Here is a 144,179-nt window from a genome sequence, read left to right as displayed (position 1 = left end):
GGCACAACTCAAGACAAATTTTTAAGAGAAATACTAGTAAGGGAAATGTGTAATTTTTCATGACAGGAATCACAGAAGTGCTCATATGCATGACTCAACACACCCCCTTGATTCAATGCTAGGTGAATCTCTCAGAATTTTGGTACTTTATAACTTTTTTTTTTGTACAATATAATGAGGTTGAATATGTTGGGATAATGTACAAATATGTGTTTGGATTGACTGAGTGATGTGGTGTCATTGATGTCAACATATTCCTCTGTGTATTTTAGTGTTGCAGTCAGATTAAGTGACTTGGTTTGGCCATTATGTTGCAGATGAGTTGTTGTGGATTAAAAGGTTTTGAGATAATTATCTCTAGTTGATTCAGCTATAGTCTCAATGGTCTACATGGATATTTGATCAAGTTATGATATTTGGTATTGCAGTTGGTTTTTCAGTTGTTCGATGTTGATCAGTATTCTGGATTTTGCTTTGCATTGCTCTGCGTTGCAATATCTTGGTTTGCGGATTCAGTAGAATGTTTGGGATTTTCTGGTGTGTCCTCAATTTAGATGGTTCATGATTTGGAGGGGTGCAAGTGAATCTTTTAGTTTGAAAGTTAGTTCAGTGAGTGTTCTTGAAGTTCAAAATAATGATGATGGAGATTCTAGTAAGTGGTGTTGGTGCGGTTGTTTCTGAGGATGTTTCTAGATCGTGTCATATGTGTATTGATGGTCTGCATTGATCGTTGTTCTCGCTATGGATGATTTTCCTTAATCTAGTGGTGTTCTTCATGTTCTTGTCTGACATGATGATTGTAGTGTGTTGCGGATGTTCGAGGCATAATTCTTGGAGCTGTTTCATTTTTGAAGTGTTGATTTAGGTCCATACTATGTCTTAGCCGACATTGTTTTGGTCTGCATTTAATATTGTAGCATGTATGGTTATATCTTTGTAATTTGTGATGTGTGTTGAGTCGACCTTGAAAGATAGGTTGATTTGTATAAATAAATGTAATTATCATATGAGAGAATGATCCGTGTGTGTGGATAATGCTTTGATCTTTCGGAAGCAGTGAAATAGTGTGAAGAAGTGCGAAGGAGCATAATATCCATTATGTGCTTAACCAGAACTGTAACCAAGCATAAGGAGATGTTATTTTCTCAGCTCATGATCTTCCGGATGTAATCTAAATATTTTTGTAAGACAGTGAGTCTTCCTTGGGTTGTATCCCTTTGTTGTTTTTTAACAGTGAGATCTAGGCAATGTGCATGAATGCATGTGCATTACCCATTGTAATATTTCATATACTTCTAACAGGGTATCATCATATTATGGGTAGGTTCCCACCGTGGTTTTTCCCTTGACCGGGTTTTCCACGTCAAAAATCTTGGTGTTATGTGTGTTATTGATGTGATGTTGATTTATTCTTTCACTATTAATTATTAAATCTAAGATTGTGTTTGAGTTAAGTAAATATTTTGAGAAAACCGATTCACCCCCCCCCCCTCTCAGTTTTATGCCTTGTTTCCAATAATTGGTATCAAAGCAGGTTCATCCGAAGAAGCTTGATCACTTGAGGTGATCTGGGATGGCAACTTATAAGAAGGATAGTCTAAAATTTGATGGAACAAACTACACTCTTTGGAAAATATGGATGGAGTGTCACTTGAGATGCATTGGTGAAGGTTACTGGAAGGTTACTAAAAATGTGTATAATGTTCCTCAGAATGGTCCTACAACTTCGGATGAGATAAAGGAGGTTGAATACAATATTAGAGCTAAGGAAAAAGTGTTGAGTGCCTCGACTGATTCTGAAATGACTTATGTGATGGATCTACAAACTACTCATGAGACCTGTAAGAAGTTGGAAACTTTTTATGAAGGTGATAGTCATGTGAAGATTGCTAAGTTGTAGAGCCTGAAGGGAAACTATGAGTTGTTGAAGATGGGAAAAGATAAGAACATCACTTCCTTAATGCAAAAAGTGAATGAGTTTGTGTGCAATATCAAATGTGTCGGCAGAGTATTTGAAGAATCAGAGATTGTTGCTAAAGTGTTGAGATCCTTTCCTCCTTACAAGCATAAGGTTGCTGCTATTGAGAAGATCCAGACTGTGACTAATGTGACTAGATACATGTTGATTGGCAAGCTTGATGCCTTTGAATTAAGTGATTTTGGTGACTCTCTTCTTAAGACTGAATCTAAATTCAAAGCTATTGTTTCTGAGAAGCAGAGATATGATCTGGGAGAAAGTTCTTCAAGAAGGGTATATAGATATGAGAAAGAGATGAAAGAGCTGGAAGAAGAAGAAAAAGAACTTGGGGAGATTGAAGCACTTATTTCTAGGAGATTGCCTAAAGGAGTTGATAAGTACAAAGGAAAATTGCGTCTTAAATTATTTTCATGTAATAAAATAGGACATTTTGCTTCAAGGTGTCCGGAAAGAGTTCCTAGGAAGAAATACAAGCCAAAATATCAGAATAAATGTTATTATGATGTTGATGAATGTGTGACAGATGATGAATCTAAGAAAGGAAATTCAGGTGATGATGAATGGGTATTTATTGCTGTAAAGGAAGATGATCCAATGCCTACTAATTCTACTAGATGCATTAATGAGGAGAAAGCTTTGGCTACTAAAGTTAAAGAGAACAATGAATGGGTCATTGACAATGGTTTCTCTCATCATATGACAGGTGATAAGAGTAAGTTTGTGAGTATGGAAAAGTATGATGGTGGTGTAGTAAGATTTGGTGATGACAAAGTTAGTATAATCTATGGTAGAGGTTCCATTTCTCTTGATGGTAAGCACAATACTAATGATGTCTTGTATGTAGAAGGTCTATAGCATAATCTTTTGAGTGTTGGATGGATGGTTGACAAGGAATGTTATTTACAATTCAACAATGGCAAGTGTAGAATCCTAAGTGGTTTCGGAATTGAGATTGCATCAGGGACAAAGACTAAAGGTAATATCTTTCACTTGAATGTTGGTGGTAAAAGTTGTTTAATTGCTCAGATTAATAAAAGTTGGTTATGGCATAGGAGGATGTGTCATGTGAATTTTGATTGCATGGTTAGGATAAGTTCTACTCAAGTAGTGAGAGATCTTCCTAAGTTGGTAAAGCCTACTAATCTGGTATGAAAGGAATGTCAGTTAGGAAAGTAGACAAGAGTTACTTTTAAAAGAAAATAGTATAGTTCTAATGGATTATTGGATCTTGTGCATACTAATTTGTGTGGTCCTTCTAGAGTGAGAAGCTTGCAGGGAGAAAGGTACTTCATGTTGTTGATTGATGACTATTTAAAAATGATGTGGGTTACTTTCTTAAGGGAGAAGTCTGAAGCCTTGGAGAAGTTCAAGATTTTCAAAGCCATGGTTGAGATAGAGATAGGATTAAAGCTAAAGTGTCTGAGATATGAGAGAGGTGGTGAATTCACTTCCAGTGAGTTCAATACTTTTTGTGAACAGCATGGAGTGAAGAGACAGTTTTCTACACCTAGAACTCCTCAACAGAATGGTATTGTGGAGAGGAAGAATAGAACAATCTAGGAAGCTTCTAGAACCATAATGTTGGAAGGAAATGTTTTGCATATCTATTGGAGAGAAGTTGTGAGTATTGTTGTATACACTCTTAATCGGGTGCAAATCAAAGGTGATACTAGTAAGACTCCTTATGAGTTATGGTTTGGTCATGTTCCTACAGTTAGATATTTCAAAAATTTTGGAAGTGAATGCTATATCAAAAGACATGAACATTTAGGTAAGTTTGATGCTAGATGTGATGAAGGAATGTTTCTTGGTTATTCTACTAAGAGCAAGGCCTATTGGTGTTATACTAAGATATTGAGGAAGATAGTTGAAAGTGCTAATGTGAAAATTGATGAAGGTAATGAGTATTAGCCCATATGCTCTAGATATGATTCAGATGATCAGAATGCTAGATCTGATATAGGAAAGCAAGTCAAGACCCAGAATCTAATTAAGATTGTTCCCAAAAAGCCAAAAAATCAAGGAGAGACTAGTGCTAATGTAGTAGAAAGAACTCAAGAGTCTAAAAATCAAGAAAATCCTAAGACTCCTAGGTATGTGAGGTTGAATAATTCAAAAAATCAGATCATAGGAGATAAGAATAAAGGTGTGATGACTAGAAGAAGAAATGTTGAAGAATATTGCTTGATTTCTAAGATTGAACCAAAAGATGTTAATGAAGCAAGCAAGGATGAAAATTGGGTTAAAGAAATCGATGAAGAATTGAGCTAGATTGAAAAGAATAATACATGGATTCTTGTTCCAAAACTTAAGGATAAAAATGTAATTGGGACTAGATGGGTCTTCCAAAACAAATTGGATGAACAAGGTGAAGTTGTTAGGAATAAAGCAAGACTTGTTTGTAAGGGATATTCTCAGATGGAAGGAATTGACTTTGAGGAGAATTTTGCTCCATGGCAAGAATTGAAGCTGTTAGATTATTTCTTGTTTATGTTGCTTACAAAGATTTCAAATTCTATCAGATGGATGTCAAGTTGGCCTTTCTTAATGGTGAGTTGGAAGAGGAAGTTTATATTGAGCAACCGGATGGGTTTCAATTGATAGATCAGGGAGATATGGTTTGCAGATTGAAGAAAGCACTGTATGGATTGAAGCAAGCCCCAAGAGATTGGTATGCTAGATTGTATAAGTATTTATTGAAGCTTGGATTCAATAAAGGTACTGTTGATAGTAATCTATATTTCAAGATTGGTCATGATAGAATTTTGATTGTTGAATTTTTTTTATGACATTAATTTTTGAGGGAATGATAGTTTGTGCAAGAAGTTTTTGATGAAATGAAAAATGAGTTTGAGATATCTATGATTGGTGAGATGAAATTATTTTGTGGATTGCAAATTACTCAATTGGATAGGCATTTTTATATCTCAATCCAAATATGTGAAGGAAATGTTGAAGAAGTTTTCTTTAGATGATTCAAAGCCAGTTGGTACTCCTATGGTGATCGGATATAAGTTGACAAAGGATGATGATTCTTCAAAAGAAAATCAGACCAGATACAAATCTATGTTTGGTGGATTGTTATATTTAACTCAAACTAGAGCAAATATTACGAATGTTGTATGTCTTGTTGCTAGATTTCAAGATGATTGTAAGGAATCTCATGTTGTAGCTATGAAAAGGATTTTCAGATATTTGAAAGGGACGGTCAATTTTGGTTTGTGGTATCCTAAAGATGATGGTTTTGCATTGAGTGCATTTACTGATGTTGATTGGGTCAGAGATGTGGATGACAGAAAAAGTACTAGTGGTAGTGCATTTTTTCTTGGGAAAGAGATTGGTTTCTTGGATGAGTAATAAGCATAATGCTATTTCTTTATCTACTATAGAGGTTGAGTATATTGTTGTTGCTAGCAATTGTACTCAAGTGGTATGGATGAAGCAGATGTTAAAGAATATCAGAGTTGTTTATGATGAGCCTACAACTATATACTATGATAATTCAAGTGCTATCAACATTTCTAAGAATCGGGTACTGCATTCAAAGACTAAGCATATATCAATCAAGTTTCATTTCTTGAGAGAAAAAGGTGAATGAGAAGGAAGTCAGATTGGAGTATGCATCTAGAAAGGAACAAATTGCAGATATCACAAAGCCTTTACCTAAGGATACTTTTGTGTATCTCTGAGAGAAGATAGGGTTGATTACCCCTCCTGATAAGAACTAAGATGTATGGATTTGCATCAGCCTGGTGGATTTCACAGTCATATCTTGTGATCCAAATTGATGAATGGTGGTTGCTACTAAGGGGGAGTAGTCAGTGTTGTGGTTCAGATGTTCAAATTTGTGAATTTTGTGGTGCAAATATGTTCCTTTAGCATTGATGTCAAAGGGGGAGAGAATCATGTGAAAAACCGTATAGTGATCTTAGGGGGAGAGATTATCTGGGAAGGGGGAGAGGATATTTCTATTGTGGGAGATTGTTGAGAGTTGTTGATTTCTTTGACATTGATTGTTTTTCAGATCATATGTTGCCATCAATTCCAAAGGGGGAGATTGTTGGGATAATATGCAAATACATGTTTGGATTGACTGAGTGATGTGTTCTCATTGATGTCAACATATTCCTATGTGTGTTTAAGTGTTGTAGTCAAATTAAGTGAGTTGGTTTGGCTAGTATGTTGCAGATCTCTAGTTGATTCAGATATAGTTTCAGTGGTCCACATGGAGATTTGATCGAGTTATGACATTTGGTATTGCGATTGGTTTTTCAGTTGTTCGGTGTTGATCAGTATTCTAGATTTTGCTCTTTATTGCTCCACGTTGCAATATCTTGGTTTGCAGATTTGAAAGAGCGTTTGGGATGTTCTGGTGTGTCCTCAATTTAGATGGTTCATGATTTGGAGGTTCACAAGTGAATCTTTCAGTTTGATAGTTAGTTCAATGAGTGTTCTTGAAGTTTGGTATAATGATGATGGAGATCCTAGTAAGTGGTGTTGGTGTGGTTGTTTCTATGGTAATTCATGGTGCTTGTGAATGTTTATAGATCATGTCCTATCCTTGTTGATGGTCTGCATTGATCATTGTGCTCACTATGGATGAATTTCCTTTATTTGGTGATGTTCTTCATGTTCTTGGTCGACATGATGATTGTAGCATGTTGCAGATGTTCGAGGCATAATTTTTGGAGGTGTTTTGTGTTTGAGGTGTTGATTTAGGTCCATACTATGTCTTAGCCAACATTGTTTTGGTCTGCATGTAATTTTTTAGCATGTGTGGTTATATATTTGTAATTTACGATGTGTGTTGAGCCAACCTTGAAAGATAGGTTGATGATTTATATAAATAAATGTAATGCTCATGTGAGAGAGTGGTCTGTGTGTATGAATAATGCTTTGATCTTTCGAAAGTAGTGAAGTAGTGTGAAGAAGTGTGAAGGAGCAGAATATGTGTTATGTGCTTAACCAAAACTGTAACCCGACATGAGGAGATGCTATTTTCTCAGTTCATGATCTTCCGAACGTAATCTGAATGTTTTTGTAAGACAGTGAGTCTTCCCTAGTTTGTAGCCCTTTGTTGTTTTTTAGCAGTGAGCTTTAGGCAATGTGCTTGAATGCATGTGCATTCCCCATTTTAATATTTCATATACTTCTAACAGGGTATCGTCATATTGTGGGTAGGTTCCCACCGTAGTTTTTCCCTTGACTGGGTTTTCCACATCAAAAATCTTGGTGTTGTGTGTGTTATTGATGTGGTGTTGATTTATGCTTTCACTGTTAATTATCAAATCTGAGATTATGTTTGAGTTAAGTAAAGATTTTGAGAAAACTGATTCACCCACCCCCCCTCTCATTTTTCTGCCTTGTTGCCAACAAAATACATAGGAAATTTTGAAACATTAATTTTTATAAAAAATAATGCTCAAATTTGAGCTACCAATAAAAAATTGTGACAAAAAATTCCCATAAAAATGGCTTATTTTTAATGCATTTTCACTAAAATTAGAAAAAGACACCTACAACAAGATCAAACCTAGCCTTTCAACTACTTTCTAGAATCAATGTGAAATGAGGTTTTCAATTATTATAAATCTATCGAATTTCACCTTCGTGGATGAAAATGATGAAGAAAAGAAAAATCCTTCCTTTACAAACATCCTTGGTGAACTATGAAACACGACATGACTTCAACATAAAAGAGATGTAAAATATTTACACACAGAAGATAGTATATGATTGTGAGACCTAATAGAGGGGTGGAGAACCCTATATTTGGTGTAGCAACAATGATAATGCTAGTGCAAAGACTCAAAAGCTTGCAAAAATATTATCAGAAATAAGACATAATCCATCAAACCTATAAAAAAAAATTGAAACTGCAATCCATGTAGTACCCCTCCTCGATTAGGCTCTTTTGTATGTTTTGAGTTACTTCAGTGACTATTCTATGGAACATTATTGTATTTTGATTTGGATATTATGCGATGTTATTTCATGCTTTATCTGGATTTATGGTGTATGATTTTATGCAGTATCCCAATGCTTATGAATAATGTTATTTTATGGATCTTTATCATGGACTAACACTTTTCCCTTATATTGCGATGCATTATTTATATGTTGCATGTTTGCAAGTGTATTGGGATGCGAGGGGATGTTTTTCCTTCACTCACTCTGGTGAGACAGGGAACGTCACAATTCTCCTTCATTGGTGTGTGTGTCATCTCTCTCTCTCTCTATATATATATATATAGGTCTATATGCACGTGTGGTTCTTTGGTGCAGGACAATTGCAGGTACTAGTACTGGGTAGGTACGGGGTATTGACTCCACCTGGTTTCACAACCTGTCTGAGCATGCCTGATATATCTGATGGGAGTGGAGGAGATAGTTTTGGTACCCCATCTTGACCCATAGTTACACTCGTGTGAGTGTTTTCAGTCAGTTGTCTTTCCCGTCTAGCTGGTATGTGAGTCATAGTGTCTGGTTTGGTCATTTGTGAGTCATCATTTGATCATCCCTTGTTTTGCATGCTTCCATTTATTTAAATGGTTAATGCTATCTCATGTTGGTGTAATTAGTTGATTATTATGCTATGTGATCATTGATTTATTAAATTGATGAATTGCTAGATTAAACAGTTAAATGGCTTAATGTATTGTGTAAAGTTGCATTGATATTTTGGTGAGTTAAATAAATTGCCTAGCCATTTAAAAAGGGTGAATGCTTATGTTGAAGGAAGTATGTATGGGAAAAGAAATAGATAAAAGCTTCCCTTTTTACTTTTCCATTTGGCCTTTTTAATTTAATCATTGGGAAGAATTATTATTTTTGGCGAAGAAATAAATCCGATTGCCTTTTAGTTTTAAAATATTTAAATTTGATTGGATGTAAACTTTAACCTAGAAGCTTAGGTTAAAAGATATTTTTGGGCATCCATTATGGGGATTCACAGCAAGAGAAGAAAAGGAATTTTGAGAGAAGAAAACAATTCTAGAAATCTTCCTGGAAGAGTTGGAGATTCGAACTGGGTTGTAAAATTGGTGATCCTTCATTCCCTTACTTGCCTTTGCTTCAGGTTGGATAATCTATTCTGAGGTTTTGATTTAATTTTGTATATTTCAGTTTTCTTCCTACGTGATTGGAAAATGCAATTTGCATTTAGATTCTTTTTGGAATGTTGAAATGGAAGAAAGATTGTCTGATATAGTTGATTTTGTGATGCTATTAGCATATGGTTGCATTCAGGAAAGGAATTGTTCATTTCTTCTTTGTTGTGTGTTATTTGTTCATAGCAAACAACTTCTTGATTTACCTCTTCTTTTGAAAGAAAGAATTTTAGATTGGGTTTGTTGTGTGCATCCTTGTTTCTTACTATCAAAAATTGGTTATTATTTTTTCCAGTGTGTTTATTTCACCATCTACCTTGCTGGTAAACATTTCCTTGAAATTTTGGAAATTTGTACTGTATGTGTGTGCCCGTGAAATAATTATGAAAATGGAATGTTCTTTGTGGTTATTGATTTTGTGACCTTTTGGTTTTAGATTGCCTTGGAGGCATGTGTTTTTGTTTGTTTCATAGACTTTACCACTCCCATGATGGGCTTGCCTCATCATGTGTGTTGGTAGTGTTTGCTACCCTCAGGTAGCAGAACTACCGGTTGGTAGCAATGCTACGTAGTAGTAGTGCTACCGATCGGTAGGACTACCACCAGTTGGTAGTAGCACTACCGATCAGTAGGACTACTACCGGTTGGTAGCGGCTGCTACCAGCAGTAGCGGCACTATCAGTCGATAGTACCACTACTGGTTGGTAGCAGTGCTACCGATCGGTAGTGGTTGTTACCAGCGATAGCAGCACTATTGGTCGATAGGGTTGTTACCAATGGTAGCAGCACTACTGGCAGGTAGTGTCTGTTGCCTCGGCAGCAGCACTACTGCGGATTGGCTTTTGCCACCACTTGACCATGTGCCTTACCGATGCAAACCGGTATGTGTTATAAAATTAATTTAATTTTATTAAGTGAACATGTTGATGTGGTTGTTTTATGTTAAGCATAAATGGTGATTTTTCATGTGATTTTTATTATGTAGTTAATAAATTTATCAATGGAAATCAAGGCATGAATTAGAGATTCAAATTGGTAGATTTGGATATATTATGGAAATGAATTAAATGTCTATTAGGAATTCATGTTATAACCGGTTGAATGTTTAATGTGGATTTCAACCTTGATGAAATATTGATTTAGAAATTAATTAGATGTGACTGCTACAAGAGTGTTTTATTTCATTTTTCAATCAATGAGGTTGCAAGTGTATTATGTGTTGCTTTGGTATGTGGTTCAGTCGTCCTATGGAGGTGTATTTGGTACCTTTGACTACAGATATATGTTGGCTTTGTTGACTTAACCATGTAATGTCTTTGCCTTATGGTTAGCCAAGAGTCAGTATGTCCTTGTTTGACCACTTGTTTCTAATTGTGGTGTTATGATTGTCTACTTCACCGTAGGGTCCTCAGGGAGTGACCATGTTTGTTTAGTGTCCTTTGAGAGAGTGGCTTTCGCATGGGGGTTGGACCCAAAGTGGTAGGCATTACAACCCAGCGAAAGTCAGATAATAACTGGTAATCTAATGAATTGATTAGGTGGGTAGTATCATTACATTAATAAAGATAATTGTACCTCGTGCATAGGTGAGTGCTAGTACAGGGCTCATAATGTTGCGAGAAGGCTTGGAATGGCAAACCAACCACCTTATCTTCACGGAAGGCTAGTAGGGTCCGCATGAGACTTAGTTGGAACTGGAGGTTCGGGGGAGGTTACCAGGACAGTGAGACAAGACCTATGGAGGTTGTACCATGGTATCCATCTTAAGCTATGTGATGACACTCTCTCATTTGGTTCACTTGTGTGTTTGTGGTGTTGAGTCACCCGGATTTTGTGGTGTCATGGAGTCGTATTGTTTTGTTGACCATTTCATGCTTATGCGTGCTTCAAGGTCCTCAGCTATCTCCTATCACGGTGGGGTGATTCCATTTGGGAATTACATGGTCGGGTGGTAGTGCCACTTCCCATCGAATGTTCTGATTTGTGCCTTCATGCGAGGATTGGCTTCGCAGGTGTTCCTGTGGTTCATGACTCATGCTTCATCTCTTGTTTGAATATTATTGTTATTTATAGAACTATGTGGTCATTGTATCATTGTATCATTGATCTTATGTAACCTTGTAACTGGATGAGATCTATCCTTATATGTTTATTGAGAAGCTATGTATTGGAAGAGCAATGTAATCCTATATTGGGATGTTTTTATCAGTTTCCTTGATGATGTTAGTAAATTCCTATTGAAGTTGAAATTATATTGTATCCTTTCAATCTTTCTATGATGAATCTTTATTTGCTTATGGCTTCTTGTGATTATTGAGTGAATGATGCATATGTGGATTTATGATTTTGTGGAATTTGTTCTTGAAGATAATTCTTCGTTGGTAACCCTTAAGGAATTCTGGTGTTAGTCTTCCGCTTGTGTTATCGTGCATGTTGTGTAAATGCACTTATGACATTTATACTTTTTTTAAAAAAATTGTTTCACCCTTGTTATGGGTTTTCCTTCGGGGTTCCTAGTGGGGCATTACATTTGGTATCAGAGTGAAGTTTCAACACTGGGTACTTTGGGTTTGTAGTGAGCCTCTTTGCCTTGACCTTTTTGTGTAGGTCTTGTGGTGTGACTTCCTTGTGTCTTTCTTTGCCTTTGATCTGAACTTTTTTCTCTTGTGCAGTGTTAAGTCATGGCTAGGAAAGCCAAGGGAGGTGGCCGAGTTGGTGGCCGCACCAGAGGTAGAGGAGGAGGAGGAAGGGATCGAGGTTTCAATCGCCATAGTCCTTCGCCACCACCCACTCATGCAAGTGTGGATAAAGATCATTTGGTTCATCATGAGGAACCACATTCAGTAGAGCAGGCTCCCGAAAGGGAGGAGTGTGTCAGATGTTTCAGGAGGTGCTAGCTAGACTAGGCCCCAGACCCAAGGTGGATCAGCCCATCCATGGCCGGGTAGAGGAATCGCTTCAGCATATTCTAGAGAGAGAGAGAGAGATCTCCTAGAAGGAGAGAGGCCCCAAGGGACCTGGATCCATCTATCTTAGGGCACATGAGGGACTTGATGAGGTCCAATCCTCCCTTCTTTGATGGAAAGGGTATCGGTCTCGAGGCAGAGACCTCGCTTATCAGTTTAGATCAGTGTTTTGTTATGTATCCTTATAGTAGCAACACCAAGGCGAGATGCATGATCATGCATCTTGAGAGCTTCGCATCTATCTGGTGGAGATTAGAGGAGGAGAGGATCGGTGTGAGCATTAACACCGCATCTTGGGAGATCTTTTTGGAGAGGTTCAGGGCACGATTCCTCTCACCCCAGTGGAGGAAGTCGCGAGCAAATGAGTTCTATGCTCTACACTAGTTTGGGTTGTCAGTGGATCAGTTTGAGCACAAGTTCTATGAGCTAAAACAATATGTTGGGATCGGCAATGATGAGGCTATGCTTGTGCAGCACTTCTTGAGGGGTCTTAATGACCGCATCAGTGGAGGAGTGAGATTTTTTTAGCCTACTTTAGTAGAGGTAGTCGTGGTGAAAGCCAGGTTGGTAGAGTAGAACCTTAGTCATGCTCATGGCGGCTAGTCTGGAGTTGAGATTGGAAGTGATCCTTTTAGTGGGTCTAGACGTAGAGGGAATCAGTCCCAAACTGTTGCACCTTTTAGGGGTCCTTAGGCACCCGCCAAGGGTGAACAGCAGGAGCAGCCGCCGAGACCGAAGCAGTCTCAGGGCCAGCAGGGTGGCATCTCTCAGTCCCAGAAGATCAGGAGATGGCAGAAGGGTAGGCAGACCTTTTCCAGGGTAGTCTTCTCAAGGAGCATCTCAGGCCCCTAGTTGGGAGAGCTTTCAGCAGTCCAGTGGACCGTCTAGGAGTAGAGGACCAGTTAGGGGAGTTTTCTTCACTTGTGGTCAGTATGGCCACAAGGCCACTGAATGCCCTTAGCATCCTCACCAAAGGAACAGTTAGAGGCCAACCACATTAGAGCCGACATTGGGGGATGTAGGTAGATCACATAGAGTATTTACAGTGGTGGATGACCGCCAGGCTAAGCATCAGAGTACTGTGATTGAGACCATAGGTGTGTTGTGTGGTACCCCTATCTCTATACTTTTTGATTCTGGTGCTTTTGATTCTTTTATGTCTTCATCCATTGTGGAGCGGTGCGGACTCGTGTCTGCTAAGAAGGAAAATAGGTGGCAAGTAGAGTTGGCTACCGGTGTGCGAGTGTTTGTAGATGCCTTCATTCCCAGTTGTTAGTTGGACCTAGGACCCTTTGTCACTTCAGTTTACCTTCGAGTCATTCCTTTGGGGTCCTATGGAGTTGTGTTGGGGATGGATTGGTTATCATCTCACAGCGCTCATGTAGAATGTCATTAGAAGATAGTAGAGTGTGTAGATGACCATGGCAGGAGAGTGGGGATCATTGGAGTTCAACAATCGATATCCTTATGTATGATTCCCGCCATGCAACTTAGGCGGTGCATGCGTCAAGGGTGTCAGCTTTTTTCAATTGCTCTTGAGGATGTGGATGAGGAAGAGAGTCGATAAATTGCTCTTGATGGTCACCCTATTCTTTGAGAGTATGCAGATGTGTTTCCTTTGGATATTCCCAATATGCCTCTGAAACGAGACATAAATTTTCGCATTGACTTGGTTCCTGGCACGGAACCTATTTCGAGAGCACCATATTGGATGACTACTTGAGATTTGAGTGAGTTGAAGTTGCAAGTTGAGGAGTTGTTGGCCAAGGGATTCATTCATCCTAGTGTTTCTCCTTGGGGTGCACCGATTATCTTCGTCAAGAAGAAGGATGGTTCTCTTCGATTATGCATTGATTATCGACAGTTGAATAAGGTAACCATCCGGAACCGATATCCATTGCCTCGGATTGATGACCTCTTTGATCAGGTGAAGGGATCCAAGATGTTCTCCAAATTAGACTTGAAGTCTGGGTATCATCGGTTGCGCATTCATGATGCAGACATTCATAAGACAGTGTTTTGTACTCGTTATGGTCACTATGAGTTCACAGTGGTGCCATTTGGGTTGATGAACGCACCTTCAGTGTTCATGAGTCTTATGAATGGGGTTTTTTGCACCTACCTTGACCACTTTGTTCTTGTGTTCTTGGATGACATGTTGATTTCTTCTAGATCCATGGAAGAGCATGAGGGTCACTTGTGTCAGGTATTGCAGTGCTTGAGGGAGAATCAGCTTTTTGTGAATTTGGCGAAGTGTGATTTATTCCAGTCAGAGGTGAGCTATCTTGGTCATATAGTTTCAAGAGAAGGTGTATCCATAGATCCTTCTAAGATCCAAGCCATTGTTGATTAGCCAGTGCTGACCAATGTTTGTGAAGTTTAAAGTTTCATGGGTTTGGTCGGATATTACCATCGCTTTGTTCAGAGATTTTCTTGAATAGGCCATCTGATTACTTCTCTTCAGAGGAAAGGGAAGAAGTTTGTTTGGTCAAAGCAGTGTGAATTGGATTTTTCGTACCTTGAAGGAACTCCTTGTTGGTGCTCCGATTTTGGCAGTTCTTGACCCGTCCAGAGATTTCATGGTATGCACAGATGCCTCTTTAGAAGGTATAGGTGTGGTGCTTAAGATGGATGTGTGGTTGTCTATGAGTCTCCCAAACTCAAGGATCATGAGTTGAACTATCTAGTTCAAGACTTGGAGTTGGCAGTTGTAGTGCATGCGTTGGTTCATTGGAGATATTTCCTGTTGAGGCGTCGGTTTGAGCTGCATAGTGATCACCGTAGTTTGCAGTATATTTTCACATAGTCGAACTTGAATGCTCGACAGCAAAGATGGATGGAATTCCTTTGTGAGTATGATTTTGAGCTTCATTATATTTAGGGGAAAGAGAATGTAGTGGCAGTTGCTTTGAGCCATAGGTGGCATGAGGTTGCAGCATTGTCCCCTGGTGTGGACTTGAGTGAGAGAATTCTTAGAGTTCTTCCTCAGGACACCTGGTATCAGGATGTTAGAGTCGTGGCGGAGTCTAGAAGACCATTGGAGGGTAGATATTTTGGTTATACTCTTGAGTCAAATGGTCTTCTCAGACATCTTGGACGGATCTATGTACCTCCTTTGGAGGGTCTTCATGTTTTGATCATAACTGAGGCCCATTGTGCACCTTATTCGGTACACCCTGGTGTCAAGAAGATGCACACAAATCTTCAACAAATATATCATTGGGTTGGTATGAAATGTGACATTGCGGATTTTGTGTCCAAGTGCCCGGAATGTCAGCGGATGAAGGTGAAGCATCAGCACCCTGGAGGACTGTTACAGTGGAATTTGATACCGAGTTGGAAATGGGCTATCATTTCCATGGATTTCATAGTAGGGTTGCCTATTTCTTCGCGGCGTCATGATGTCATCATGGTCATTGTTGATAGATTGACCAAAGTTGCCCATTTTGTTTCTATTCAATTTTCTTATACTGCAGTAGTGGTGGCACGAGTCTTCTTGGAAGATGTGGTGAGGTTGCATGGGATCCCAAGGTGGATCATTTCGAATCGAGACCCTATCTTTACATCGGCCTTGTGGACCTCACTTCAGCATGCTTTGGGGACCCAGTTGAACTTCATTTCATCTTATCACCAAATGATCGATGGTCAAACTAAGTATGTGAATTAGGTCTTGGAGGACATGCTTCGCATGTATGTTATGGATCAGTAGTCACATTGGGAGAAATATCTTTGCCCTGTGGATTTTTCTTATAATAATGGATATCACAGCTCTATAGGCATGTCACCCTTCTAGGCATTATATGGTCATCCTTTCCGTACTCCTTTGAGTTGGGATCGGTTGGAGGATAGGGTGTGTTTAGGCCCGGATTTTCTTTGTGAGATGGAGCAGCAGGTTGAGCAGATTCATGGGCATTTGGTTGCTGCCCAAGATAGGCAGAAGAAGTATGTTGATGCTCATAGAGTCGATTGCCAGTTTTTTGTTGGTGACCATGTGTTCTTGAGAGTGCGTCCACGGAAGAGTCTGATCCATTATGGAAAGGGTTCTAAGTTGGTGCCTTGTTTTGTAGGCCCTTTTCAGATTCTTGAGAGGATAGGACTTGTTGTCTACCATCTTGCCTTTCCGCCGAGTCTATCCCACATCCATGATGTATTTCATGTTTCTGTTCTTCTTCCTTATCATTGTGATGTGACCAATGTTCTTGATTAGAACGCTTTGCAGGTCAAGGACAGGCAGCGTTCCATGGAGCCCGTGCGCATCCTTTAGCATCGGGTTTTGACCCTCACGGGTCGTACCATTGAGTAGGTAAGGGTCCTATGGGATCCCAGTGATGAGTCCTCTGTGACTTGGGAATATGCAGCAAAGATTAGAGAGCTTTATTCTTATCTATTTTAGGCTTCCAGGAGTAAGCCTAAGCTTGGGGGGGAGGATGTAGTACCCCTCCTCGATCAACCTCTTTTGTATGTTTTGAGTTACTTCAGTGACTGTTCTATGGAATGTATTTTGATTTGGATATTATACGATGTTATTTCATGCTTTATCTGGATTTATGGTGTCTGATTTTATGCAGTATCTCAGTGCTGAAGAATAATGTTATTTTATGGATCTTTATCATGGACTGACACTTTTCCCTTATATTGTGATACGTTATTTATATGTTGCGTGTTTGCAAGTGTATTGGGATGTGAGGGGATGATTTTTCTTCACTCACTCCAGTGAGACAGGGAATGTCACGATTCTCCTTCATCAATGTGTGTGTTGTCTCTGTATATATATATTGGTCTATATGCACGTGTGGTTCTTTGGTGCAGGACAATTGCAGGTACTATTACCGGGTAGGTATGGGGTATTGACTCCACCTGGTTTCACAGGTTTGAGCTTGCATGATATATTCGATGGGAGTGGAGGAGATAGTTGTGGGACTCCATCTTGACCCGTAGTTACACTCGTGTGAGTGTTGTCAGTCAGTTGTCTTTCCCATCTGGCCGGTATGCGAGTCATAGTGTCTGGTTTGGTCATTTGTGAGTCGTCATTTGATTGTCCCTTATTTTTTGTGCTTTCATTTATTTAAATGGTTAATGACATCTCATGTTGGCGTAATTAGTTGATTATTATGCTCTGTGATTGTTGATTTATTAAATTGATGAATTGCTAGATTAAATAGTTAAATGGCTTAATGTATTGTGTAAAGTTGCATTGATATTTTTGTGAGTTAAATAAATTATCTAGCCATTTAAAAAGGGTGAATGCTTATGTTGAAGGAAGTATGTATGGAAAAAGAAATAGATAAAAGCTTCCCTTTTTACTTTTCCATTTGGCCTTATTAATTTAATCATAGGGAAAAATTATTATTTTTGGGGAACAAATAAATCTGATTGCCTTTTAGTTTTAAAATATTTAAATATGATTTGATGTAAACTGTTACTAATTATTAAGTTGCCATTAGTTTTATGTCCAAAGTCATTCTATACACTCTAGTCGGTTACTACTACCGAAATATTCAGTCGGTATGCACAGAGAAGATGGTTATGGAAGAAAGTAGTCACAGAGCCCAGTATACACTGAGCTGTCTACCGAATAACACTGTATGTCTACCGAGCAGCAATAATGAAACACCGAGTTGATATACACCAAGTGAAACGTGTTACCAGATTCATTGAACCTAGACACACATGTGGAAACGTGTTACAAGATCGAGGAACAAATAACTATTATCACATTGGAAATTGCACTTAAAGATTGTGTATGATTTTGAGGTCATCTATCCAATGAAATATTTTGTATGGTTATTCATTTGATAAATCATGTTTGTAAGATCGAAGCAATGAACCAGATCACTGACATAAGAGATCTATTTATACAGCATGGATTGGGATCAGATAAAGATATATAGAGGTGTATGAAGCAAGACATGTGTGATACATAAGAAAGCACTAAGTGTTATGATTGTTACAGAGAAATAGAGGTCACCGAGAAGGATTTCAGAGAACAGTCAAGGAACAGAGTAAATAGAAGGGTTTACCGAGTTACTCTATGGGTTACCGAGGTATGCTATAAGCAAGGTAATCTCATTTTGAGCACATAGAATTTGCTATAACATTTCAGATGTAAAGTTGCAGATATTTGTAAAGATTTTATTGTAATATTTTGAAGTTGTAAGAGAAACCTTTAATAGGGTAAAAGACTCTAACAAAGTCTATAAATTGTAAAGCCTTTAACCAGGTACAGCATTTAGAATAAGTGTTGTAAAATCCTTTAGCAAGGTAGATCTAACAATCTTGATACTCCTAATAGGGTAAGCTATCAGAAATAGCTAAACATGTAGCTCTAACTGAGCACTCTTTATTATTGTAGTACTGAAGTTGTGGGTGCCATCCCCACCATAGTTTTTCTCTCTAACCAAGAGTTTCTGTGTAACCAAAATATATGTGTTATGGAGTGAATCATGTATGATTGTTATTCATTTGTTTTAGCTTTATGTTATGTTACAATAGTTTTTGGTTTATGCATAATAGTAAAGATATTGTTGATAAAAATATTTGAAGTACTGATTCACCCCTCCCCTCTCAATACATTAGCTTTCCATATTGGGCCTAACAATTGGTATCAAAGCTTGAATCTTGGAAAAGGGTTTAACAGCCTAAAGAGAAAGATCTTATCAATGGAAGGCTATAAACAATCTCGGAGAATTGTGTATTTGCAAGAAGAGTTGGATCATGCTAATCAAGTGATTGCAGACATGCAAAGACAAATGCAAAACTCATTGAAAGTTAGAAGAAGATTGTTTGATGATTTGCAAGACTCTCAAGAGTTAGTGGAATAGATTGAGACATCATCTAAGAACACTATATCGGAAGATACTGAAGAGATGATTGGAGAACTGAAAGAAAAGAACAAAGCACTGACTGATCAAATAAAAGCAATGAAAAGAGGACATGAACATTTTAGCACACAGATGACTAAAAATCTTGATGCATTGAGGGCAGCTGAGGATAAAGTAAGAGATCTAGAAATAGAAAAACAACAGGTTGAAGCATTAGTATCTAAAACGAATGATGAAATCACTAGGATGACTGGAATACAAAGTAATCTATCAGATCAATTGGGTTATGCACATCATGAAGCAAATCTAAAGGATACTAAGAATCAAGCATTGAAACTTGAAGTATCAAGGTTGACCGATGAACTTGAAACAGAGAAGAAATCCATAGAAACACTGAAGAAGAGTTATGAAGTATCGAAGATGTTGGATGAGCAACTGAATACAAGAAGACCCAACAAAGATGCAGGACTCGGTTACAAAGGAAAAGACTCTACCAAGAAGGGAATCCACACTACCGAGAGAGGAGAATCATCAAAGCAAGTTGGAAACAAGAACATCAAAGGAAAGAAACCTATTTGCAACTACTGTGAAAATCAAGGTCATACTGCTAACTTGTGCCAAATCAGAAAAGGTAAGCAACCGAATGTCATTAGGTCTAATGGTTATTGTTACAATTGCAATAAATATGGTCACACATCTAATCAATGTGGGACAAAGTCTGTTAACAATTATCAGAAGGCAAAATTCAAAGGGTTTTGTAAAAACTGCAATAGATATGGACATAGTAACGAGAAGTGTTGGTTTAAGGAAAAGAACTATATGTGGTTTGCACACCGAGAAAATGCTAGAGGTTACCGAACTCACACGGATCCTTACCGACAGTATTCTGTAGTACCATGGGATTACAATACAAGGATATGGTGTGAATATTGTGGAAGATATGGACATATAAGTGCCAACTGCTTTATAAGGTTTGGAATGAACAACCGAAGATCATGGAGAAATCTTGGTATGACATGTTTTCATTGTCACAAAGTTGGACACTTGGCTAGAGATTGCAGAGATCAACCTAGAGGAGACACTGAAGAAATAAAAGGCAAATTATAGATGATTTGGAAAAAGAAGGAAATTGTGTCAAATGAAGAAAGCACCTTACCTACCGAGTTAGGTGCACCTATTCCAAATTAATCGGTAAAGGTATGAAGGGACTGCATTCTCTCAAAGGTTAAATCTTAACAATTCCTATTTTATCATGCACTTAATTCAAAATCTGCATAGCTAAAGATGCATTAGGAAATTTGAAATTTTATCAAGTCTTTTGGAAGCTTGTCTAGTCGGTAAATACAGGAAGACTGGCTACTCGGTAAAAGCATAAAAAAGGAAGTGGCACTGAGTGCATTTAATGTCTTTTGACCTAACTGCATGAAGCCCAATAAGGTATATTGTGTACTTAAAGCTTTTGCGCGGTCATTTCACACTTACCAAGTTTTCAAGAAAGCAAAGCAAAGCGATTCAAAGGCGATCAAACCACCTCCCAAGCGAATTTCAAGGTATTTACATCAATCACAACGCATTGTCAAACTAGTTTACTGATCATATCAGTGTGATTATCTGTTTTACATTTACTAAGTGGGAAGCATCTGTCATTTGAAATTTTTCAAACTCTAGGGATCTTTTGCTAAGTCATTATCTGAAATCTGCTATGGCACCTAAGATCCAGAAACCCGTTGTTGTTGAGAACATTGAAAAGCCCTCATTGAAATACTCTTTAACTCCCAAAGTAGCATCTAAACCGGATGATAAAATTGCATTTTCACTCATTCTGGCTAAGGTTTTACTAGTTGAGGATGTCAGATTCTTCACTAAGTGTCATGTTGAGGAACTAGGTCATGTTGAAATCAAGGATACATATGATGAATTGTGTATCGATTGGAAATTGGATAGCAAGTATGAACACATCAAAATCAAGGGATTGACAGAAGCCCTAACCTATACCTATGTATTCAAACCCCAGTGGGTCAAGTTTGTTCTGAATAGAGTTCATGATGATTTCATGTGGTTAGAGGAGCAACCATTCAAAATCACCAAGGAAATCATTCAATTGATCACCGGTTACCCTATCTTTGATCATGCCTGAGCTCAGAAAATGATATCACAAAAGGAATTGATCACATTAATCGGAGTTGAATCAGATTGCAGAGGATTGAAACTAAACAATGTGATAGATGCAGAGCTGAAGTTTGCCATTAGAGTAATAGGTTATTGTTTCTTCCAATCAGCAAGGGAAAATAGTGTACCCTGTGCAGCAATCGACTTAGCATATAAATTGTGAAGAAAGGAATGAAAATTGATCTTTGTGAAGTATTGTTGAAAAACCTGTTTGAGAATCTAAACACCATAAGGAAGTTGAAGAAGAAAAACTCGGCTATAACACTAAAGTTTGGATCACTGTTAGTATGCAAGTTTTTCTATTTTGAGAAATTCTTTCCATCAGTCAGTAATGTAGTTTGGGAGCTACTCCGACCAATCACCCATCAAATCAATGACTTCATCAAACAACTAGGTGATAATTTTAATGATATTATGGATGATTACTTTTGCAAGTTTCATGAAAGGATGCATAACAGATATCGGATCCCACCCCAGTTAGTAGAGAAATACAAGGATGACATATGTTTTGAAGTAGACACCGACTACTGCTATGTTAATGTTGTGGAACCAAGAACTCAATCTTTGCTACCTATGGGTTATGAGATTGATTTTCACATCACACAATAGCAGATAGATGCTTTTCTTACACTACCAAGGCATGCTACCGAGCTGAGATATGGTACATATGAAGAAGTGAAAGAGAAAGTTAAGATGAGCATTGTAGTACCAAAGGCTACAAGGAAAGCAACAAAAATGATCAAGGCATTAACGGAGAAATTTGGAGAAGGTTCTTCCTCCACACCTGTCAAGGGCACTATAGTCATCACCGAGGAGGAATCTAAAGCTCAAGAGGTAGCTATTACATTGAGCACCGAATTGCCTAAAGGGAAAGTTCTGAAAAGGAAGAAACCGGATACATCAAAGGTATCACTGACTCCTTCAGTCAAGTGCCCAAACACAAGATCATCTGCAGCATCACTGAGTAAGAAACCAAAGAATGTTGCCTCACCAAAGGTAACAAAAACTTATAAGAAATCTACTCGGAGACTCATTTTGACTAAAGAGTCTAGTGACATCGAATCTGAAGATGCAAGCAAATTTCAAATTGTTAAGAGCAAAAAGGAAGAAGTACATAGTGTTGATAACTTTTGTGCTAATCTGAAACAATATGGTGGATTTGGATCATTTAGATATGTTAAATATGAATCCAGATCTGATGCAGAAAAGAGACAAATAGAAGAAGCTGTAATCTGCACACTTCTAAAATTCTGATTGGTCCCATTGGAAGTAACAAATTCTCTTCCAAAAGAATTGTATTTGCATATTGATAACAAATATGCCATGGACTCAGAAAAGAAGATGAGAGAAAGAAGTCTGGTACATCTCTTTCTAGACATGTCAGTAGATGAGATCACTGAACATCTGACAAACTACCACTCAAACTTCCTAGTCAAGCAAAGAGCCTTGAAATTGATGAATGGATTTTATCTGGATGTAGACAATGAGACCAAGGAAAAATGGCAGGAAATCTTTTGAATCAAGAATGATGGTGAGCAAGTTGAAGTTGAAATAGTTGATGTTACTGAGGAAGATCCTGATATCACCGAGCAAGACCCTGCTGACACTATACAAATTGATGAGGATATCATGGACATCGAGGCACCTGAATAGGAAATGATAGAAGGGAATGCATATGCCAAACTGGTATCCAGTGAGTCAGTTTTGGAGCAAGTTCAACCCTATCCTCCGATCACTCAGCCTATTTCAACCAAGGCCCCTCGGGATACTGAACAAGGAACAGAAGGTCACAAGTCTACAGAAGGAGAAACTACTTCTTAGGCCACCAAAGGACAAACCTCTCAAGCTCCTTCTAGCACTGAAAATGTTACAACCGAGACCCCAAGCACAGAAGCACCGACAGACACAACAAAGGCTACATCAAAGGTTCAAGAAATTGATAAAAGTGTTGCCTCTACCGAGCAACCTACCGAGGGTCAACAAGCCTCACAAGCCATTGTATTAGTTCAATCAGTGAAAGGTAAAGAAAAGAAAATGAAAAAGCATAGTTACAAGTTGGATTTGTCAAAACCAATAGTGTTGTCGAATGTAGACATATCCAAACTCAAAGGGCAAGCACTCATTGAATTCGGTGAACTATGCAAAGCCAAAGCCGAACAGGAGAAACAAATGGCTATTCAAAAGAAAAACAAAGTACTTCAGAAGGTGAAAGAACTATTAACAAATATGCTACCTGAAGCTACAGTGACAACAGATTCAGCCATCCATGTTCAACTGGATGAACTCCTAACTAAAATAGAGACATCTGGAGTAGACGCATCCGAATATTTGAGCAAGTTAAAGGACAAAGAGCTCACTGCTAAAATGATTGAAGAGATACAGAAAGTTATTGCTATTGGCAAAGTAAAACTTGTCAAATTTATTGTTGAGTTGTCCCCTCAACTCAAGCATATTCTTTATTTATTTCAAAAACTCTATACATTTTCTTTATTCATTAAGGATATCAAAAATAAAACAGAAGTGATTGAGAAAGAGATCACCGATCTCTCAAATAAGTTGACCACTGAGCCAAACTCTATTAAGAATTTGTATACCAAGCTACAAAAGCTCATGGCTCAACAATTGGAACTCGGGAATGAAGAGCACAAGATAAGGATGGACATAATGACTCTTCAGACATTATTCATTCCTCATCTTTCATCCATCCAAGAACAGATCAACAAGGCTACCTCCCTATCCACTCAACAAGAGTTAAGCACCTTAGATGGACTAATTTCATTGTTAGCTGACATTACAGCTCAGAATTCACTCATGGACAGTGTCAAGGATGCCCTCTCTGCCACTCTCACCGATGCAAGGACAAAGTACAAATCCATTTTGGACCAGTTGCCTCCACCGAATGGTAACTAAGTTTTGGTGTTTGTCAAAAAGGGGGAGTATAGTATCAAAGGGGGAGTGTAGTATACAGGAGGAGTATACCGTGCAGAACAGAGTATTCAAATGCATAGCGAATAGAGCAGTGTACCGAGCAGTGACAATCGAGCAGTTAATACAAAACATTGATCACCGATCATGCAAAATCAAAGTTTTGTATAGTATATTGATAAGGGGAGTATATCTGAATATACTATTTTATGGACAAATGTATATACTGTCTATCTAGTCAAATTTTGTAAGTATATAGATTTTTGAGTTATGACTTTGAAAGTAGTTTTGTCAAACATCTCAACTAATTTCAAAAGGGGAGATTGTTACTACTTATTAAGTTGCCATTAGTTTTATGTCCAAAGTCATTCTATACACTCTAGTCGGTTACTACTACCAAAATATTCAGTCGGTATGCATAGAACAATCGATTATAGAAGAAAGTAGTCACAGAGCCCAGTATACACTGTATGTCTACCGAGCAGCAATAATGAAATACCGAGTTGATATACACCGAGTGAAACATGTTACCAGATTCATTGAATCTAGACACACATGTGGAAACGTGTTACAAGATCGAGGAACAAAGAACCGTTATCACATTGGAAATTGCACTTAAAGATTGTGTATGATTTTGAGGTCATCTATCCAATGAAATATTTTGTATGGTTCTTCATTCGATAAATCATGTTTGTAAGATCAAAGCAATGAACCAAATCACCAACATAAGAGATCTATTTATACAGCATGGATTGGGATCAGATAAAGATATATAGAGGTGTATGAAGCAAGACATGTGTGATACATAAGAAAGCACTAAGTGTTATGACTATTACAGAGACATAGAGGTCACCGAGAAGGAATTCAGAGAACAGTCGAGGAACAGAGTAAACAGAAGGGTTTACTGAGTTACTCTATGGGTTACCGAGGTATGCTATAAGCAAGGTAATCTCATTTTGAGCACATAGAATCTGCTATAACATTTCAGATGTAAAGTTGCAGATATTTGTAAGGATTTTATTGTAATATTTTGAAGTTGTAAGAGAAATGTTTAATAGGGTAAAAGACTCTAACAAAGTCTATAAATTGTAAAGCCTTTAACCAGGTGTAGCATTTAGAATAAGTGTTGTAAAATCCTTTAGCAAGGTAGATCTAACGATCTTGATACTCCCAACAGGGTAAGCTATCAGAAATAGCTAAACATGTAGCTCTAACTAAGCACTCTTTATTATTGCAGTAGTGAAGTTGTGGGTGCCATCCCCACCGTAGTTTTTCTCTCTAACCAAGACTTTCTGTGTAACCAAAATATATGTGTTATGGAGTGAATCATGTATGATTTTTATTCATTTGTTTTAGCTTTATGTTATGTTACAGCAGTTTTTGGTTTATGCATAACAGTAAAGATATTGTTGATAAAAATATTTGAAGTACTGATTCACCCCTCCCCTCTCAGTACATTAGCTTTCCATATTGGGCCTAACAGTAAACTTTAACCTTGAATCTTAGGTTGTAGCGTCCTAAAATTGTGACACTTGCAATTTTGACTGCATTTCGGTCTTCACGATGGCGACGCAACACGCAACCTAAATGGAGACCCGGAAACCTGATTATGACACTGAAAACTGCATTTTTCAAGCACCCTGGCCTGAACCTCCTTGCACCCTGCTGTCCCGGGAGGTGGGACCAGAGCGCCCAGCGCCCTGGTCCCCAGGACCATGGCGCCTAGCGCCCTGGTCCCTGGGTCCTATTTTGGGCCCGGTCTCCTTTGGACTTCGGGTCTTTTTGTTTGCAATTTGGAAAATAAACTTTCCTGGTCGGCCTAAGGTCGGGAAAATCAGTCTATCAGCCCTAATTGACAAGTATATAAACTACATTTTCCTCTTTCATTCGATATGATGGAAAAGGCATGGAAACTATACTCAAGCATTCAAGCATTCAAGCATTCCTTCAAGCAATTGATCATTTCAAGTCTCCATTCAAGGCTAAGTGTTGCATTCAAGACAAGGATTCAACCATTGAAGAGGAGATCACATACTACTACAACATACAACATACAACATCTAAACCTTCGCACATAAGGATACAAACATCCTTAGAACAAGGTATTAGTACTTGTTTTACAGTCATTTACATTTACAGCTCTTGCTCATTTCTTGGTTAATTCCAAAACCGGGGTTTGACCTAAAGGCAAACCCCTAATCCCTAACCCCCCAATCATCTTCGCTTTTCTATGTGTAGGTTGCAGGTACGTGGCTGAAATTGAAGATCTGGAATCCTTGTGCAGAGACGAACAGATCCCCCTTCGTTTTGCGGATTTTTCGGAGGACCATGGCACCGGGCGCCATCGTCCTGACAACTTTTGCTCAAATTTGTAGGACAGTGCCGTATCGACATTTTACTGCTAATTCCAGGTCCGCAGCTTCATCCTATATCCCTATCTCAGTTTATAAAGCGAATCTTTTTCACTTTCTATGCATTCCTAGCTCAATTCTTCTATGCACATTCTTTACAAAAGAGGGTAGCCTTGCTGTCATAACCCTTGAAACTCATTTAGCATCCAATCTTGCATTGCGTGGGATTGGATCTTGTGGGTTTCAACCCCTCTTTTGAATGTAAAGTCTCTCCCCTAAGTGAAAACCATCAACCCTAGTGAATCTCCCTTCTCTCTCCTTGGAGTTGGAAGAGGGGAGAGCAACTAGGGTTCGATCACGATTTTCCGCTTTACATTTTGGTGAACCCGACATGAACATCCTTTCTGGTTTTTCATGCTTAGATCTAAAAAAAAAATTGATTACATTTCCATGTTTGATCTTTTGCAAAATTTTAGAGGTGATTGCATAAAAACCCTAAAATTTCTTTTTAGTAATTAAGCTTGTGAAATGTCTAAATGTTAATGCTTGTTTCAGATCTATCCTTCTATTACAAATTATCAATTCATATCTATGCTTTAATTTTGAAAATTAAGTGGTTAAGTGTCAAAACCCTAATTTTTGAAACCCTCTTGATTCAACCTTTGACTGATAATTTCACTGATCAAAACATCTCCAAATCAGTTGTAACTTTGGATTCCGCAATAAAATCACAATATCTTTCATCCCTGAAAATTTGAAAAAAAGTTGCGAGGACCATGTGCACTCCGAGCGCCATCGTCCCCGACATTTTTTCTGAAATTTCGGGAGCTAGATCTTACTGTATTTTCTTGCTAAAATCCAGAATTTTGGCTGATTTTATCAATTTTAACACCTTCAAAATTACAGTCAAATTTGGTCTTGTAATTGCTTGGATTAAGGCTTTTAAACATTCAAAAATCATTGAAACTGAAATTTTGTGTCAAAATTGTGTTCTTACTGTCCTAAATCTGAAAAGTGCGTTAACATTCATTAAAAATTTCAGTGCTTTATTCAAATTCTTGCATTTTGTGACTTTTGAAATTAAGTGCTTAATTACAACAACTTTGATTTCCGCTTTCAAAATTGAATTTTGCGTGAAATTGAGTCAATTTTTGAATTTCAAAACTTGCATTGCTTTTGACATTCCCTCTAAAATCATAAAATTCAAAATTTCAGTTTCCCTCTTTTTTTCAAAATTCAAATTTTGCATTTTTCGACAATCTGGGTAGGGTTCAATTTTGAGATTGCAACTTTAATTTGGCCTATCTACAGATCGTAAAATCACTCAATTTTTTCAGATTGGCTTTAAAATCATCATACCTTTCATCCCTGCAAATTTCGAAAAAAGTTGCAAGGACCGTGTTGCACTCCGAGCGCCACGGTCCCGGACATTTTTTCCGAAATTTCAGGAGACTGTCGTGATTGCATTTAACAGCTTAAATCCAGAAGATTGGCTGATTTTACTGAAAATTGCTACCTCTAAAATCAAAATTTTCTCTCCTTCTCTAGTGCATGAGTTTTACAACAATAAGCCCTACTTACACTATTCTCGTTAGACGAAGCCGTAGAATTAAGTCTTTCCGAGGTTTAATTACTGAGGAGATGGAACCTAATTTGAATAGCCTTTTTAACGAGGACATGGGTAATTCCTCTAATCCTCCTAATGATGAAGAAGCTCTCCATGAGGTTTCTGAAGAACAAATTTCGAAATTGGATAACCAATTTGATGATTTTCGACAATGGATGTCTCAAGAATACCCTGATAATCAAGCTCTTCCTTTAATTGAGGGTCTAAAACGTATGCTTCAAAGTGATAAGAATGGAATTAATATTTTGCATGGTATTTCACACATTGTGAATTCGAACGTGATGCCTATGAAGAGTTGTGTCGAAACTTTAGGTTATACACAACCTCCTACTCAAGTCAATCATTCTATTCCTTTGATGACTTCTATTGCTAGCATACCTACCTTTACATCAAACATAATGGCTACTTCTACACAAGACATTCCTCCTGTGATCACTAGTCATGGGGGCAATCCTTCCTTTTCAATTAACCCTCTTCCTTCATTCAATCCGACTTCTTCATTCACTCCTTCAATGAGTGTTCCTATTACATCTTCACAAATGAACATGACGCAAGGGGGCAATTCGTTTAACCATTCCATTCCTCCTTGTAGTGTTCCTCCTGTCCAATCATCTCCTATGACTAATTATCATAGAGTCCCACCACCTTACTCTTTGCCTTCTTTCAATAACATAACACCTCCATCTCAATCTAACACATCTAATATGAACTCTTCGACTGAAGCGACCATTAACAATCTTGCACAAACTGTCTCTTCTTTACAGCAACAAATTGCCTCTATGAATCAATCTAAGTTTAGTGTGCCCACATTTGATGTTGCGAGCCCACTTTCTCTTGACATTGTTCGAGCTATTCCTCCTAAACATGTTGAAATTCCGCATTTGGAGCTTTATAATGGTAAGGGTGATCCTCTAACACATGTTAAGACCCTTCAAACAATCTGTACTGATTTTGCTTATGACCAAAGGTTGCTTGCAAAACTGTTCACTAGAACATTAAGAGACAAAGCCCTACAATGGTATTGCTCGTTGCCTTCTTATTCTATTACTTCTTTCGAACAACTTGCAAATGCTTTCATTCAACAATTTCAAAACAATATAAGTCCTAAAGTTACTTTGATTGATTTAATGCATTGTAAACAAGGTGTTAAAGAAAAAGTGACTGATTTCATTGGTAGATATAAGCATTTGTATGCTCAAATTTCTTTTCCAGTGCCTGACAACGACATTCAAAGAATCTTTATTTCTAATTTACAAAAAGATATTCAAGACAAACTTCTATTTTCTGAGTTTACTTCTTTCCAAAAGTTGTGTGCAACTCTTCACAATTATCAACTGACTGTGAGTCAAATGGAACAATCACATCCTATGGCTCTGAGTGATAACGGTGATAGCAGTCAACAACCATTTGGGAAGTTTAAACCGAACAGAGACTCCATCAAATTCAATGAAAACATCATCAACAACAATGTGAATGCAGCATCAGGTGTGCCTCCTATTTCTAAATTTTTCAAGAAAGAAAGAAAGTATACTCCTTTGGATGAATCATTGCATAGTATTATGAATAAGTTATTGGAACAAAATGTGCTTACTCTTCCTCCTATAAGGCAAATTGATCCTGCAAAGATTACTTCACCTTATTTTGATAATAAAGCTTTTTGTCAATTTCATCGTCAGCCTGGGCATGATACTGAAAAATGTTTTTCTTTAAAGGGTAAAATTCAAGATTTGATTGATAATAATACTATTTCTGTTTCTGGAGTGAATGATAAAGGCAATACATCTGTAGCTCCTCCTAATCAAAATCTTTAGATTTTCACTGATCCATTACCTTCTCATACCTCTAATGCTATTGAGACTAATGGTCTTGTGTCTATGACTCCGAATGTGATTAACTTCGTAGAGCAGCAAGAAAACCCTAAAGAACCTTCCATCACATTTGATTCCAGTGAAACCATTAGGGCACCTGATGGTCCTTTATATATAGTTGCAAAAGTCAAGAATACACCTTGCCGTGGAGTGCTTATTGATCCTTCATGCATGGTTAATGTTATTACTAAAGAATTTCTTTTTACTTTGCAATTGAATCAAGTGATATATGACAAAACAGATGTGATTGTGAAACTATTTGATGCATTTTCTTCTCCTGCAATTGGTTCTATTACATTGCCTATTGAGGTCCATAACAAATCCCTTGATGTGAACTTTGCTATTATTCCATCTTCCGAACAATTTCGTGTGAAGCTTGGCTATCCTTGGCTATCTTCCATGAAAGCTATTGCTTCTCCTATACATAAGTGTTTGAAATTTCCCCATAATGATGAAGTTGTTACTGTCAATCATAGTCTCTTTAAACCGGCTGAAAGAACTTCTAGTGTTCCTCTTGATTACTTTTGGCCTAAACAATTCCAATCTCTTCCTCCGCGAAGTGATCATCTTTTCAAATCTTATCAAAAGTGGAAAACAGATATGATCCTATCTCTAAGTGAACCTAGAACACCTAAACTTGACATTCCTATCATTCTTGAGAAGGAAGTTCTTCCTTTGAAAGATAAAACTAATGTCTTTCCTCAAGAAGATTCCCAACTCCTCTAGCGTGATGGACTTGGTCTCCTTCCTAAACCAAAAATTCCTCCTTTATATGGAGCAGTTCCTCCCCCTTCCTTTTATAGAGAGAAGAGACCTTCTTCTTCTCCTATTATCCAGCCTAAGAGACCACAACCTAAACACCCAAGTGATAGGGATGAGAACATTCCTCCTCCTCAATCTTCTTCACTTCCTACTAAGACTAGACGAAATCGTTCTGCACGTGAATGCCGACGAAAGCGTCATCTTAGGGCTCAAGCAGCTACTTCTCAAACTTTGAAATCTCCAAAAACACCTTCAACAAGCATTATTCCATTTTCTCCTCAGCCAGACATTGAGCCTAAATCTCCTAAACATAAGATGCATGATGGTCTTGATCCTGTGCGAGTTAAAAATCCTATTTTTATAAATCTTGATGATGATATAGATGAAAATGTTATTCATGATGAAAATGTTACTCCTCTTGCTTCTGATAGTGAATATGAACTTGTTGATATTGATAACCATTTATCTAATGAATTTTCTAAAGCACTTATCCTAGCTCCTAGACAAGAACAATGTGGCTCGGAACATGAACATAGCCCTTGTTTGGATCTTGTGATAGCTCCATCTGTTGTGTTGAATGTTCCTCCTCTAGCGTGTTCCCTGCCTTCCTGAAACATTGATCAGCAAGATCGGGGGGTAGATGACGTGCTAGACTAGTTACATTAGCATAGCAGATTCTCTCCTCCTCTCTTGTGTTACTTCTTCTATATGTTATTCTCATTCTTCTATTTGTTGTCCTTAGTGTTGTCTACTTGAGGACGATGCAAAGCATTGAGATCTCTCGATCTCTCTCATGTTGACTCAAAAGACACGTGTTCCCTTCTTCTAGGTGACCTTCCTTGATTGGGGAATGAAGAACAATTATGCATACATACATATGATATATACATGACTTATCATACAGCATACTGACCCCAAGGAAAGTGAAGTCACCTCGTGCTTTGTGTTTTGTGTCTATTATCCTTGGGCTTATCTCACACTTGGGGGCTAAATCCTTGCGATAACATGCTCTGATCCTTTCTCATTTCTTATGTGTATCACTACGTTAAAACAATCACCCCCGGTGAGGCGTGTGCGATCGCTTTAACGTAGGGGGGCATACATCCCGTTCATATCTTTTCAAGATACTTGAGAATTTCTTGGCAAATTTAGCTTTGCCTTGAAAATTTTTGATATCTTTCTTGCATGACTCATAGTGAGGGAACCTTACTACTGACAGTCATGGTTCTCCCTCGTGATCTTCCCTTTTACTTTGTCAATCGAAGTCGTAAGATCCTTAGTCCACTGGGGGCTTGGTATGTCTTGCCTCCTTGACGTGGTGAAAGTCTTTCAATGTTGTTTCCTTGTACTTTACCAGAAGTATGAGCATACATACTCCCGCTAAAGTGGGGGCTAAATGTAGCATCCTAAAATTGCGGCACTTGCAATTTCGACTGCATTTCGGTCTTCACGATGGCGACGCAACACGCAACCTGAATGGAGACCCCGAAACCTGATTATGACACTGAAAACTGCATTTTTCAAGCACCCTGGCCTGAACCTCCTTGCACCCTGCTGTCCCGGGAGGTGGGACCAGAGCGCCCAGCGCCCTGGTCCTTCAGGACCAGGGCGCCCAGTGCCCTGGTCCCCAGGACCATGGCGCCTAGCGCCCTGGTCCCTGGGTCCTATTTTGGGCCCAGTCTCCTTTGGACTTCGGGTCTTTTTGTTTGCAATTTGGAAAATAAACTTTCCTGGTCGGCCTAAGGTCGGGAAAATCAGTCTATCAGCCCTAATTGACAAGTATATAAACTACATTTTCCTCTTTCATTCGATATGATGGAAAAGGCGTGGAAACTATACTCAAGCATTCAAGCATTCAAGCATTCCTTCAAGCAATTGATCATTTCAAGTCTCCATTCAAGGCTAAGTGTTGCATTCAAGACAAGGATTCAACCATTGAAGAGGAGATCACATACTACTACAACATACAACATACAACATCTAAACCTTTGCACATAAGGATACAAACATCCTTAGAACAAGGTATTAGTACTTGTTTTACAGTCATTTACATTTACAGCTCTTGCTCATTTCTTGGTTAATTCCAAAACCGGGGTTTGACCTAAAGGCAAACCCCTAATCCCTAACCCCCCAATCATCTTCGCTTTTCTGTGTGTAGGTTGCAGGTACGCGGCTGAAATTGAAGATCTGGAATCCTTGTGCAGAGATGAACAAATCCCCCTTCGTTTCGCGGATTTTTCGGAGGACCGTGGCGCTGGGCGCCATCGTCCCGACAACTTTTGCTCAAATTTGTAGGACAGCGCCGTATCGACATTTTACTGCTAATTCCAGGTCCGCAGCTTCATCCTATATCCCTATCTCAGTTTATAAAGCGAATCTTTGTCACTTTCTATGCATTCCTAGCTCAATTCTTCTATGCACATTCTTTACAAAAGAGGGTAGCCTTGCTATCATAACCCTTGAAACTCATTTAGCATCCAATCTTGCATTGCGTGGGATTGGATCTTGTGGGTTTCAACCCCTCTTTTGAATGTAAAGTCTCTCCCCTAAGTGAAAACCATCAACCCTAGTGAATCTCCCTTCTCTCTCCTTGGAGTTGGAAGAGGGGAGAGCAACTAGGGTTCGATCGCGATTTTCCGCTTTACATAGGTTAAAAGATGTTTTTGGGTATCCATTATGGGGATTCGCGGTAAGAGAAGAAGAGGAATTTTGAGAGAAGAAAACAATTCTGGAAATCTTCCTGGAAGAGCTGGAGCTTCGACCGGGGTTGTAAAACTGGTGTTCCTTCATTCACTTACTTGCCTTTGCTTCAGGTTGGATAATCTATTCTACGGTTTTGATTTGATTTTGTATATTTCAGTTTTCTTCCTACGTGATTGGAAAATGCAATTTTCCTGTAGATTCTTTTTGGAATGTTGAAATGAAAGAAAGATTGCCTGATATAGTTGATTTTGTGATGCTATTAGCATATGGTTGCATTCAGGAAAGGAATTTTTCATTTCTTCTTTGTTGTGTGTTATTTGTTCATAGCAAACAACTTATTGATTTACCTCTTCTTTTGAAAGAAAGAATTTTAGATTGGGTTTGTTGTGTGCATCCTTGTTTCTTATTGTCAAGAATTGGCTATTATTCTTTCCAGTGTGTTTATTTCACCATCTACCTTGTTGGTAAACGTTTCCTTGAAATTTTGGAAACTGGCACTGTATGTGTGTGCCCGTGAAATAATTATGGAAATGGAATGTTCTTTGTGGTTATAGATTATGACTTTTTAGTTTTAGATTGCCTTGGAGGCATGTGTTTTTGTTTGTTTCGTAGACTTTACCACTCCCTTGATGGGCTTGCCTCATCACGTGGGTTGGTAGTGTTTGCTACCCGCAGGTAGTAAAACTACCAGTTGGCAGTAGTGTTATGCAGTAGCAGTGCTACCAGTTGGTGGGACTGCCACCGGTTGGTAGCAGCACTACCGATCGGTAGGACTGCTACCAGTTGATAGCAGTACTACCTGTCGGCAGTACCGTTACTGGTTCGTAGCAGTGCTACCGGTTGGCAGTGGTTGTTACCGGCGGTAGCAGCACTAGCGGTCGGTAGGGCTGTTACCAGTGGTAGCAGCACTATCGGCAGGTAGTGTCTATTGCCTCGGCAGCAGCACTACTGTGGGTTGACTTTTGCCACCACTTGACCATGTGCCTTATCGGTGCAAATCGGTATGTGTTATAAAATTAATTTAATTTTATTAAGTGAACATGTTGATGTGGTTGTTTTATGTTAAGCATAAATGGTGATTTTTCATGTGATTTTTATTATGTGGTTAATAAATTTATCAATGGAAATCAAAGCATGATTAGAGATTCAAATTGGTAGATTTGGATATATTGTGGGAATGAATTAAATGCCTGTTAGGAATTCATGTTATAACCAGTTGAATGTTTAATGTGGATTTCATTCCTGATGAAATATTGATTTGGAAATTGATTAGATCTGACTACTACAAGAGTGTTTTATTTCATTTTTCAATGAATGAGGTTGCAAGTGTATTATGTATTGCTTTGGTCTGTGGTTCAGTCATCTTGTGGAGGCGTATTTGGTACCTTTGACCAGAGATATATGTTGTCTTCATTGTCTTAACCATGTAGTGTATTTGCCTTATGGTTAGCCAAGAGTCATTATATCCTTGTTTGACAACTTGTTTCTGATAGTGGTGTTATGGTTGTCTGCTTCACCATAGGGTCCTTGGGGAGTGACTATGTTTTTTTAGTGTCCTTTGAGAGAGTGGCTTTCGCTTGGGGGTTGCACCCAAAGTGGTAGGCATTATGACCCAGTGAAAGTCAGATAATAACTAGTAATCTAATGAATTGATTAGGTGGGTAGTATCATTACATTAATAAAGATAATTGTACCTCGTGCAAAGGTGAGTGCTAGTACAGGGCTCATAATGTTGCGAGAAGGCCTGGAATGGCAAACCAACCACCTTGTCTTCACAAAAGGTTGGTAGGGTCCGCATGAGACTTAATTGGAACCGGAGGTTCGGGAGAGGTTCCCAGGACAGTGAACCGAGACCTATGGAGGTTGTACCATGGTATCCATCTTAAGCTATGTGATGACACTCTCTCATTTGGTTCACTTGTGTGTTTGTGATGTTGAGTCACACAGATTTTGTGGGGTCATTTTGTGGTATCATGGAGTCGTATTGTTTTGTCGACCATGACATGCTTATGCTTGCTTGAGGGTCCTCAGCTATCTCCTTGCACAGTGGGGTGATTCCATTTGGGAATTACATGATTGGGTGGTAGTGCCACTTCCCATCGGATGTTCAGATTTGTGCCTTCATGCGAGGATTGGCTTCGCACGTGTTCCTATGGTTCGTGACTCATGCTTCATCTCTTGTTTGAATATTATTGTTATTTATAAACCTATGTGGTCATTGTATCATTGTATCATTGATCTTATGTAACCTTGTAACTGGATGAGATCTATCCTTATATGTTTATTGAGAAGTTATGTATTGGAAGAGCAATGTAATCCTATATTGGGATGTTTTTATCAGTTTCCTTGATGATGTTAGTAAATGCCTATTGAAGTGGAAATTATATTGTATCCTTTCAATCTTTCTATGATAAATCTTTATTTGCTTATGGCTTCTTGTGATCATTGAGTTAATGATGCATATGTGGATTTATGATTTTGTGGAATTTGTTCTTGAATATAGTTCTTCCTTGGTAACCCTTAAGGAATTATGGTGTTATTCTTTCGCTTGTGTTATCGTGCATGTTGTGTAAATGCACTTATGATGTTTATAATTTTTTAAAAAAATTGTTTCACCCTTGTTGTGGGTTTTCCTTCGGGGTTCCTGGTAGGGCATTACAATCCACACTATAAAATAGGTAGAGTTATTTTAGCCCTTGTCTTTAAAAAACACCAAAAAATGTCACCCAAAGCTTGCAAAACTTTGATTTTTTACAAAAATTACCTCCGAATCAAACAAGGGCAAAAAAAATTCTAAAAAAAACACTTATCATTTATTTCCAGTGAAGGGTATTTCTTCATTTCTCAGCCCTTTTGTATTCAAAGGCAATGACAATTTGACTCCATGACACTCTATGATAGATATATCTGTGGAGTCACTTGGATGTAAGGAGACATGCAAACTTGGCAAGAGAACCGCTATGCGAGAAGCAAGAGAGTTGAGAAGTATTTATGCAAGCATTCAACCAACACCTTCAACCAATACTAGCTCAGATAACACGTTGGGATTAGCCAAAATCAGAATGTACAATATAACGTTCTACAAGTGAAATCAAATTATCACAAATAGAAATATTTATCACATACTATGAGTGTGTGTAATGTACATAGAGACCTTGCTTATATAGGCAAGGTTTATGAGGAGAGAATGTCCGACTACCCCTCCAAAAATGAGACACTTGTGAGCTCACTTGACAAGTGTGTAAGTGGAAAGTGTGTATAGAATAGGTGTCTCACAAAGTGGGACACATGTCCCAATCACATGAGGTAAAATTGAAATTTCCTAAATGGAGACTTAAGTAAAGTGAAAAAGAATCTCTCTAGGAATGCGATAAACTAACTACTTTCATAAAATCACTATTTATACCAACATTGAGATGGTCAACAATTATTTTAGTATTAATTATTGTCACAAAGGATTTCACTTTGGCTAAGTGTGAAACTTAGCTATCCTGTGAAACATGGGATCATACTTAAGGTGTGGGTAACTTATAGTGAGGATGAACCTCCAAAGAGGGTTGGTTCCCTTGATGTACCTCCTGAAACTTCTAAACTAATAGGAAAAGCAATAGAGGGATAACTTGAATTGAAACTATGGATCCTAGAAGGCAATGCACCAAATTTTGAAAATGTAGCTGTCATCTAACTCACAATCTACTTCAAAAAAGAGTTTTGTTTGTTCACAAATCAATCTAGAACATGTAATATATAAATATTTCATAAGAAGGATTCAGATTCAATGATTTCTTGAAGGAAAATTTCTAGTTTTCACAACTTCAATCTATTGAAATCAAACTATCATAGCCTATAACCTGCATTAAACATGTGCTTTCTTGTATCAATCTTGTTTGAATGGGACAAATTTAGAGGATTTTTTACAAATCACAAAAATTTCATTAAATAGTCCATTTATTATACAACACAAGAAGAATTGAGAAGGAAATTGTTGCATCTTTATTGAAACAAAAGGAGTTTATTGTTACAATACTGATTATTGTTTCTAAATATGAAATTGTCTTACAATGCCTCTACCTTTTTGTGTTCAAAAAGAAAGAAGAAATGAGCTAAGAAAAAAAAGAGTACAAGATTTTGTTTATATGAAATAGGTCTTCTTTGTCTGGCTATAAATGAAATCGAAGCTAAATCCACCTCTAATTTGTATGATTCTTGGAAATTTGCTTCAATTGATTATGATTTGGCTTTGATTTCTCCTCAATTTGCATGAGAAATATCTCCTTTGGTCATGCAAGTTTGAAAAACAAGCAAAATAAGTGTCAAAATTGATCCAAAATTGAGTGAAAGTGGGCCCAAAAATCCCCTTGACTGATGTTTTATTCGTGTAGGGTCATAAAATAGGCTCAAATTGATGTTTGTATCGCATAAACTCAAATTTTTAAGACTCAAAATGGCTCCTATTGTATGATGTCTTTAATTATTTGCATGGTATTCTCAAGTGATTACATGATGTAAGGGATATGTTGATTGCACTCTAAGTTTGATTTAGCCTTCATTAGGCATAGGATATCTTTTAAGAGTTACAAATTTATCATGCACTATTTCATTTCTACTCTATCTTTTCTAGACCTCTACCCTTTGTCTTCTCTTATAAACCTATTTCATGTATTGCAACAAACCTTGTCTAACTGTTGGTGTACCATTTTACCTTGGTTGTTTCTCACCTAGGTCCTAATTACACATCACTTAAGCTTAGGGAATTACATAGGAGAAATTGGAGCATTTCCACTTTATGTGGTGTCTCCACCTTTAGTACTTTTATCACATTATCATATCCATCTTTTGCGGTTGCACTTTTCCACCTTTGGTGGGTGATCCACCTTTAGTGGTGTTATCAAGTGATCACTTTTGCACTTTAGGTGGGATGAGAGGTTGTCACTTTTTGTCTCATGTCATAATATTACGGCACTTTCCATAATCCTATGCACTCCTATGTTCTCACCTCGGCTATATGACCAAGGGGTCTCCTATGTAATAATTGTCTAGTTCATTGCTTATTGTATGGAATCTGGCTGATTTTATTCAATTGCATCATTAATAGGAATACAGTTTATTCTTGTCACATTCTTTCTCTCTTGTTTATGTCTTTTCCATTTGGTCTCTAGATATTGGATGGTTGCCTTCATAGCCAATTATTATATGGTATCAGAGATTTTAGAGTGTCATTCGTTTGCCTTCTGAGATAGTTTTGGTGCATTTTGGAGTTTTAGATTTGTGTCTTTTTTATTGCAAATCAAAATTGGAGCTTGATGAGTCAAATCTAAGGTCACCATTGGATTCATGAGATTTGCAAAGTCATAATTGTCTTTTGTGTCATCCAAATTGGACACCAAGAGACAAATCTACAAGCATTTTAAGTTTGGAGGTGTGATGGTGATTCAGGCATCATAATTATGCAAGTGGTTTCCAAACAGTAATATCTCAGTCATTCGGACTCCTTTTTTGAGCAATTTTTTATTATCTGGGGAAGAATGTCATTCTCCTGATAGTGGTGTAAGAGTTTTCTTATTTTTGTACATAAATATTTCAGAAAATTGTGAAATCCCTATTTTTTACAACTTTTGGGGCATCGTTTCGGCTCATATGGACTCCTTTTTAAATGCTATTTTTTTAAGGGCATGATTTTTTTCTATTTTATAGTGGTGCTATCCATTTGTAGTAATTGTGATTAAAAAAATTCACTTTCAACACATGGTCTTTTGTTGCCTATTTTGGCATTCGTAATGCTTAGATCTTAGTTTGGTCTTTTGCATAAGTGATTTGAGTCTAATATAGCCTGATTATGGGAATTGTAATCACTGAAATCAGGAGTCCACTTTTCTTTTATTTTGCAACTAGTCATTGTCATCGCAAGCACCTGTGACCCATAGGGTACATGTGAGAACCGCAGGTGTCCTGCAAGGACAATTTTTTAATATTGTTTTTATTTACACTTTAATAAAGTTCTAGTAGAAATAAATTTGCATAATAAATAAGAAAATATGGGAAAAATATTTTTTAGTTCACCTATCGTACCTATCATGCAATGATCTATCTTCCAATTCGCAACCAAGGGGGAGCCAGTTTCTCCTACTTTTTTCTTGGCAATATACCAATCGAAGGGCATCATCTGTGATCATTTGTAGGACATTTCTTGGTGTCATCATCTTCATGTTTCCAAATTTGAATCTTTATCATGTTCTATTCTCTTGAATGAGCTATGTTGTAATGCACTAAAATAGTGTCACGTCTCTTTGTACTTTTTCAATGATGACATATTTGATGTAATCCTCCAGTACTTCATAGGTTAGGAACTATCTTGTGAGACTTGATACATGTCTCTAGTTGAGAATGTATGTAGTTTGAGTATCCAGTTGATTTTCATACAATTTGTCTCCATACCTAATCTCCATCTTATTGTAGTGATAGATTCATCAGTAGTTCTGCATCGATAGCGGTACCTAGTTTTGTCACACTTTGACATTCTTCGTGCAACATTGGCTCTATTTCTTCCTAATGGGGAGAAATGTTATTCAACATCATTGGACAATATTTTCTAGAGATTCTACATTAAGGGGGGCTTCATGGTCTCTCTTCTTCTCTCTTATGGGGGGACTTTTCCCTTGCATGAGGTTTTGTTCTTCTCATTCTTCATTGAGAGCATTGTGTGTTTGTATCTCTATTTTGGAAAGGAGTTTTGTCCCACTATTTTTCTTCGTTTCTTTGTCTCTTAAGAGATCGCAATGCATTTGTGCATGGGTACCTAACATGGCCTATTTATTGGGACCCATCTTGAATTGTTAGCTTTTGTGCACATCTCCCCAAGTTGCACTTAAGGGGGCGTGTTGGTATAATTAAGGCATTTTACCTTGGTTATTTCTCACCTAGGTCCTAATTACACATCACTTAAGCTTACTTATAAAATTGCATAGGAGTAGTTGGACTATTTCCACGTTATGTGGCATTATCATGTTATCATTTTCACTTTATGTGGTGTTTCCACCTTCAGTGTTTTTATCACATTATCATATCCACCTTCTGTGGTTGCACTTTTCCACCTTTAGTGGTGTTATCATGTGATCACTTTTCCACTTTTTAGGTGGGATAATAGGTTGTCACTTTTTGTCTCATGTCATAAGATTACGACACTTGTCATAATCCTATGCACTCATATGTTCTCACCTTGGCTATATAACCAAGGGGTATCCTATGTAATATTCATCTAATTCATTGCATATTGTATGGAATCCAGTTGATTCTATTCTATTGCATCATTAATAGGAATACAGTTTATTTCTGTCACATTTTTTCTCTTGTTTATGTGCTTTCCATTTGGTCTCTAGATCTTAACTGGCTACCTTCATAGCCAATTCTTACACTAACCTCCTTGAGTATACTCTTTTCTTACACAATTTTCATGGTTAAAAATTCAAGATTTGCATTAAAAAGGTCTTCATATATTCCCTTGAAGTATATTTTGAAGCCTTCTTTTATTAAGGATGATTGCAATTCTTAATTTCATGGACCTTTAAGACTGAAGTCATGTTTGTCTCCTCTGGCAAATGTATTGACTTTCTTTGGATTGTGATTTTGTAGGGCCCTTTATAGGATTATCTTTCTTTGGAGCATTTTCATCTTGACATGGCTTTACATGATTTCTTGTCTTCATTTGCCTCTTGGATAAAGACAATATTTGATCTATGTTTATGAATCAATTGCAAGTAGCCATTTGTTGAGGGATACTACCCAAACCCTTAACATTCCATGATATCACACTCATTTTTTAGAAGCACAAAAGTGAGAATCTAGTGTTTTAATAACACCATATTCAACTAGCAATTCTCCTATCAATTTCACCTTTTCATTGTCTTTCTTTCTTCCAACCCTTAATATTTTCTCCTTTCCTCCTTTCTTAATGTTCTTATATTAAAGTTCTAGTAAGGTCAATCCCTTCCTTCTACAATCTTCCTTGCCCCCACTTCATGCACAATACATATAGAAGCTTCAATTCATTTGGATCCGTTTGAGCTCCTTTAGTTAGAGTGGAATCAAATTCTACTAATGATAATCCTTCACCCCCTATGATTTGTCCTCTTGTGCCTTGATCTTGGATGAAGAACCTCTCTAATTTGGTTTTTTTTTTCAAGTCTGAATGTATTTCAACGAAAATTGAGGGAGTAATTGAGTTCACCAAATACCTCCTGGCCCATTAGAGCCTTGTCATGATCCAATACCTCCACCTCAAAAAATTCCAAAACATCAAACTTATTGGTAAATATCCCTTTAAAAATATCCTTCTATTGTTGATTTTCAATCTTCCCTTTAGCTCTAGATTTTGCTAGGATGAAACCATTTATATTTGAAATTCTAGACGAGATTGGAAGCTTGTCTTTCACCTTTGAATTTATTGTATATGATTATGGATATGGTTGAGAGGTTCTAGACTCCAACCTTAAGCAATTTCTTTTCAAGTGCCTATATTCATGGCACACACAACATTGGAATGGTAGTGCTTCATAATTTATTTGTTGAACCCAATTCATATTACCCAATCTAACTTCCAAATAATCCAAAGATTATTCAAATTTATTTCAACACAGAGATATGCAAAAGTGGCTGCCTTCTTATCCATAATATGTTGAGATGACCCTGAGGGCTTACCAATAACTGTTGCTATGATTGAAGAATATCCTACCTCAAAAACTCTATTAGAAGCCTAAGAAGAGGAATCCAAATAAGTTTCTTAGTTGGAAGCTCCTCCATTGGGTCAACCTAACACGCTAGGGTTTGATAAATAAACCTGCTTGGTTATGGAAATAAGACCCTCCCTCGAACACCATGTTCTAATATGTCATTCTAGTAAAAACCACAAAAAAGTAGCAATTGCCAACTAGAACTATTTCCATACCCCTTTCCAAATTCCTGTTCTTCCTAGCCTAAGATTGAACAAACGACAGAGAAATTCAAATTCCCATAAATTTGCAAACTAGTGCACTGTGACAGATACAAGACATCGTTTGTAATAAATTCTGGATTCATTACAAAAAACTAGTCAATCTTTGCTCTTCTTGAGTTGGTCATTAAAACTCGAACAATTAGTTATTCTTTGCTCGGATCTAGAATCCTTCATGGCATGTAGGAGAAAATGAACTACTTTCCATGCCTTGAGGAGGAATCGTCAAGATTGAGGATTTATTTAAAAGAAAGGTTTGGGGGATCCCCCAACCTTCATCCAACACCATGCAAGATGCCACTTGAACCAATACAAGAAAGGAAAAATACACAACCAAAAAAAAAAGAAAAAAGGAGAAAAGGGATAATTGAAGAAGAAGAAGAAGAAGAAGAAGAAGATGATGAAGAAGAATAAGAAGAAGACACCATGCAAGATGCCACTTGAACCAATACAAGAAAGGAAAAATACACAACCAAAAAAATAGAAAAAAAGGAGAAAAGGGATAATTGTACACACAACACCTAGCAACAACAAGAAGAAGAAGAAGAAGAAGAAGAGGAAGAGGAAGAGGAAGAGGAAGAGGAAGAAGAAGAAGAATATCTAATTATTACTCCTTATAAAGCATGGACTATTTGAGAATTGATTTTAAATCGATAGAATTCCGAGGTTTCAATTGAAGCTACAGAAGTTTTCTTAAAAAAAATATGAAATCAACCATTCCCTTAAGAATTTCGATAGAACCCTTGGCATTTTCATCTACATCGGAATTAAAAAATTATCACTCAAACCGAAGCCACCAAGTATACATACTAATCCTTTACCAAAATACCTAGTTTGACCGAAATGGTACGTCCATTGTATTGAAGAAACGCATCAGTATTTCATCGACAAGTGACTTATCGAACAAACTTGACCCTCGATGAGTTCCAAAAGTGGCTCATCGAGAATATTATTTTCATTGACAGATGGTATGTCGAGGACACTACAGGAAGATTTCATCGATAGGACTTTTCGAGGAAAAGAGCGTATCGAAGAATCACAAAAGATGTTGACCGAAGATGTCTCTCTCACCGAAGAATAAGACATCGATGAAACACGAGAGATTACCATCGAAGACTTGTTATCAGCCAAACATGAAGAGTCAAAGGAGACTATTTTTCTTTCACTGAAAGGGGAGATTTCATCGACGCCAGTGCAAATATAACACGTGAGATAAAACCTTTCAATGAAAGTGAAGAGGTCGATGAAGTCACAAATCTCCTTGACGATGATGGTAGTTTCATCGAAACTAAGGCAACATCGATGAAACATGACATTTTGAGGGAAGATAAAGTAAAGATATTGAAGTACATAATTCCATCGAAAAGGGGTATGGCCATAAAACTGATGAGCATCGATGGCCAATATGAAGTGTTGCTAGACGAATGATTACTTTCTGCCGCGAGGATCAATACAAGTCTTAATAAAGTCACTTCATCATGAATTCAAATAAATGCCTCTATGACCGTTGTGCAAACTGGTAATGGTAACCAATAAAATCGCCATGAATGCTCGATAAATTGGAAAAAGAGGAAACACGTCTGAGCAACGCTTGAAGAATTCGCAGCGAGTTTTAGAGAGTCGAAACGATTCAAGAGAAAATTCACGAGTGGTCTACCTTGAATTCAAGTAAGTCTTTCACTCTCAAAGCTCTGTAGTGATAATGGAGGGGTCATCTTCTAAAAATAATAGGGCTAGGAAAGTTAAAGAGACCCAGCCCCCGAAAGACAAACCTAACAGGTAGAAAAAGGAAGGGCACTCTTTGGCCCAGGACCTAATTGACTAATGTCGTGCATCAAGCCTTAGGTCTAAGAAAATTAAAACGGATGAGGAAGGTCTGGAAGATAGATTTGAAGGCCTAGGAGATACATGGACAGAGATAAGCGGTCATGAATTGTTTATTTTTTGGTATATACGAAGGAGTGCACCCGAGCCTATGAATAACTTGTGGAGGTTGAATTTGGGGAAATTGGCAGTAGCTAAAGTCTTTGTGAATGTTGAGCTCATGAAGTCCCTAGCCAACAATTATGAACCCAAGACCAAGACCATATGTGATTATATGGGGAGACCAATATTGTCAATCACCAAGGAAACTATTGACATTGTGTTTGATTTAGATTGGGGGTTTGAAGAGAAAATTGATATTAAGAAATTGACACAAGAGTACTTCAACCTAGAGGAAGTCTATAAGAGGTAGAGACTCCCTATCCATAGACCCAAGGTTGCAGGACCGATAGTGCCATTTGATAAAGATAACAAAGCTCCATATGATGTTAATTTGTTTCATCCCTACTTCAAGTATACATACTATTGCGTTGCTCAGGTTTTGGGAATAGAGGCTCATCTGTTGATGGATATCGCGGCTATGGTCATCTGTGCAGATTTGCAATCTAAAGATCCCCGGTTATTCAATTTTTCTACCTATCTTGTTGATGCCATCAATCATGGACTAGAGAAATTGAAAGGAGATGTGATTAATGTGCATTTCAAGTATTACTCTCTTCTTATGCATATGCTATTGTATGTCGGGCAAGACAAAGGGCTATGGCCAGACGAGTTATGCATTAGAGCATATGATAAAACTAGGGTAAGGAAGCCTGTGCAACTATGGGTATCTTCATGAGACCAAAGATACAGCAACAACCAGTACTGGCACTTCGAGGAATATTTTGTTAAGACATTACACAAATTATTGGGGTACCCGTGTGATCATGCTTTATCCCCTGAAATTCAAAGATTCTTGAGGTCAAAGGATTATGGCGAAGATACTACAATTGAGCACAACTGGGGAGATTTTTATTGCTTTTTGGATTTTACTCAGATAAGAGTGTATGGGTTTGAGGGAAAACCGTATGTATTGCCTATCACTATGCCTAGCAGAGTGGCATGCTTAGAGATTGTCAAGTAGTTGTCAATAGTAAGCGCCCAACACTTAACTGATCATGGAAAACAATCCATCGTGCTTGGATTACTTGTCTTTTCAGACTTTATTGTCAAAAGTTCAAAGAGTTACAGTTTGCTACAGATTAAATTGGATTACTACAAGATGGCAGAAGGAGACCCTAGGCCAAACTTTGATCTGGAAGGATACATAGGGATCGCGAGGTCATCCTAGAAACTCAAGGCTGGAGAACATGTGTCACTCATGCCCGATGATTTCATCAGAAATATAAAAAGGGAAGAAGCTAATGAAAAAAGAGCTAAGTATGAGCGAGTGTTCCAAGCCTACAAGTGGAAGCTCTTCCGAGGGAGAATAAACGAGGACATGCTTCAAAACATCAAAGATCCCTTAGATCAAGCAAATAAACTTATGGAGCATGAGCTAGAATTGCTTGAGGGAGTGCCCGCTTATGTCTATGGGAAGCACATCAAAACTGTCAGGGATACAGAGTCGTTGGCCCAATTGTCCCCTCAATCTGTTTCTAATGTTTTTCCAATTGACTCCCCCAGGGAAGAGTATCCTCTTGGATTTGAGGATGGTGTACAGATGGATATGATGACAGGACAATACAATGTCCAAGATGTTGGAGATATAAGGTGTTTGAACATGAAGGTTTCATTGCTGATGATGATTTCATTTCCTCCAAAGAATTTGATACATTTCTATACCAGCATAAAGGAATACAGGTTAGGATTGCTATGAAAGATAAGATAGGGGATGAACAAGCCCAAAGGTTACGAGAGGAAGTGGACCTTGCTAAGAAGGAGATGACACCTGAGAAAGGAAGGCAATTACTCAAGGATGCTGGTGTGTTGATCTACTCAGGATGGGATATGAGGTCTGCATTGTTGTTTGACGATTTCCTCAAGAAGCAAGACCCCAACAAGCAGATCATACCAAAGGAGATAGACAAGATCTTTATGGGCTCGGGATATGATCCAGATCAAAAGGCTCTCATAATATAGGCCTTGTATCTGAAGGAAAAGAGACCTATTCTGGTTGATACGAATCAGGGTTTTGGCCACTTGATGATACAGCAAGTTGGGAAAACTGATCCCAGAATCACAGCCAAGTTGAATGTGGATGTAGCGAAATTTAACCAAGAACAAACAGAGTTTTTGGTCAAAGAGAACAACATTTACAGAGGCTTGTATGAGAAGGCTACTGAGGAAATCTTGAGGTTACAAGGACAGTTGTCACAAAAAACTCCTATTATGGGGGAACATGAACCAGATATAGGTTATCAACCTGACCTAAGGGTCTTGGATGCTATATCTGATGCTACCTACTAGAGGATAAAGGCTGAAAAGTTAGCCAAGCACTTAACCAGTGCCCAACAGAAGATGAACAAGTTGGCAAATGATGTCATTGAGCACAGGTTCAAAGCTATGTTGCCACATGCTAACCGATATTGGAAAGAATACACAGGGACTGTAAAAGCTCTGAAAGAGCATGAGAGATTAAGGGACAGATTGCAAGATGTACTGAAGGACAATGAGGCCATGATTGTAGAAGAAAGAGCTCAAGGGGACCAATATCAGATGGAACATGACAAATACAAAAACATATTGAATAAAGATCTCCAAATGTTGGGCGAAGACTGTGTTGCAGCGATACCGACTACCTACAAGGATGGTGAATTGACTCCATTAGAGCAATGGCAAGAGGAATTTGCACAGATTAAGGAGAAAGCAGTGGCTAGATTCAACCAGAATGAAGATATAGCCCCACATGTCAACCAGGCAGTGTTTGATCTCTTTTCACTGGAAACAGATATGAAAAAAAGGAGTGCGGCTATTAGATGCCATAAGAGTGATGGTTATATTAATTATCTTGGCATGCTTAATCTCTTTATCTTTCACTTTGTTAAGCAATTGTAATTAGGTTGTTAATGATGAAGGGATGTAACTCTTCATAGAATAGGTGTTGCTCACTTATTTATATGAGCAAGTATTGTAAAAAGAAGGGATCAATATTAGAAGATAGAATACTGGACAAATACTATAGCTTCTGGCATACTATTGTACCATTTTGAAACTCTAATAGAATTGGTTCTTTTTCTCTGCATATGTGTTGTGAGTTATTTTGTTTCTTGTAGGCAGTTGTTTGTGATATTATCTAAAGGAGATAAGGTTATTCGTATTCTTAGAGTGAAGTTTATGTTTCTATGTTATAAATTCGGATTAATAGGATCTACTTGTGAATTGTAATTGTTCCTCGTAGTTCTTCCTTGAATGGTCCTTGAAGGTTAAGGTTAAATTCATTCAAGCAGTTTTATGATATAAACATTTAGCAGATCTCATAAGAAATAGTAACTAACAGACTTACCAAAGGGGGTAGGTTTAAAAACTGTCTCACAAATCATACATTCAATCCTAGGGAAATATAAGACTTTGTAGCCCTATTAACAAGAAAGACACTGGTCATCCACAAATCACAACTTTTACCATACCAATCACCTTTACTTTAAAGCAATAGGAGTAGTTGAGTAGGACACATAAAACCAGTTAGCAATAGTATACATACTTATAAACTTCAAGTACAAAGATTGAATAGCTTCCATAACAACAATCTTAAACTCATCTAAAAGCCACCCATCCTAGGAACCTATGCCATTCTGAGATAGGGAAGAATTTAGATCAAGATACTTAATCTGCTATATAAAGCATTAGTCATCGAAAGCCACTAGTGAATAGGTATACCTGCCTGGGTCTTGCAGAGCCTAAAGTGAGAGAGTTAATAACCAAATAGGTGTTGGCATATGGACACTCCAATGAGACATTGTGTGTAATTGAAGGTTTTGTCATTGATGGCAACCTTGCAATCCTATGGCACCGGCAAGACATTATACCGGCAAAGCATTACTCAGGCAACCTTGCAATCCTATGGCACCGGCAAGACATTATATCGGCAAGGCATTACTCAGGCAACCTTGCAATCCTATGGCACCGGCACAGAAGATGTACACCGGCACAGAAAGAAATATGTATACCGGCACAGAGGCCGACAAGATTTCTGATATGTAATGTTTTGTTTATCATTGTAAGCCGACTTGGCAAATTGTAAAATGACTCTTGTATATAAAATAGATCATTGTAGGCATTTGTAGGATATGGATAGAATGAAATAAATAAATGATAAGGCTGACCTAATGTGCGAATTGTAGGTCAAAGGTATATGTAAAGAACAGAGCAAGAACCGGTACTGAATCTGGCATTGAAGATGCTATTGTAAAGCAGTACAGAATATTGGATTTGTGTAAATCCTCATTGTAAGTCAGTGTGACTTCTTATTGAGCAGTGAGCTCTAGGCAGTTGGCCTTCCTGCATGTGCAGGCCCCTATTGTAAGTAATATTCTCTTATTGGCCAGTAAGTGAATATTGTGGGTCACAAATCCCACCGAGGTTTTTCCCACACCGGGTTTCCTCGTTAAACATCTTGTGTTATGGTGTTCTTTTCATGTGGATGCTTTTGATTCTGTTATTTGCATTAATTCTTGCATACCGGTATACTGTTACTTTATATTCTGCATATTCAGTTTTAAGAAAATTTCATTACCGGTCAGATACTGATTCACACCCCCCTCTCAGTATATGTGGGAACCCTAACAATTGGTATCAGAGCCTGGTCCTCTATTTTCAGAAGCCTAACAACTTGAGGAAGATCTTGACACCGGTAAAGATGGAAAATCTGATGAAGCAACTTGAAGGAGCTCTTACTGACTATGATGCAGAGAAGTTGAAAAATATCAAATTAGAAGATGATTTAAAAGCAGCTCAGGACATTATTCAAGCACTTCAAGAAAATCTTACTGTTACAAGAAACAAGAGAAGAGAACTTTGTGAAAAATTGCAAAATGAAAATGATGAAAAGGAATCACTAAATGATATGATAAGTAAATTGAAACAAGAGATCATGACAACAAAAAATGAAATGCAGGATATGACTATGAGATTCTGCAAAGAGATTGAGGACAGAAAGAAGAATGAAGAAGAATTGACCAGAAGACTAAGTGATGCAGCAAATGAGAACACAAGACTTAGCTATGAAAATGACATGTTGAAGACAGATCTGATGCACACTCAAAATGACTCGAATGAACTAATGAGACAAAAAAAGATCTTGGAAAGGGAATTGGAAACTGCAAATCAACACAAAGAAAAATTCAAGAAAAGCTCAGAAGAACTTGGTACCTTATGGAAGAATCAAAAACCCAAAGGTGACACTTCTGGAGTTGGATTTGAAGTTGGAGAAAGCTCCTGGACTGCAAATACCCAGGATCAAAGCAAACCGGTAAGACCCTCTAATACTTACAAATTCAATGGAAAATGCTTTAACTGTAATAAATATGGTCATAGGGCAAATGAATGTAGATCTAGGAATTATCATAACATCAATCCTCCCACCGGTCAATGCACCAAATGCAACAAAATTGGTCATAACTCTGAAAATTGCAGAATGAATGTAAGATGTTATGTTTGTGGAAGATTTGGTCATTTATCAAATAAATGCAGAACACAAACAGGCATAGGTTATGGAAAAGCTATTCAGAAAAATAATGTAACTTGTTATGCATGTAACAAGATTGGTCATATTGCTAAATTCTGTAGAAGTAAAGGTACACCGGTAGATAACAAAAGTACTAGCTTGAAAGGTAAAGAAAAGGTTGAAGAGGTTAAGCAAGAATTTTCAAAGCAATGGATTAGAAAAGGTGATCTAAATATTGGGGTTACTCCTCCACCGGTAGAACCAACAAATGCTTCACCGGCAGGACAATATGATGCTCCATCGGCAGGACAGAGCAATGCTCCACCGATAGGATGTTCTTCATCAAATTGAAGAAAATTATCTTGAGGGTTTGGCAATTTAATGTCACATGTGCTATTATTCCCTCGGTTAGAGAAAAGAAGTTGAAAATCCTTCATTACCGGCAAATAAAGTTGAGTTAATACATTGCCGGCAAACAATTAATGTGGTAGGTAGCAGAAAAGACTTTATAAAAAGGTTTTTGGCTCCATTTCATTTCACCGTGAATTCAAACTTTCAGAGAGCACGAAGATTTCCGAGCTAAGTCATTCCGAGCAAAGAGGCAAAGCACTTCAGCAATCAATCCATCCAAAGGCAGAAAAAGGTATTTATCATCATGGCATCCTCCTCTGCACCTGAACTCATAGCAAACCCTACAGTAGTCAAGGTTATAAAATGACCTAGGCCCGTGTTTGAGCTAGTTCCCGAGGTAGCTAAGAAAGATGACAATACAGGTGCTTTTTCCCAAATTCCAAAGGGTGTTGTTTATGCAGAAGACCCTAGAATGTATATTCATTGCAACATAGAGGAATCAAGTGATGAAGAAATCAAAAACATGTATAAATCTATTATATGTGACAATGCCGGAAATGTGAAACCTGAACATAAAATTGTTGAAACCCTAGGATTCACTGAAATCCTCTGCATTCCTAAATTTCCCAAGGAAGTGGTTAGGATAGTTCTTAGCAGGGTACATGGCTCATTCTTTTGGCTTGACTCAGTGCATAAAATTACAAAGGTAGCTGTGAAAGCAGTAACAGGGTTACCTTCCACCGGTACCAGACCCGACAAAACCAAGAAGGTCTCCAATGACCTAGTAATGAAATTAACTGGTGCAACATCCGACAAAAAATCATTGAGGGTTAATGATGTGACCGATACAAATGTGAGATTCATTAGCATGATTCTAGGTTACAAAGCAACTCATGCAAATAGGCTTAACTCTGTTTCCAGTTTATGCATAAAAAGTGCTTATGACATGGTTAAGGATAATGTAAAAATTGATATCTGTGAATGGATAAAAGATGAGTTAATTGACAACTTAGCAAAAATCAAGAAGGATAAGAAAGGAACCTTTAGATTTGGAAATTTGTTTGTATGCTTAATGTTACATATAACCAAACAGGCTCCCGGTATAGGCAACAAAGATTTTGGATTTGACATACCGGTAGGAAAACAATTGTCTGACTTGTTCAACAACATGGGTGAAAACAGAGAAAAGAATATCAATGAGTATTTTCAAGCACTAAAGGTCAAAATGAATAAAAGAATCAGACTATCACAGGAAATTGTCAACAAATACAAGGATGACATATGTTTTGTAATCAAAAAGGATGAGATCTAGATGGAAGCAGTCATCCCAAGAACAATCTGGGTTACAGAGATGGGGTATGAAACAGATGACCACAGTGGAAACTTATGCCAAAGCACTTCTGGAAGGCCCCAATGAACCAAAGGAAGAAGTATTTGGTAGTGTTGAGACCATCGAAAGCCAAATTCAATCTAAAAAGAGAATAAAGAAAGTTGAGGCATGTGTGAGGAAAGGAACCAGGCAAGCAAAAGCCATAAAAGATGATGTACTAAAGAAAACCGGCATAACAGAAGAAGAGTTGGCAGCCCAACAGCTTGAAACTCATCTATCACTGGTAGATACCTCCTCAGAAGGAGATATGTCAGCAACCTTCAAAAGAGTTGTTAGGAAAAGAGACCCCTCACAGGTATCCACTCCTTCACCTAGAAGGACAAGACAGAAGCAACAAGCTGTGAGGTCTCCAGTCAAGAAAGCCACACCTAAGAAAAAGCTGACCCCCAAAAAGAAGAAGAAGACAAGCACTGACTTGACCCCTTTTGACATATTATTAAATGAGATCACAGAGGAAGGTAAATTGAAAAACATAGGGAAAATCTATGACACCCTATCAGATGATGAGAAAGGACAAGTCGAGGAAAGTGTTATATTACACATGGACATGTATAAAAAGTTTTTGATGCAAGTCCTAAATGAAATTCCTGATGAATTATATAAAAGACTTGAGGCCAGAAGGCAAGGAATAGTTGAGTTGGATAAGAAAATTAAAATAGAAAAATTACTTGCAGTATACCCGGTCAACTCACGTAAGGAAATTGATGATTTGATAGCTCAGGCCAACCGGACAGTTTTTTCCACTGCACACCGGCAAATATCACTGATGGCAGGTAGAGTTACAGAGGTTTCAAAGGAAACGGAAAATGGTTGGGATATATTCTTGGTTGAAAAAGAAAAACAAGAAGAATATAGGAATCCCAAGCCCATTCTGGTATATCAAAAGGACAAAGGGAAAGGTAAAGTTGGTGGACCACCAAGTATCAAGATTAGAGACAACTTACCCCCACCTCCTTTAAATACTCCACCAATAAAAACAACAACTACAAAAGATCAACCGGCCGCTGAGAGCATGGACACAGAGGATAATAATCCTAATTCTGAAGTCCTATATACTGTGAATGTTGATACTCAAAAAATCAACATAGTGGTAGATAAGGATACCACAGATAAATCTGATAACAAAGAGCAACCGGCAACAGGAAACAAAGAGCAACTGGCAGCAAATTCAGAGAAAAAGATAGAATCTGGAACACAAACAGAGCAACCAACAGAGCTAAAGGCTCCAAAACAGATGCCACCGATAAGAAATGATGTAGGAAAAATTGTGCTTAAAGAGATGGAGACACAAACAGACCTACCAGAGGTCAATACCAGCATGGTCACTTCCACCGGCACTCAGTTTACTGGGTCACCATCAAATGTAACAGAGGTATTGCTCGAATCTATCAAGAAAATAACTGATTATAGCTCACAAGCCTATAAAGCAATAGGTGATTCAATTCCAGTTTTGAAATCAATAGCTCCCAATTGTAATATAGCCAACAAAGATTCTTTAGGCCAGTTGGATACACTTTGTAAATATATTTTTGAAAATTTTGAGCAAACAAAGGTAGAAATTGTAAAGGAAAGTGTAGAAAAAGAGAAACAGAAATTCTTTGAAGAAGGAATAAAGAAGTTTAACAGGGAATTTGACACAATTCTACTGGAACTGTGCAATTTATTGAAAGAGTACAAAACTCTGTACAAAGACACCTGTAAGATAAACTTTTTGACCACGGATGTAGACAAAAAGATGAGCAAGGTACAGGAAGAGATCAATAAACTTGCTGATAATTTTGTTAACTCACCCAATACATTATCAGTTTTTGAAGAAAAGATAACAAATTTTGAGGAAGAATTGCTTAAATTAGAAAGAGAAAAAGAGAAAATAATAAACAAGGCAAAATTTTTGAGATCTAAACTAAGTCCAAAATTGGACTATTTAGCATCTCTGCGTAAGGAAATCTCAGAGGCACTAACACAAGGTAGCAAAACACCGGCAGAGCACTTGCAGCATCTCACTGGTACAGTATACAGAACTGAGATAGCAATAAAGGAGAGCAAAAAGTTTATGGATGGCATAAACTTAATTTTGAGAGATATTCTTCAGATAATAACTACCCAACTACAAGGTTGAGGTTATAAATTGGTACAACTGCAAAATCTACTAACCTTTGGCATTGATGCCAAAGGGGGAGTAGTAGATGAGAAAATACAAAACATAGGGATCACATGCTCAAGGGGAGCTCTCACATTTTTGGTAACATTTTTGGACTACACATTTTTGGATACTTTTTGAAATTTCTCATGAGTGTTGCCATCAATGCCAAAGGGGGGGATTGTTGGCATATGGACACTCCAATGAGACATTGTGTGTGATTGAAGGTTTTGTCATTGATGGCAACCTTGCAATCTTATGGCACCGGCAAGACATTATACCGGCAAAACATTACTCAGGCAACCTTGCAATCCTATGGCACCGGCAAGACATTATACCAGCAAAGCATTACTCAGGCAACCTTGCAATCCTATGGCACCGGCAAGACATTATACCGGCAAAGTTTTACTCAAACACAACAGTGCACCGACATCAACAAAATCAATCTACACCAGCACCGACACAAAAGATGTACACCAGCACAGAAGGAAATATGTATACCGGCACAAAGGCCGACAGCATTTCTGATATGTAATATTTTGTTTATCATTGTAAGCCGACTTGGCAAATTGTAAAATGACTCTTGTATATAAAAGATATCATTGTAGGTATTTGTAGGATATGGATAGAATGAAATAAATAAATGATAAGGCAGACCTAATGTGCGAATTGTAGGTCAAGGGTATATGTAAAGAATAGAGCAAGAACCGGTACTGAATCTGGCATTGAAGATGCTATTGTAAAGCAGTACAGAATATTGGATTTGTGTAAATCCTCATTGTAAGTCAGTGTGACTTCTTATTGAGCAGTAAGCTCTAGGCAGTTGGCCTTCCTGCATGTGTAGGCCCTTATTGTAAGTAATATTCTCTTATTGGCCAGTAAGTGAAAATTGTGGGTCACAAATCCCACCGAAGTTTTTCCCACACCGGGTTTCCTCGTTAAACATCTTGTGTTATGGTGTTCTTTTCATGTGGATGCTTTTGATTTTGTTATTTGCATTAATTCTTGCATACCGATATACTGTTACTTTATATTCTGCATATTCAGTTTTAAGAAAATTTCATTACCGATCAGATACTGATTCACCCCCCCCTCTCAGTATATGTGGGAACCCTAACAATAGGTTAACTCTATAAGTTGGCCAAGTCAAATTGGAAGGTTTGATCATAGGAGTTTGCATTTCCTTAAAACCCATCCAATCTATTGATTTGAGATCCAACACTATGGTTCAACAAACTGAAACAAACTGAGGATGAATCCCTTCAAGATCTAAAAATAAAGGACAAAAACCCCTAATCTCTATTGTTAGTGGACGAAGCCCCTTATTTAGGTAGATTTGGCAACAATTCAAGAACAAACTACTGAAGATAGATCACTGTAAAACTAGGATAATAGATACAAAGAATAAATTCTTTCTATTTTAAAACATATTCTAAAGATTGTATCCAAATTAAAATAGAATGTTAAAACTCTAGTTTCTATAGTTGATATCATATTTATAATCAATTGTGTTATTATAATTGTGAGTGTGATTTTATTATTTAAAGAAAAATAAGGAAAATATAAAGGACACATTACACCATGCTCTGCAAACCATAGAGAATCCATCTAACTATGCAATCGCACCGAACCAGCCACTCAGAAGATACCCATGAGTGAACCAATTTGATATAGAACCTTAAGGATTCATAAACCGATCGAGGACTGCTATTATAGTTCCTTCATGGGCATCTATCTATGCAATCCCACCCAACCAGCCACTCAGAAGATACCCATGAGTGAACCAATTTGATATAGAACCTTAAGGATTCATCAACCAATCGAGGACTGGTATTATAGTTCCTTCGTACACATCATTCAATCCCATTCTCCTCACTTTATGTCTTTGTTTTCTACCCTGCAACGCTGGCATCCTCCATCAAAAGTGTACCCAATGTTTGCCTTCGTCATTAATCCAAGAGAACCAAACACATTTCTTTTATCCATTTACAAATCACCTCTAATAAAAAATTATTCACGCATATCTCCAACCCACAAAGGAATCATATGTTCAAATTCCACGAGGGGGTAAGGTATGTACGTCTTGTTTGTAGTGCCATTAGGTACCTGCTGCAAGAAATAAGAGGTAGTCCCATATTGCTCTAACCCATCTGTAGACCCATTTACAGCTTGCTGTCATCATGAACTATAAAAGATCTTTTCCTTTCCTTTTTCATGTTGTCAAGAATCAGACTTGATGAAAATTAGCAAAAACTCAACAAGCTGGTTATTTACCCGGTTCATAACTCAGTGAAGACTTGGCAAAATTTGGCAAATTTTAAAATTGTTGAAAAAATAATAAATTGAAGGAAAAAACTTATCCTATTCTGGCATCATTCAAATTGAGGAAACCAAGTATAAATGGAATTCAATTAACAAAATGTTTTTCCATTGAATGCAGCACAAAATTTATGTTTGTTTTTTTTGGCTTTTCAAACCAGCATGGGAATCTAGAGGTGGCAGCCCCTAACAAGGTGAACTCCTAAACCCTCGATGTATAAATAATTAAATAAATGTAGAAGTGTATTGTTGAAGAATTTAGTCATATTTGTATTAGGGTTTCTAGAAAAATTATCATATGGAATATCCAATGACACATTTATTTCCATGCAACTTAAAGGAAAATAGTTTGAACTTTGAAAGATGATGAGTAAGCAACAATACGCTGAAAATTGGCGACTGTTGTAAAGTATTAGTGCCTTTTTAGGGTTGAGAATGATGTGTGCAAACTCTCATGAGTCCAAGCTCGAGATTTGCAGATCCATCCAGACTTGCGTGGCCTGTGTGTCTAATCCATAGAGTCACCTTAGGCTTGGGCTTGTGAATTCGGACGAGTCATTGGCGCGTATCAGTACTATGATATGCATTAATTTAGTAGCATACAAGAGCCTAGCCCAAGTACTTACTGCAACGTGGCCATTACTTTGACTACATATTAAACCTCTATGAAGACATTGCTATAAACATTATCAACCATATACAAACATATGAAAGCACCATTTGCCCTCATTATTTGCAGTTGTGCCTCAAAAGAAAAAAAAATAATCCACATAATTTTCATGTCTATAAAAGGCTGAGCACTCCACCAATGCTTGCCGTTCAGAATAGTTTACACTACATTCAAAAGGTAAGTATCAGAATGTGGTAAAAATGTCACAATAAAGACAATCAGAAAAGTTCTAGGGAGTAAAGAAAATTTCTATATAAAGACAAATCAATCTTCATATTATATATTACCGAACAACAAAGAACGTCAATTTTACATTAGTATACAGTTAAAAAATTTCCCCATCAAAACTCCATCTTCATTAAATCATACAAAAAGGTTACAATTCAACCTTTCAAGTTAAACTGTTAAAGCGAAACACAATTCAAAGGAAAATATGTCCAAGACCAATTAAACTCTAAATCCACAGTTGGAGGTGTCATACTCAAAATAAGCAGAAACAAGAAAATGACCACCTATCAATTGTGAATATTCCATTGCTGCCAGCTTACAAGGAAAAAATATTCTTGCATGATATTTTCAATCTGCTTGACTTCAAACTGAACAAATGCCCTTCCAAAGATTTACAAGCATAACAAAACAATAAAATATTCTGATGGTTTGCAACATCGATCCTGCCAAGAGGGCGACATAATATGTCCCAATGCCAATTAAACTCTGTATCCGCAGTCGGAGGTGTCATACTCAGAAGAACCAGAAACAAGAAAACGACCACCTATCAATTGTGAATATACCATTGCCAGCTCGCAAGGAAAAATATTCTTGCATGAAATTCAGTCTGCTTAACTTCAAACTGAATAGCTGCCCTTCTAAAGATTTAAAAGCATAACAAAACAATAAAATACTCTAATGGTTAATAACATTGATCCTGCCAAGAGGGCGAAGTAAAATGGCCTCAAAACATTAATTTATACACTCCATACCAACTTTGTCGTAATGAAAATATGGTTTGAAGCATGTCAAGAAGCTTGAGTTTGAGATTTATGATCATTTTCATCTCCCTTTCCATTGATCGGTAAGGGATGTGCTTCTGTATTGAAGACAAACCTATCTAGAGGGAGAACATTATCGTCTCCAAATAGCAAGTAAAGATACTTCAGAGTCTCGCCCAAGAAGAAAGTCTCCATTTTATCTCTTCTTGAAGGAGGCAAAACAGTCACGTCATTCAGAGAACTATATCCTCCAGAATCAACTTTAGTGTGAGACTCAAAAGCTTGGAAAATTTGCCAACCCCATTCCTGATACCTGTGCCAATGCAAAAGAGAAGAAAATCACAAAATCAGTCTTGATTCACATCAAGTAAAATATATCAAGGATGCTACAAATCACCAAGAGAGTGAGATTCAAGAAACGTAAGAACAAGAATCTGCAATCTGTGACAAAAAAGAAAAGTAAAAATGAGAATGGTATGTACCACTACATTAAAAGTTAGGTAATATAGAAAAATGAAGATGTATTATCTGCCAAATTTAATCCTGAACAATAAAATGGTGAAACTGTTAAAAATCTATACCTTGCAATGCATGGGCTGCAGTCTGTACATGATTTACTGGTCACATCAATCTACTTGCTACAGTAATTTTCCATTTCCTTAGTCATTTTATTGTTTGTCTCTCTGGCCTAATTGCATCTATTCTCTTTCTGTGGATATGAACTCAGGTTTCTACTGAGGTAATTTCCATCATTCCATTTTAAGGTTTAGCAGTTTGTATCATTTTACAATAGACTTCCCCTGTATCTTCTAACATTATACAGTGGAAGACAATTCTGTGTAACTCACAGGGTATTACACTGACTCGGAATCTGCATATTTCTCTGGAATGGAAACTTCACATTGCACATATAAATTTAGTCCAAGATTGAATATGGAGGACCCACATTGCAATTTAATGGTTTTGCAAGTAAAACAGGAGGGCATTTTACTATTATTAAGGTTCTGCATTATACCAAGGTTAGTAGTTGTCTCCAAGGCTTGTTATCATTCTTTTTGCTAAAGGGACCTAAGGTTAAGGGACCATGCCCAAAGGTAGTAGCTATAGGCTGAAGACAGAACGAGTGGCTGGAGACATGAAAGCTATGCAATATCTAAGCATGCACTTACGTATGCTACTGGTATGTCAATATGCGAGGCTAGATCTTAAATTATTTCTAATATTATTTGTGAAGTATGACAAGTTAAAACTAAACTAAAGATGAGTATAGTCTATATATGTATGTAAAATTACAACGAGATTGTGTTATTTTAGTCTAAGATAAGATAACTTGCCTAACTGAACGCATTACATGACAAAGGAAAAATGTAGCTAAGGAGTACAAGTCTCTCACAAGATTTATTCCCTGCTCCAGTTCTTATACATTTTTAATAGCTATAGAAATCTTGGTTGCTACTTGTTGAATGTCAAAAGAGTTGTTGAAGTTTCAACATTGCAAGATGAAACCAAGCCTCTATTGAGATGGAAATGTGAATCTTCTTATGTTGGAAGTTAAGATCATAGTTGGACTACTCGCCAAAAACTCGGCGAGTACGAGTAGTTAAAAACTCGGGAGTTTTTCTTCAGGGCGAGTTTTTTACAACTTTTACTTGCCATAAAAACTCAACAAGTTCTTGGGAAAAACTCGCCGAGTTTTTGGCGAGTTTTCCACAAAAACTCGGCGAGTTTCTATAAAAAACTCAGCTGCATTAAAAAAAGAGGCCCAAACATGTCAAAAAATTATCTATTTTTTATTTTCAAGTCAGTCTCATTCTTTTCATTTGAATATATACATGAAATATAACATTTAAGTATAAGAATTTCTTATACTTTAAGTTATATTTCATGTATATATTGGCAGGAAGTTTGAGAGTGGTTCCAGATCTCTATTAGTTATAATGCAAATTCTAGGTTTTGGAAGATCTTTTAAATTTTCACTCAATCAAATTTCAGTAATCAGTATGCTCCTATCAACATTCTCTCACTCTCTTGATCTCACTCACTTTATCTGCCCCGAATTTTAGACCTATCTATCTCCCTATCACTCTTCCTCTATCCCCCTCTCTACCACTCTCCATCTCACTCTTTCCTCTCTCCCCCAAGATCTAGACCTATCTCTCTACCCCTCTCTTCCTCACCCTCAAACCCCCAAGAGGGGTGCTACCCTCAACCTACTTTTATTTTGCAGATGCTTGGTGGCAAAGTTGGGGTGGAAATACCCCAAATCTCAAAAAATTTGCCCTCGGAATCTTTTGTTAACCTTGTAGTTCATTTAGTTGTGAGCGCAATTGGAGCTTCTTTGAGGCCATCCACACGAAGAAGAGGCACAAGTCAGCTCAAAAACGCCTCAATGACCTTGTCTTTGTGCAATATAATCTTTGGTTGCGCATAAGGAAGGTAGAGGAAGCACCAGTTGGTCCAATTGATTTGGATGATATAGATCCTTACAGTAATTGGACATCGCAGGAGCAGCCTCCATTGTTTACAGAGGATGACATCAATGATTTGGAGAGGCAGGCTACGAAGGAGGGGGGTGGATTGGTTTCACACTAGATGACATTGAAGAGGATGAGGAGTCATTCTCAATGCCAGGTGCAGCTAGAGGCAGAGCTACATCTAGGATGGAGGATGAGCCACAGCCTGAGCCAGTCATACCGAGCGAGGACGCACAATCACGCCCACAGCAGACTTCTAGGACTAGACGCTCTAGTTTTTACTAGAGTTGGGAAGATGAAGATGTAATTGTATTGATTTATTTACTTTTAGTTCTACAAAAACTATTTATTATTTTGCTTCCAGCCATCAACATTCTACATGAGGATGCAATTTTGTACCCACTTTGCATTTAAATATATCTAGACTCAGTTTGTTTCTTTTGTGTTCTCATTTATTGACTCATGGAATGCATCTTCTCATTGAATTTTGCAAAAAAAATGCATTTCTAATTAAATTTAAGCAATTTTTTAAGTTCTCGAGTTTTTTGCCGAGTATTGGCCGAGTTTTTCCTGAGTTTTTTTGGGGGGGCTTGGCGAGTAGTTCAACTATGGTTAAGATATCCCTTCTAGATTCAACATTCATACATAGATAGGAGAGTTGGTTCTTCTAGTAGAAAGTAGGTGCGTAACCTGAGTGCCTCCTTGGGAAATCTAAGGCATGTCCCAATGTGAGGTTCCTCTTTGAGTGGCACTGATACACTTGGGAGTCATTAGAGGAATGCCCATGCATGTCCCCACTATTGACCTCCCCCTATGTGGGGTTGGGTGGGGGGCACAGGCCCACCCAACTATTATAAAGGAGGGGGAATTCTAGTCGGAATGAGAACTATATTGCGGAAGAGGGTAAAGAAGAAATGGAATACTTAGTCAACCTCCGCAACAATGAATTCAACGCCTGGAATCAAGGTTGGGGAGAGAGGCATCCCACCAAACGTATAAATGGGGTAATAAGATAATCTCTCCCATCATTGGGGAAAAGAATGATGTGTACCCTGACTGGGATGCTTTTAATTCTCAGAGATCGTGATGGCTTAGGGATCGTCTAATTATAGGGTTGTAGAATCTAGATTATGTGGGTCTTTAACATCACCAGCCATGCCCAATGAATTCTAAATGGCACCAACCATGGGTGTGAAATCTATACATCTTATCACCACCCATGGACAATGAAGTTTCTTTGATACCAGCTCGGGGCAGTTATGTCTTAACATAACGAGCCAAGACAGTGAAGCGTGTTTGTTACTCATCATAGACTCTGAAGTTTGATAATCATCAGCCTTCAACAGTGAAGCACGTTCTTCACCAGCCATGGACAATGAGGTTGTTGAAGTGTTAGGTGGTGATGCTGATGTTGTTTGTGAGGTATTTACATCTGTTTGATTGTCAGCGGCCTTGGACAGACAACAAGGTTTGATTGTCCTGTAACCTTAAGACAGCGAAACATGTTCTTCACAGCCATTAACAGTGAGGTTGTTCAAGTGGTTTGATTTGAGATCAAAGGATATGTCTAATAATGCTTGCATAATTTCAATATGGCAGTTGGATTACAGGTTGGGCCCCTAACCTTAGACAGTGAAGAGTATTCTTCACCAGCTATAAAAGGTGATATTGTTGACATGTTTGGTGAGAGATCTAGGGGTTTGTCTAGTGCTTCCAGAATTTCAGAGAATTGTTGTAGGATTGTGGATTGGTCATAAGCTGATATTTGAGGTGGATTTGTGGGTGGGTTGTGAATGGTAGTCCTTCATAATCACATCACTATCATCAACTTTAGGTTCATTATTGATATAGGATATCTGAACTGTGTTTGCTTCCTCATTAAATTATGCATTTGGGTTAACTGACTCTGATAATAGACATCCAAATGTCAGGTTGGTCCATGGGAAAAAATAAATACATTGCCATAAAAGAATTGAATAGCACAACCATTGTTGCATAAATTCTTTTTTACCTTCTTTGCATGTAGATTTTCCTACAGTGCCAAGGTTCCTAAAAGATTGTGGGAAAAGTAGGGTCTACAAAATATTTGGCCATACCAATGCTCATATTCAAGCATTGCTTCATTAGCTTTACATGGTGCTTCTTTTTATACTAAAGACTTTTATTATGGATGCATGCCTATCTCTTAATAATGTGGGTGGGGGGGAGGAGAGACAATTCCTGATGGCTATAGGAACTTTTTATGTCCATTGGGCTTACCATCATCTGAGGCAACAATTTTAACTTGTACATTAGGACAAAAGTAATTGTATTCCAAAAGTGCAACAGTATTTGCAATGTTGAATGTGGGAATTCTAAATTCACCTATTGGGTTGTTGGTAGAGATACCCCAAGCGTTGGTAGTTAGTACTTGTTTATATTTAACGTCACTGAATGAATCTAATGCATTCACTATCATAAAAGGACATGGCTTGCATATAATTTGTCCAAGGTTGTCCAGAAAGTAGGTTGTATGGAACTGGCAACTTGAGGATGATTACTTTGGTTTGTACGTTTTGGGTCCTGTAGTGATTGGCAGACAAAGGCATCAAATCATTTTTTATCATTTTTATCATATCTGAAGCCAAATCATGTCTGTTTGAGGCACTTCTTAGAGAATCCTAGAGTTTCAGTGAACCATACTGAGGTGAAAAAAATGTCAGATCCTTAATCTACTACAAAGACCTTCCGAATTTGGATATCATCCACAAGGACACCTATGAATAGAGGTAGGTCATCATCTGTAATGAGGATTTGATCATTTACTATATCATCTAGTGAGAATTCTATTTTATTTTTGTTGATAGTTGTAGAGGCATCTTGAATATTCAAGACTTTGGTGTTTTCTTGAGCATGTGTAGGTTAATTCAGTTGTACAAGGTTTGGATTCTTGTTTGAGTCTTCCATGGCTAATAGTTATTGAACAACAATGGACCTGTGATGTGGGGTATTGGTGTTTGGTCCAAAGTTTTACATTAGTAAGCTAATGTTAGTCATGTTAATGTTGTGGGTATTACTGGTTGTTGGTTAGGTGGTTGAACCGAGAGTTTTCCCATATGGTAGTTAGAAATTTGATTTATATACCTTTATAAAAGGCCTTTTATGAAATTGTTTGAACTTTGATCAATCTAAGCATAATAAACTTTATTGTTTCTAGTTTGGTGCATTCATGATGCAATTGCTTCATCAGTTGCTTTCTTGGTTCTTACAAGTTACAAGTGTTGTCAAAGCCATAGAAGATGGAAGAAGAATTTAATTTTCTCAGCAGCAATAGAAGGGCTCGGAACATTGTTTTATAAAGAGGACACGACTCTGTATTGTGGATCAAATTGCTGTTTTGTAGGTTCTCATGAGATAAATGTAGTGAAGAAAGGTCTTGAATTGAAGGATGTGTAGTCTAGTTTAGTGTATTTATGATGTAATCGTTCCATCCTTACGGTTTCATGGTTCTTACATGGGGATATACATGAATTCCATGAATGAAATTATTCAAGGCATGATATTATGCTCATTAAGTAAATTCCACTGTCTCAATTTTTTATTAGTGTCATATTTCTATCTTAGTTGGTACATTGGTTCAGTTAAGTTTTTGTAGTTGGGATGACTACTAGTTGATCCTTTGGTTTGGATTCCATTCATGGAGGTGGTTTCATGGATTTGGATGGCTTTGCCATAGTATCCTTAATTAGGGCTTCCCCTTGGGCAGTTTTGCTAATTTTTGGTATCATAGGTTGTATAGGGTCTTTATGGTTGTGTTATAACTTATAATTCCAATTGGATGCATTTAAATATCAAGAATAGGATGTGTTGCTAACATAAGAACCTTAAATTGTACTGGTTCTACGGATTGCTATGGTTCATTGGGAGTATATGGATTGGCAAAGAACCACTTCTACATTAGTGGCATCTTTGGTGTGTGCTGGTTTGTGGATTGATTACGATAAAGTTTTTTGTAAAAGATTATGTTTGGTATAGTTATTTGGGAACTTGTTTTTATAAATTTCAATATGAGCATTTACTTGATCAATGAAATCATGGTCTTGTATTTAGAAAGTTTGTAGTGTTATTTGAGGTGCTCATCATATATAATTATGGGCATCATGATCAAAGTCCTTTCTAAGAACTAAATTCAAAGCAAAAAACTTGTGGTCACCACAATTTTTTTGAGTACCCCAATTGGCATACATCAATAGAATTTGTTAGGATCACATATTATTTAATTGTGTTTATCAATCTATTTCAAGTTGGGACCAAAGGTCATAAGAGGTTGTCTTTAGGTATTGGAACTTCTGTGCATTCAAAGGAAAGGATTAGATTGTGGCATGGTAACTTGGAGCTCTATTATATTAATAGTAAATCTTTTGATATAGCTAAGATCATGTATTGGACATCGTCTCTAATAGCATGTAGGTTTTTGTTATGGAGAGCCTAATGTTAAGGATGAACTTGAGGTTCGAAAGTATACATTAGATGGTCCTAACCTCTAGGTGTGAATGGTTGTAAGTTGTAATGATGTTTTGATTCTAATGCCATGAGGCAAAGCTTAAATAGACCATGTTCATATATGTTATGTTTTGTGTATTTTTAAATAATCTCATTTGCTAAAGTTGTGGGTAAAATATGTAATGATATACACAGACTCACGGAACCATTTTAAGTTATAACCACGCATGCAAAATAAAAAATAGACATCACAAAACATGAGATGCTTATGGGCAAAGTGCCCTAATATCTAATATTCTCAAAAACAGGATAAAACCTTGACGTAGGGCAACGCTATACAACACTTCATATGAAAGAATTCACTTCATGCTCTATCTCCATCTTGAGGTCTAAACCAATTACAATACTCTTGACAACTTTATAATGATATTCACTTCTTATATGTAATCCTCCACTAATAATATAATGGAGATATAAACCACTAATTCCAACATAAGATGACTCCCTACCCAATGTTGTCAATTTGCCCCAATATAACTAATTAAAGGGATTTGTGCCACATGTTGACATTTCCATTACCCCTAATATCATATGCCTAAGTACATAACATGTCATACCTCCTCGACATGTCTCGTCCCCAAAACACAATGTTGCAGGGAGACACATCTTTGACCCCCTAGGATGCATGTCAAGGATTAGTATGCATCTCAGAGATGTCCCTACATGCTAGAAACATCCCACTTGAATTTTCTTCAAGCTCCACTAAAATAAAGTGAAAAAACCCTACATCATATGCCCAAAAAATATATATACTAGAAAAAGAGAACCCTAAAAAGCATCGCCGTAGGCCACTTTTCAGCATTTGGAGCAAATGCAATTTTCATTTACAGTTTGAATGCCACACGGGACCAAACACAATTTTACATATTTATTCACTAGTTCCAACTCCAAGCTAGAGCATAGGATTTCAATTGATATTTTTATTTTATTATCAAATTATTTTGGATTTCCTTTATGCAACTAGCAACCCACAAGCTGAACATTAAGCTAGGTAGGTGCAAAATTTTCACTATTTACATACAAAAATGAAGCTAAATTGTAAAGGCTTATTAAACCTATCTTATGTAGCAGTGCTCATGTGACAGTTTTAGCATATAAGTTTGAAAGTGAGACGGGATTCTTTCTCTAGTCTACATGGTCATTTAATGATTTTTATTTTTGTAAATTTAAGTTTTTATCTGTTTCTTAAAGACTCTCAAGACTCGGAGATAGACATTTTCTAGACATGGGGATCAAGTTTTTTCCTAGTCTTTGCAAGTGCAAATTAAGGTCAAGTACTGGGTATTTCTCTACAAGTCTCCATAGTCGTACTATTATGGTTCTAGTACCAATACTGGTACAGGTACCTCCTTTGTTCTATTACCCTTAATATTGCATAGTCGTCATAAAACCATATCAAAAAACAGTGCTGGTCTGGGTAGAATATTAATAATAAACACAAAAAAGATAAAATATAAATTAAAGATGCCTTCTACTTTATAAAATTTTCTCAGGAAAAATTTCTAACAAGAGAAAGGAGGAAATCTGATTGTTAGAGGAGACAACAATATCTTCTGTATGGGACACTCTACTAGTCAAGTCAAAAAGGAGAATGGAGCAAAAAGGAGTGGGAATTCCAGATTTCAAAACTGGGAATGGCGGACTTTCTGGGGAAGGCGGATTTCCTAGGGAAGGCAGTTTTTCAGGGGTCGGATTTGGCAACCAAGCAAGAGGACAGGCATCTCAAGGGTCAGAAGAGGACAAGGAAACAGTCAAACCGGGGGAGGACAAAGATTCTACAGCTGGGGTCCCACATGACAGAGGTAAAGGAAAAAAATGGTCTTCGCTCTTTGGAGTGAAGCCGCTGGCTAAATCTGGGCTCCCGGAAGTTACAAATATCTCAGATCCAGTTTCAGGGCTGGTTGCTATTTCTGTTTCGGATAAACTGGTAGATCTGACTGTTGCAGGTTTAACCATGACCTTAGTGGGACGATTTTCTGGCTTTAGGCCTAACATTGATGTTGTTAGGAATTTCATGAGGAAATGGATTTTAAAAGGCCAAGTGGATGTGGCAGCGCTACCTAGGGGGTTTTTTTTCTTTGCTTTTAACTCTGAAGAAGATATGAATAAGGCTCTATGTGAAGGACCATGGATGTTCGGCAAGTCAACTTAGGCTCTTCAGAAATGGGTCCCGAACCTCGCCCTTGATGATTCCTTCTTTGTTTCGGCACCAGTCTGGACTCGCCTCCCGGGTCTCCCGCTGGAATTCTGGAATGAGGAAGTCTTCAAAGGTATTGCAAACTCTTTTGGATAACTTCTTTCGATTGATCCGATGACAACGGCTAAATCAAGGTTGGTCTTTGCTCGCATCTGTATAAATGTTAATCAAATGACTGATATGCCCCAATCTATAGATATCATTTCCAAACTAGGAAAATGGACCCAAGCCATTGAATATGAATCACTTCCATTTGCATGTTTCCATTGTAAGAAATCAGGGCATTGGGCAAAATCATGTCCGCTTAAGAAGAGTAAGGAAAGCAAGACTGACAGCAATGTCAAGTATAAAAAGACCTGGCAAACGATTGATAAAAAAGGAGACTCATCTGCTGAGTCTAATCAAAATAAGGATGTAACGGAACTAGTAAATGAAATCAAGAAGGATGAGAACAATAATAATGAAAATCAAGATTGTGTCTGCTCTAATAACCAAACAGAGAGTTCTAAAGAAGGCGAGCAAGGTACAGAGTTGAACAACAAATACAACCCAGAGGTCCAAGAGGTTGGATCCGTCAATCAGAATAAGGAAGAGGCAAGCCCCATTGAAGCTGTCCCTGTTTCTTCTCTCTCAAAATCAGTAAAGGAAAACTATAATGAAGCTCAAGAGTGTAACTCTTCTGATATTGAGCCTTTATTGCTTTTAACTAATGGAAGCCCAAAGCCTCCTCTATGTAAAACCCCATCTCATAATATGGCTGTGGATATCCTGGAAGGGAATCTTCGGATTCTCGGTTCGAAAGAAGGAAAAATGAATAAGGAGGATCTCAATGGAGGGATTTCAACTAGAAGCAGGAATAAGAAAAAGGCAGATGTTGGAAGCCAAAACAAAAAGCAGGGAAGGCCATCTCTAAAACAACAAAGGGAACAGGAAAGCTGGAAGAACCGTGTTGATGGAACACAGTGTTCCATCGAGTCAACCCTATCCCCGGTTAAAGTATGAAGATATATCCTGGAATATCAGAGGGTTGAATGCCCCTCACAAGCAGGATGTGTTACAAAACATCATAAGGGATCATAAACCAGATGTGGTCCTCATTCAAGAAACCAACATGTCCAAAGAAAAAGTGGAAAAGATTAGAATTTTTAAGAATAATGGTGTCATAGGATCTAGCTTGAAGGGAGCTTCTGGAGGAACTGCGATTTTTTGGAACCAAAAAACCATCAAAGGTAAGGAAATTATCTCTGCTCTTAATAGGAACTCAATGCAGCTTGAGCATATTAAGGATAACTTTGTGTGGATGTTAACTAATGTCTACGCGCCTAATACCAAAACCGGGAGAGTGAAATACTGGAGAAGCCTTGTCAATGACAAACTTAAGTTTGCTGATCAAAGCTGGATTATAATGGGAGATTTCAACACTCCGCTAAAAGAGGAAGAGAAGATGGGAGGTCTCCCCCTACAGCTTGATGGGAAACAAGACCTTATGGAGTTCATCAATGATCAAGCTCTAATGGATGTGGATCTTCAAGGCATTAACTACACTTAGACTAACAGAAGAACCGGAGCTGACCTGATCCAAGTTAAGTTAGACAGAACCTTAATTTCTCCTGAGTGGTTAACCAAGTATAGCTGCTCCCTTGCTTCTGTTATCAAAATTGGGTCAGACCATTATCCTATCTCTTTTACTGCTAACTCTTTTTCGGCTAAGATAAACTTCCCTTTCAGATTTGAAAAAGTGTGGCTATCCCACCCCTCTTTGGAAGCTTGTATTGCTGAGTGGTGGAATTCTGAAATCGAGGGTACGGCTCTCTTTAGAATAGCTAAAAAGCTCAATATTTTAAAAGCCAAAATCAAAATCTGGAACAAAGAGATTTTTGGGAACATTTTCAAGAGTAAAATTCACATCAAAACTGAAATTACAGATGTTCAGGATAGAATCCAAGAGATTGGGCTGTCTAAAGAACTCAGGGTGGCGGAAAATGTTCTTTTGTCTAAATACCACACCATTATTTCTAATGAAGAGACGTTCTGGAGACAAAGATCTAGAGCCTTGTTCTTTAAGGAAGGTGATAAAAATACCCGGTTCTTTCACTTAACTGCTCTTAAGCATAAGGTAGCTAACAGGATTTCCAGATTATCCTGTAATAAAGGGATCTTAACGGAGGATAATGATATCAGAAAGGAAGCTATGGAGTATTTCAGCACCCTGCTGGGAGAAGCTAATAATCTGGATATCAGTAATCAAACATCCTCTTGCAAGCTATTCCTTCTACCCTGTCTGTTGATGATAATAACTTTTTATCCCGTATTCCCTCTAATCAAGAAATCAAAAAGGCAGTGTTTTCTTTTCAAGGAGATAAATCTCCTGAACCGGATGGTTTTCCTATGTTTTTCTTCCAAAATTTTTGGCACATCGTGGAGACAGACATCTACAATGGCGTCAAAGAATTCTTTGGCTCCAGAAGGCTCCTACAGGAACTGAATGCTACCTTCATTGTCCTTATTCCGAAGATCCCAGGTGCTGACTCTCTCAATAAGTTTAGACCCATCAGTCTGTGCAACTCTGTGTACAAGATTTTATCCAAGGTTCTGACCTCCAGGTTGCTGGAAATTCTTCCAAGAATTATCTCTGTCCAACAGAATGGCTTTGTCCCCGGTAGACAGATTTTGGATTCCATCATATCTGTTCATGAAAATATTCACTCCTTGAAAGTGGCGAATAGACAGGGCTTCTTCCTGAAATTAGACATGGCTAAAGCGTTTGGTTTTGGTGAAAAAGTTATTCAACTTTGCTCTCAACTTATGGAAACCTCCTCTTCTGCTGTCATTGTCAATGGTTCTCTGTCTAGTTTCTTCAAAAGTTCTAGAGGACTTAGACAGGGGGACCCCATTTCCCCTATCCTGTTTACTATTTTAGCTGAATGCCTGGATAGATTTATTCTTAAAAATGTGGAAGATGGCAATCTTAAGGGTCTAAAACCAACTTCATCAAATGTCACTTGCTCCCATGAACAGTTTGTTGATGATTCTATCACTATGGGGGAAGCTTCCATCTTAGAAGCTAAAAACATGAAGGTGTTGAATACTTATGAATCTGCCTTTGGGCAAAAAATTAATTGGGATAAAAGTTCTTTGTTCTTCATTAACACCCTTGTTCAAAGGCAACTAAGGATTGAAAGAATTCTTGGTTGCAATATTTCTGAGCTTCCCTCTTCTTATTTAGGGCTTCCATTGTGTATTAAGCCTGAGGATTCTTTCTCGAATAAGCTGGTGGATAGATTTAACTCAAAACTTGCTGGTTGGAAAGGGGCTGTCCTTAGTCAAGCGAGCAAAGTTACTCTTCTAAAAGCCACTCTCCAAAGCCTACCTGTCTATGCTCTCAGTTTGTTCAAAATCCCCAAAAAATGTGTGAAAGCTATTGAAAGAATCCAAAAAAAGTTTCTTTGGTCGGGGGTGCAAGTCAAAAACAGAATTCCCCTAATTGCTTGGAATAAAATCTGCTCTCCTAAGGTCTTAGGTGGGTTGGGTTTAAGGAATATCAGTTCCTTGAATAAGGCTTTATTAGCCAAACAAATTTGGAGAATGAAAGGGGAAGAAAGAGAATGGAACTCAATCTGGAATAACAAATATCTCTACATGCATCCTTCTGAGAAAGAATTCTTAGATGATTCTTTTATTGTTGAAGGTTCGGCTATTTGGAATGTTGTTCAATCTGCTAAAAGTTGGGCTGCTGCTGGACAAACTTGGAACCTTGGGGATGGTAGGAGAATAAGATTTTGGGAAGATAGGTGGATTTTGGACAAACCTCTGGAGAATGTTCCAATCATCAATGAATGGAAAGATTGGTTCAAAAGCAAGTTTGGGGAACTGGTCAGAGACTACTGGAGAAATGGGAATTGGATTGATTTCAGCCAGCAATGTTCGGGGCTTAAGTTCTTTCAGATTGCTTTCTCTACTATAGTTCCTAGAGACAATAAAGATGACAGAATGATATGGAGGGAAACCCCAGATGGGAAATACTCTGTCTCCTCTGTTGTGGCTATCCATAATAAATCTATGGAAGAAATTCCTATTTGGGCTAAAGTCTGGAATAAGAAGTTAGTCCCTAAAGTTAATATCTTTTTTTGGATTTTCATCCAAAACAAGGTTTTAACCCTGGACAACCTTCACAAGAGAGGTTTTGTTTTTCCTAACAGGTGTTCTCTTTGTTGCAGGGAAGAAGAGACTGCCTGCCATATTCTTAATCAATGTACTTTTAGTCAGGAGATATCGAAAATCATCTTGAGTAGGTGGAACTTGAGCTGGGTTTTCCCGAACTCCATAGAGGAAACTTGGCAGCAATGGCACTGCCCCAATTCTAATTCTAAGATTGTGGAGACTTGGAGACTTACTCTTCTGAATGTTATCTAGAATATTTGGAAAGAGCGCAACAATAGGATTTTCAGGGATAAAAGTGCTACTCCTGAAGTGGTGGCGGATAAAATTTACAAGAGTATTTTTGAATGTATCTATGGCACTGATTATGGACCAGTTGCTAAAGATGATTTCAAAGACAGGTGGAACCTCTCCACTACTAACTCTAGCAAGGATAAGGGAAGAGAAGGTCTCTTTTGGAGTTTTCCTCCTCAAGGGTGGATTAAGGCTAACTTTGATGGGGCCTCTAAGGGGAATCCAAGTAAAGCTGGATATGGGGGCATTGTCAGAAATTTTGCTGAAGCCTCAGCAGCCCTGAACACCTTAATTATAGCCAAGAATCTTAATCATGATAAATTATGGCTCAAAGGAGACTCACTTAATATTATTAAGTGTCTGAAGGGGGAGTCGGAGCCATCATAGTCAATTGAAAATACTATCTTGCAAGCTAGGGAAATTATTGCAAGTTTTAAAGATATTATAATTCAACATGCCTTAAGAGAAAAAAATACAGTGGCGGATTGTCTGGCGAACCTAGGGGTTAATTCTGATTCCCAGCTGATTTGGCACGGGGAAGATGTCAACATAAAAATTAAAGAGCTCCTTAGAAGGGACAGATCTATGGGAAGGGAAGGACCGCATAATCATGACAAAGCATATGAATGATTCTTGCCTTGATGAAAAGGTAATTATTACCTGGCAGTGTGGCAAATCCCCAACCATTTCTTATAATACGTCGCACGCTTTATGGGTCACCCAGTTCAAAATTTCGAGCATCTACAGGAAAGGCATGCTGAGTTTGTAGAGGAACAGAGCTGATAATCCGAACTGGAAGATGGGAGGAGATTTAAGAAGGGAAGAACCTGATAATCCGTCAACATGGAAAGCGATGCCGAAGGTGTGGGTAAAACTGGAAAAAGGATCTCTCACAAGCTTTATGGAGAAGCTTGCGGATTATGATAAAGGTAGGGTAAATCTCGCCGTTACCAAAATTTCTGAAAATTGGTGTAATGGTTCCTTTAAAATCTATGGAGTTAAGTTCAAACTGGATGTGTGCCTCATAGCTACTGTGACTGGCATGCCCCATACTGGGCTTAATTTTTTCAGAGACCTCAAAGTCTCCAACAACGCGATTAATCTGTTCCCGCGGAAGGAAAAAGAGAGGGAAAGAATTGGCAAAGCCACAGGAGGTTGCTATGACGCTGCTAATATCAAGAAAATCTGGGGATGGGTTTTGAACGCTATAATGGAATATATCACGGTTGAGGGTCGTTTCTCCAAGGCCCACACCTACCACTTCGTTCTTTTAAACCATTTCAGACACGACAAAAAGGTCTCCCTGCCCTACTACCTTTTTAGGTCCCTCTCCAGGTCCCTCAATAAACACAGTAAGAATCCCTCTAGTCCGATTCTCCATTGTGGGCTCTTGTTGCTCATCTATGAGCACTGCAAAACCCTCGCCCTGCTGGAAAACAAGAGGTTATCCGCCTCCCCGGGGAAGAGAGATAACCTCCCCGGGGAAGAGAAAGATGGAGGGAGGCGATTCCGGCAAGGAGAAGGCATCTTCTAGCAAAAAAAGAAAGAATGCCCCTAGGATGGAAACTGAGGAAATTGAAAAAGAAGGCAGCGAAATGGAGACGGATGATTCCGATGGTGATGACAGTTGGAAAGATGAGGAGGTGGGTATCGAGGAGGAAAGCGGTGATTATGAGTCTGGCAATGAAAGCCCTATCCACAGCAAATGCCCTCGCAAGGACAACAACCATCCTATGGAGGATGTGGATTTCCAGGATAATGAAGATATTGATGCGAATTCCGAGAGGGAAAGGAACAAGGAACCTGAGAAGAAAATGACTAAGGAAAGTTTAAACAAGGACAAGGAAAATAACGGGCTATTCCTGGATAACCTCAAAAAACTTACTGGGGCGAGACTGGAATATGACAGATGGACCTATGATCTCTTGAAGACCCTGGAAAAAAAGGGGAAAAACACGGATGAAATGAAGGAGGACGACAGGGAGCAGATAAAATGGAAGCAGGATACGGAGGAGAAGGTTAAATCGCTGGAAGATGGGAGAGAGGCCATGAAAAATTTGATGGGTATTATCCCGAATATCCTGTCAGCTGTCACTAAAAATTTAGAGGACATTGCCAAGGTCTTCGATCATACCAGCTCTCCTAAGCCAGTAGTGGAACTTGACATGGATGATGAGACTATCCAGATTGGCAGTGGTGGTGCAACTCTGGTTGGTGGCGCTACCAAGAGGACTAGGGCGAGTGTCAAGAAAGTTGTGGCTGCTTCTGCTATGGATCTCCCAAATCTCAGGGACAACATCAAAGAACTGCATGGGATTAGCAACACCCTGGATAATGCCCTAAAAAAAATCAATTAGTTTATCTTCTTGGGTCTGGCCGGTTTTGCTGGCTTTGAGGGGCTTTTGCTGGTTTTCTTTGGTTTTCTGTTGGCTTTTCGGTGGCCTGTTCCTTTTTGTTTCTTGTTGCTTTTTCTGTTAAGCTCGCAATGTAAAGGGTTTCAAGGCCCCTTCAAAACCTGTTTTTACCTTAATCAAAAACAATATCTTCTGTATGAGAGCTCCTCGATTATTCTGATTTACTGAGTATCAAATGATTATGTTAATTGTTTCTATTCTTTTTTATAGTGTTTCTTTGAGTTTCTAGGGTGTAGGTATGAGTTTTAGGGATGACAATTATTTTCCAAAATTTGGGGATGGTGGGGTGGAGGCGATCAAAATAATTTATAAAAAATAATATTTGAAAAATTAATTACAAAACGTAGTAAAAGAAGTTACAATATATCATTTATGTAAACAACTTGACAATCAGTTGATCCAAATTTCAACATATATGCATTTTAATATTCAATTTTGTTAAGGTTGCAATACAAAGTAAAATGTACCAATGGTTAATCTGATTGTTTGATGCAAATGCTGGGGCATACTCCTCATTGTTAGACTCACTAGACTCATCCAAATCCTGCATTAAACACCAAGCAATCCTATATATGCAACCTGAACCTCATCAATTTGTGTTGGCTTCTTTGGGTCTACATTCCATTATGTTGCTAGACTTTCCTTATGCTTAATCATTTTGTTATCCATGTGACACAAGACACTGTGTACAACCACAAGCTTTTCTACTTTGCAGATTGCAACAATAGGCAATGTTTGGTATCATCGTCAGCTTGGAAAATTTCACATGCAAGCACCAGAACTTTTACATTCCTTCTCATGCGGTTAGTCTGCTCTATAAAAAGTAGACACAAAATTAAACCATCTGTGATAGGATATTGATGGAAATCCTAGCATCTAAATATAAATAAACTTAAACCGTAATAAAGTAGACACAAAATATGAAGTATGAACAATGAGCTAACTATCTCTTTGGACGGAAGCCCCACCAAAATAAAATAGAATTAATGTTTTTTATCTCGTTAAATTTTTTTGAAAGATCCTTGTGATATGCACATTGAAAATTTTATTTAACAGATTATTCATCTATGTGTATGGGCTAGTTCAGTTTTATATAAACACTATTTATATGGCATTAAGTTATAGAATGTACTTGCAGCAATATTACAATAAAAAATCACCTACCTCCAAATCAAATGCATTGCCTCTCAATACCCTAGAAGTATGCAATTAGTTGTGCCTTCTATGCATGTACTGGCAAGCTCCCATTTGTAGTTGTGCCCTAAAAATGCCACGTGACTGCATTATTCATAAAATATTTTGCCATTTTGAAAGTTTCAAGGGTTTCACAAATTGGCAGGAAATTGATTAAGCTTTTAGATGTGATTCATATGTGGTTTCTACATGATTTAAGCATGATTTTTACACGATTTAAATGCAAAAAATATTTTAAAATCACAATCAACGATTTTTTTTAAAAGTTGTGATTTTTTTTTGGGTGGGAGGGGAATCGCCTAGGAGATAGGTTTGTCAAAAATTGGGTATAATTGGGATTTTTTTAAGTTCTTTGCTTCTATAGTTCAAACAACAAAGCATCACTAAGTTTAAATCAAAAAAGAGCTATCAAAAAGCATTCATGATTATGATACACAATTCAAGATGTTTGTCTCAAAGAAAAACTATGAATTGCGCCCAATGTAGCATGTGCAAGGTTCATTGGAAGTCTATTTGCACCCTACTACAAATCACTCTCACAAAAGATGTACACAGACCAATGTGAAGCCTTGGAAGCATTACTACACATGATAGTAATGAGAATCCTTCACAAAAGTGTTAGTCCATTTTTTTAAGGGACAAATTGCAGATATGGCACCCCAGCTACAAAAATTGTCTACCAGTACAACACAAAGTCAATTGGAGTCTAGTGTTGATTGTCAAGAAGAAGGGATATATACTAGAGTAACCGCATGAGGAGGACTGTAAAAGTTCTGGTGCTTGCATGTGAAATTTCCCAAGCTGACAATGACATTAACATTGCCTATTGTTGCAAACAGCAATGCAGAGAAGCTTGTGGTTGTACATGGTGCCTTGTGTCACATGGATCACAAAATGATTAAGTATAAGGAGAGTCCAGCAACATAATGGAAACTAGATCCAAAGAAGCCAACAAAATTGATGAGGTTCAGGCTGCATATACAGGATTGCTCGGCGTCTGGATGAGTCTAGTGATTCCAACAATAAGGAATATGCCCCAGCATTTGCATCAAACAATCAGATTAGCCACTAGTACATTTTACTTTGTATTGCAACCTTAACAAAATTGAATATTAAATTGCATATATGTGAAAATTTGGATCAACTGATTGCCAAATTGTTTACATAAATGATATATTGTAACTTCTTTTTACTAATTTTTGTAATTAATTTTCAAATATTATTTTTCATAAATTATTTTAATCGCCTCCACCCCACTTCTTTTTGATAGTGTTTCTTTGAGTTTGTAGGATGGAAGGATGAGTCTTAGGGATGACAATTATCATTATCAATTGATAGTTACTAAACCAAAATAATTGAGGAGAAGCTCTCATTTAGAAGATATTGTTGTCACCTCTAACAATCAGATTTCCTCCCTTCTCTTGTTAGAATATTTTCCTGCGAGAATTTTATTAAGTAGAAAGCGTCTGTAATTTATATTTTATCTTTTTTGTGTTTATTACAAATATTCTACCTAGACCAAAACTGCTTTTTGATATGCTTTTATGATGAACATGCAGTATCAAGGATAATAGCACAAAGGATGTACCTATACCAATATCGGTTCTAGAACCATACTAGTACGACTTGTTCACGTGCATTTTGTGACCACGCGCAACACAGAATAAAGTTTTCCAACGGTCACTTTACTCTCTCTTGATCAAAGTTCAATTGTATGCTAAGATTGCAATAGTTCAAACAATTGACTCCAAGGTTTTGATTTTGCAATGGACGTGACTCAATTGGCTTGATGTGAAATGTTGGTAATCCAAGGGGACTTACGTTTGATCATTCTTTCACTTCTTTGTTGTGGCTGGAACTTCATCATCAGATATAGCAATTTTGTGATGCTTCTACTTCGAATGAACTGAACTGGAATGAACTGGAATTAAAGGGGAAAGGGTTAGAAGGATCTAAATTTACTCCTAAGGACAGTGATATCAATAGATAGTGCTTTAGTGGACAAATTCCAAATAAACCAAGTTATGTTTCTCCAAGATTAACTACAACTCCACAAGAATTGGTGCAATCTTCCAAGGATGTTGAAGGATTTTGTAATGTCCCCAACTCCGCAATCTAAAGAAAACATATAAACAATGAATCTCAACGATTGATTCTTGGGTATGAATAATTTATCTAGAGTGTGATTAGCCAAATTCACTTAAGGTCATTTGTTATCAATAAGTCAATTCCCATATTTGGTTCTGTTGTGACCATTTCACACATCGCCCCATCGCAAATGGGGACCCCCTCTTTTTGCTCGTTTTTCGCTCGCTTTTGCTTTCGTTTTTAGGGTTTTGTTAGTCGGTTAGTCGTCTGGATTTAGGGTCAAGCCTTAAGGTTTTAATTTTGTCTTTTCAGGCCAAAACCCAGTCGTTTTTGAGAGCTTTTAAGCTTCCTTTTCTAGGATGCAAATTTTGAATGCAATGAATTCGCCAAATTGGTCTAATTTTCAATTGGAATGTTAATGCAGAGCTTAAATTTGTCTAAGTATTGAAAGTGAAATGTGAATTTTTGTCCGATTGAATATTTTGACCAAATTTTGACTTTTTTTGACTTTGATCCTGGGCATTGGAATTGATTTGTTTTCGCCTCGTGAAGTGTTAGAATGTGAAAAATCATGTTATTTTGGCCTGTAGGAGCAAAATCGCTCCTGTCCCTCAGTGAAGGACGAGAGCTCATTTTCAAATATCTCATCATCCCTGCAGAGTCCAGACAAATTTCAAGTTGGAAGTGATGGAGAACGGCGATATCTTTCCATTGAATATAAATTGAAGATTTTCATGAGCACAGAAATGCCTCCAAGAGGAAAATCGCTCCTGTCCCTCAGTGAAGGACCGGAGCTACAAATCAAATTTTGCCTTGTCCTTGCAAGATTTCGTTGACTTGATGATTTGAAGAGGTCCAAAGGAAGATGCTTTACCAAATGAATATAATTTGAAGTGCTATCACAAGAGATGGATCGCTCCTGTCCCTCTCCAAGGGACCAGGGCGAAGTACCTTATAGCTCCCGTCCCTCTCCCAGGGACCAGAGCGATGTCCTTCATTGGGCGAAATCCAGGCAAAAATCAAGACAAGTTTACGTCCAAAGGCAAGGAAGAGCGTGAGATGAACTCATTGAATACAAATTGAAGATTTTTAAACGTCCACAAGGGTCCCAAAATGCCCAGTTCGCTCCTGTCCCTCAGGAAGGGACCAGAGCGATTTTTGATATAATTGATTTTCTTGCAAAGTTACAAACAATGTCAAGGCATGGACGAATGGAGTGACGAAAGACAAGTCCGTTGAATATAAACTTGGAACCTGGCAAAGTGAGGTAAAGGCTACAAAAGGAAAATCGCTCCTGTCCCTCTCCAAGGGACCAGGGCGATACAATGGTAATATTACTTCCTATGCAAGTTCAAGGTCGATCCAAGTCAAGACAAGGTGGCGAGGGACACTTCAAGACCTTTTTAGCAAGCACAAACATTCAAGGGTCGTCGCAATGATGAAATTCGCACCCTATGGCCTAGATCGCTCCTGTCCCTCAGGAAGGGACTAGGGCGATGTTGAATGCATTAGTCATTTCATGCAAAATTTACGTAAGGACAAGATGTTGCAATGTTTTAGAGGGTCCATGGTATGATAAAAAGATGATATACAAGGGTTTTGAACGTAAAATGATCATCATTTTGAGCATGGAGACTATATCGCTCCTGTCCCTCTCCAAGGGACCAGGGCGATTTGCTTTGGATTCCTCGTTTTGCTTCAAGTTCAAGCTAAGTCTAGACGTCATAAGATAGCATATGGTCCAAGGCATCGTTTGAAGATAATTCGCAAGAGTGTTGAACGTCCAAACATTGCCAATCAAGGTAAAAGCTCACATCGCTCCTGTCCTTTGGACAAGGACCAAGGCGATACTATCAAAAACACTCACGTTCCTTCAAGATCAAAGCGAAGCGAGGTTAGGAAGAGTGAAGGACGGCATCTAGAGGACATTGCAAAGGAGATCAAAGTGTAAAGTTGCCAAGGTCAAGGAAAAGAACGTGGATCGCTCCTGTCCCTCTCCAAGGGACAAGGGCGATGGTCCCTTTAATACGTCCAAACACATAATGAAGACAAATGGAGTAAGCGCAAAAGGAATGAGCATAGATGTTATTCGCTAACAATGAAAGATCGAGGAGCAAAGATGCATATTGAACGTGGAAATTTGGAGATCGCTCCTGTCCCTCTCCAAGGGACAAAGGCGATGAACACTCAAAAGACATTTAAGTACGCATGCAAGATGATCAAATTCGAAGGACTCATCATGATGATCGATTTTCAACGCGAAGATGAAGGAGTTGGACGTAAGAAATGCAAAATCAAGATCAAAATCATGGATCGCTCCTGTCCCTCTCCAAGGGACCAGAGCGATGAGGTACGTCCCTTCCTTTTTTCAATTTTGGCACCAAGTAAGCAATTCGAATTTTCCTCAAATGCTAAATCAATTTAAAATTTGAATATCCATTTTATTTAGCATTTAATAGGGCGTTATCTTTTATTAATTATTTTTTGCCTTTATTTAAAAATCGAAATTCACATTTAAAAAACGCAAGGCATTAATAATTAATTAATTAATTAATAAAAATCGATTTGGAGCACTCAATTAAGCAAGTCGGCCTTGTTATTTTATTGCAAATCATTTAAAAAATGGTTTTATTAAGCAAGTCGGCCTAAGGGGTGAAAGGATGAGCGCGCTATATATGAAGGGTGAGAGATTTCATTTTCACATAATCATTTTTACCTTTCTTCATGCGAATTAAGAAGAGGCGAATATAGTGCGAAGTGTGTTCAAAGGTGGTGCGAATTCAAACCAAGGGTGGCGCTTAGTTATCAAGGGTGGTGCGAATTTGAAGACCACATCAAATGCGAACTTGAGGATACATTAAGGCGAATTTGCTAAAGACTTGGAGGATTTGTTTGAGCGATTTGTCAAGGGCAAATTTGAAGATCATTTAAGACCACGTCTAAGGCGATACTTGAAGATCACGTTCACTCCAGAGGTGGCAAAGTCAATTTTGAGGAGACCACATTGAAGACTATTTTATACCTCAAATTTTGCCTAGGCGAATTTTGTTTTTGCATTCTAGAGTTAGCTCTCTATCGAGGTATGGCGATTTAATTATTATTGCTTTATTCATTCATCGTCGTATTTCAAATTTTGAAATTTTGAATTTTGAATCTCTTAGCTCAATCGTTGTTTTTTTTTTAGGAAATGATAACTCTAGAGACTTATCATGAGGTTTCCTAAAAACTTTGTCTCTCTTATTCACCGTTATTTATTGCAAAATCTATTTCTTATAATGAAATGTTGTGTAGGTATGGCGACCCCAAAGGCGGGAGCATCCACCAGCCGCTCGGCTCTCATGAAAGAAGATCAGAAGACCGAAGAGGTGGAGACCAAGATCGTGTCGAAGTGGAGCAACATTGGAGATACCAACTTGGGGAACTTTAGCACGAAGAAGTTCCGAGAGGTCCCTTACATCGGCAAGCCATCACCTGTCGCCCGGAGAATAATAGAGAGTGGCATCATCAAGGCGGCCGGTTTTCCTCCAGCTATTCAGTGCCACAAGTTGATGATCGAGTGTGCCCGTCACTACAATCCACAGTCCAGGACAATTGTGTCCAATGAGGGAAACACTTTGGCGTACCTTTCAGAGGAAGCTATAAGTGAAGCCTTCCATCTTCCAGAGCACAGGGACATGATATACAAGAGCATTGAAGGAGCCAGATCAGTGTACGATGATGATCCAGATGCTTGCCTAAGCATAATCAACAAGAACTGGCTACTCAAGAGTCGTCCCCGTCTGAGCAAAGTGCCGAACACACCGCACCGGATTGATTTCCAAGAGGAATACAGAGATTTGATTACCATGCTCAACAGAGTTACAGGAGCACCTCATGCCTTCTATTTTGAGAAGTGGATGTTTTACTTCATCCAGGTGATTGTTCAAGGAAAAGGTACGATACATTGGGCTAGAATAATTAGCCATTGCTTAGACGTACAGTTGAGAAGACTCAGGGCTACGAAGTCCTTCCACATGAGTTCATACGTCATCTATGCCTTAATCAGGAGTGTTGAGTACGCAGGACTACCTCACAGAGGAGTGATTGGAAGAGGACCCGGCGAGGTCAGAGCTTGTGAATCCTATACCTACTTGCATCATCCGCCAGGGAAGAACTACAAGTTAGTCAATGATACTTTCACGATGAACATCACAAGGACGTTGCAAGGAGGGATTCACAACAGATTATCTCAGGATGCCCAGGAGTTCATCAAGAGGTACGGTGCTTGGTTCATTCAGTTTCCCAAGTTCACTTACATTAGAGTGCATGGATGTCCTTTACCTCCATACATGTTGCCGAGGTACCCGACAGACAGAATTGTGTTACTTGAAGTAACAAGGCAGTTGGCAGCATATGTGAAGGCATTCAGACACAGACATCAGAATGGAGTCCAGGTACCTATTATTTTGGGTAATTCAGTTGAGGTATGTCCTAATGTCTTAGCCATGGATGACGCAGAGAAGGAGTTAGCCTTGTATTCTTTTTCATCTTTTGCTTGGAGGAATAGTTTTGATCCACATGGACATTTAGAGGAGACGGTCGGTAGAAGATTTAAGCATGAGCACCAAATTGAAGATTTTATGATGAACCTCTTAGATGATCTCGAAGTGAAACGAAAGATACATTCTAGATTGCCTTTGGATTTCATCAGGAAATGCAGGATTTACAGAGTGGCCGACCAAGCTCAGGACAATGGCAGGCACATCCAGTCTTCATATGATAGAGAAAGTAAAACAATAAGTTTGAATTGGAATGAGCCCGAGGCCGTGGATTTAGATGATTTGATGGCACCAGTCTTGTCTTGTACTCGCAGATGGGTAGACGTTCAACATCAGAAGTTGAGAGAACAAGGCATAGCTATGTCTTTTACTTTGGAAGAAAAACCAGCCGAAGGTGGAGCAAGTGTTAGTGAAGGCAATCCTAATCCTAGGAATTCAGGTGAAGGTAACCTTCGATGTGCCAGTGAGGGCAATCTCCATTCGAGAGGTTCGAAGAGAAAGGAAAGATCGGAAAAGAAAGAGTCTTCCAAGAAAAAGCAAGGTGCCAACAAAGATCAAGCACCAGGTACTTCTTCCAGACCAGAGAATAGAACAGTTCGAGTGGAAGAGTCCATGGAGTCGATGGTACAGAATGACAGACAGGAGGAAGGACAGGCACAGCATGTTTCGTCAGATGGATCTCTCCAAGACTATGATTTAGAAGAAGATAATGAAGTAACATCTCCTCCCAGACAAGAAGAAATAGTACATAAAGAAATTCAAGTTCAAGAGACAAGATCGAATATCCCAGATTGGTTGAAGGAAAGATTAACCAAGGTGATCGTAATTGAGGACGAGGACAATGCAATTGACTTAGAGAGCCTTGTTGGACGTTCACATGTGATAACAGAGAAGAAGAAGGCTACAAAGATGTCCAAGATGATTCGAGATGAGACTGGATCTAGAAAACTGCAGATAGCTACACCGGCAGCAGATAAATATGAGGGTGAGATCCTAGCAGAGGATTATGATATACAGACTTTTGAGTTAGGACCATCTACAGCAGAGCAGACTTTAGATGATGCCACCGACACATTTGAGGCATTGAAGGACAAGTTTAGAGAAGAAGTAGAAAAGAATAGAAAGCTTGAGAAAGAGGTCGGTGCATGGAGGACATATTTCAGCCACATCAATGAACCTTTGGGACGTCAGGATCCAGTTAGATCACCAGTGCAGGCATTGCCCCTTCAATCGATCAATGAAGCAGAAAGATTCAGGAACCTGGTCCAGCGTACATGTAGTTGGATGGATAGATCTCATACAATGGCTATAGAATTTGTTACAAGGATGTCGAAGATCATTCATCAGGCTATCCAAGTTCTTGAGATAATCCACAGATTGATGGCAACAGTAGCTGCATTTGCCCATACCAAGGACGTTGTCATCCCTGTCTTGAAAGTAATAAGACACACATCCAGAAAAATTTTAACGCAGGAGAGGATCTTAGAAGGTGATTCTCACAGTTTGTTTCAGTGGTCAACCTTACTCCATATAAAGAGTGTTCTCTTCGAGGACATCAGTGTTAGATGTGGTCAAGTTGAGGAGGTGATCAATCCGATCCAGGACAGAGTATTTGAGGTACTTCGTACCATTCTTGGCAGAAGGATCGAGGTCGAGACAGATGTGGATATCCAGGAATTTGAGGATAGAATCAAGATCATCTTTCGCAAGGACGCAGATGTTACAGATGAGCAGTATGATCAGATGTATGCCACCATGCTCCTGATTGATAGAACAAAGGAACTTGAACCTACTTGGGACGCAGCTCTTCTAGATGCATTCGATCAGGTCATCCACTTAGAAGAGAGTATCAAGAATCTTCCCGAGATTCCAATCACAGAAATCGAAGGAATCGTGACAAAATTCATTGCATATGCTAAGAAAGAGAATTGGAAAGGGAATAAGATTCTAGATGAAAGGTTGTTACAGATGACATGACATCTTATTTCTCATTGGTTGATACCTCCTAGATTTTTGTGCCGAATTTAATATTTGGCTATGTATTTAATATTGTTCAGTAAAAGGAGGTCATTTGTAACAAACCCTAATTAGGGTTTAGGTGTCATGATCTTGTCCGTTGATTTATTTTCAATCTGGACCTTTCATTGTAACTGGGGATGCTATTTATACCCCCATTTTTCATTTCATTGAATAATAGTTAATAGTCGAATAGTTAGATAAGAGTGAAATAGAGAGATTAAAGTTAGAAGTAATTCTTATTTTGTAGCAAGATTGAGTCTTGAAGAGAGAAACTCAAGCAATTGTTGTATATGATGACTTGGAAATCAATAAAATATTGAAGTTATGGTGTTTTGTTGCAAATTTCTTAAGTTATCTTCATGGTTGTTGGATGTACTTGAATCACGCTCAATCAAAGTAGTTTGTTAATTTGAAAGACTAAGTGTGAGATTTGATATTTGGTAAGATTCGCAATCCAAACCACTAGCTTCTTGCTGATTGTAGGAAAGCCTTGCGTGGTCGACTGGAGAACATTTTGAGTCTTTAACCTTCAAGCATTGTCGTATCTAGGATATGTACCTTCGTAGTAGTGTCCTTGGTCTTTGATGCATTGAACATCATTATTACCTTAGAAGATCGCACTAATTTCAATTGAGTTGTTATCTTATGGCAAAATTGAAGTTGGTTGAGTCTTGCCAAATCTCATTCATGCTAAGTCGTTCATAGGGTTAGGCTAGATTAGACTTCCTTAAACTCTGTCCTTTTGCTTTTTTTTTTTGAGAGCTCTTTTTAGTTTAGTAGAATCTTCGAGCCTTTGGAATCCGTAAGACGCCTTGGAGGAAACAGCAAATCACATCATACCATTAAAAAGCTTGTCCACACGTGGAGACCCCACTAGAAGAACCTTGGAGTCCATCTAACTGATCCTTTTTGCAGATCTTCAGCAGTTAGAGACTATTTTCTCAAGAGAGGATAAGATACCTATTGGTATTTTATTCTGTGTATGATTGTGTATAAAATACACGTCAACAGGTTCCTAATGAGATCGTGAGGACTAGCTACCATAGGATGCCCGTAGCGCTTATCAGGCCCAAGGGCGGTACACTCCCCCTTGGCCCAACTGCCAATAGACCTTTAGTCAACTGCAGTGGGTGGCCTACCTGACAAAGGCCTAGTTCCTGCTATCCCCGTTGCTTAATTCCTCATCTATCTCACTAGGTTTGGATATGCAATTGCCTTATTCATCATCTTGGTAATATCTTAGTTCATTCCTACTAGTCCTTAATTCAATAATGCTATTTATTCCTCAAATTATAGTTCTAATCTGCTTATTAATTTAGCACATGTAGATGTATTCATATTGTATACCCATATATATATATATATATATATATATATATATATATATGTTAATATATTATATTGGTTTTCATTATATAATTTCCATCTATGTAAAAAATGTATTTTAGCCACATCTAAGTATATGTAATATATTGAATTAACAACTACATAAATTTATGCACCTATGAATTAAATACTTACCTATCTATAAGTATGCACCCCCAATGATATATGAAAACATTACTGCAGATTTAAACAAGTGCGGTAAGTGTCTTACCTGCGTTTCCTACCGCTTATTTCCTTTATTGCATCTCCTTTTTCCTTCGTGCTCTCCGTATGTCTTTCCTTCCTCACGGTGCCTTTTAATATCTGCGGGGGGGGGGACATGTTGGAGCGGGTCCTCCAAGAGTCGTGGCCGCTGAAGAAAGGGTAAGCGGTGGTGATTGTTGGAGCCACCACTCCCTGTTTGAACCGCAATCACCCTTGGTGCCTTTGATTATCTTCCCCACGTTTAACTTAATGCTTTTGTTTAACAAGTCATTCGCTCTTCCTTAGTGTGGTTAAGGAGAGTGTTTAATTTGTAGTCATAAATAGTTTATTTTGTATATAGGTTTCTATCAATGGTATCGTATTAATACGATATTAGTCCAAATAATAAATATAATGTATTTTGACAATTTTATGTTATATTTTATATTTATTTTATATGGTAAGTGTAATATTATATTATATTTTCAATATATCTATTTTATGTTTATTTAATTAATAGTATTTTATGGTAAAACTTCTTAATAGTTAATATAATATTAATAATTGAAATATGAACGTTATATTAAAATAAAACAATAAGTCATCTCAAATTAGGTTACAATAATGGTAGGAATTAATTACAATCAATGTGGGGTTATGACAGATTTTCACATCAAGAAAGTGCATTTAAATACCCAAAACAACGCAATCCAAACGACTATCCACAATCAAACTTAGCGCAAATTTAGTGGCTTAGCTCAGGCTAACTTTACACTGCAACATATAATCAACAAGATGCAAAAAGTATCAACCATGGAAATTCATCAAACATCATCACATTCTCCATTGAAACCAAAGCACTACTCTACTTCTACTCTAACTAAGGAAGGTGAAACATTGCAAGTTTTGAAAAAATAACTTAAGTGAACACCATCAAAGAACAATGCATCACTATTATTGTCTCAAAAAACTTATCACAACAATTTCATACAAATCTCCCTACTTTACAAATGAAGGGGTCACCCTCTGATATAGGCCTCTAGCCTTGATTACATGCAAAACCCTAATTAGGGTTTGCCCTAAAAGATTCCACACACATGATGCAACAGAGTGGGAATATTCATTAAATGCCCATTATACCCATTAACAATTAATTAATGCATGCCCAAAATGGCGTCCACTTGTGCATTAAATGCACCATTTTCATCAAATCTACCCAATACATCATAAATGCAATAAATATTCCTCCATGCGAAATCACCCATGATGCCATAAATGCACCATCGTCTCTTGAACGCAACAGCTACATGCAAAAGATGCTCCACCACCTTGCCATGCATTGACTCAGCCGCCATTTGGTCAAGCGCTCGCCAGCAATAAATGTGCCATCATGCTGCCATGCATTCAATAGATTCTTGACATGCAAGTGGACCCTGCCGCCATAGGAACTTCAATAATTTTCCGGGTTGTGCTTCATTAATACAAAATATTCTTTTTGCATTTTGCCAACTCATCCTTTACAAGAATCTTTCCATTTCGAGCCCACATAAGACATTTTGGATGATTTTCCTGCCTTGGAAGAATTTTAACAATCTTTTCCATTTCTAAAGGATTCTTGTACGTTCGGAATTCGAGGAGAGAGAAAATATTTGTAGAGAGATTTGTCCTTAAGGAAGATTTATGTGCACACATCATCCTAAAGGAAGGTTTTCCTAACCACTAACCATTTTTCTTTGCACTCAAGGAATTTTGTCTCGTCCAGAGTCTTGGAGAGAGAAAATTCTCACACTTAGCTAATTTTCTTTGTGCCTTGAAATTCTTCATCTTGGGCACATTTCTTCCCCAAGGAAGGAATTTTTTGAATTCTTGAAGTTTTCTTCCTGAACCTTGATTTTCACGTCTTGCTTCCAACCTTGGGCACATTTTGGAACTAGTGAAGAAATTTTGGAAATTTGTTCGTTGACGAAGGAATTTTTTGTGCTTTTTGAATTCAATGTCCAGAGGAAGATTTTTGATCAATTTTTCACTTTTCCTATTTTTAGGAATTTTTCCAAATTTGAGTTTCGGGGTCCAGGATAGAGAAAATTCTCTCCCTTGGCCAATTTTGTCATCGCCTTGAAATTTCTTCAACTTTTGGTAAATTTCCATGTCTGAGAAAGGATTTTTGAATCGCTTCCCTGAGGGGATTTTCCTTTCTTCCTTGTCCTTGACTTCAAAATTCCATGCCTTGGAATTCAATTTTCAATCCATCCTTGAGCGGAATTTCACCTTGGAAGGATAATTCCTTCCTTATCCTTATCCAACGCTCTATATCTTCCTTTGGTGCCATTTCTTGCCTATGGAGGAATTCGTGATAACTCATGCTTTCCTTCCTAACCCCTCTTCAGCGCTCACTTGCATGCTTGGGTAAATTTCTTCATGTGTGCAGGAAAACATGGTGTGGAGGAAAATTCCTCCACACCCTCATTCTAGCGCTCCTCCTACTCCTTGGGCGCCAAAAGGACATGGTCATGAAATTTTGGTCATGGGGGAATTTTCCTCCATGACCCCAATCCAGTGCTCCCACCCTGACTTGGGTGGAGTTTTAGGGTGGTTAAGGAATTTGTGTTGTGGAGGAAAATTCCTCCACAACCTCATTTTGGCGCCCTACCTCATGCATGGGCGAAATTTAGGCCAAGTGAAGGATTTTGGGCTTGGAAGGAGAAATCCACCATGACCTCATTTTGGCGCCCCAACTTGATTTGGAATAAATTTTGCCAGGATGGATTTTTTTATTTTCTCGCCTCACTTAGTCATTTCTGCTCATATCTGGATTAGGAGGCTATTTTAGGATTGAAGTGTTTTTCCGTGCCTTAGGAGATTTTTCAATGCCTTTCCACTTCTAGAATGAATTCAGACAACCCATTTTTCAATCAACTACTTGCTTTTTCAACTTTCCAAATTTAGACAAATATTCAGGAATGCTCGGTCTTCAATCTCAGGAACCCTGCCTGTGAAGAACCTACCAAAAATGGACTTACCAAAAATAGTAAGTACTTCAAAATGTCAAAATTAGGGCAAACCGAGGCAGGATGACACTTACTAAAAATAGAAACTTACTAAAAATAGAAACTACTAAAATAGTAAGTTTGATTTTTGGCAATATAAGGACAATCCGGGAGGTAGTGAAATCCCTAAAAAATAGGAACTTTCTAAAAATAGAAAGTTGCTCAAAATTTGCCCAATTTTCAGTGGTAGGTTCCTTAAAGGGTCCTGATTCTAATGCAATGTTCAGTTTTTCTAAAACCCTAAGCACAAGACCCTAAATCTAAGTGTGAAGGGCAAAACCCTAAAATGGACCAAACAAATTCCAGACAGCCAAATTCACTCAAATGACTTGCAGACTTGATCAAATTTACCCCAAAACACTAGCAAACCGAGGAGACCGAAGAGACTACTGCAAAAAGACCCAAAAAAACAAAACCAAAAGACCAAGAGGACCTAAAAAGTAGGGGGTCCCCATTTGCAATGGGGCGATGTGTGAAAACGTCACAACACAACTATGGATACCTATAAGGAAATGCCCAGTAATTGACATTGATTTGCACCTACAAAGACTAGAAAAAAATTTATGAAACTCGAGGATGCATCCCCGGACCTAAAAACCCTGTCCCCGTATCAAGGACATCCTAGGAATGCGAGGATGGCCAGGGGAAGTCCCCTTTTTTACAAAAAGAATTAGAAACATCCCTTTTTTTGAAAACGCTATCCCCTAACGCCAGGGGTGTTTGGCCGTCGTAGTGACGGTTGAATGTACCCAACGTCAAGGGGGTTTCTTAAAAAAAAAACTCTCAAGTTGCAAAAAAACGCATTTTTAAAATTTTTTGTGGGCCCCTACCTCCTAGTTCACCCTAAAAGACATTAGGCAAAATATTTTGACTCATTTAATCATTTGTATGAGAGGTAAAAAAGTGGAGCAGCAAGAGGGTTTGACACAAGCAACCATTGAAAGAGGAGGAGCAACAGGATCGAAGGGAAAGAGGTTGAATCCAATTCCTTGCACAAGTTGTCAGTTCCTTTGTTGCAAAGAGGAATCGGTCCACATATGGCTTTATCCACTCCATCAAAAGGAATAGACTTACCACTAGACAAGCGGAGAAGCTAGTGGTCGTGCATAGTGCTCTTCGACTTCAGGATAGCCAAACTCCAAAGTATCAGCGGACTCCAACTTTACAATTAGATGTTGATCTTGAAAACATGGCCCAAGTTGATGAGGAGTAGACACCAAGGGGATTGGTTGGGATTATATTGAATGAGGTGGACATGGACCATGACAGTGGCAGATACTCAGAGGAGGACTCTGATTTTGATGCAATGTTAGGAGATGCAGATTAGGGGCAGCAGTGTACTTTATTTTTGTGTTTTCATATCGTAATTGAAAATGAAACTATGTGGCAGTAATCTAGCCTTTGGGCATTTTGTATGTTATTTTTTTAATATCATATGCATACTGACAATGAATTCTGAATTATGAATGCATATTGAGTATTGTCAATGAATTTTGAACACAAATGTTGTATGTTAAAACTTAAGGTTCTATAATATTTTCATATGCATGTTATATCCATGTTTTCGTATGAATATAATGTATATAAGCATGCTTTATCCATGTTTTCATATGAACATCTAAAATTTCCCAATATTTTATATAGCCGTCCCCTTTGCCATCCCCAAAATTGGCAAAAAGAATCGCCGTATCGGAAACATGTCCCCCCATCCTTTGCCATCCCCGTCCCGAAAACACGAGGTAACGTACAAAAATACTTGATCCTCATTTCTCGAAAATGTCTATTTCCTAGTCTTGAGAGTCTTCAAGAAACTAGATAAAAACTTAAAATATAAAAATAAAAAACCATTATAATGACCATGTAGACTAGAAAAAGAATCCTGCCTCACTTTCAAACTTTTTATGCTAAAACTGTCACATGAGTGCTTTCACATAAGATAGGTTTAATAAGCCTTTACAATTTAGCTTCATTTCACCACAACATTTCTCATATGCAGCTCAGATTATTGAGGACTATAACATTCTGATAATTTTTTACATATTAAAAATATCTGTGTTCTAAAAACTCAAGAGAAAACTAAATTTTTTTTAAGGCAACATCAATTTTCTCAGAAAATTTGTTTTCCTTTTATAGATCACAACATCTAGCAAAAATCTATTAAAGGGGAAACTCGAGGAAGAGAACACTCTAAAGAGAAAGAGTTTGTTTCCTCATGATATATCTCTGGTTTTTTGGCTTTCTATATATCTGAATGATGACACTCTACCAACTGTGTGATTCAGCTATGATCTCAAAATAATTTAACTGCTGTGGAATCAATTTCCTTGGATACAGTCTCAGCTCTTCGTTGTTTTAAATTGCCCCAAACAATATAAATATTGATCCCAACAAACTATAATTGAAAATGAATGTATCTAAATATGCACGCTACCATTAATGATTCAATTGACAAATCAAACTCTGTTTGTTAATTGAATCAATGCTCCTTGCACACCAAACTGGGCATCACTTCCGACCATTTCCAGCAACCAACAGCTCACTAATGACATTGTCTGCATCACACTACTTCTACTCACAGACCATATACAACTACACATCATAGTTAACACCATATACAACTACACATCATAGTTAACATTTTTATTTCTTGAAAAATAAATGGCTCAAGAAGTAATGATCTCTTGCACCAAGGAGTAAACAACTAGATCTTGGCTAGCCAGAAGGACCAACATGTTTTCAATACCACATCACACTTCTCAAACAGAAAAGAATAACATGCGAAGGCAATGCTTTGTTCACTCTATTACAAGGGGGTAAATATTAAACATGTTTATGCATATTACAAGTGTAACAGAAAAATCAAATTCTCAACATATAAAAAGAACAAAACACCTCAGTTTAGTTGAGATAAGGATCTTCCATCTTCAAATTTATTCAATAGAATATAATATGTCTCATCAATATAACTAAAAAGCTATGCTACTCTGAATATTTTACATGACAAAATTTCCATATTAAATACAGCGCACATGTATGGATTGGGAAGGTGGGGCACTTCCACAAGCCACATGCAAAATCAAGATTATAGGAAATAATTATGAACAATTAATCACTTTATGTGGAAAAAGACATTATAAGCAACCTTCTAGGGAGTACTCACTTTTCTTTGCCTTCATGAGAATTTGTGACTTTACATAAAACTTAGCTTAACATCTTAAATCTAGATTTGCAACAAGAAAAGATGATTCTTTGTCTATGCATGCAAAAGCAGAGATGCTCACTAACCTTATCGCTATGTTTTTAATTTATAATTTTATTCTCTAGTTTACAAGTATTAACATAAGATGAATAATTTTTTAAGAAAAAAGCACATCAGTTCAAGGACTATTTCTAACATGACTAATATGATGTATATCATGTGTCAAAATCAAAAAATGCCATGGCATTTTTTCTGGAACAAAAGATATTGTGGTTGTTTGAGGGATGAAATCACTAAAATGAGTGTTCCTCTTTGTTAAACCACTAAGTCGGAAGTTATCAATTTAGGAGATGCATGGATGACAAACCAATATGGTAATGGGTTCTGAAAGACTAGCTGGCTAAGGTGACTCCTCTTCTTTGGCAATAAAGATGTAAATTCACTTGTATTGGCACCTCCAACCTTCACCTCGGAGAGTTGACTGCTTTTAAAGCTAACCCCAACAACGGATGTATTTTAGATTGATGGTGACATGGTAGAGTTTGGTGCTAAGACATGTTCGCTCCAATTTCCTATATTGTGAAATGAAATGAGCATGCCCATTACTTAGCATAGTAATATAGGATATCATTTCTCAGAAAAAAGCTATCATAATAAATAATGAAGAAACAGACAGAAAAGTCAAATCAACTAATGAGCTGAAAAAGAATGATTCAAAAAACTGATAAAATTAGATTTTGTGAACATACAGTAGAATACATAAAAATCTTACTTGGGATCCTGAGTTATGCGGTGCAACACAAACAATGACTCCACAGTCTCAGGTCGCAGAAGGTTATGACGGTCTGCATATCTAATTATTATATCATCCAGGAACTCAGAACTTTTATTTCCTCCCTGTAATCCATCTTCATAAAATTCCTGTTTCAAATGTTTCACATTCATACTTATGCCCTCAAAACAAGCAACAGAAAACATAACAATGCTAATAATATTAATATAATGAGCAGAAAGAAAAATAACAAAATGTATCTGGTGCATTTTATGATTCCCCCAAAGTAGCTCACCTGTGTATGAAAATGTGCAATTTCAGGTGCCAAGCCAGTAGTTGTTACAGCATACATCTCATAACAAGTCTTCATGATATCCTCTGCAAGCTTCAAATTTTCTAGGTCCTCAATAGTCATTAAACCTTCTTCCATCGCCCTCTGTTTTGTCAGGCCTCTAGTTGCCCCCAATGCAAGGGTGCCAGGTAGGAAACATACCTTCAAGTACAATTACAGGAAAACTTGTTAGGTTCCAATGGAAACAACTGACAAGAGATAGTTGCATGTAACATGAAACATAACCAAACAACTCATTTACGTGACTTTTAACAATGACGATGAAAGCATGACCTTACTGCTTTAGTAGTATTTTAACCCTAAGTCTTTATCATGTGCAGATGGGAAGCTGTTTGAAATAAATAATCTAAGATTCTAGTACATAAGCATTCCATTAATTAAGTGTATTTGTATTTCTTGTATTTCCATAAAATATAAAGACAATAAGGAAGTAGCTCTTACTAGATGATCCATTTTGGGATAGAAACTTCCATGTTCCCCAGATGGCAACTCCCCTACAAAAACCAATCCTTTGGGAATAGACTTCTGAACCAATTGATGTTTAACACCCTTAATTGCTTCATCATACATCTCTCTCAAGTATGAGACATCTGATCCTCCATGACCTGCTCGTTGCTGAAGCCAGACCTTAATAAGATATTCATAGTAGCTATCTCCGCGAGATCCCAATCTGATATTTTGTCCACTAAAATGTCCAGATTGTGGACTGAAATACCAAAAATTGCAGAATTAAGAAGAGTAGAGTTGTATTAATACAAAGACAAAGAACAAAAATAAACAAATCAGTAAATAAACACATAGCCAGTAAGTTAGCAAAGCTTTTAGATGTATGCCAATCAATGAAAATGCTATTAGAAGTTCTTTAATTCTCAAGGAAGTTTTGCACCTTATTAAATTATTAACCATCAATAAAGAATTGACCTGCAGAAGAGATGAGACCACCAAAGAAACCCACCCACCCAAATAAATTATTGTTATGTCGCATGATAAGAACCATATGATGGGGACATCCATTATAGTTAGAATTTTGAATAATAGTTAGTTAGTTGTACTTACATTTAGGTAAGTTGAATCCATATGCAATTGGTTCAAGGGAAATATTATATGCTTTTTAGTAAGTTTTTTAGCCAGTAAATACAAGTCTCAAATATTTGATTACCATCTAAAAATAGAATCGAATCATTCTCTCAATCATATATTTTGTATTGGCCTTTTGTCTTGTATTTGTTTAGATAGAAAACCATATTGGCATTAAAGATTGATGATCAGGTCTTTATTCCACATCTGGAATTTTTTGTCTGATCCCAAATTTCAGATCACCCAGCTTTTGATAAAATCAGTGTATATCAGGCACAATCCTGTTTGATTCAAATTCTTTACTCTGCAGGGACACCCAATCTTGTGGGAGCTCCTCACAGCAGGCTCTTGTTTTCGTACAGAAAATCAAATATCTTCTGCTAATGCTTTTAGTTTTAGCCTTTAATGCGTCACTCTTCATGTGATGCTCCAATTGGAGCAAAATTGAATTGTGAACTTTTAGCTCAATTTCCAAGTTTTTTTGCAAGATTCTTAGTGAGTTGGGGAGAACTCCAAAAATTTTGGAGTGCTTTGGGTTGATCAACAATGACTTTGTGTCATGGAAATAAGCTCAATTGGCAATATGTAGCATCATGACATTTTCTGAAGTCTTTTCAGACTCCTGAAATGTTTTCCAAAATTTTTGGAGAGCACGTCTATTTTTAGTCAGTCACCTGGTTAACATTGATCATCATCCCAAGTCTTCAGAACTGCATTGGTATGATCAGAGTTTGTTTCAGATGCAATTTCAATGCTTTCTGCAACTTGGGTGCGTTATTGAGTTATTAATTAATATTTCACTAACGTTGTCTTATGTTGAAAAATAATTAAAAGGACAACGTAGTGTAACAGCTCATTGGAAAAGTAATTAAGAATGTTGAATGCATAGACAAGAGGCCTTTCTTTGGAAGGATAAATGAATAATTTTAAATTGGTAATTGGTTATTTTCCCTCCAAAAGCTATAAAAGGAGATGTTCAGGTTCACTGTTACATATATTGTTAATTGATACTGTTATACTGTTGGATCGAACATGTGAATTCTTCCACACTCTTTTGAGGGCAAAAACCCTCTTAAGCTCCCTACTTTCAAGCTTGAAAGACAATCCCTAGCTAGATTGGTGTGGTTTCATCCAGAGGCCACCATTGTGCAGATTGAAGTTTCAGTTTGGTTTTTCATTTGAAGATCATTGCAAAATTTGAGTGAAGATTTTGAATTTAGTTTGCATAGATATTTCCTAAATTTTTGTGTTGCTTTGGAGGCAATGTTGGAGAATTTAGCTGGCCGTGCCACTTCTAAATCCCCGTGCCTAGTTGTCCCAACTTATTGCAGGTATAATGGTAATTAAGTGTAATTTAATTCACAGATTGGTTGCCCCTTTATGTTATTGCAGGCCATATGATTTAGAAGTTGAAACAAGAAAAGAGAAATACATACCTCCAAAGGACAGGTTGTACCCTTCGAGTGTTGGGCGTGAGAAATAAGGGTTGGATCGCTGTTATTTGAGGTTACTGTTCATACTTTTTAGCATTGCCTTGGGTTATTCTAAGTTCAAACATACCTAAGCTTTTATCTGGTGAACAAGTAGGGGTCGTTGAATTATGTGCATTTTATGGTTGCTTTCTTTGGCATCCCAGCAGAAATATTCATTACTTTCAAACCTGTTAACATTTGATGTGATTATAACAAATTGTTGCTTCTTTTTGACGTGTTAGAAGTGTATGTAGAAATGCTTTTAAGTGCCTACTTTTCATGTTTGGTATTGCTGGGTGTGATATTTTGCATTATGAGGATGTTGTGATGACATGTTGTTGCTTTACATGCTGTTATAGTGTCATTACAGAACCGTATCTTGCTGATTAGAGTTATCAGACTGATATTCATCCTTTCTAGTGTCTTTCAGAGGTGTTTGGGGAATGATTGAAGAGATATTTATGACTATATCCAATTGGAGTGTGCTGGACATGAGTTGATGAGCTTGCCAGGTTTATTCTCTCACTGCACATACTGTTACAGCATACTTTCAGTCCATTTGCAGACCTGTACCAGCTTTACAAGTCATCAGTTTAAGTATTATTTTTGCTATTTTCAGTTAGGTGAACTAGTTTCATGATTTCAAACATCTTTGGAGGTGCTCCAGCAGTTTAAGTCCATATCAACACTTGTTCTCTGCAATTAATCCTCTTATTATGTTGATTATGAAGCAAATGTACTAATGTTGTAAGCTTCAGATGGTCATACCACTGAAAGTCGTTACTTTCAAGCATTCTGGGTTGTAACACCATGGTAGTGTCGCTGGTGAATTGATTCGGTTATTTTGTTGATATTTACCCCATTGAATAAGTGATTATTGTATCTGCCCACCACTAGACAAGTGGAAGGAGCATGTTATTTTCTTTCAAGCATATCATATAGGAAAATTGGATGGTTTACCACCAGTTCTAATTGCATATCATGATCCACCATTTTGGTATTGAACAAGCTAGCATATCAACCATTTTGGTCTAAGTCAAGCTTAGACATTCTGCTAGTGGCTTTGATTGTAATCACGTAGTCCACCAAAGAGGTGTAGATAAGGCCAGCTATATTGCCTGCGTCCTTTGGTCAGCTTGCTGCCAATATTTGTAATTGCATCATTTAGATAGTTGTGTGGTTGGAAGCACCCTTGCCCACTCTGGGATCTGGGTGACCAAAAAGCTTAACGCTAAATAAAGCTTAAAAAAGCTAAATGACCATTAAACAAAGAACTAAATATAGGTGACTAAAATATAGTTAAATATTCTAATAGACATTGCATTGTAACCTCACTTTCAATTGATGCGATTTTCAAAACAAATCTAGGGTGGTTATTGGACTTTGTCTCTGATACTGATATCCAGCATGTTCGATCTTTTCTCATTATTTGCAGAACAGAACTGACCTCCCTTTTTGGCAGAGATTTTCTACCTCTACATCATTTTGTCAGCCAGATATTAGTTTTCCTTGACTGACTCTCTTTCTGTTTTCTGATCAAGACATGACTTTTCTACAGAAATCATATACTTGCCACAGATGCGGTTAACAAAAAACTTCATGCTGACCAGAACATCTCATTCACTTCATAATCCAAGAGTTCCTCTGGGCATCAGCATCCGTAGACCTGAACAACTCATGGTTTCTGTCCATTCACCATTGCTATCCATAAAGATTAAAGAAATACTTCATGCTGACTGGAATATCTCATTCACTTCATAGATCAAGAGTTCCTCTGGTCATCACCATCTGCAGACCTACACAATTCATGGCTCTGTCCATTCACCATTGCTATCCATAAAGATTAAAGAAAAACTTCATGCTGACCAGAATATTTCATTAACTTCAGAAATCAAGTATTCCTCCAGTCATCACCATCCGTACTTGCACAATTCATGGTTTCTGTCCATTCATCATTGCCATCCATAAGATGAGAAACACAGAAACTTCATCAACTTTAGAAACTTTACGAAAATTGGCATCTTTTGACATGTTCCTTTACAAATTAGGGGTACATCTCTAACATCAAGAAGTTGTATAGACTCTAAAAGAAAATCAAAATTATGGAGGAGCTTCAATTAAAAACTATATATGGGTTTCCACTCTTGTTCCTAGAAAGCGTTTTTTTCCAAGTTGCCGGTTCCAGTATGATGTCGATCTGGAATTTGAGTTCACTGGTATAATGGATTTCTTTTCCCAGGTTCAGTATGCCTGTGTTTGGTCAGACAATATATACATAATGATGAAATATTTAAACTATATAAATATATAATATTATGTTTATATGTTTTGTCAAATGCAGGTCTGCAGAAACTTCTTGAGGAGCAGCTCGGGGTCTTATAAAAATCGGTCAGGCTTCTAAAGATTTCCAAATCCATTTTGTCCAAATGTGTACAATGACTGACCTCTCCAATCCTCTCGAGCACTCCATTCAGATTTGCCCCTTTCATGCTCCTTGGATTCAATACATAAATTATGAGGGGCTTGAGTTTCATTGCTTCCAATGTAACCACATGGATCATCTCTAGCAAAATTGCAGCTCTCTCAAGGCTCTCTCCTCAAAGTTTGTTCAGCCTCAAAAGTGGATCACTATTTTTGAAAAACCTGCTCCTGATTTCATCTAAACAAACCATGGGCAGTTCATGATGATTCACAAAAAGGACACCCAGCCTCCATCTGAGGTGGTTGACTCTGAAGCGGGAACAAAAGCATTTTCTCAAATTAACAAGGAAGCCATGGGGACCTTCTCAAAAGTAAAGATGAATCTAAGGGTTCAGATACAAATTTCATAGATTTTGATGATTTTGAAGATGATCTCATGTCAAGAAAAATCTTTACAATCTCCCAAACTGAGTGCAGCAAAACAAAAGCAAATTGTTGTGGTGTAATGGGGCAGTATGGCTGCAAATCTAAATTTGATAAATCCAGGTAAGAGGTTGACTACACAAAACAGGCCACCATAGGCAGATTTTTCAAGGATCAGGTCGCTAAGCTTATACTTGAGGATAATGGTTTGGAGTATGGTGAGTCTGCACCAAATTCTCCAAAAAAAGAACTCTCAAAAGGCTGTGAAAGGAACATGCTCACCCCTCCTACCTCTGAAAACTCTCTCTACCTCAACCAAAAAAGAGGGATAGAAAAATGGATGCAGAACGCCTCTATAGAAGCAAAAGAATCCATTGCACTGGACCCTCGATGGGTCAGGAAAATCTCCCTTCCACTAGGGGAAAGAGGAAAGCCTTGGCTCAAGCCTAGTGCACTCTAGATTGTAAACAAGATATGGTTTTCGGTTTGTTCAGCTGCTTACTTTTCCAAGGAGGAGATTTGAGTTGGTTGCTGCTTTTAAGTAGAAGTGTTTGTTTGATTTTTGGGTTCAAAGTTGTATTTGCCCTCAAAGGCTTCTTTTTGTCCTTCCATTCTCCCTAGCTTTCAAGCAGGGTGATCAAATTTGTAATGAGAAATTGATCCAATCTTTATTTCTATTATGGATGAGAACACAAATAGATTATATAATCTATAAATAACATTGAGCCATTGAGATAGTTGCAAATCATGACCATCAGATTAGAACAAAGGAGTAAATCAAAGTTGTCAAATGGAGAAACAAGGGATTCTATAAGGGTTTGATGGATCGCAGAAGAAAAACATAGGAAAGGTTTTCAGCCATGTTTCTATTTCTGTCATTTGTTTTGAATATTGGGGTCTTTGTTCTTTGTCAATTGTTTCAATTATAATGGAGAAACAGTCTAGAATGATGATGAGGTTTAATAAATAAAACGGCCACAGTTTCATTACACCTGACACCGATGGCAAGGATCTGTTTGTTGACCAGACATACCAAGCCCTGCCCAGTTTGGTATGGCAACAGTGCCCAAAACAGCAAAATCTGGTAACTTGTGTTGTCCTTATTTTTGTTTTCAAAAATAAAGGACCATTACATAAAAATTTTGTCAAAAAATAAAAAATTTACTCTATGGCACGCTTCTCGATGCATAATTTTGCCTAATCCTTGGACTGGCTTAATCCTCAGTCCATCATCGAACCACGTTTCAAATTTCGTCGCATTCTAGTTTCGTTTGCTATGTCTTTCCTTCAATTTCGGGTTTTTTCTCCCTGACTGCAGGTGGGAAATTTTCCTTGAATTGCAAGTTTGAATGATTTCTTTTGTTTTGGTCTTTGTAAGGAAATTTTGGCTAATTACAAGTGCACTTTATTGAAAAAAGAACTTGTAACTTACCTTTTATTTCCCCTTTGATGCCTTTTGGCTTTTTAAGTTATGATAGGGATTTTTTGGATAAGTTACAAGTTAATTTTAAATTGCATATTTATAAATAACTTGTAATTCTTTTCTAAAACCCCTATTTTAATGTTTTTTGCTTGTAATAGGGATTTTAAACCCCTATTACATATATGTTAAGTTATTAAAACTTGTTGAAGGGATTTTATTTTCCCTTTACAAGTAATTTGTAACTTGCACATCTCTCTCCAAAACCCGATTTTGCCTAGAAATGAAATAAACTAACATTTTAAACTTGCTATTTTGCCTTAAAAACCCGATTTTCTCCATAAAGTGCGAATTGAGGAATTTTGAACTTGTAATTTCATTTCTAAAACCCGATTTTGCCTTGTTGAGGATAAAGTGACAATTAAAACTTGCTATATGGGAAATAAAACCCGATTTTCTCTATTGCATGTAAAATTAAACTTGCATTCCTTTTCCAAAAACCCGACCAGCCAAAGGAAGGCGATTTTATTGGAAATTTGAAGCATTTTTTGTGGAAATTTTTTGGGAGATAGAAGGTGTTTGGGATTCTTCCCTATTCTCATGCATTTGCAAACACATATCGCACCATTTGAGATGTATTATTGCTGGTTTTTTGGTGTTGAATAAGCAAACACGTTTTTGCCAAAACCGCAATTTTCTCTCCCAAGTTGCCACGGATCTCCAACCTCCTAAGTCGTTTTTGCTTGCTGTGCTAAGGCGTTGAAGTTGGAAGGAGATTTGACCACTTCTTGGGCCATTTTATTTGCATTTGGTGTCACGTTTTTCTGCTTATGGCATTTTAGTAAAAACATGGCTAGGGTTTTGGAATGCGGTTAATCTCTATTTAAGAGCTATTCTTCCTTCTTTCAAAGATTGATCATCTTTTGAAGAGGCATTTTCAAATTGAAACAAGGTATGATTTCCTTTTCTTGTTTCATTTTCTTGTTTTCTTGTTTTCTTATTTTTTCTTTCTAGTTGTAGATTTGTATATATGTTGATTTTGCCCCAAAAATCGATTTTGTGAGAGAGATTTTCCCCTTTGTAAAGCAATTTTTGAATTGCATTGTTCTTCCCCATTTTCCCTCTTTACTTGTATTCGGAATTTTTTTAAATCCCGATTACAAGTTAGATGAAAATCATTGTTCTTCCCTTACGGTTAAAAAAATTTAGCCATCTTTTGTTGAAATTCCAAGTTGCAAAGATGAAAAATACCCATCCTTTCAAAATCAGGTTTTTAGAACCAGATTACATGTCTAAAGTTCTTCCCCTTTTCTTGGAAGTGACATTCCCAAAATCTTCTCATTTTTATCCATCCATATCGTCTATATCTGTACTTTCCGTTCACGTCATTTCCCGCAAGTCTAATTCTCATTTTTCACTCATTTCTCCATTTTCCATTTTACTAGTATACTTGCATTCAGGTTTTAAAAATCCAATTGCATGTGCATTCTTCCCAAACTTGTATACTCGTAAAATTTTCCCCAAGATCCGAAATTGGTCAAAGTCAAGATTCCTAGCATTTCCTATTTATTTCCCATCTTTCTCTCACAAAAACGTGAAGTGCAAGGGTTGGAGTTCTTCCCATTTGGAGGAAAAATGTTAGTTGCAGCTGATTATGATGTTGCTTTAACACTTTTAAGTCTTCATCGCAGCACAACAGGTTGTCCTTCAATGTCAGATTTGTCGTCATCTCCAATTCCAAAGAAGATGAAGTATAAATATGACAAGTATCAAAATGAAGTTTCACCTTCACAAGTCTCTTCTCCTTTGGATCGCATAAAAGATACAAAGATAGGGCATGTAGATATGTCAGAATTTGTCAAGAGGGTAGAGGATCCGCAGGATAGCAATATGCAGTGGTTGTTGGACAGCCATATCCATCACGCATCTTCTTTTCCAGTGGCTGCCCTAGAACCTAAATTTGTTCTCACTTGCGCCCATCGCTTTGACAAGGAGACGAGAACCATTAAAATGATGATGGTGGAGCAATAATTCGCCTTGACGCAGATACAATTGAAAAAGTCTTCAAAATACCACTAGCACCTGTTTATATGGAGATTTCCAGAGATAGTGCAACTAAGTACTATGTCAAAAGGGAAAAAGACTACAAACGTCATATTAACAGGTGGATTCATGAGCCACGAGCCGCCTTCTCAAGATGGGCTAAGTTGTACCGCTATGACTTCAAGTGGGAAATTGGAGACATCATAACTCTCCTCGGCAGGATGATGGGCCTTGAACACTCCAATGTTTTTGAACCCTGGATGTATCAGTTTACCATGTTCATAAGGCAATCCCATCATATATCATGGGGAGAGATTATCAACGATGCTTTGTGTGAGCAACTTGCAGCACTCCCTTCCACAATGACTTTCTACATGAATTCATACTTAGTGTATTTGGTAGCGTCACTCAGACATTTCCCTGGTCTTTCTACCAAGGGTGACCGCTCGCTTATACCTGTATGGGAATATTATGATCAGCTTCCTTTGAGACCTAGCAGATTGCATTTTAGAAGAGTTCAAGATGCATTCTTCGATTACTTCATGTGCCAGTTTGACAGAACTCTAAAGAACAGAAGGGTGTCAGATGAGGTATGGGAAAGAGTGAATGAGCATGGGTGCTTGTTTCTTCAATTCCCGACCTTTACCTATATGAGAGTCGGATGCTATAGTGGGCAGCCATACATGCTCCCTAGATACCTGACTGATAAGATCATATTTATGGAGTTCGGAAGACAGATCACGGCTGTGCACGCTCATCAGTCTGTTAGACATAAGGTCAGAATGGGGATTTCTACAACAAACCCATTGAAAATTGGTCGGTATTCTCTTGTCACTTCCGTCAAAGCCAAAGCTATGGAGACTGAGATGCAGGAAATTAAACTCAAAAGGTTCAAGTCCAGAGCTGATTTTGATTACTGGGGTATGAAGGAAAAGATCAAAAAGTCTTTCGTGCACGTGCATCGTATTGAGGATATCTGGGTAGATCTCTGTACAGAAGCGGAATTCTAAAGATGGATTACTGCAGGCTTACTGTTGAGCAGGTTATTGATTTGAACTTGGTGGATATTCCACAAGGGATGATTGATGATGGGCATGTACTTGATCCTGAATATATTTCACGAAGGGTTGAGGAAGCTCCACTTCCTTTAATCCAATGGTCGCATAAAGAATGCACGTCCATTCTTGAAAGATTTCAGCCTATCTTGGCTAACACCAATACTTGGCTCAAAGGTAATGGTGTTAGACTCATCAAGATCAAGGTTGGGAAAGAAGATGATTCTATGGGGCCTCTTGGACATAAGTCTGAGATTCAAATTGACAATAAGGAAGGTGCATCATCTTCTGGCACTAGGATCAAATTGTGAGTTAGTCGGGCAATAGTGCTTCCTCCTGAGGAGGCGACAGTTCGTGGAAAGGAAAAGTCACGGTTTCATGTTCAGGTGATCGATCTTGATAATCCAGAAGGACAGCAATCTGATGATGCTCCTAAGTCTCCAGCTTCGGACTCACCTCATAAGATTCCGTCCTCGGTTTCCATTGAGACGCACATTTCTCCTCCTGACGTAATGGTGGAAGAGTCTACTCAGAATGTCGTTCCTATTTCAGCATACGAGCCACCTCCTGATCATCAACAAGAGAGTGTGCTAGAAATTCCTGAGGATGCTCCTGCATGTATCCAGTTGTCAAAGATTGATACCTCCACTTCTGGTTTTGAAGAATTTATGAGGCAATCTTCAAGCCCATTGGTTACTGAGCAAACCATGGTCGCCATCCAAACAAATACTCCTCCCAGGGTGACTACGGCTTTTCAAACAGAAGCTGCTTCTCCTTTACTCGCAGCTGCTACTGAAGGAGAGTTGATGGCTTTACCTCCATGGCTTAGTTCTTTTACCCCAAAGAGGAAGAAGCAAGAAATCTCACCTAATGCCTTTGATTATCAGCAACTTAAACAGTCTAGACTTAAGGTTGCTAAAAAGGCCCAGACTATCTCAAGAGTAACTGTTGATAGCAACAAGATGAAAGTAGCTGAAATTGTTGAGCCTCTAGCAGATAAGCCACTTGAAGAGATGCCAGCTGCTGATTACAAAGTCACAAGGGTAGAATTGGGCAAGCAAACACATGAAGTGGTTAAATATGATGCCCAACATTCTGTAGCCTCACTGGTGCAGCGATACGATGAACTTCTAGCTAAGAAAGATAAGCTAGAAGAGGACAACCGGCAACTTGTTGCAGCTGTTAGTAAAATCACAAAATTGACTGGTGAAGTGAGTAATCCTACGAGTTCTTCCGAGGCACGAGAATCAATCCAGGGAGTTGAGAGAGCTGCTCAAAAGGTACAAGCACTAGAATATTGGGTTGATCAGCTTAATAATCTATCTGCACAAGTCTTGAAGGAGGTTTTCCAAATGATGGCCAAGTTGAAAACCATTGAAGAACAATTGAACCAAGTTTCTGATACTTTCAAACGGAACTTGGAAAAGGTAGAAGACAACTTGACTATTTGGCTTAAAATTCCTCAGCAAAAGTTAAGCATTCTTCTAGAACGTCGGGTAATTCCTTCAAGAGTTGTGTACTTGGAATATCAGGAGCTCTTGGAGAACAAAGCCCTTGTTCTTAAGTCACTTATTGAAGACATTGATGATGCTATGAGACTGAGAATGGAATTTTTTCAGGATATGGTCTCTCATTGTCAGAAAGCTTCTCGCACCATCATGGGTCATGATGGAGAATTGTTGATAGAAGAAAAGGTTCTTTCTGATCTACAGTTGAAGATCCGTCAAGAGTGGAAGAGTGAACCATTTTCAGTAGCATTCATTCAAGCCTTAGTGACTTATCAAGGTTACTTGCGGGAAATTCAGTCTTCCTTTGAGAGAAATAATGCCACAATCCTTCGTTGCAGCGATGTTATCGTAAAAACCATGATCGTGTGGCCAAGAACACCCATGAACCGGATCCTGATGAACTACAAATGATCATCCAGAAGTTCAAAGGATTCATGTCTTCACATACTGCAGCTTAAGTGTTTTTCAACACTTAGTTGTATTTTTCCAAATTTGTAATCTTTTAGTTGTAGTTTTTCTTTTGACAAGTTACATGTAAAAGCCTTTTTGTAAATTGCAAGATAAGTCATTACTTGCACTTTTGTAATTACATGTAAGGCAACTACAGTTTGAGTTCAATTAGGACAGTAGTTGGAATAAGTCTTAGTTAGTTATTGAATAAGTCTTGGTGGCTGAGAGAATCTCTCAAGTTAGTTAGGATCCTCACACCTTTTTTTCAAGGCTCCTCTTCTATAAATACTTGAGGGGTCTATTGTAATCTTTATCTTTTTGGAAAGCAAGCAAAAACTCTACCAAATTTGCAGCAAAGAAGTCTTTGAGCTTTTATGTGTAAATTGAAGAATTGAAAGGAATAGAAGAAAATTGCTCAAGCTTTGAGTCTTTGTGCTACATTCTTGAGTTTGTGTTCCATATTTCCTTTCTTGCAAGTGTTTCTTTGAGAACTTAATCGAATCTGATTTGCAGTCTTTGAGCTGCAAGTATTGAAGATTAATTTAGTTAAAATAGAAATTCTATTGGGAAAAAGTTGTAAGACTTTGTTCTTACACTTGTTCGTAACAGAATTTAGAAGTAGATTTTGTGAGAAATAGCTGAGAGTCTTTGAGCTTATACTACTTCCCATTGTTTTATGTAGAAAGGGTGAGATATTTCAGTCTTTGTGCTGTTATAATTTGTTCTTAATTAAATTAGTATAGAAAAGGGTACATAGCACTTCACATAATCAAGTCTTTGAGCTTGATATTGCTGTCCCGTCCTGAAGGAAGTGACGGAAGTCTTTGAGCTTTCAGGAAACTTCATTTCTTTTCTCTCATTTCATTTCGAAAGTTATAACTACTGTTTTATATCGAATCACTATCACTTTTCTGTGAAGAGATAGGGATATTGTCTTTCTTGAAAGAAGAAGAACGATTGTTGTCCCATCCTATTTTATTTTTAAAGTTGTAGTTAGATAGGGGGGGCCTTCCCTTAATTAAAAGAGTTTTACTCACACACAGTGGTTGAAACCACAATTTTGTATATTTCCCCAAGTGTACAAAATTTTCAACCAACAACTTGGTTTTTTTTTAAAATAGTTTTTCATATCGGGGAATCATACTTTAGTCGATACCTTTTTATGTTTTGTGATGATTGATAAATCTTTTTCTTTCAGTTCGAGTAAGAGTTGTCTCTTCAATCCCTAAGACACCTTTATGTCAAGGTAAGAAGCATTTTATTGTAAATTTGTTGGAGCAATATAACACTCCATTTTTTAATGTCATTGTCTAGTTATATTACTTCTTAAGGGGTTGTGCTAAAGTGTTTGTTTTTTCTTTTCTATGTAACTTAAAAAGTGTTAGGGGTCATCTATGTTGGACTACCACATTCTTTTTAAATTGGTAACTGTGTTTGGATTCACATGGATAAGCAGATGCTACATGACAAGCAACATCACAAGCTAAAGCCCACAATTTGCTATTATCCACACAGTTGGATCAATGCAATTTGCTGATAGCTTCCAACTCACTTTTGCATCTATAATATTGTTAACGTGATCCATTTCACTTTGCATCAGCCATCTGTCTATGAGGAAGAGCTTTTTATCACTCATCCTAAGGCTAGCATTCCATACTTTCAATAACTATTGACTGAGAATATGTAATGTCCCCAACTCAAGCCATGAGGCTTACCTATACATTGGCTGTCCTTTCCTTGGATTACCCAAGAGGAAGAGGACTTAGAACATCATTTGATAATTGTCAGAGTCTTTGGCTTGTCTCTATTCTATTCTTAAATTGTGGGCAGGTCTTTTTATGCAACTTAAGTGACTTTTAGCCTAAAAACTTATTATGTCCCTTTTGAGTATAATGACATAAGAGGCATGTACTTCAAGTGATTTCTATTAAACATGTGCAAAAAAGGGCAAGGGGCATTGGAAATTAAGGAGCCTATTGGCTCATTTTTTAGGGTTTTATTTGGATCATTGGATTGGGCTTCTTTTAAGAGTTGTTATATAACAATTAGGGTTCTCTTGGAGCTCATTATGTGATTAGACTATTCTCTATTGCTGCTGCAATCTTTGGCTTGAGGCTTGAAACCTTATTGGGCTCCCCCTAGTCAGAAGGGTGTGTTTCGGTGGAAGTGCTTTAGTTTGTGATGCCCTGGCACATCATTTTAAGAGCTGCATATTCTTATCAGGTTTGGAGACCATTTTGGAGGTTTGATTCAAAGTTATCGGACTCAGATTAAGATGACCTCCAGCAAAATTCCTGCATATTCTTGAGCATCATTGAAGCTAACATTAGCAAGGACAAGTGGGACATCATTGTGAGACCTAGCGCTGGTTTTCTGAGGGTTTTGGCAAGAGTAGCTAGGGTTTTGAAGACATTTCTGAGGTATTTGAGCATAAATCTGCAAACCGCTGGTCATATTCATCTCAAAAAAATAAGAAAAAAAATAATTAAAGTTATAACTTATTTCTGAAAATTTTGGGCAGATTTAGTGTGTTTTCTGTAATTTTTCATATTCAAAAATTTCAATAAATTAGCAGAAAAATCAAATAAATATTCTAAGCCTAGATCTCAGTTTGTTGAAGGGTATTTTATTTGTGAATAAAATTTCAGAATTTTCTGTTGCATATTTTCGGAGATATTGTTGTTTTCCTTTATCCCTATTTGGGGACATTACAGAATAGCTTGCTCAATTTTTACACTAGAATCAATTGCAAGAGGCAAACCACTAAATACCTTGTTGACTATGAAGGCACTTTGTTGGTGGTGGCCAAGTGATTCTGTAAGTCCGCTTTTATGGGGAAGTTCCCTGATATTTTATAGAGTGGACAACTCTTCTCTTAGCAAAGAGGAAATGAGAAGAGCATCAACTAGAGTTAGTGTGTGTAGCTAGAGTTATTTAGTTCTAAACTAGTTAGATGAGTTCCATCCATTGCAAGTGGGTTGGCAAAAATTAAAAATATTAAGTCAAAATAGAAATAAATTAACAAGTAGGTGGAAAATAGAAAGCACTGAAAGTTGGAAGTTAAAAATATAAGATGCTTTTTTGCAAGTCTTTTTGCCTATACATATAAAGGCCTTGAATATATAATTATCTCCAGAAATAGAATCAAACTAATCTCAATTAAACAATTATTTTGAATTCGGATTTCTTTTGCTTTCCAGTATTTGATTCAAGGGAAAACCATGTCACCATAGTTAACAGATAATACAGAGGTACATGCATTAAAATAACACAAAATACGGTGGCACATCTCTCATCAGAAAAGGTAAAAGAAATCAAACTAAAATAGTGATTCTGAATATGAAAAAAACAGAAAGAGCATAAATTTATGTGCTAATTATAGACCTAAAAGAAAAAGTGACTACCCAGGTCCACAACATAATATATTCACCTAAAAGGTACAAATGAGTCAGATCATCACGTTACAAGCTATTCTCCATGTGACAAAGGCTTTATCATTATCAAAATCAAGCTCAAGAATTTCAAAAACCATTATTTATTAGTTGAGCCAAACCACCTTTGTTAACAAGTGAACACCCTTATTGATACTCTAGCTTATTTATCCAATTCCTTGTTTGTACTCTCAGTTGTTTTAATTTTAATAATGTTAAAGTGTTCACCGGGAATAACTTGACTACAACGTTTCCCATCTATGGTGTATTTGACTTTATATGATATGTATTTTAAATAGTTGATTAGACATTGATATATAATCAAGCTAGTTGCAACAGAGCTTTGTATTTAAATTTTTGTGTTGTATCAGATATTGAGAGTAAACACAGTTTAGGGAAAAGAATGATCTTGTTAGAGACAATAATATATTAAAAACATCATAACAGTGGCATGTAAGACCTCATTTTTAGATTGAAAGAATGATCAACATGGACTACCTCATTCTTTTCAAATTGGTAACTGTGTTTGGATTCACATGGATAAGCAGATGTTACATGTGCAACAGCACGAGCTAAAGCCCATAATATACTATTATCCTCACAGTTAGTGTTGGTGTTGGAAATAAGCCACACCTGGACCGACGATGGACTGGTCCAAGAGGGACCAGTAGCTCAGTGGTAGAGCACTCCAGCAGCGTATGGAAGGTCCTAAGTTCGAGTCCTAGCTGGTCCATGTCTCAACATGGTATCAGTGCCAAGTTCGTACTAACTATGATCAGATTATCGGGAAGTCTTCATCCTCAGTCTATCATTTCATTCTTCAGTCAGCATGGCATCATACATTAGAGCTGAAGATAGATTGGATGGTGCATCCAATTTCACTGCATGGGAATTCAGAATCATGATGGCATTGAATGATCTCTCTGAGTTCATCAACAAAGAGTCTTTCGAGCCCTCAACTGAAGGAGAAAAGGAAGCTTGGAGAAAGAAAGATTTTCAAGCTCAAAGGATAATAGTGGATTCTGTCAAGGATCATATCATGCCTCTCATCGCCAAGCTAAAGACAGCAAAAGAAATGTTCAGCACCTTGGAGAAGATGTATGAGATCAACAACACCAGTCGCATCCTATTGTTGAAGCAGCAGCTTCACCACATCAAGATGGCAAAAGAAGAATGTGTAGCTACATACTTCAAGAGGATTTCTGATCTGAAGGATCAGCTCTCTTCCGTTGGGAAAGTTGTTGAAGATAGCGACCTATCCATGATGGCTCTCAATGGTCTTCCATCATCTTGGGAAGCATTCATTCAAGGAATCAGCGCAAGGATTGAACTTCCACAGTTTGATCGCTTGAGGACAAATTGTTTACAAGAAGAGTCACAGCTAATTGCAAGAGGACCTGGGCGTGATCATTATGATGTGGAAAATCAAGTTCTTGCTTCGCATATGGAGAAAGGTAAAGGAAGAAAGTGGGATAGAGACAGAGGTTCTGATTCTGCTCCTAATGCAAAAAGGAAGGATTTATCTCACATCCAGTGCTTTGCAAAATCGGGACTTCTCTTGCTTCCTCTGTAGAAGTTGTCATAGGAACTTTTCAGAAGGAACAGAAGTCAAATGAAGACTTCCTTTTCTAAGAGGAAGCAAATGTTAGAAGGAGCTTCAGAGGAAGCTCATCAGCTTCAGAGGGAGCTTGTTGTATTCAGCTTCAGAGGGAGCTTGTTGTATTCAGCTTTAGAGGGAGCTTGTTTGTTGTTTCAGCTTCAGAGGAAGCCATATCCTTGGTTAAGGCAATCTTCCGGGAGAAGATTGAGGTGAAAGCCCTCGGTTAAGGCAATCTTCCGGGAGAAGGTTGAGGTGAAAGCCCTCGTTCCACCCTCTGCAAGTAGGCATGGTGGTGTTGTATTCTTCTCTGGGAGAAGTCTGAGGTTAGACCCCTTTCCACCCTCTGTGAGTAGGTATGGTGGGTATCATGGATGAAATTCCATTATGAGTTTGTTCACCCTCTGGGAGTAGCTACGGTGAATGTATCATGTGTTTCATCCATGGGAGTAGCCATGGTGGTAGTCACTATGTGACTTGGTCACTCAAAAGGTATCCTCCCTAGCTAAGAGGGAGTGTTGATTTATAGCTAGGTCGGATCTCTTGCTTGGGCCGACCTAGTTCACTTAATTGCTAAATGGCCTTTGGCCTTAGCAATTCGGCTTTATATTTATCTGGCCCTATTTGGGTGTACAACTTATGTGTCATGTAAGTGTTATGGGGCATGACCTATTTAATATATAAATTGTAAATGCAATTTGGCGCCAAGGCTGACCTAGGTGGCAAAGGAGTTTGAAGCATATAAATAAGAAGTGACTTGAAGTCACAAACAAAACCTACACAATTCAGTAAAAATACATTCCTATCTGCTATAAAGCAAATTACTCCAGAGAGCAGCAAATCATCTTTGTGATCAGCGAATCATATTCAGGAGTCGACTAATTTCTGTAGATGCACAGTGAACACCTTTGGAACCATAGCGAACACCCTTGAAGGTCAGCGAACTCCATCCAAAGGCAGCGAACCTTCCTTTCTGACAGCAGTCTTCACTTGAAGGTCAGCGAACTGTCATTGAAGGCTGTGGACATCATCAGTGAACTTCATCTTTGTGACAGCAACATCTGCAGATAAGTTCACTATTATAGTGTGCCCTAGGTGGAAGATATTACTGTGTTTAGTTTGTTGATAGCTTCAAGTGTTGAAGCTCATTGTAAAGATTCAATTGGTCATTGCCTAATAAAGATCTGAGATATTGTAGCTGGGTTTTTCACCTCCAAGAGGGAGGTTTTCCCAAGGTATAAGCATGTTATGTGTGTGCTTTATTTTTAGTTTGGTTTTTTGTTCTATACTACTAATCTGATTGCTAAAAACTAACATGGTATCAGAGCCTAGGTCACAGGTTCAAACCCCCTCGCTTGCGCTGGGGGATTGTTACAAGGTGTGCGACATTGGTCTCCTTGTGTTGTACAACGCAGTGCTCAGGTTTGTGACATGGCTTAACCACCTCCTGTGCTTCTAACAAGTGGTATCAGATCCAGGTCCAGGCTAGGAACCCCAAGCACACGAGAGGTGTGGCTTAAGGGGGAGTGTTGATGTTGGAAATAAGCTACACCCGGACCGACAATGGACTGGTCCAAGAGGGGCCAGTAGCTCAGTGGTAGAGGACTCGAACCTAGGACCTTCCATAAGCTGTTGGAGTGCTCTACCACTGAGCTATTGGCCCCTCTTGGACCAGTAGGACCTTCCATACGCTGCTGGAGTGCCCTTCCATACGCTACTGGAGTGCTCTACCATTGAGCTACTGGCCCCTCTTGGACCAGTCCATCATTGGTAGGACCTTCCATACGCTGTTGGAGTGCTCTATCACTGAGCTATTGGCCCCTCTTGGACCAGTCCATCGTCGGTCTGGGTGTGGCTTATTTCCAACACCAACACCCCCCCTTAAGCCACACCTCTTGTGTGCTTGGGGTTCCTAACCTGGACCTGGCTCTAATACCACTTGTTAGAAGCATAGGAGGTGGCTAAGCCATGTCACAAACCTGACACGAGAGGTGTGGCTTAAGGGGGGGTGTTGGTGTTGGAAATAAGCCACACCCGGACCGACGATGGACTGGTCCAAGAGGGGCCAGTAGCTCAATGGTAGAGCACTCTAGCAACGTATGGAAGGTCCTAAGTTCGAGTCCTAGCTGGTCCATGTCTCAACAGTTAGGTCAATTGCCTTTGGCTGATAGCCTTCAATAGTCCAACTCAATTTGGCACCTATAATGTTGTTAATGTGATCCATTTCACTTTGATCAGCCATCCCTCTATGAGAAAGAGCTTTTTATCACTCACCCTGAGGCTATTGTTCCATACTTTCAATATTTTTTGATTGAGAATAGTTTGCTTGATGTTTAAACTAGAATCAATTGCAAGATGCAAACCACTAAATACCTTATTGACTATGAAGGCACTCTGTTGGTGGCAGCCAAATGATTCTTTCTATCCACTTTTATAGAGACGTTCACTGGTATCTTATAGAATGGAGGACAACTCTTCTCTTAGCAAAGAGGAAATCAGGAGGGCATCAACTAGAGTTAAGAGTGTTTAGCTGCAGTTATTTAGTTATAAACTAATTAGATGAGTTCAATCCATTTGCAAAGGGGTTAGCAATACAATTAAGTCAAAATAGAAATAAATTAACAAGGAGGTGGATAACACAAAGTGTTGGAGGTTGGAATAAAAAAATAAAATATTTTTTTGTAAGTCTTTTTGCCTATTAATATATAGACCTTGATTATATAATTATCTCCAGAAATAGAATCAAATTAATCTCTATTAAACAAGAATTGGGTTTTCCTTCCCTTTCCAATATTTGTTTCAAGGGAAAACCATATCACCATGATATAAGAAATCAAATACAAGGATAGGTCTGTACTACAGGCATAAAAATAAAACAAAACACAGTTGCAAAATCTCTCGTGGGAAAAGGCAAAAAATATCAGACTAAAAAATTGACCTGAACATGAAATAAAATGGAACATAAATTCATGTGCTAATGATATATCTAAAAGAAAGTCACTACCAAGATCCACGATATAACTATTCACCTACAAAGTACAAATGACAATCAAATCATCAGATTACAAGCTATTCTCCATGTGATAAAGGCTTTATCATTATCAAAAGGGAGCTCAAAAGCATAGTTTTAAGACTCGTGGACTCGCCACGGACTCACGAGTCCATGGGAGCCATGAGTCGACTCGCGAGGCGAGTCCTAGCGAGTCACTATGAAAGACTCGCGAGTCTTTTGCAAGGACTCGCGTAGCCCAGAAAACACGTCCAGCAAGCAATAAAAGTCAAGTTTTTTTATTTTTTTCCCCTCATTTGGCATTCTTGCTTGGTTATAACAGGTTTGTAGGGTTTGAAGGAGGAGAGGAAAGAAGATTAAATCGGCAAAAGAGATCTAGGTAAGGATTTTTCCTCTTTTTTTTTTTCATTTGAATCATTTCCATGTTTTGAAAATCCAAAAAAAATTGAAAAACAAGGAGATATGTTGCCAAAAAAATTCTATTTCCTTTCCTAAGTTATTTCCTCATATTTTTTTCTTGTTTTTTAATGTTATTTTTCCCAAATGATTCATTGTCATTTTTTTTGTTGATTTTCCATAAAACCCTGCTGATTTTTTTATTTTTTCATGTTAAATCAGCAATGGCAAGTTCAACTCCAAGGACAACCCCAAGGTCAGGAAGACAAAGAGATAAAGCATGGAAATATGGGATTCCAGGAAGCAAAAAGGGGGAGGTCACTTGCACTGAATGTACGAAATGGATGACCGGTGGAATCAATAGATTGAAATACCACCTTGCACAAATTCTTGGATATGGTGTGGAGATATGCCCCGAAACAATTCTTGAGATTGTTAGAGAGATGAAGGCCCTTCTTGCTGAGCATGATATGCAAAAGGAAGAAAGGCAAAAAACAAAAGAAGCCATGGCAGCTACAATGAATCCCACATTGTCCACTTCGGGTCCCATTGGTCACACTCGTGGTCGTCAGTCACTTTCATCTTTTGGTGACAATGAGGGTGAGGCTAGTGGCACTCCTGTTACATCAGACCCTAATTTTTTTCTACCACGCAATGTTCCAAGTGCACAACCTTCACTTGGAAGATACAGGATGGAATAGAGAGAAGCATGAACAAGCAAAGATAGCAGCACCACACTTTTGGTTTTACAATCATATACCTTTCAATGCAACAAACAATGTGTACTGGGAAGGTTTGGTTAATGCATTAACAGTTGCAGGTAAGGGGTTTAAGGCCCCAACAAGTCACGACTTCAGTGGGCCATTGCTAGAGCAAGCTGTAAAAAATACACAAGTTGTGGTTGATGATCAGAAAAGGTATTGGAAGAGAAAAGGATGCAGCATTTTATCTGATGGATGGACAGATGGACGGAAAATGACTCTTCTCAACTTCTTGGTGGCTTCAAATGGTGCAATGGTATTCCTAAAGTCTATTGATGCCTCAAATGAAATAAAAAATGCAGAGAAGGGCTTTGGCCCTAGCTCGCCCGGTCGTGGATCACAACTTAAGGCGTGGGTATGCTCCCCATGGTCTTGAGTTCGAGTCCTCGACTGTGTTAACTCTGTGTGTGTTGCTACCTTGTGAGCGGGTCGTACAAACTGGGGGATTAGTCTCGCTTCGGCGAGGACACCTCCAGATTCCACGATAGTGAATATAAAAAATAAAAAATGCAGAGACTTTGTGTAATCTATTGGATGGGGTGGTTCAGGAAGTTGCAGTTGAGAATGTTGTCCAAATTATCACGGACAACGCAGCTGCATATGTATCTGCAGGTAGAATGCTTATGGAAAGGCATCCTATGATTACATGGAGTCCTTGTGCTACACATTGCTTGGACTTGATGTTAGAGGACATTGGGAATATTGGATGGGTTAAAAAGGTGGTTGAAGATGCAAGAAGTATCACCAAATTCATCTACAACCATACTTGAATGCTTGCTTTGATGAGAAAACACACAAATGGCAAGGACCTTGTGCGACCTGGAGTGACACGATTTGTTAGCCACTTCATCACTTTGCAAAGCATTCTAGTGCCATTCCTCATCTTAAGCAAATGTTTGTGTCCGATGCTTGGTTGGGGTCTGCATACTCCAAAAGACCTAAAGCAGAGAAGGTTGTGAGCATTGTTTTTTATGAAGGGTTCAGCAAAAGTGGAGAGGAGTTGACTGCGGTAAGTAACAAACACAAAAGTGAATTTTATACAATCTTGTCTATTTGCTGATTTTATTTTTTAGGGTTTAATTTTGTACTAATTTCAAATTTGTTTTCATTTTTTTTGGTGACAGAACCTTTGGTAAGGGTTCTTCGTATGGTGGATGGAGAGGGCATGCCAATGGGTTTCATTTATGAGGCCATGGATAGGGCCAAAGAGGCCATTTCACATTACTATTGTAGAAATATAAGAAAATGTGAAATCCTTTGGCGCATCATTGATCGTAGGTGGACAAACCAACTCCACCAACCGATACATGGCTTCGCCTACTTTTTGAACCCAAAATTCTACTTCTCTGATTCATTTAGGGCTGATGAGGAGGTCATGGCAAGTGTTATTGCATGCATTGATAAGATGGCACGTGATCTTGAGTTGAGAGACAAGGTTCTTGATGAGTTGGAGGTGAGATTTGACATTTGCAATTGCTCTATCTTTATTTATGAATTTGGAAATGTTCATTGTTCAAGATCTACAAGAGTGCAGAGGGGAGACTCTTCTCATCACAACTAACAATTGATAGGAGAGGAAAACAACAACTAGGTAAAAAATTTAGTAACTTAGTTCAATACTGCAAGAAAAAAACTACAAACTTGATTGTAACATTTTTTTCTCAATTCTAATATTTCTAAATGTTTTTTGTAGATTTATGGTTGGAGAATTATGGTGCTGGCACACCTAATCTTCAAAAGATAGCCGTCTGTGTTTTATCTCAGCCATGCGATGCTTCTGGGTGTGAACAAAATTGGAGTGCATTTGAGAGCATTCACACAAAGAAGAGAAATAGATTGACACAAAAACGGCTCAATGATCTTGTCTTTGTTCGGTACAACCTTCGCCTTCGAGTTAGAAAGGTGGAGAGTGTTTCACATGAGGCCATTGACTTGGATGAAATTGATCCATATGGTGATTGGACCGTGAATGAACAAAATGATGGTGATGATGTCCTCCTTACCGAAGAAGAAATTGCAGAAATAGAGAGAGGAACAACACAAGAAGCAGAAGGAGCAAGATTGGATGAAATGGTGGATGAAGATGAGGACGAAGATGAGGACTTTGACTTTGAAGAAGATCTCACCATTTAGATACCACAACACCCACTGCTACTACTTCTAGCTCAAGGCCTGAAAAAATGAGTTATATTAGGAGAAATACAAAGAGGAAGACACAGTCTTCTCTTTAGTTTGTTCATTGTTGTTTTTCACATTTGGAGTTGGACATATCATTATATGTAATTTTGTAAACATTTATAAACTTATGCTGCTATTATACATTTTAGAGTTGAAACTATGAGTATGAATGATAAAATTTCAAATATTGAGTGTTTGTAGATCATATGACATGTGCAATGTTTCAATTATGGCTCTTATGTTCTCTAAATATATTAATTTCTTTATGTTTTTTTGGTAAAACTACGGTTTATTTTTTGCTGAGTCTTTCACGAGTCTGAGTCCGAGTCCGAGTCCAAATTTTTGGTTTGCCGAGTCCGTGGCCAGTCCAAGTATTAAAACTTTGCTCAAAAGTTTCAAAAGCCATTATTTAAATGTTGACCTAAACCACCTTTGTTGAAAAGTCAACACCCTTAGTGATACTCTAAGTCTATCTTATTTATCCAATTCCCTGTTTGTGCTCTCAGTTATTTGAATAATTTTAAAGCACTTTTCACCAGGAATTAACTTAAATACGACATTTCCCCTCTATGGTGACTTTATAATAAGTATTTCAAATAGTTGAGAATAGACATCAATATATAATCAAGCTAGTTGCAACAGAGCTTTATATTTAGGGAAAAGAATGACCTTGTCATAGACAATAACATATGAAAGAAAGACGTCATAATAGTGCATATAAGAGATCATTTTTAGATTGAAATAGCAGATAATTGCTTGAGCAACTTAACCAATGGAAGGCCTCACTTGGATATTAACTGATTCCGTTTGCATCCAAAAATGGATATCTCTGTGAGTGTTATCTCCCTCACAATCTCCCATACCTTTGTACAGCACAGCAATACTTATCTTTGATATAGATGCAGAAACATAAACTAAGGACCCTCAATTAAACGACCAGAAATGGTATTCTCATTAAAAGCATGCCAGAGCTGAAGTTAATATATGACAAAATATCTACAATTTCTTGATGAAGCAATGAAAAAGCGTCAAGAGATTATAAAAAATCCTTACCTGATATAAATTGGAACTAGTCCTTCAAACTTAGGAAGTGACTTAAGGTGCTCAAGTACATGCATCGCTGCATCACCATATTTTGGATTGCCAGAAAGTTTACTAAGGTACGAAAACTCAAGTTGTAGAGAACTGACTTCCGAGGTGCTGCTTAAGCCATCTGGTGCTGGATGCGCAGATCGCTCCCGAAGAATAACATCCGAGAATGGAATTGCCGTTGGACTAGATGTAAAAGCAGACATTAAGCGATCTGCAAGGTCCTGAGCTCTTTCTAAGTAAATTTTAGGATTGGGTCCATCAAGCATAGTTCTAGAACCCCAGTCTCCAGTTGTTCCATTTTCTCCACCACTGAGACAGTAAGCACTAAGAAGACCACCTAAGACTCGAATTGTAGTTTCAAACAGATTTACCTGACCTTTTTCATTCAGCCTTTCAGGCAGATCTTTCTCTATCCAGTAGCCTGCTTCTCGAACAATATCATTGAGGCCCATGATCATGGCTGTATCTAAGGAATCTACAATAGTAGCACCAAGACCCCCTAATCCATCAACTCCTCTCTTACTCAATGGCCTCAACTCATCGGAACCCATAGCATAGTTTTTGTAACCAGTCCAAGCATGACGGAATGCTTCAGCTACCTTGGTCTGTCTCACGGCCGATCCTGAGATCTGTTGTTGATTATGAACTTCCGCAGCCAAACTGTCATTCCCAGCCTTTCCATGAGGAGGCAACCTTGGCGGAAGCCTAGGAGGCTTTCTCCAGAATCTTTTCCACACTTCCGCATTTCCATTACCCTCTTTGATCAACTTTTCTTGACCTTTCACACTGATGTGTTGCACAATCTGACTGGCGGCTGAAATACCAGGATTAGTGTGAGCTACTGTCAAGAATGCAAGACCAGCAATCATTAATAAAGCTAACAATTTTCCAACGCCACAGGATCCACAATTTCGCCTTACATTACTCGTGAGTGCTGCTTGGGTGATCACCTGCATGCATATACAGATTTACAAATATAAATTCAATTTTTGAACGAACACTAGTGAAATCTAACTCTACATCTCAATTTATCCCAATCTCTATTAAGTACACATTTTACATTCAAATTTGGGTCTCAGGGGAAAAAAAAATCAACAACAACAATATTTGGATATGTAGTCAAGTTCTCCAGACCTTAACTTCAACAATTGTCTAAATTCCAGATTTGAACTATGAACTTCATTTTAGAAACCTGGCTTGTAGTTTTAAATTTCCTTTTAAAACGACTAGAAGGCATTTCATTTTCATGAGTGTGTGGACCATCTAACACTCCAACATAGGACCTCCCATGTGCATGTTGGGCGCTCTACCACTGAGCAACTGGCCCTTTGTGGTTCCTGGCTCCTTTTCATTTTGAAGTGTGCTTTGTTTTCTTCCAACAAGGAGAACAGAAAATTACGTGTTTTCCCACTAATATCCCGGAGTTCAGCTGGGCGCAGCTGAGAGAGATTTCACACACTGAATTGAATGGCATTTCGAACTCTCAGCTCACATTTCTATTTCATTCATTTTCTTAGCTTAACACAGAGTCCTTTGTTTATTCCAAATTTGGCGTCAACTTATCACACTTGTACGAGCTTTTGCAAACGTCAATACCAAATCTCCATAAATTTCCTTGCTTTCTGACTAAATTCCACTGGCGTGTGTTCGGCCTTGAATTTGCAAATCTACAATCGTCCTTTTGGAAAATTTCTCCAATAGAAATAGTTTTTTCAGAAGTCAAAATTAAGACAACAATTTTGGAACCCTGATTCAATTTTCTTATTCTAAAATCCCCAGACCCTAGGAAAGATTGCAGTGGCACAAAACATGTGAAAAGAATTCCAATGAATCGGAGCAGTAAAAAGTGATGATTGTTGAGACGCAAAAGAAAGAAAAAGAAAGCAGTAACCTTGAACACCGATCGGCGGCGAAATTTAGCATTGTCGTAGTCACTCTGTACATCATGGCTTGTTATGGGCAGCACCGCCATTCTCCTTGGTATCTCCTTCCCTTCCCTTCCCTTCCCTTCAATGTTCCATACACCAATTACCTAAATGTACTCCCTCCCACAAACCACATTTTTCTTTGAATCTGCGTCAATGGAGTAGTAACATTTTTCTCTGAATCTGCGTCAATCCAGTAGTAAAGACACGTTTTCCCACTCCATTACACACGACTCGTTTGAAAGAACCCAAGTCAAACAAGACGCCAAAGAGGTTGAATTGTCTGTACTGAGTTGATATTTAAAGACTTAATCTAGGGGAAATATATATTTCAAGGGAAGGTATGGGTGTGGGGGACAAACGTGGGTACTTTTTGGATGAATGAATAACTGTATGTTTTTAATAACGTTCACAAGGTCAAAATAGTATATGGGATCTACGGATAGTTAGTAGAAGAAGCATTTATGGTCTAAACAAAGCTCAAATAAAATATTGTGACTGTTAAATTTCAAAAAAAAATTTGTATCTTGGATCTTCTATTGTGTATCTTGATCAAGAAATCTGCAACTCTTTTTATATTTTCTTCGTCAAATACATTACTCAAGGTGTTTACATTTAATGTCTCAACATAGTTGGTCTGAATATCATTGTAGGTTGAACATTCTATGATATAATGTCATTATGTCTCCACCACCGCTTGAGTGCAATATCTACATCTTCTATCTTCTCATTCCTCTTTAGGTATCATTCATCTTCCTATTTCGCATCTAAGTTGATGTGAGTTGGTCCTTATCTAAGCAATTAACATTTTTGTCTTCCATTTTATGTCCATTCCTATGTAGTTCTTTTGTGTATGGTCATGTGTAGGATTGAAATGCTTCATATAGTATTCCTTTTTCCTCCCTATTTGACCTCCCATATGTTTTCTTTGAATTTTTCTTGAACATACTTTTTCATTTATCCATTGTTATTTGGGCAATCTTTTATGTTAATATCCCATGTATTCATCCATTTAATTTTTTGTTTCATCCATGTGCCCTTCCTTCTGTCTAGTTTCTCTCTCGTTGCCATTTTTGGTCAGCGATGTATCTCCATGTTTTCTAACCTTCTTAAATAACTTAGTAACAAGAACATAGTTGATGCCTCAATAGGAAAAGCCCCTGCTTCCACTAGGACAATCTCATATGAGATAAATGATTTAATCTTGAGGCTAGTCGTAATTAAATATTTTTGTAATCTCTCTATTTGTCTCCATTTCCTTGCTAAAGTGTTGTTGCCCCATACCTCACATTTGTATAGTACCACTGAAACCACAAGAAGCCAAAAAAGAGTTTTGTTAGTTCTCCAATCTCATAGTTTAGCTCTTCTACATCTATTTTGGAGTAAGTATAAGGCTTTCGATCCCCCTTGGATCCTTTTTGCTCTACATGTTTCCCAGCTGAGTTTATTGTGGAAGTCTAGACCAAGGTGCTTATATTCATTGACCATTTGTGAGAGGTTGCCCTCAAAAACAAATTTGTTATGGACCTTCTTTCTCTTCAAGGTAAAGATCATGACCTTGGTTTTTCTAGTGTTCACTTGCATCCCCACCTCATGACAAATATATTCTAGAGCCTTCAAGGGTTCTTTCAAAACTTGTGTTGTTTTTGCCATTAAAATAAGATCATCAACATATAAAAGAAGCTTTATTACATAATTGATCAAATGAACTCCCCCTCCACCAAACTTGTTTATTCATTCCTCTAGCTTGTCAATGTGTATCCCAAATAGAGTAGGAGATAATGGGCAGCCATGTTTGACCGCAATGTCACTTTTGAAGCATTCTGATAATCCCTATTTGGTTCATATCTTAGCCCAGACTTGGTCATACAATTTGTGAATAACAACTCTATATTGTTCTATAAATTTCCAACTCTTTCATTCTACTCCACGATTTGCTTTTGGATACCATGTCAAAAGCTTTTTTTGAAATCAACAAAGGAACAAAAGACCTCCCCTCCTTGTTTGTCTCATACCTTATCAATCAAAAGTTTGAGTGTAATGCAATGATCAATGGTAGAGTGCTTTGGCCTAAAGCCCGCTTGCCCTTTTGCTCTCTTTCCCTCCTTTTCATCCCAAATACTAATTCGTCTTTCTATCATGCTCCCAAAAAGTTTGACGAAAAGAGGATTGATCATTATAGTGTGGTAATTTGAGGGGTTGTTGATGTCACCACTTTTGAGCAATGGGATGACAACACTAGTTTTCCAATTTGTTGGAAACTCATTTTGGATGACTCCATTAAATATTCTTTTAATGTGAAGCGTGAGGATTTCCAATCCCCATCTTAAGTGTTATGCTTGTATGTCATCAATGTCTCGAGCTTTACCCACTGCAAGCTTTCTAATTCCTTCTTTAATGTTGTCTAAAGAGAAGAGTTTAGTTTTTGAACTGATTATTGGAGGGGTATTTTTGTCTTGATCTCTCTCATATAGTCGCTTTGCATACTCTAGCCTATGAAACCTCTTCATTTGAGAGTCAAGGATTGAGGTGTATTCATTTTGCCAACTTTGTCTGGGTGCAGTCTAGGCCTATCTCTTATGATGTTGACATCTTGTACTCAACAAGACTTGTCTACTAATGGGATCATTTAGAACCGTTCAACTTCACTAATAGATCAAAGGCCCATCAACAACTTGGATGGATTTTGGAAGATGTATGAATATAAATGTATTTATTTTTTTAATTAGTTTTAAATTTTATTCTTAGTTATTCTTTATTTATTTTTTAAAAGAAAATGTATTCAAATCACAACAAGAAGTACAAAGCAAAAGGCCACAAGCCCAAAAAAGCAACCCAACAAATAGTCAAAAAAGGTTCCAAAAGGAACCCCAAAGAAAGGCCAATTACATATTCCCATCCTCTATAATTAACCTAACCAAGGTCTCAAAGTATTCTAAGGACAAGAGCCCCTAGTCATCCACATTCCATCGCTCTAAGTTCTCATAAGCCCATTGATGAGTCCTATTTTATACATTTTTATTACAAACATTTTATGATGCTTTAAGACTTTTGTATGTCTACGTTTAGGGGCATATGTTATGTATTGGTGTCATTTTTTAGTCTGCATGTTGAACATGTCATTTATATCCTGAGATCTTTATTGTGATGTTATAACAAGTTTTATGAATGCAATATAGATATAACCTTATCTTTGGATGATAATATATGTGTTGCATTGTATAATCATGGATGTGTTAGATTTTTGTATGCTAACCTTGGTGATGCAGTCGGGTGTAAGGAGTCATATATTTTTGAAGTGAGATTTAAATACCATCAGTGGAGGCATGGCGGAATTTTGAAGAAGTCTGGATAGCAAGGCAGGGAAAAGGTAAAAGTTGTTACAACTCAGGTATTGGTTGTTCGAGTTATTCAAGAAGCCTTGATGACCAACCATGAGAGACTGTTGTTTCCTATTAATGATCACGATAAGTGCTTGAGTGGATCTAGGAAAAGATGCAATGTGTGCAAGATCGAAACAAAGTCCTATCCTTTTCAGCTTTCTTAGATTTTATGTTTTAATAAAAGCCTCCTCCTATATACTAGGAGTTGAGTGATTGTTTTGGTAGATTGTTAGGGGTCAGTTGCTATATAATCTTCCTCGGACTTCTTAATAGAAGGTTGATTATTATCATGTCATGTTTGTTGTATTTTATTTTTATTTTTTTAAATGGTAAGAGCTATCATTAAAGGGGATAGCACCCTTGTATTAATTTCAAAAAGTTACAAAAAAACATCAAAGCCTGATAGCAAGACCATAGTTTATCTTTCTACCCATCCATCCCTTGTAAACAAAGTCTGAACAGACAATTACCAACTAACAACCCTACAGTCTACCTTGCTACCCATTCGACCCCCTGCATACATATTCCTGAAGCTTGAACCAAACACAATCCTGATACAAATTATGCGCCGACATTAAGAGTCTGCATGATGACCCCTGCAAACTCTCCAATATTGATCACAGTCTCTGTTGCTCTAGCCGAGAACCACCAGGTCTCTGAGTTTGTCACTCTGCGGAATGGAGCCATATTCCCATTCAGCACGGCACACCTGAAGACTTCCCAAGCATTCTCACCGAATGTCCTCATCAATTCCTTTAATTCTTCCTTCTCCAATCGCCTGCATTATGCCCTACTTCTTTTACTGTCATCGGACTCCTCACTCTCTTCATTCTCACTTTCCTCCTTGTCGTCCTCAGAATCAAAGGGTAGGAATACATTTGGCTAAAAGTATGTCTTTAGGATACTAATCCATTCATTCTTCGACAAACTTAAAATCGAGTTGGCGATGCAGTTCCCATTGATAGGCTTAACAAAACTGCACAACATCTCCATAGCTCTCTCCCTATACTCGATGAAGTCCACCAGAGGCATAACAACAACTTCATAGACATTGGAATCGCACCAATGATGTTTGAAATTGAGAGTTATCCCGACCAAACCCTTAATCGCTTCATAGGCATGCTCTTCTGTGATAAACAGGTTGCGAAGTTGGGCATCAAATGTTTCCTCACAATTCATGCACCCAATGTTGCCGAAGTATGCCATTGGCTAAGACAATATCAGACTCTCTCACACTCAGAGATTTATGACCAACACTCAACTTTTTCAGACCATGAGACGGAGCCCTAGGGAACCCAATTAATAGGTTCTAAGATATCTAGAAGGTCCCATATGTATCTCCATATGCCATAATGGCCAAGATCGCGTTGACTGCACAAATCTATCCTGCTTGCACTTCTTGTCGATCACATGCTACTCAGGTCGTCGGCACTGCAAGTTTGTGTGGCCAATCTGCTAAGGTTGTGTGAGTCCACTGCCACCTATTCTATATTCACAAGCCTAGTCACGGGAGGCATCATCCAACCCCATCACATCTTCTTTCCAATAAATCTTTTTTGCTCAGTTCTGTAATCTCTATGCTTAATGATTTAGGATCTACTGACACCTTTGCCATGTCCGAATTGACACCAAGATTAGCAAAAATATCTGCCAATCAATTACCTTCTCAATGGATATGAGACATTTCATAAGGTCTGATTGCCTAAAGTAGAGTGTGTATGCGTGGAAGCCATTTAGTCAGTTTCCAATTTAGAAATCTAGAGTTGGTCACTCCATTTATAACTATCTGAGAATCTCCCTCGATCTGCACATTAGAGAAGCCCTTCTGTTTGCAAAGTAGCAAACCTTCCTCAAGGGCTCTTAGTTCTGCTTCGTTATTTGTGGCACATCCAATATGTTCGAAGGTTCCTGACAAAATGCTCCCCTCCTCGTCCCAAATGACTGCACCATATCCGACCTGCCCAAGGTTACCTCTGCAGGCACCGTCAAAGTTAAGTTTTACCCAGTTCCTAGGAGGCTTAGCTCACTTGACTTCTTTTCTATCAATTTTCTTTTTGGGATAATGGAAGATAGTATTCTTGAAAGACCAATTCTTCTCCATTTCCAAATCCCAATCATTGAATCTAAACTTTCTGACATTCCTTGATTTACCACAGATAGCTTCTTCAATGGTTGCTTTTAAATTAGTAATGACTATATCGATTGACTTAGATGTTTCTTTGAATATGCGTTTGTTTCTTTCTTTCCATGTAAGCCAAACAATCATTGCAGGGCCCACCAGCAACAGTGCTCCCCATTTAGCCTAGTTGAACATTGGCCATTAGATAAGGAAGTCCTTTAGGGACGCGTTCCTAACTATGAACAGGTTCACCATACTTAGAAACCAATCCCAACACCTTTGAGAAAATGTGCAATTGAAAAGTAAGTGGCCCACCGATTCTTCCTCAGCGTTGCATAATACACACCAGCTTGGTCCATGAATGCCAATGGTCTTGAGTTTATCGCCAGTGAGGACTCGCCCATTCAAGGCTATCCATAAAAACGCTCCTGCTTTAGGCAACACCTAGCTATTCCAACATAACTTGCTAGGCCAGTTCGGATTGATAGCTCTATGCCTCTGGACTTCATATCCCAATTTAACACTATATTCTCCTGACTTAGCAACACACCAGAATATACAATCCTCCTCGTCTAAGGCTAAAATCGCTCTATTTCTCAGAAGACTTTCCAGCCTTTTACACAACTCTGGGTTACCTATTGTTATCTATTTCCAAATTCTTATGCCATGATGATCAACATCCTCAAAATAATTAGCAACCTGCACACCTGTGGTTGATTCAATGGTGTTAATCCAATCATGATCTTCGAAGATTTCTGACAGGGGCAGCTCACCATCCCAAGAGTCCTACCAAAACTTTGCCCTGCACCCATTCCCAACTTTCCAAGATATATGGTTCATAATGATGTCTCGGCTTTTCCAAAGAAATTTCCAGGTGGGAGAGCCCTTCACTGTATCAACAATTGTGAAAATTCGATCTGGTGCATCAGAGTCCATATACGTTTTCTGAAAAATTCTACACCATAGTTTATTAGGATTTCTATACATTTTCCAAGACAATTTCGCACCAAGGGCTGTGTTTTGGATATTCATTTTTCTTATCCCTGCACCTCCATCCTCTTTCAGCATGCACATGGTATCCCAATTTATCAATGGAATCCTCTTTTGGTCCTTAGCCCCTTCCCAAACGAATTTCTTTAAAAGGCCATCTAGTTTTGCACCAACCAGATTTGACATATGGAAGCATTGCATACTATAGATTGGAACCGCAGCTAACACGGACCTTATCATTAAAAGTCGACCAACCTGAGTAAGCCATCTATTCTTCCATTTCTCTGATTTGGCCTTGCATGAATTTAGAACATCATCCCATATATGTGATTGTCTATTGCCCATGTCAATTCTGATCCCAAGACATTTAAGAGGCAGATCCGCAATATTGAAACCCAAGATATGAGCAATATGATTATGAGATATTCTACTTGTGTTAAAAAAGAATATATGTGATTTGTCCTTATTCATTTTCTGGCCCGACAACAGAGAGTATTCCTCTAATACTTCCAAAACTCCTCTAGCTTCCCTTACCGAAGCTTCTCCAAATAGAATCGTGTCATCAGTGAACTGTGAATGAGTAATGGGCTCTAATGCCCTATGAACTCGAATGCCATTCCATTACCTGGCAGCTTGTTTTTCTTTAATTAAGTTCCCAAGAACCTCCACCATTAGAACAAAGAGAGTAGGGGATAGAGGGTCCCCTTGCCTTAGTCCATTGGTCGCCTTGAAGAAGCTGCAGACCGCACCATTCACTAGCAGAGAGAAATTGACTATGGAAATACAGAAAGAGACACAATCTACCCATTTTTCTGGAAAACCGTAGCATTTTAATACCTTATCCAGGAATTACCACACCACCTTGTCATACGCCTTTGCAACATCGAGCTTTATAATCATGTCATTTAATTTCTCCTTGTGAATGGAGTGCATGACTTCAGACACAAGAATAATGTTGTCTGCTAGTTCCCTTCCAGGAGTAAAGCCATTCTGATTTTCTGAGATTAGGTGAGGTAAAATCTTCTTTATTCTGATGGCCATAGCTTTCGAGATGATCTTGTATATGGTATTACATAGCGATATCGACCTGAAATCGTTCATTGAGGTGCATTCCTATTTTTTGGGAATTAAAGAAATGTGTTGTTCATTTCCTTTACAAACTTCCCTTTTCTCCTGAATTCTTCCACAACCATCCAGATGTCATGTCCCAAAAAATCCCAACATCTTTGATAGAATTTCGCAGTCATTCCATCCGAACCTGGGGCCTTATGTGGGTGGAGCTCGAATGTAGCACATTTAATTTCTTCCAAAGTATAAGGTTCACAAAGCATTGATGCCTCATCCTCAGAGACCAATTTGTGTAGGATTTCAGATAGCCTACCATCTGATGCATTCCAAGACTGATTATTGCTCCCCAAAATTCTCTCGAAATGTTCCAGTGCAGCTTGCTCAATTTCAGCCTTTGTGACTCTCAACGCCCCATTGTCATCCAGAACTGACGTGATTTTATTCTTGTTCCTTCTGCCCTTTGAAGAGGCATGGAAAAACTTTGTGTTCTGGTCTCCCTCAGCAATCCATAATGCCCTTGATTTATCCCTCCAATAGACTTCTTCTTTGTTTAGCAACTCCGTATATTGTTCCTTAAGTGCTTTTTCTTTTAGATAATCTTCACAGTCCATCCCTACAGCCATGACTCTATTATTAATATCTTCCATTTCCTCTTCAATTCTTAGTTTTTCAGTGAAGATGTTTTTGAACGAAAGCTTATTCCAATGCTTGATTTTGTTTTTGATATATTGAATTCTTTTAACAAACTAGAAACTAGGGGAACCCAAAAATGTGTTGCTCTCCAACCACCAGTTCTTCAGCAATTTTGTGAATGAAGGGTCCCTCCACCACATGCTTTGAAATTTAAAATAATTCCTGTTCTTGGGAGATTCATGATTAATAGACAACGTAATCGGTAGATGATCCGAGCCAGCTTGAGGGATGATGTTAGTGTCCATGGAAAAGATGCCATTCACCCACCATTCCCCCACAAAGAAACGATCCAATCTTTCAGAGATTTTTGAAAAATTGAGTCTTCTGTTAGTCCAAGTGAACTTACCATTTTTGGGGATGACATCCATCACCTGGCATTTCAAGATGAAGTCTCTGAAGTCCTCCATTACTTTTGTGTTTTTTCTGAGACCTCCAGCTTTATCATCTATGTCAAGAATTGCATTGAAATCCCTGACCAAGATTACTTTGTGCTTTTCCAAAAATTGCAATTGCTCATAAATCTCCGCCCACACTCTCAGTTTCTCATCAGTCTTAATCGGTCCATAGATGTTAACCAGAGGGAAGACAATACCTCCTGCTTTACATGTGATGTTGCAAGCCATCCAAAATTCATTGGATGCAATTGGAACCACCTCAAAGGCCTCTGAGTTCCACATAATTCCAAGACCCCCTGAGGTGCCTCTGGCATCTTGAAACAACCCTTTCCATTTATAACAATACTTAATGAATTCAAGCACCTTATCTCCACAAAGTTTTGTTTCCTGTAGTAAAATCATGTCAGACCCAAGCTTGATCAAAGATATTTTGACCAAGCGTTTCTTGTCAGGGGTCAATAGGCCCCTGACATTCCATGATGTGATTCTCATTTCTTCCCAAGGGAGGGGTTGCCTCCCTTGGAGTTCCTTATGAAGTCCTGAATGCTGACAATGCCCTTCTCCTTAGCCTTTTCTTCTCTAATCTGTCTATTTCTTTTTCTACCTTTAGCCCTCTTTGCTCTGCCCAAAATGGTATTAGCAGACTGACTAATGCATCTGGGGTCTAAATTGTTTAAGACATCTTCCTCATCATCCGGCTTAGAATTGCTAGTGTCAGAGTCCACCGTGCAATCCCCAATGTCATTTGCAGTTGGAGCCCCAACCGGGGAGGACAAGATTAGTTTCGGAATGGCCACCCTTTCTGGATTGTCTAATTTTGGATTCATCTGACAGGGCTGGGAGTTGGTTTCAGCAAGGGTGTTGTCCACTGATTGGGTTTCAATTTTTTCAAGAGGCAACCGTGCCTTCGCATTCATTCTCTCTAACTAGATTGTCTTTTCATCCCTCTGATCTTTGTTAAATGCCCTATGCACAAATAATCTGCATTTTTTGGTTTGGTGTGTTTTACTTCCACATTTTTGACATACATGGATTTCTTTCTCAATTTCAATGTCTTACTTCCTTATCCCATTTGCCGTTATTAAGTTTATGTAAGAAGGGATCTGCTTGACTGCGGCAATTTTCATCCTCGCATACACATAAGAGTCATTGTCAATGATGTCCTCATCGATTTCCAATAGGGTTCCCAGCGATCTGCCAATTTTCTCTAGACACGGGTCCCCCCAATATTCGATCGAAAGATTGTACAATCTAATCCATACGGGTGATTCATATATAGCCAGTTTCAGCAGATCTAAGTTGGGAGTCCAGGGTTGGATATATAGTGGTAACTTATCAAAATATCAATTTTTTGAATTTAGGGCTTGGTCCCTATCTTCTTTTTCTACAAATATTGTGACAAAAAGGCCTTTTGGTAGATATTTTACCACTGCAAGGCTATCCCAAATTTTCTCCACCCATGGCGTAATACATCTTTTGGGTTGCTTTGGACCAATAATTTTGGCAATAATAGCAAGATCTTCCCAAATGCATTTCTCATCCACCACTTCCTCCATTAAGTCGATTGATATTTGATCGAAAATGCTGATTTATTCTAAACATTTTGGTTGTGGCTCATCCACCTCATTGGCTGAAATATTTTCCTAGCTACGAATTCTGTGAGTCAAACCGTTATCATTCTGATCAACATCCAGAATTCTCCATTTTTCCACTCTAACCGAAGGCTGCTCCTTCCTTCGACCATTGGTGATTCCATTTTCCCACTGCCGAAGATGTTCATGCGCTTCCAGTGGAGATTCTCCTTCCCGTGATTGTCCAATGTGTGAAGCCCTCTGCTCCTCACATATGACCTTCTGCATCTTGCACACCTTCTGCTCCTCACTCGCCCTCTGCGCCTCGCTCGACATTTTTTTTTTTAACGGATGGATAAATTAGAACTTGACTTGTTTTGTCATGTTTGTTGTATTGTTAAGATAATTCTGAGAATAAAAAGCAGTCTTTTGTTTTGAGAAACATATGATATTGTTATAATTATGAAGGGTTGGTAATCAAACTCTATAGTTTTTAGTTCATGAGACTCACTAAAGGGGGCCCACTTGGTGAGGATTTTGCATATTTACTTTCTGTACTTTCATTTCTCAAAGTTATTTTAATTTTGTTTAGAAAATTGTTCACTGTCTTCTCCTACAACCACTGAACTGTAATTTTGTAATTGTTCCTATAGCCACGACAGGATAGAGTATTTGTTTTTGTTTAGTTAGAAAGCTTTCATTTTGGTAATGAAAAATCAATACGATCTTCTTGTATCAAAATGTATGAAGAATTCATTTCCTTGCAAAAGTTTAACCAACATTTGATATATTCAAGTTTAGGATAAGAATGTCTCCTCAAAACTCTTAGTGCACATACTGTGTTGTCCCATTTCAAGTTGTACGTCCTTGAGTTGACAAGATAAATGAACCAAGGTGATGGTGTCCGATAGCTACTCAGTAAAGAATTTGTGTCTCTGAGTTTAGGTGTAGTGCCTAGTTAATCATCCATTGTTTTGGACCAACACCCATTTAGCTAGGCAATCTGCTACTTTGTGCCACTTCCAAGAGATATGATATAAAGAAATATAATTCAAAGAGGAGCACAAAATCAAAATTTTCTTACCCACTAAGGCCAAATGCCACTTTGCTACCTCCAACTTTTGTTCATTTGGCATATCCACCACAATCGATGAATTGAATTCACAAATAATCTTCTTCCAACCAAGAGAACACCCTTTCTCCATTGCTTGAAGAATAGCAAGATTCTCCTATAGTGTCATAAAATTGCACCCTTATATAGATTCATGCTTATTTAGGCCCCATTTTAGGGTTCTTGGACTTCAGTGCCTGATATGCTTGACCCAACTCAATTCAGTATATGTTTCCAACTTCCTTACCCCATTTAGGACCTCAGGTCTCAATTTGGGCCTACTTTGGAGGGAGCATGGTGCCTAGGGAACCTTTCTCCCCTTAGTTTGGCCTCAAATTGAAATCACACAATAGTCAGCTTGATTTAGCGATAAATGTTTTCTCGTGTCAATTTGCTCTATGTTTTGCACCCTAAAATTCTTGAGAGAGGTCTATAAGAAAGGTATCCTCCCTCATTTTGAGATCCATGAATCAATCTATCAACTACGTGAACAAAAATAATATACCAAATTTCAAGAGCAAGTGATCAAGCATCAAGGCATTGAAGACTGGGAGTTTATGGCAGATCTATGCATTTGTGATGGCCTCCATGATCTTCTCTTTCTAAGTCAATAACAAGTCAATTTCAAGCATCTTCATGAGAATTTTGACACAAAGAAGACCTATGAAGGTATAAATATTTCAATTTTAGTTCTAGCCTCTGCTACCTAACAACACGCTTTCAATTTCAATTCCAATTCATTTCAATTTCAAGTTTAACTCCAAAATCGAGGTTTGACTTAGGCAAATACCTATCTCTCCAATAATTTCCTCTCTTTTTTGTGTGCAAAAATAGGTGACAAAGATATGGAGAGAGGTGCAAAATCATCAAACAGAGATCTATAATTTGTAATTCATCGGAGTCAAAAATAATGGGAGTGAGATACCCTGGGAAATTGAGTCTTGGGAGTGTGGTGAGCTGGGTGACTGAGTCCCTACAATTTTGCCTAAAATTTGGGCTATAGGTTAGTTACAGTTTGTACTTTTGCATACTTTTCCAAAATTGGGTTTTGAGCATGTTGTCTTCTCGTACATGCAAAAAAATGTCATTTTATCTTATTTGCTCCTTATTCGTTCATTATTCCTTACAATTTGCATAGTCACTTTCAACTCAACAATGAAGGATCATTGCCTCCACTTTGTGCTAGAGCCATCTTGACCCTAGCGGATCATTCTCCTTCCAAATGTAATCAAAAGCGAAAAGAGGCCTAGTTTCCAAGTTTGCATGCATTAAGCTAGTGAACACTATTTCCTAACAGCACATTTTAGTGAACTTGACGTGTCTTATGCCCACTTTTGATTTTCATTTTTCAGATTTGATTTGTATGTATTGCATTGATATAGTGGATAGTTGTTCACCGACATTACATTTTGGTGAACCTAACTTCTTTCATGCTTATTTTTAATTTGGATGTCTCGACTTGATTTGTTTTATATTTTATGCATTTAAAGATTCAATTTTCCTTCATTCTATGCAATGTCTAAATGGTCAACTTGATAAAAATTCATATTGTTTAGACATTCCTTTGTTGTATGAGTTTTATGAACTTAAGCACTACATCTAATATCCATGTGAGAAAAAAGATATAGACTTATGGCTTCCCTAAAAGGTGTAGGTCCCCTCGAGTTAGTTAACATTTTTCAAGGGAACTTGAGTGAAACTTATATAACTCCACACGAAATGCCTAATGAACCAAGGGAGAATCCACAAGAGGCTTAATGGTTAGATTCAATCAAACTAAGCATAAAACATATAATCAAATGCAATAGAAACCATTATACCTTCATGTGAAGCTCTCTTGTCCTCTGATTGAGCTTGATAAAGTAGAGGTGCCCTTGTTGCACTACTTGAATTGCTCCTTTGATTGTGGATTGTTGATTTCTCTCCACTACACAACAAGATGGGATTGGATTCAAATGATGAGCATGGGTGTGATGGATTGGATTACGAGGTAAGATTTTGGAATTATGATGGCATGATGTATGGTTTTGGATCTCAAATGGACAACATAAGATTAGATGAAAAATGGATAATTTGTGAGGAGATGAGACTCCAATTTATAGATTGGAGGAGGCCAAAATGAAGGGCCAAGATTGACTTTGGGATGATGGGTAGAGATTGATTTGAAATGGAGGAGAGGATTGAGAGGACAAGGTGTGGGATTCAAGAGATATGTCATAAAGGCATTTCTTGTCTCCATGCCTCTCAAGGTACATGGGGAAGAGCTCCCAAGTTCATTGGGAAGAGAAAAGGAATATTAAATTCCTTGGGGAAGGGAGGAGGAATAAAAAATTCCAAAAAAAGAGGACATGTGGGAAGAATAAATGGATAAAGGAATTAAAAATTCCTTGGGAAGAGGATGCATGGGGAGATTCAAAGAATTTGAATTTCTTTGAAATGATCAAGATGATTAGGGATGTGCAAATGATTAAGGAGATTGATTAGGTGGCTTAATGATGGATTAGAGTGCAAGTGGGAAAGTTAGGAGGATGTGACAAGAGGAGAGAGAATGAGTGGAGGAATTTAAATTTGGAGATTAATGATAATCATGCTTCTAGAAGAATTAATTAGGCTATGTGAGGATTAGAAGAAGTGATTTGTAGGAATCACATAGTTAGCTTAGTTAATTGAAATTAATTAACTAAGTAGGGTTTAGGAGAAATAAATGATATTTGATTTTAGAAGAATGGGGGAATAATTAATTCATTGATAAATTAATTATTGGACTATAGTGATAAAATTAATTAAATTTGATTTAATGAATTTTAAGAAGAAAGGGACTCACACAATTAAATTAATTAACTATGTGGAGAGGCTTAAATTAATTAAATATTAATTATAGACGTCTACACCTAACATTGTTGACAATCATTCTTCCCACACTTCTCATGATGAGGATGAACCCCTAACACGAGTGTCTCCTACCCAAGTAGTAAAGTTTGTTCATGATTTGAAAAAGCTTGAACATTGGATGGGTCAAGAACACTTGGATAGTGAGGTCATCCCCTTGATTGAAGGGTTGAGGAGGATGGTTCAAAATGATGAACATGGTGTGAATTTGTTGTGCAGTATATCTCATATTTTGAATGATAATTTTATGTCCATGAAAAGTTGTGCTGAGGTTCTTCACTTTTCTACTCCTCCTAATAATTTTGAAATTCCTATCATGGCTACTTCTACACAAAATGTTAATCCTACACATGTTAGTCATGGAGGAAATCTTGTTAATCAATATGCATTCATACCTCCTTTCATGAGTCTTCCATTTGTATCCCAATCACCCCCCATACCAACATACCATAGTGTTACACATCCTTGTTCACAAACTCCACCTACATATAACAATGTTACTCCTCCATCACAATCCAACATGTCTAATTTCAATCCATCCACTGAAGCAACCATCAATAATCTAGTCCACACTGTTACATCCCTACAACATCAATTGGCTTCCATTATTCAATCCAAGTTCAATGTTCCCATATTTGATGTAGCTAGCCCATTATCTAATGAAATTGGTCATGACGTTCCTCCTAAACATATGGAGGTCCCTCAATTTGATTTGTGCAATGGAAAAGGTGACCCCTTGACTCACGTGACGACATTCCAAACCTTGTGTAGTGATTTTGCTCATGACCACAGACTTATGGCTAAATTGTTTACTAGAACCTTTAGGGATAAAGATTTACAATGGTATTGTCATTTGTCTCCTTATTCTATTACTTCATTTCAATAATTGGCCAACGCTTTCATTCAAAAATTTCAAAATAATATTGGTCCTAAAATTACTTTGACTAATTTGACTCATTGTAAGTAAGGAGTTAAAGAAAAAGTGATTGATTTTATTGGTAGATATAAACATTTTCATTCTCAAATTTCTTATCAAGTTCCTGATCATGATGTTCAAAAAAAATTCATTACTAATTTACAAAAAGAAATTAGAGATAAACTTCTATATTTTGAGTTTACTTCCTTTACACAATTGTATGTAGTGCTTCATAATTATCTACTTCAAGTGACTCAATTTGAATCCTCTCCTTCAATGGATCTGGTTGATAAGAATGAGAGTGCTCACAATCATTGCAAAGTTTAAATCAAACAAGGGTTACATCAAGATAAATGACAACATCAACACTCAAGTGGTAGCCATGACATCAATTGTGGCCCCTTTATCCAAATACTTTAGAAAATAATTAACTTCTCTTTTCAAGTCTTGGCACAATATAATGCCGAAGTTGATAAATGCTAATGTGTTGAAACTTCCTCCTATCAAGCCAGTTGACACTTCTAAACCACTTCCACCCTATCATGATCCCAATGCCTTTTGTCAATATCACTGCCAACTTGGTCACAGTACTGAGAAATGCTATACGTTGAAGAGTAAGATTCAAGATTTCATTGATAATAATACTATATCCATAGTTGGTATGAATGACAAAGGAAATAAATCTATAGCTCCTCCTAATTAAAACCTCCAAATCTTCACCAATCCCTTTCCTTCTCACCCCACTAATGTTTTTGAGTCTGAATCTCTTGCCTTTTCTCCCGATGACCTTGGTATGGAATCTAACAATGTTGTGAATCTTGTTGACAAATCAAAACCTCCTTAAGGCTTATGCATTACCTTTGACCCTAGTGAAACTATTGTTTCACCTGATGGTCCACTATATATCACTATGAAGATCAAAGACAAACTCTCACAAGGGGTGCTCATTGTTCTAGTGTGTATGGTGAATGTGATTACTTAAGAATATCTTTATATTTCGTAATTGCATCAAGTAAAATATGATTAATCTGATGTTATGGTCGAGGTGTATGATGGTTTCTCTTTCCCTACTATTGGTTCTATTACTCTCCCTGTCGAGGTTGGTACTAAGTGCCTAGATGTTACTTTTTCTATCATTCCTACATCAAATCAGTTTTGTGTGAAGTTGTGACATCCTTGGCTCTCTTCTAAGAAATCTATTCATTCCAGAATTCATAAATGTTTTAAATTCCCTCATAATGACACTATCATAACAATTAATCATAGCCTTTACTAACCCATAATGAAGCGTGGTAATTTCACCCTTGATTAATTTTGGCCTCAACAACTTGAACCTCTTAAGCCTCAAAGTGACATACTTTTCTTATCTTTTTAGAATTGGAAAAATGAGATAATCATGTCCTTGAGTAAACCTAAAGATCCTATTATCTATGGATATTCCTCCTCCTTATAATGGACATGGTATTCTTCCAACAACTTCTATTCCTCCCATATATGCCTCAGTCCCACCTCCTACATCTTAAAAAGGAAAGTGTTTGGCATCTTTTATGACTCAATGTAGTATGGTTTCTTCTATTCCTCCTTTAAAGGAAGAAAATAATCCTATATCCACTCATCCTCAACCTTTACAAGTCTCGACTAAAACTAAAAGGAACCATTGTGCGAGAGAACATTGATGAACATGTCATGTCAAGGCTTGTAAACTTTCTTCCCAAACCATTTCCTCCCTAAAGTCACTGAATATTGACTTGATCTCATTTGTCTAGCCTTCTCCTAATCCTAGGGAGGAAGTTCAACCTAAATCACCAAGATTAAAAATGCTTAAGAAATATGATGGTTCATGTTCTTTTCATATTAAGGATCCTATTTTCATTAATCTAGATATTGATGATGATATTATTCATGCTAACAATGTTGATTCTAATGATTCTAATGATATGTATGAGCTTGTTGATGTTAGTCATGATCTATCTTCACATTTTTCTAAAGCATTAACCCTAGCTCCTAGTGACAAAGTGATTCATCATTAGGGCATGGTCCTTGTTTGGAACTTGTAGTAGCTCCATCTAACATGCTCAAAGTGGATCCTCTTGCATCTTGTCCATCTTCCCTAAATAATGTTCAACAAGATTGGGAGGAATATGATTTGATTGATTAACTTTATTCATGTCGTAGATCATCTCTTGTGTGTATGCTTATTTGTAACGTGTTTCCGTCATGATGTGTTGCTTGATATGTTTTTTTGTTATGTTAGGTTCTCTTTGGATGACCCTTGTTACTCTGTTGGTTCAAGGTAATAAAAAGACCAAATCTATTGTGACATTATTCTATTTATATCTCTTTTCTTCTATATGTTGTCCCTTGTGTTGTCTACTTGGGGATGATGCAAAACATTGATATTTTTTTTGGTCTTGTATACACATAAATCTAGCTTGAATAATTAATTTGAAGCAAAGATTATTTAAATATTCCTCTATTATATAGTTGTATTCTCTAATTTAATTATATAATTCACTTTTCCAAAATTCCTCTAAAATCCTATTCACCCTCACCCACTTTCATTCTCTTACAAAATCCATATCCTCCCCCCCTTTTCTACCTTATCAAACACACAAACATGTGACAAGTGAAAATAGATATTTTTCAAATAAAATTGGTCAAAAAAACTCACATCATCTAGGTACTTGGACCTACGTCATGGCTACTTGAACCTTGCTTTATCCATGCTTATTTAATCAAGGTTGTCTCCTTGGCCTTGACTTGGCAATAAATTCTCAACCTCCATCTACTTGGCCTTCCATCATAAATGATCTTTGTATCCTCACCATCCAATTTTCCAGACTGAATCTCAACCATTGATTCCATGCCACCTCACTCTTGGCCTTGGAAAGTCTATAAATAGAGCCATTTCCAACATGTAAATCATCTTTTGTTTTTGAATCAAACTAATGCTCAATTTAATCTAGCTTATGCATCCATTTAGTCTATTTTAACTTATTTAGCATGCTTCTAACTTAAGATCATGTTTATATCATGTTTATATCCTCATTTTAGCTCAATCTTAGCTTGCATATCTTGCATTTAGCTCTCATATTAGCATAATTGCACATCATTGTAGAAATCTCATTTTCTAAGTTGTCATTTAGTTGAATCATGTGCATAATCTAAGAGCACTAACATTGTAGATTCACTAAGTCCTTGGAAATAGATGACAATGGAATTCTCATGAGAGTTCTTGCATTTTCATTTGGTTATATGTTTTTATTTTAATCTCTCATACTAATGTCTCATTGGTACACTTAGGTGCTAACCCCCTTTTCTTGTGTATAGGTATCTTCCATGTTGACTCAAAAAGACACATGTTCCCCTCTTCCATCATGTTTATAGTTCCACTACCTTTTGGGATGAGGTTAATTCAATATAAATATCCTTGATATACATTATTTATCATAAGAGTATACTAACCCCAGAGTTAGTGGATCCCTTGTGTGCATTTTCATATATGTTTTGTGACCATTATTGTTTGATGTCCTTTCTAGGGGGAAATTCATTATGGTAACATGCTTGTCTTTTGGATGCATGCTACCTTAAAGTAATTGTTGTCAATAAGGAGTATGAAATTACTTTAAGGTGGGGACATACACTCTTCTCAATGTTTTGATTAAGTAAAAATAGGTATTTGAAAGGTACCCAAACCTTTGACAAGCCAGGAGAACAGAAAAGCTTAAAAAAGTGCCTGATCACTTCAAAAAGTCAAAATGAACCCACCGGAAGGGCACAACTTAAAACATCATTACATAAAACTCGAAACAGACAGCAAAAGGAAAGAAAAAGACAACAAAGAGACAGAACCAAGGATAGCAACTGGAACTAAATACTATTCAGGATCTCCTCAGCGTGAACAACCATTTGTTTCATGTTTTTCGCTGAGGTCTTCATATCCTCCAGCTCATGACCTTCGATGTCGACCTTATTCTTTGTGTTGGTCCTCCTTTCATGACCCTTCTTGTTCACCTACTCTTTATCACCATCCTTCTCTGCATTATTCTCGTACTTGTTGATAAAGATGTTCATGTTGTCCACCGAAGATTTAAGGATTTGGAAATTTTGATCAGCAAGCTGCTTGACATTGTGCTCCAGCTTGTCAATTCTGCTGCCAAAATCTTTTAGTTTGTTGTCCATTTTCTTTCTATCTCCCATCTTATTGACCTTCTTCTCCATGGCTAAGATTTTTCCAACCATACATTCAATAGCTTGCGCATTATGCAGAACGACCACTAACTCTTTAACATGCTCCGCCAAGGGCTTGTCACCAACTGTAATTCTTGCCATGGCTTGTGTATCAGTTTTCAAACTATTAATATCCTTCACCAAAGTAGTAATGGTCTCATAGAAAGCCTTAATGGTATCTTTGTCACCACTATCACTTTGACTCTCTTTTTCCTCGTTATGCAGACTAGTGGTATTCACGATCTCCACGGTTTCCAAATTATCCTTGACCGGGTTGCCCTCCCCTTCTTTGTCCTGACTATCAATCCTCTTATTATCATCATCCTCCTCCTCAGACTCAACCAGAACATAATTGGGATCAGAATTGCTACCCTTTTTAGTGTTCTTTTTCTGAGCCTTCTTTCTAGAGGCTTTCCCTTTCCTCTTTTTAACAGGTTTTTCCTCAAGGGAATCAGTTTCAGAGTCCGACATTTCAAATTCCACAATAATCCTCCTCTTCTTGGCCCTAATCCTCCCTTTTTTGCTAGTTTCTTCCGACTCTCCCTCGGTCTCAGAATCAAAGTTGAAACCACTATCCTTACTTTTCGTAGTCTCATCTCTGGCATTTTTGCCTTTAATAGGCTTTTCAATGCACTTCCCCTTTAGCATTTTATAAACCAGGACCATAAGCCCCTGGTGGAGGGCATGATCGCCTTTAGGGTCCTTCTGGATCTCCTTTATAGTATGATCCATTGAACAGGCCAGGTAATAGGGAAGGCTAACCCTTTCTCCATGACAGAAATGGTTAAGAAGGACGAAGTGATGCCCATAAGCCCTGGTAAACCTACCATCTAAGGTAATATATTCAATAGAAGCAAATAAGACAAACCTCCATGGCCTGCAAATTCTCTTCGGGGAGTGGTAGGAGTTGTCAATTTTGATCATCTTTCTTCTCTCACCATCCGTAACAGGAAACTTGTCTGCAACTTTATCTGATATCCCTCTATCCCTATAAAATTTCATACCCTCGGTAGTCATCCTCGTGGCCTCAGCGATAACTTCTTCGTCTACTTTCATCATAAATGATCCAATCAGAACTTTTCCATTTGTCTAGTTCTTGATGAAGTAGCTGGTAATTGTGGGGTCCTTCCCATTTATTCGTTCCATGAAAACATTGAGACCCCCCTGCTGAAGGATACTCCAGACTTCTTCGTTCTTTCTCCATTCAGAGCATGATGCAGGCTCAAATCTCTTCTTGTTTCCTCCCATTTTTCCAGCACCTTCCTTTCAATGCCTTCTCTCATTTTGATAACTTTTCCTCTGGTTTCTATGGTTATTCTGTAAGAGCGCCCATAATCCATGCCAAATAATGATGATATGACACCTATTTAATAGCTCATTATCTTCAAACAAGCTCTGCATCGAAAAAGGTAGAAAGGTCATTAGAAATAATGATTAAAAGTACCACATTGCCTTGTATAGCTTTAGTCTTGATTGAGCAAGGATTTCATTTCACTTGCAATCTCCATTTCACCATAACTAGTGATGATGTCTCCTGATTGGCAAGCCAGGTTGGCTGCCCAATCAACAGAAGAGTTGGCCTCCCTATAAACATGTGTAAAAAACACACATTTAAAACTCTTCGCTGAGTTTCCTTGTTGCTTTAATAGCATTACTAATTGACCATGATGGCGAGAATTTCATATTTAAACAATTGATAATGTTTAAGGAGTCTCCTTCACACCAAACTTTGGTGCATTTGGCTTCTTTGGCAAGGATAATCCCATGATAAGCCACCATGGCTTCGGCAACATGGTTGGTCTGTTTTCCTATAGGAATACATTTTATGATTTTACATATTCCCCATTCATCCCTTAGGACCACTCCACATCCTGCAACCCTCGGGTTTCCCTTAGAGGCCCCATCAAAATTGATTTTCATCCATCCCCTAGGTGGGATGGTCCATATCACTCCCTCTCTAGGGTTACTTTGGATACTCTCTTGAGCTTTTAATCTCCATTTTTTATAGACAAATTGATCCTCCTTAGTGTTAGGATTGTCAATACCACCTATAATATTCATATTTTCCACTATGCTTCTTCTTATTTTTTCAAACACAATGTTAGCCTTAGTATTCTTTTCTCTGAAAATCCTATCATTTCTCTCTTTCCATATACCCCAGCACATGTGTGGTAAAGCAATTCTCCATAGTAAGGTAGTGGTTCTATTTTTTGAAGGATGACAACATGACTTGAAAATCTCCTGAATCGAGTTGGGGAAGCTCCAACTGATATTGAATTGTGTTGGTGTAAATAATTATTCATCATGAATATTATTACACTTACTTAAGTTTACTTAGGATAATGCATTTCATAGTAGTTTGGATATGAGACACTTGGGTGTTTGTGCCACATTGGGATAGTGTGTGTAGGAGAAATTCCACCTTTTATGGTGTTGATCTTATTATTACACTATCATATCCACTTATTGTGGAGTGATAATTCCACCTTCGGTGGGTGATCCACCTCATGTGGAATATTATATTATTTCTCATACCTACCCACACCTATTTCCTACCTACCCTTGTTTCTTATTGAGCCACATGTCATATTTGTGTGCTCATACATATCCCTAGCCTTGCCTATATAAGCAGGCTCTTCTACATTGTATGTAAGAACTATTGAACAATTATTGATCATTTTCTATTGATGAGAATACAGTTTATTCTTGTCCTATATTGTGTCTCTATCTTGTACATTTCATTGACCTCTTGATCTCGACAAAATCCAACATGGTATCAGAGCTATTGGGGCTTCATTGATTAGTCTTGAAGAGACATTATTGTGATGTCAAGAGGCAGATCTGAGGAGCATCATCATTTGGAGGCGTCCTAGACCAGATCCGACCTCGCCATTGCGTCCGGAAGGCCATTTCCATGAGTTTTGGTTATAAATTCGGCCTATTTTGGTGAGAAAATTTTTTTCCCCAATTTTGCTTATATCGTACGAATTTTCGAAAATATTTTATATATTTTCGGAAAAAAAAAATTTCGTTTTTTTTTGAAAAATTGTTTTGAAAAATTAAAAAATTGAAAAAAAAATTGAAAAAAAATTCAAAAGCAAAAAAAATTGAAAAAGCAAAAAAAACAAAAAAAAAACAAAGGTTTTTGGGGGGTCCGCAGACCCCCCCCCCGCGTGACCCGTTCTGCAGGTCTGCAGAGCTGCCGCCGTACCTGTCGACGCAGTCTGAGCGCCGACCGTACTCTGCACTATCCTCGCCTCCGCTCGAGCTCACGTCCCGCGCCCACCGAAGCTCGCAGTTGCAGCGTCAGGCCCCGCCGGATCTCACCTCCCGCTGCCTCCCGCAGTCCCTCGGCTCCCGGGCCCGGTCCCCTCTGGCGCCAGCTCCCACAGCACGCAGCACCGCCGGCTCCTCCACCCAGTGGCGCCCACCACCACTGCGAGCGGTCCCGTCCTCTCAGGCAACGCCTCCTTCGCCACGCGGACTCCAGGCCGGCGAATCCCCGCCCGCCACATGGCAGGAGGCCACTGGCCCGTGGACATACAAACTTGCCACATCAGCAACCACATCAGCCTGCACAGTTAGCATTTTCGTACGGTACAGACTGTACAGCCATCTGTCCACGTAATCTGTCCGTACAGTACGGACATCCAGTCAGCAGAAGGCGAAATTTTTGTGACGGTCATACGGTCGTCAAATTTAATTGCATGACTTGCTGATGTCAGCACCACATCAGCAGGGTTTGAAAATTTTTGGACCCCCTCTCATTTGCATTTTTGATTTTGCAGTTCAACTTCAAATGGCCATAACTTGCTCATTTTTGCTCCTTTTTGGGTGCAATTTTTTTTGAAATGGGCTATAATTTCGTGCTCTCCGCAGTGGTGAAAGAATTTTTTGATTTTGATGCACGGATTTTTCAGAAAATACAGTTTTTGGTGACTGTCCCTGAGTAATCCCAGTTTTTGCAACTTCAGAGGCTTCGTTTGGGGTCATATGACCTCCTTTTCAGGTGCCGTTTTTTTTGAAAGTGCGTATTTTTTCATCTACTTTCACATGATGCTATCAGATTGATGCCATTGTAAGTAGAAATTGTACTTTCAGATCTTGGCCATTTTTGGCTCTCTTGGTACTTGTATATTTGTTTGAATCTCAGTTAGATTCATTGCACTATTGATAGAAGTCTCTTGTATCTCATTTGAGAAGTTGTAAAATTTGCATCATAAGTCCACTTTGTCTTGTCTTGCAAGTGGCTCATTGTAATCGCACTAAGTATAAAGTGCCAAAATCATCACTTTAGGGGGGGTACTTTGATTGATTGAATTTGGGGGGGTGTCTCTTGTGCTTTTGTGCTCTTGTGTTCTTTCCTTTTTGCTGCTATGGGTTCTTCTAAGTTTCCTCTCTTAACTCCACATAATTATGCTACTTGGAAAACTGATGCATGGAGTAAACTTATGGAAAAAGGACTCACTCATTACATTGATGGAACTATTGTTGCTCCAGCTGATCCTAAGGCTGATCCAGTTGGTCACTTAGATTGGCTCACTAAAAATATCATGGCAATTGGTACCTTAAGAAAGTATGTATCAAAGGATCTCATTTTTCATATTGAGAAATGTACTCTAATCAAGGATGCTTGGCAAAAGTTTCAAGACTTGTATGGTCAAGTTGATGAGATTAGGGGATATCAAATTGATAGTGATCTCACTATGTTATATCCCAAGAACTTTGATACTATACAAGATTATGTCACTAAGGCAAATGAGTTGAGGGCACAACTCAAAGATTGTGGCATTGATAAGAAGGATACTCAATTGATATTCAACTTGATAGGCAAGCTTCCACAAAAATATGCAGCATTTGTTTCTAGTTTCCAAACCCATAGGATGACAATGGGTTCAAGCTACACAATGCCTACATTTGATGCTTTCAATGAAATGTTGATGATGGAACAAACTAAGTTGATAAGCATGGGCATTCTTAAGGCTTCTAAGTCTCAAGCATTAGTGGCAAATCAAGAAAACAAAGGAAATCAAGGAAAGGACAACTCAAACAAGAAGAAATGGCAATCAAACCCTAAAGAAAAAGCACCATCTTCTCCACAACAAGGAGATTCATCCTCTTCCAAGAGAGATAATTCACCAAAGAGAGAGAAACCTACTTGTGCTTATTGTAAAAAGATTGGTCATGAGGAGCATCGTTGCTATTCTAAGAAGATTGATGAGCTCACACATATCATCAAAAAGCATAACATTGATTTGCCTAAAGTCTACAAGAAGGATGATTCATCAACTTCCACTTCCTCACATTCAAAAGGAAAAGGGCAAGCATTCATGTCTTCTACAAGTGGAAAGACTCACTCTTTTGGAACAAGAAAAGGAAAAGCTCTATGTGCTACTATCAGTCATGATTCAGAGAGATGGCTTCTAGATTCAGGGGCTTCTCATCATATGGCATCTTCACAATCTATGTTCTCTACATTTGAGCCTTGCACCATGCCTCAGATTTTGATGGGCAATCATACATACATGGATGTGATTGGGAAAGGATCTATTGACATTGGGGATAACTCCTTCAATGATGTGTTGTGTGTACCCCACTTGACAAACAATCTCCTTTCTATCTATCAAATCACACATGGCGCAACTAAGAGAGTTGTGGAGTTCACACCTGACTCAGTTTTCATTAGAGACATGGAGACTAGAGCTATCATTGCGACTGGGGTGGTTGATCATGCATCTCGGTTATACTCCTTTTCAGATTTTGTTGATGATGATGATTTCACATTTGATGATTCTACACATGATGATCACACTTATTGTGATGGTTCAGATTTTGAGGAGAACTTTGGACACTTGAACATGGGGATTCTCACATGTGACCCCGTTCTTGAGTCTTGTATTTCATCTCCTCATATTGATATCACATCACCTATTGCACCTGATGATGTAGATAGTGCGACAGTTTTGCCTTCATGTGATTCAGTGCAGCAGGATATTCATTGTCTTCCAGCTTCAGATTCATGGGATGATTACTTGACAGACATTGCAGGTTTGTTTGTGGAATCCTACATTGCAGATTTGGGAGACATCATTGATGACATTCATCT

The 144,179-nt window shown here is 37.9% G+C and overlaps 1 protein-coding gene across 1 annotated transcript; it reads right to left on the bottom strand.

Moving 5' to 3' along the window:
* Positions 1 to 56,927: 56,927 nt before the first annotated feature.
* LOC131065364 (mannosyl-oligosaccharide 1,2-alpha-mannosidase MNS3) lies at positions 56,928 to 119,007 on the bottom strand. Its single transcript, XM_059218414.1, has 6 exons — positions 118,675 to 119,007; positions 116,745 to 117,733; positions 92,891 to 93,155; positions 92,393 to 92,590; positions 92,098 to 92,246; positions 56,928 to 57,905 (listed from the first exon to the last, which is right to left on the bottom strand). The coding sequence occupies exons 1-6, from the start codon at positions 118,753 to 118,755 to the stop codon at positions 57,620 to 57,622; spliced, it is 1,968 nt and encodes a 655-aa protein (XP_059074397.1). The 5' UTR covers positions 118,756 to 119,007; the 3' UTR covers positions 56,928 to 57,619.
* Positions 119,008 to 144,179: the final 25,172 nt, after the last annotated feature.

This window comes from Cryptomeria japonica, chromosome 1 (assembly GCF_030272615.1).
Source record: "Cryptomeria japonica chromosome 1, Sugi_1.0, whole genome shotgun sequence".
In the NCBI taxonomy this organism is placed as follows: Eukaryota; Viridiplantae; Streptophyta; class Pinopsida; order Cupressales; family Cupressaceae; genus Cryptomeria; species Cryptomeria japonica.
This window is presented reverse-complemented; position numbering and strand designations above follow the sequence as displayed.

Bases quoted from the DNA above. Each gene is read 5' to 3' on its own strand.
- LOC131065364 (XM_059218414.1), bottom strand. From the start codon at position 118,755: ATGGCGGTGCTGCCCATAACAAGCCATGATGTACAGAGTGACTACGAC. The intron at 117,734-118,674 runs GTTACTGCTTTC...ATATGCATGCAG, and splicing joins GCCGCCGATCGGTGTTCAAG to GTGATCACCCAAGCAGCACT. The intron at 57,906-92,097 runs GTAAGATTTTTA...GCATTGGCACAG, and splicing joins CGCATAACTCAGGATCCCAA to GTATCAGGAATGGGGTTGGC.